The sequence below is a fragment of the Megalops cyprinoides genome, chromosome 22 (assembly GCF_013368585.1).
Source record: "Megalops cyprinoides isolate fMegCyp1 chromosome 22, fMegCyp1.pri, whole genome shotgun sequence".
Classification (NCBI taxonomy): domain Eukaryota; kingdom Metazoa; phylum Chordata; class Actinopteri; order Elopiformes; family Megalopidae; genus Megalops; species Megalops cyprinoides.
The window spans coordinates 22,485,378-22,629,556 of NC_050604.1; the positions used below are offsets into that span (position 1 = coordinate 22,485,378).

Consider the following 144,179-nt stretch of genomic DNA (forward strand, 5'->3'; position numbering starts at 1 on the left):
ACTGCACTGGTACTCTCTCATTAACATGCAGCTCCACACTTCGTATCTCCGTGCAAAGCAATACAATCGAATTTGAATTTGGATACAAATTCAATTGTATTTGTATTTCTGTGGCTTCTTGCTTAAGCAATTTCCAGCCTTCTCACACTGTATTGTTTAAGCACGTGTACCATCAATGTGTTTTTTGTTACGCATTATCATTTTAATTGTTTACAGAAATGGTTGTTTAGAGAAGATGACTACAAATATGTGCAAACATATTTGGTTTGGGGTTATGACAGATTAAAGATTAGAGCAAGTGATCCCTTTTAGAGCGGATTCAGTTATTCTGGCCCAGTCAATAACGTGCTATGGGACAATGGCTTTACAATAAGTATTTTTCTAATACATTAACTTCTTACTGACTCCAAGAGTCCTTTGTCTGCGAGCGGTATTGTTGTGATGCTTGAGCGAACGATAATCCTCGCTTAGTGTCATGCATGTGGCGTGGCATGCCACATTGCAACCAGCCCCCGCGGGCACGCCACGGAAGGGCTACGAATTAAAAATGCACGCGTCCTGTACGGGATATCAGAAACCGAGGGGGACCGAGATTACCGGTGCCCCCCCAACCCCCCCCCCTCCCCCGGCTTCCCACCCCCGACCCCACGCACCGAACATCCGCTTGATTAAATCAGAAAGCTCCTACTGTGACACGTTGCTGATGTCATCAGAAGGGAAGGGTTTGGCGGAGGCGGGGTGTGACAAGCACGCACCCGGGGGGGGGTCATTTTTAATCGGCCTGAGGCTGAACGGCACCTCAAACGGCAATCAGCGGTATGTGCTTATTGATGTTTTATTTGAACAGGGGCCGAGCTACAGTCAGATGACCCCTTCTGGTGATTAGTGAACTCCTGACGTGTCAGCACTTCTTAGTTAATGTTTTCCATTAGTTATTATCCTTCAGGGGGGAATCATGCGTGATGCTAATTGAAATCGGGGGATAAAAATGTTGAATAAAAAAATCATGATGCTTGGCTGGTTGGTACACGGCGTCTTGTGGAGATAAAACTTGAAAGTGGACACTCGTCAAAAAAAGTTTGTCTTTAAGTGTAAGACTTCAAAACTACTTGTACAAACACGCTGTGCTGGGATTGTCAGTCATGCTTTCCATTTTAAATTCCTATTTAACATGTAGTTTAACATTAAACACTATAATGGCTATTAGAGCACATATGTAGACCCGCCTCTTATAAAACAAAATGAATGTGTTGATGTAAGGGCAGGAGATCTAATGTTGGATGTTCCTCTAAAAAAAGCAGGGGGAATGGAAAGGAAGTGTATGGAGTCTCAATCTCAGGACACAATCCACCTCCAGCAACTGACAGAGATGCCTCTACAAGACCTGGCAGTTTATTATAGCATCTCATATTAAATTGACTAAATTGTCTGGGAAACGTGTTCACCATATGGAATTTCAATAAGATTAGCTACTATGCCAGCTGCAAGTCTATGTCCATGTCAAAATACGTTTTTTCTACAGTGTGTGATTGATTACATATGGTTTATATAAGAGGGCTGATATTTTTACACAATATAATGATATGAGGAACCCGTTGTCAAGCTAAACCTTTGTGGCATCTCCACAGATTCAGTCTCATATCCTTTCAGAAGCGTTTTTACTTTCCCAGGACGGGCCTGTATGTCTTTCCCAGTGATCAATGACACATACTTTGTTCTGTCAGCAGACACAGCTCTCTGCAGCATGTAGCAACGATTTAAGGAGCAACGCCCATATTTCAGCGATCTGTGTCTTGCTGAATGAGCCCATCCAATTTATGCAGGAACAAGAATCTGAGTGGCTTTCCTCCCCAGATGCATTATGCTTTCAAAGATTCTTTTTCCAGCTAAACATATCTCCTCAACTGGATGTTATGATCAAGTCTCTTATTTACTGATAGACTGTGAGCTTGTGTCTCCAGCATGAGGAGTTTTTTTTTTTTTTTGCTTCTTTAAACACAGTAAATGCTGCTGTGTTTTGATCATTTTTCTGGTGTCTAGCTGGAATGGTCAGAATTAAGCCCAGGCTATTCGGAGAAAAAAAAAAAAAACATGAATATTAGAGAAAGCTGCGACTTTATTAAAAATTCAAGGATTAACATCCAGAGGGAGGCACAACTGACTTAAATATGTTGCCTAATGTGACCGCTCAAAACGCATTATATTATTAATTTCCCCCCGACTTTGGCGCCGCGTGGTCCCTGAAGTACAGCGTTCCCCATTTACATGCAAATTGCAAATGTGAATCCGGTGTTTGGTCTGCCGATCGGTATTTCCCTGTAATGTTTTCCTGTAATATTTTCCTGTAACCTCTGCAGCCTGCTCTGTTGGTTAAACTGATTTGCCAAAGAGGCATTGAAGAGTTTTACTTGCAGTTACATCATCTATCTGTTTTAAATCACAAAGGTGTGGGCTACTAGAAAGTCATCGGTAAGGATCTTAAATTGTTCCCTTTTAACCTGTAGGTTTAGAGCGAGGGTGTGTGAGTAATGAGAGAGGAATGGATATTCCTCTGAAATTATCTTGGGTGTATGTGGTGACATTTTAGGACTCAGTATAAAAGGCTGACCATCAGAGTAACGCTGTTACACTGAAGATGGCAGTACTGTGTGCTGATTAGCTGTTGTCCTCCAATCAGTGTTGACTGTTGTGGGCAGCTGTGTAGCATAGTGTAGCAGAGACCCACTACTGCTGTACCCTTGGACAAGGTACTTAACGCAGAATTGCCTCAGTAAATGTCCACCTGCAGAAATGTATAAACTAACCTATGTAAGCTGCTCTGGATAAGAGTGTCTGCTAAATGACAAGAAGGTAATGTAATACTGACTCTTCTGTAGAGCATTGTGGGGCCTGCAGTGTATGAAATAGCTTCGGGAAGATTGTGCAAGCTTCCCGTCAGAAGTCTCTGCACAGGTGTAGGACAGGCATAGGGAGAGCAGCTCAGTTCCCTGGCTGTGAGTCCAAAGTCAGATGAAAAAGGGGGAAATGATCTACCTGCAGCAGGTACATTTGCTTCCCACTGGGCCAGGCTACTTCCTCCTCTGGCCACTCCATATGTAAGCTTCCCTACTGCATCTCTCTCCCTACTGCCAAAAGAATTGAGACCAAGCTGAGAATTGCTGTTTTCAACCTGTGGGGAAAAAAGAGCCATCGGACCAACCGGTGATTGCGTTGTTGTGATGAGTCAATGGAGATTGAATCTCCTAATCGCTTGTCATGCAGCCCCCCCACCCTCTTACCCCCTCATGCATCCCACTGGGAGCTGAACCAGTGCTTTGCACCATACCTTTTAGATGAAGCACAAATAAGAGTCCCCTCTCAGCTTCTGCCTCGAATTTTAATAAAATGTGGACAAGCTTTAGACAGGAGAGACAGGGTCGTCTGTGGCTCCAGGCTGTCTGGCTTCTGATGCTGTGTGTGTGTGTGTGTGCGCGCGCGTGCGTGCGTGCGTGTGTGTGTGTGTGTGTGTGTGTGTGTGTGTGTGTGTGTGTGTGAGAGAGAGAGCATGTGTGTGTGTGCGTGCGTGCGTGCGTGTTTGTGTATGTGTGTGTGTGGTTATTTGAGTGTGTGTTTGTGTGTATGTGTGCGGGCGTAAATGCGTGCGTGCATGCAGTTAGAACTGAGAGTGTCGTCCTATACTTGTGCCCTGAGACTTCCCCTTCTCCCTCTTCCAGTCTGTAACACAGATGTCCGGGTGGAGACAAGGAGAAGGACCAGTTCATCCGTATTTCCCTTTTTAAAAATTTACACTTTTTGTACACTTGTACAAAATTGTTACAGCACATTTTCCTCGTTGTCATTTCTGCATTGTGAGACAACAGCAACAGCATCAGATGAGAATATATGTGATCAGGCATACATATTCATACATGTGCTTGCTAGGCCATAAGGCACTGGCATTTGTGACTGTATCAATACCATGTCAAAACAAAAACAAACTGCCCATGAGATGTGTGGGAGTTTTTTTTTTTGCTATTATTTTGCAAAGAAAATGCAGTTTTGAGCCTTCAGTTTGTAAGCATTGTCAGGACAGAACACAGATATCTATATCTGGCAACACTACTGACGTCAAAATGTGGTGTATTTACAGCCTGCAAATTTTTGAATGATAGCTCTTTCCAAGCAATGCTGTCTGAGATTTGATATATTTCCGAAGTGGTCATTTTAGATTTTGCTTACAGTTACATCTCCAGCAGATGGCAATAATATCCTCAGTGCCTTATTTTGCATGCGACCTTATATGGATACTGTAATTATGTGTGTATGTGTGTGTGTGTGTGTGTATGTGCGTGCGCGTGCACATGTATGTGCATGTCTGGACGGTGTCCGAGGCGACACTTTCATCTCAGACCATGTGGATCCACTGAAGCACTGAGGGGACTTTGGTGTAAGGAACAGTCTGCTTGGCAGTCAGCCTCTATGAGGCAGTGACAGATGCCCAGCTTGGGCACACACTATGCAGTGGTTAATTGACCCAGACAGAAGCAGGGTATCCAAGAGTGAAAATGGTCACCAAAGCACAAATTCAATGATGGAAATGGTTCAATGTCACCACTGAACAATGTCGAAAGGTTTCTGTGTTGTGTTACAGTCAGCACATGCCAACGATATAACAGGCTGACAGCTCAGGCCAACAAAGATAACAGGCCAACCTTGTGCACTGCTGAAGGTGGAAAAGACAGGCAAATCCATCTGAACTGTCATTCCCTGGATTTATCAATAGACACTGGAATCGTTGTTCAATGTCACCCAGCTCTCATTTGAATTTGATATACTTTTTCTTCCACATGCAGCTACCAGCAGAATTGAGCCTGTTACCTTAACGTACCCTCTCTGATTTGACCGTGGGGTTGGAATTTGGAAGAGACCGTCACGTGACACAGCACCATCTTGGCCCAGCTTTCCTCGAAGCGCTTAGACCTACTGAACTGTGCGCGCGGTGACAACTTCCTAATAAACTGTTTTTTAATATGCATTCCAGAGAGAGGGAGAGATTTATAATGGTACACCACCAAATGGTAATTGAGCAATTAATCTTTTGCCACTGGATGTGGTTCCATAGTCCGTGCATATAGAACCAATGTCACGCATGCTGACGCTTTTTTTTCCCCCCCCACACTTTTACTATGAATAATGCAACCCAAATGTTTTAGAAGGTTTCTGTTCCCAATGGTATTTACAATTGAAAACACTTAAGCATTTCACCAACCGCCTATTCATGAACATTCATGTTAATATTGATATCTGCTCATCAGGACTGGCGAGCGAGCTCAGTGCAGTCTAATCGTGAATCGTAATGAGGTGTAATCCCAGGAGGCCCCGCTGGTTTCCTCATGGTTCTCTCGGGAAAATGCCCTCAACTGCACGCGCAGGAACGCATGTGTCCAGCTCAGCTGTTAAAAAGCTTGCAGCGCGTGCCATAAATCTGTCTCTGAAGCAATTAATTCTGGCGGGTGAGAAGATGGATCTGACACGATACAGTAATGCAATTAGTATATCCTTTGATGCGTATAGGGAAATTAGTTTATATGAAAGATGAACATATCTAGGGATGAACGAGTCAGATTACTACGGGCAAGAGTTTTTATCTTTCATTGAAACCGCTTGTCCAGAGAAGGTGCCGTCATATTCAGACGCAGACAATCTGGCGAAGACAACCCCTGATCCGTAAATCAGTTCAATTTTAGGGAATAAATTCATTTGCAGCAATACACAGACCTAACATCTTGGCAGGTTGGTTATGAATTATTTATTATTAATGATAGTGGTACTATTTGTTTATTCGGCAGACGCATTTATCCATCCACTATCTATTTATAGGCCTACATTTTGCTTATCTGTTTATACAACTGGCTAATTACAAAGCAGTTTATATTCTGCACATGCTTAACAGAATAATGGCAGCTCCTCATGTGAGAATCAAACCTTTTAATCACAGCATCCATCTTTCCACAAAGTAAATGACTAATGAACAAGCAAATATACATATTTTCACAAAATAATAACTGCACCAACAAAAAAAATATATATATGCATAAATCTTTTCAGAATCATCCGGGGTCAGATCCGGGGTCAATACTGAGAATTCTCCCCGCCCCCAAGGCCATTTCGCTGACGCTTCGCCAATACTTTTCACCACTTCGTGCAAAGCTAATGTTGATTGGAGGAGACGTGGCCCTAACTTGAACCGTTCGGGGTCTGCGCAGCGCACCTCACATGGGCGTTCCCAGGTGGGTATCAAAGGGAAGCCCGCTGGATGCGTGCCGAAGCCGCGCGTTTGATTGCTCGTGCCACTTCAACATAACGGCTAGAGGAGGACAAAGCGTTGTACATATCAAATACTGTGTAACTGAGACCATTGAGACAAGCAAATCAGCACCCCGCCTCAAGCTATGTTCCACAGGAGGCAGTCTTTTGATTTTGTTTGCTGTAATAAACGTTGACGTTCTCATGTATATGTGTCATTTCGGTGAATGTTTGCGGGGGAAATTACCCTTTCTGTACCCTCTGTAAGAGTTTTCTGAAAGCCCGCGATATACCAAAACGGTCATGGTTATAAATGAATGAACAATGTAGTAAATTTGCTTTCTCATGTGCCAAATATCAGGCGGTCCGGTTTGATGCAGGGCTCGATCGCGGTGCTTGTGGAAATGGTGTACGCGATCGCCCTGCTTATCACCCGCGTTCCAGAGTAGGTTTCCAATACAAAACAAATCGCAGACCCGGGAACGGGGTCAACACAGCAATCAAGATGCACCTGACCGCAGCTGCGCCGAGCGCACAGCACACAGCCCACAGCACTGATTGCCAGATCCTATCGTTCATCGTGGCTACGCCTGTCCGTATCTCCCTCTCTTCTCGTCAGACCAGTGTGCGAACAGTATAGAATTGAAATAGAAAAGTTGCCTCCTGAAACTCGATTCTCATTGTTCAGTGTGCACCCTGAACTATACCATCACTGGCAGCATTCAGAGTGTGGTCTTCGTTCAAGCACTCTCCAGTTAATCACGGAAATCTAGACTCCGGGAGAGCCACTTCAAACAATAAGTGGCTAAAGGTGGACTGAGGCAGCGTTGTTTTATATTTCCAATAAACTCCCTGGGACTGAGCTTACCCTAACTGTTTTTGATGAATGTGTGAATTTGTAGGATACCTCATTCATTCCAAAACGTGCTAAATGTATATCTATTGTACTCTGGTGTGACTATTCCAATATAATACGGACAGACAATGATTTTATTGGAATAATCAATGGCATACTTTTATTTGCATCAATTCAATACGTAATGTGGAAGACGCCCCAACAAACCGAACTCAAATAAATTGAAGCTCGCCTTTGACATTACAAGAATAAAAGGCGTTTTCAGTCCAGATGCGAATTTCGACATGACAACATTATATCCAACGTCTATTGCAACCCCCCATATACAAAAGAAAATGAGAGGCAAAAGTCATTCTTTTTTCTTTTTTTAAATTCTCTTCACTTCTATGTTTTTTTTCAGTGAATCAAGCGTCGTTCCCGCATTCTTATTGAGTGAGTGGAGGAATGTTGTGTCAGTCAGGCGCGCGTCTGGGCGGGCTCACGTTACCTCCGCTGCTAAGGACTGTTGCGATTTTACTGAGCGCGTCAAAGAAATATTCCGGCTGCAGCCTGGCGTTCAGCATTGCCGCTTGTTTTTAGACAGCTGTGTCGAGCATTTCTCGGTCGATCAACGCTGATGGTTTTTTTTCCCCGTAGCTGACTATGTAGGGCGCAACCCTTTAGATTATGTGGAATTTAAAAACTGATATGGTTATATTTTTAAAGAAATCAGCGAGTGTGCCTCACTGGATTGTGGAGAGAACAGCTGGAGCGCTGTCCTGAGTGCTGAACTCAAGAACCCAAAAGTGTGGAGACCGGGAGAGCAGTCGTTCTGTCGTGGGTATATGTCTTCGCAACCCAATCCCTGAGATGAGTCGGAAAAGGCTGCATTCTGTAGCTGTTTGGGGATTCTTCGCATGGGAAATTGCAGTTTTATTGAGGTAAGGAAACGGCATTGTTCACGTTATTCAACAACCAGATGTTTACATTCAAAACACATACTTTGGGGTTTAAGTTGCTGTTGTAATGGGAAACGATGTAATTTCTGGAAATTGTGCATCGGGAATTAAAGGAATATCCCATCTAACGATACTATAGAGAGGAAGTATTACTACTTTCAGGAATATATAGACGACACTACAACTTTAGATAAATTACGTTGAGCAGTGAATTATGAAACAAAATGAGAGTGTTGATTAAGGGTGAGGTAGATAAAAAAGGTTTTGTGTTAGCTGTTCAAAACTTTTGATTTTACGAAAAAAGCTGATGAGCTGTGATCCTGTAAGGATTTGGAATTTTGCCCAGAAAAATCATGTAGGACGCAAAACACAGCGCCCCCTGAGACTCTTGATAACAGAGACCAGCGTTTCATATCGCATCAGATACAGACCGTTCAAAGGAAAGGTATGGGCCTATATTTTAGAAAATCTGACACCCAAGCCAGGACGTATTTCTTGCGCAGTAATATGAAGGAGAGTTTTTCAAGGGATTTTTTGGAACGCGTGTAACAGGTGACAATATTTCTTTAAGTGAACGGTGTAGGAGCTGACGTGGACCGTTCGTCTCATACATGTAGCTCATTTCCAATTTATTCCACCGTGTTACATTCCATATCGGGAAGGACGAAGTGTGGGCCGCAGCAAACTGTATATGACTTTAGGAGTGCATTTTTTGTCGGAAACAAATTCTTTCCTCCACTGCGAGGCCATGTCAGCCCATGCCATAGGTGTTAACGTTATTTCCGGGAACCACAACGCCAACACTTTGATTAATTTAGATGACGATAAATAACGAGGTCCTTGCTCCATTTATTGCACGGTAAACTAGTATAACTGTGGAGAATGGTATTACAACTTGTAAAACATCATATGTCACGCTAGTGGCAAACGAGCTTTCATCCCAGCATCAACCAAAACCAGAATTAGATATTTTATAAATATAATTAAAAACAACTGCAATGTCATTCATATTACCTGACCTTTCAACGACACTAAATACGTAAGTTTCTAACCAACGCAGCATAATTAAAAGAAAGGCTACTACTTTGGCTGCCGCTCAGCGCAGCCCATAGATAAGAAAGTTTCGACCCAGTGTTGCTTACGTGAGCAGATGTGCAGGCAAATATAAAATACACTATGGAAATGCAGCCGATACACAGAGGCTTGCGTCATCCTGTGTTTGCCCGAGACCTTCAACGCAAGCAGGTACATGAATTACACAGTCCACTGTCTAATATATACACAAACTATTCACTGTGTGTAGCATAAGCACTTGTTTTTTTTAAAGAGTTGCTTTCGTGTGGATTGCACACACGCGCGCGCGCACTCTCGCCCGCGACTACTAGCGCTCTTCCCAGTAGCACCCCAGAATAGTAATGCAGTGGCGTTCTCACTGGGGCTTTGTTTCCAGAAGTAATTCCTTTCTTATGAAGTCCCTCTTGGTCGGTGCTGCGATGAATTATTCATATTTCATTTATCCGTGATATAGGGATCCATAATCGTGGCACATTCCCATCTTGTTGTGCATTATTGATGCCGTGGCTGTTGCGATGTCCCTGTCCCTACTGCACATTTCCTGACATTTAATACGATTCAGCAGAGAGCATAGATAGCGTGTGATCACTATTGTGCGAGTGACCATGTGATTTGTCGGCCCGAAGTTGCGCTGAGGCTCCGGGGAAACGTTTTATATGTAACAAACAGTAAAAGGCGATGTATGGGAAATATGCAGTCCAAGACGTTATGATTTTGTCTTCAATGTCAATATCAAAATATATTCTTAATATGTATAAAAATGTATCAGTCCTTACCACTTGCATGCATGCAATCAAGTATACAATTGAGGAAAAAGCCCCATATGTCCTTTTACAATACATGTATACATGCCGCTTACATCAAACTGTCATTCCTCTGTCTGTTTTTGAATTTATGTTGACATGTATTGAAACTGTATTTTTTATTTGTACTTCAACAAATGAAACTTTGTACCTAGAAAAATGCTGGCTAACCATTATCCATGCGTGGCATCTCGTTCTGTTGGCCGCAGAGATTGATATGCTGCCTGAATAATGTTCCTAACCGGATGTCGTAGAGGGGTCCATTCCCCTGTCTTGTGAGGTGATTTACTTACTGGCCACCAGGCAACCAGCGCTGTACAGTAGTGACGGATGCGTCACAAACGGCCTGGAACGCCCTCTGTTAACTCGTCATTTTGCTGGCGGAGTGCCATTGCCGTTGTCTGTCTTTCTCAAATGGAGGGCCTGTCGGTCTGCACTGTCCTCAGTGCCTGGATGTTTACGCCTCTGTGCTCTGAATAGCAGCATGCCAGCTCCGTGTGGACTTTGGACCTGAATTGTTTTCGTGCTCCTGCTGCCCTTTTTCTTTTCGTAATCCCACCGCTGTGGCCCCGAGTGTCCCCTTTCTGTGCTGTGTTTGTCCTTGTGTCTCAGCGCCGAGCACCTCAAAGTTTCATGAGGATTTTGAGGCGGGGGGGGGGGGGGGGTTGGTGTCATTAGCGCACTCTTTGAGTGGAGTGACAGAGGGGAACCACTCCACCAGACCGAGATATTCTGGAGTTTCCAGTCAGTAGAGCATCAATATTTCACTATCAGCAGGTCCCCAGTGAGGAATATGCCTGGATTCATAATCAGAGATTTTGCCCTCTAGGTTTTCTGACAGGAAAGACCTTACTCCCTGAAATCAAAGAATTCAAGCAGCTCTACAGGATGTATCTCTTATAATCTATTGATAGATCATTTCTGTTAATGTCTGCAGAGTTTAATTTGCCAGCTGGCTGTTAAGCATATGCCATGCACAGAGTTCTCCACCCCAGCCTCTTGGTCAGTCCTCGCTAATGAACTGTTGTTTTGCTTGCAGTGGGTTTTGGCGGTAATGAAGCATGCTTTTGTGTGAAGAGTAGCCCCACTGCTCACACCTCACGAGGCGGCGCGGAGCTGACGAGCAACTGCTAACTGCTGGGCTCGGAGCGTAGCGGAGTGTAGAATGGCAGCTGGAGCTCTTGGCGTTTTTTTCTCACCCAAAATCCGACAGGCTCACTCTGGTTGTGTTGCGTTTCTTGCCCGCACCCTGCTGTTTTACCTTCCTACTCCTGGGTGGGTGAGTGGGGTGGAGGTTGGGGAGGGGGTGGACTCATTGCTCATTTTGATGAGCCCCTCTGATGAGCACAGGTCCATGCTGTATGCTAAGATGGACTCAAGTCCTCACGGGTCCCAGCATAGTGGTTAAGGAGCAGGGCTTGCGCCAGAAAGGTTGCCAGTTCAGTTCCCCACTGGGGCACTGCTGCTGTACCCTTGGGAAAAACTGCCTCAGTAAATATCCAGCTGTATAAATGGATAACATTGTAAAAAAAAAAAAAAAAAAAAGTGTAACTGATGTAAGTCGCTCTGGATAAGAGTGTCTACTAAATGCCAATAATGTAATGTAGTGTCCCATATTAAACAGTCAGAAGAGTCCAGCAATGCAACGGCTGCAAAGGGCATCGGCGACGGACACACTCAGATGTGTTTTGCTTTGCTTTTTTCCCCGTCTGCTTGAAAACGCTGTCACGAAGGCTCGCGGGCCGCCGCCGGATCGGAGAGGGAGACGAGATGAGAGATGACGACCGGTTTCAGCTCTCGGACGCGTCCGGCCACGCTGCCGCTTCTAGTCACAGTGCTCTGGTGGCACGCTCTGCACCGGGTGGCAGGGGACAGGGAGTCTGAAAGCTGCGCTGGTTCACAGTGAAAAAAAAAAAAAAAAACATTACATCACATAATTCAAACATTGCAGTGTTCCTCTCAGTCAAGGTCAGCACTGTGAGCTGAATTGTCCGTAGCGTGAGTAGCGTGAGTAGCGTGCCATCGTGGTACTTCTGAATGCGTTGTGTTTGGAGGGTTTGTACCATGGAAGGTCTGAGCTGTCCGTACTTAACGAGAGATTTGCGTGCTTTAGATGGGCCTTTCTTCATGTGACTTCAATATTGTACAGCTTCTTTGTTGGAAGAGTAACAATAATGATAGCAGTGCTTAAAAAATTGGTTCAAAAATGGTTAATTTCTCTGTTCGGTTGCTTCAGGTGTATGGTAATTTAACTGTCTGGTCACCTGTATCTATCTGACACTCATGATTGAAGCAGTGCTCTATAATGTTGATATAGACACACATGAATATCTCAGTATTCATGGAATTCATTGCATGAGTAGTAATCATACTGATTGTACATTTATGCAGAGTGGAAGAAAATTGAAATTGTGCTTTCTTCCTCCTATTAAGTTGCTGGAGGTAACCGTTATATTTTCACTGCCTCTGTCATTATCTCTGTGTGAATATGAGATCAGGTTGTGTCCATTTTGTGAGACAAATTTCATCCTAGCTAGGAGGCTCATCTCATTTTCTAGTTTCTTTTATTGTTAGAGCATGAGGACTTTGTATTTATAGCACCAGGCACTAAAGTCCACTAAAGCCCTTTGTTGAAGAATCTCTACCTTTTGTACGGGTGGTTAAACACAACACGCAGTTTGCACAGTCAGTCTGCCTGCTGAACCACTGTAAACATTGACAGCATCAATCGCTGCGTATCAAAGGCCGCTTTCAGCATGTCACCGAGTTCTATCTCTGGCCTGATCTCTGCGCAGTGGCGGGGCTATCCGCCCTAATGCCTCATTCTTAACCCTCTGACAGCACCGCCCTAACGCTGGGAGAGACCGAATATCTTTACTTAAGGTTTATCCAAGTGGACTCTGTGCCTGGAAACCCGCTGGAAAAATATCACCTGGCAATCTGCTTGCGGTGCACGACTGACACGAGGGAAATCAGCCGAAGTGATGCTCTCTCGCTGACATAAGTTACTGGGCTGGATGCAACCCACAGGCGGCTGAAGTCTGGTTTAGTTTGCTTTCCCTGCTGTTTGTCACAACAGGGGGGCTGTCTCCAGCATGGGCCAAACAGGAAATAACAAGCACCAGCACTAGCGTGCATGTGATAATACCAGCATCTGCACCAGGCCAGTTTGCAAACTTGCTGTGATGTTTTTGGAGGTCTGTCAAGCGCAAAACCACGTTGTGGCGACTTATCCTTCTGCCTTCACACTCGGACTATGTGCCGGATCAAGAAGGATCAATCCGATAGGATTGTGCACAGTGCCGTGAAAACAAAGGAGAAGAGACCAGGTAGGGAAGGGGTGTGAACTGAATTGGAAGTATAAGTTGGGACGGCAAGACGCCAATGATTTTGCGCTTCCATGCGCGGCCGGACAAGAAAGCGCATCACCGGCAGTGGGGTTCACGCTGGACTTGTCATGTGCTTGTCATGTCTTGCTCATGTGATCCCTCCCTACATCCCTGTCACTTGAGATCATCAACTGTTCCTCCATTCCAGGAAAAGACAGAGATGATGTGTTACCTCCACGGCCTGCTCCTGACCTTCCCACCTTTCTCTTTTTGCACTGAGTGTAAAGCAATGGGGGGGAAAAAAAAAGCGTAAGAGAAGAGGAGAATGGCACAGTGCACAGGAACAATCAGTTAATAATAAATGAGCAAATTATCTGAAGAGCTGATGATGATGATGATGGCCGGACCCAGCTGTGGCCCTGTCCGCAGCTTGTTCAGTGGAGCAGAACGTTCAGCACTCCAACAGATATTCCCCGTATAAATAGGTACAGAGAGTCCTGTATAAATAGGGCTCATTGGTGTTTATTTAATGGGAGCAGATTTTAGTCTACCCTTCATTTTTTTTAAATTATGTGTTCTGCCCCCCCCCCCCCCTCCCTTTCAGCCAACTTTCAGTAGATGCCAAATTATGCATTTAACACCATTGGTATCGCAATAACTACTGCTAAACCCACTAAGAATGCCTGTGCATCCCTTCTGCAGCTATTTCTGCACTACACATCCCATGATGCATTGGAAGGCAAACACCATCAGAGGACAGGCACACCCTCCTGGCACTATCTGAGTAACTCATGGGTGCCCAAGTCAGCATCAGGATGGAGAGAGTGAAACAATGAGGGGACCCAAGCCAACTTACACACCCTGCTCCCTACAAAGCCATTGCTGCTTTTTTTCCCCCGTGTGGGCTCCTGGTACTGTAGTTCTCTGCAAGTGGCACAGCCAATTTTGAAGCCAGGCTTTCTGCAGAGGCACACACCGCTAGCATAATTCTGTTGGCAAGTACTCCAGCAAATGGTTACTTTGAGCATAGATAATTAGGGTTTTTTGGCTTTTTGCTTTGTGCTTGATCTGGTTCTCCACACTGCTCCATGTAGTATCTGTTGCACAGTAACATGTCTATATGTCTGTTTTGAATTATTCTGTGGAATACCTCCTGCTGATTCTCTGAAATTCACAGGGAGGTTTACCTCATAAGAAGCTTAAAAAATGTTGATTTAAGTTATCTTAAAGTCATACCATATCTGGGGCAGAAACTCAAACAGTGATTTTGCTGGAAGGCTTTAAGTTATGCACATATAAAACTGAAGGGCCCTGTGGAAACAGCACAGCACCAATTACACCTTTTCCTTCTAATTACTCAAATGCTATTAATGTCTTATTTTTAATTAATTAATTTCTTATATTATTAATATTAATGTCACATGTTATGTCCTTATTTCCTTAGGGGTTTGGGCAAAGAGAATAGTTGACATTTTGGATATTATCCATTCATAGAGCTTCATATTTACTGGAGATTTCCAAGTACAGCACCTTGAAAAAGGGTGTAATGGCAGCACCCTAACTGGGATATGAACCTGTAACCCATTCTGAAACATAATCATAGTGCCATGAAGCCATCCTACGTTTTACACATTGTTTCTTATCGTGGGCGGTTAATCTTATCTTGGCAATATATGGTCACTGCATTTCGATGCCTCCAGATTTCCAGATCAGTTTAATGTGAATGTATCTTTGATTTCTTAAGACCTAAGATCGGGCCATGTGTTTTTGTACTTCAGAGAAGGCAGGATATTTTCGCACATTCCAGCCGTGTTCATCATTAAATGATTGCGACTTAATATTGTCAAATGCTGAGGATCATATGTTTTTAGATAGACACGTTATACAGACCACTTATTTACGTTTTCCGGCTTCCAACTTGCCGATAGCACAAAAAGCATCCTTCTGTTGATAAACTGGGGTATATTGGGTTCATTCGGTGTTCTATGTCTAAGTTCTGTGTTCCGGAATTTCACCAGACAGTCAACAAATCAGTGCAGTCACCTCGCTACACCTCTGCCCGACCATGTCTCCAACTAATGGGGTCATGTAGTGCTTAAGGAGCAGTTAAAAACCAGTCAGGCATAAAGTTCAATTAATTAATGATCAGTGAAAGTTCAATTAATCAAATCCGTGCCAAATACATTTAATCAATATCCAAAGTCTTCCCTGCAGCCATGCATGCATAAATGGAAATTTTCCTTTAATACTCTGTGTGTTTTGCATATTGAGTAGGAGTCTGTGGAAGTCACTGCTACAGTAGGTCATTATCCTCAGGATCCTGTTGCAGACTGAGCCTCAGTGACCTGAAATCACGTTTATTGGTCTTGAATTGCCATCAGCCTGGGAAATCATTGCCCAAAAAGGCAGTTTCTAGACGTTTCCAACGTTGACACTAATGACACTATTCAATTTAACTGCAGTATGGGTTTGTCCTTAATTTGCCCTTAATACAAACAAGTAGAGTGATATTCAGTGAGGTGCATGCCTCCACCACACTTTGGTTGTTGTATAGGAGCCCTAAAATGATCCCACTGGCGTTTGATTTGTCAAATCTTTTACGGTTGTCTTGTTTACAGACAGACAAACTGACAAAGGGTAATCACATAACATTTGCTCCACCTAGTGGTGGTGGAGGTCACCATGCATGTGGTGGGAACAGAAATGACTCGGAAGTACAGTATCACAAATGAGGGAATGTGCTTAAATTGAAGAAACAAATTTAAGTCATGTCCAGGTCAAAGGTGTAATATTTTACTTATAAAACAGACCAAGCCTCGGCTTCTTTGCCCGGAGACCTCAGATTGCGGCCTTTCAGCCAAATCAGCAAAGAGGAAAATGGGCTTAAAAGAGATAACTGGCACATGTGTACCCAGATTGTATCACATTATTCCGCTGTAATATTTCAATCTGGTCCTGGAAGCCGAAGCAGCGGTGTTATATTGAATCCTTCGCACGTCAATATCAATGCTGTCAGAGCTGCAGCGAGCCTGATTGCTTGGCCGTGTATGAAGGCCCAGGTATTAGAGCCCTGGAATGACAAAGATGCAGGTGCCACCGGAAAGACACAGCAGAGTGCAGCTTTCCTGGTTAGCAGCCAAGGCTGTGCCAGTGTTGAGAACCTGGCTGAGACTTCTTCCATAAATAAGTAGAAAAGAGCAACAGGTTAAGAGAAAAACAATATTTAAAAAAAAACAACATTAATCAAACAACAAAACAAAGGAAACCAGCCTAGGCAAACCAGTAGCAGAGACAAAGCGTACGTTTGCGCAAATTGCCAAACCCACATCCGTTATTCTAAAAGACTAGAAAGTCTGCGCATTGGTTCCCCCGATGCAGAGTAGTGTCAGACCCCTGCAGGTTCAAATTCCACAGTGGAAGGCTGTTGATGCACATTCCTACAGGAATGTGCTCTCGTCATTACCATCTTCAGTGAATGTGTGGCAGTATAGTACAGAGCCATGTGTGTGACCCTGTTATAGGCATCTGACAAACATGGATAATAAATATTTTAGTGTGATGTACTGCACATGTGATGTACTACACAGGATTCTAATCCCATGCTCTATTTTCACACATAGCAAAATGCACTGGGATCTACTTAGGGTGCATTATAAGTAACTTTGTAATTATGTAAAACAATAAACTTATGAGGTTGATTTAATAAGGGATAGAGGGCATTAATTATAAAAAAATTCCCATATAATACAATGAAGTTGCAGACTGAATAAAAAAAATAATTGACTGACTGGTTGGGAAAAGCAAGAGTATAGATTCTATCAAGAGTAGTTTTAACTACTGAGGCTTCTCAGCTATTATTATTACAACTGACCTGCTAAGAAAATATTACCTGATTGTCACGTGATATTAAACATGTAATTGACTAAATTTGAAAGTCCCATTGTTTGACTGTGGAGACCTATGAAAAACTCAGTTCCAGCATAAACAAACACATTTATGTAACTGAAATACAGGAAATGATTTTGTGTAGGAATGCTGTATGTGTAATTCTGGGCTTGAGAGCCTGCGCATAAGAGCTTATTTGTACACCGGCCTACTTCAGCGTTTAGGAAATGACTTGCTATGATTGATTTATGCCTATAATGTAGCACTTGGATATAAAAAGCAACGGTACTAATTCTGCCCAACCGCAGTGATAATGTAGGTGGCATGGGTGAATTGCTTACATAATATACTGGGATGTTAAATTGCTGCTAGGGATTTTGAAACTCCTATAGCCTTCAGTTTTATGTGAGTGCATTATGGAAGGGGTCTGCATTAAACATCCCTTGGGCTCGGCTGAGCCAAGTCTCTTAGCTAGCATGATGCAGGGGCTGATTTCAATTGTCCTTTAGAACGACAGCACAGTGTCTGACATTAAAAGGCTAGAACACATCTACAACTCTAAATTCTCTGGTGCACAAATTTATAAAAGGCAAAAAGGGCATTTCTGTATTTTGAGATGTGATTTCCTAAAGGATTCAAAGTGGACTGTGACCGGGAGCATATTATGAGCACAGTTAGTTCAAAGGGCATGCGAAGGTGAAGGATAAGTGGCCTTTTGGTGACCTTTCTTTGTGTTCACTTAGAAATATTCCAGTCCTCTGGATGATAAAATTCAGGCAGAGACACATGCTGTTCACCCAAACCTGCTCTGCATTCGGTTAGTGCATTAGGCAAGTGCGGGGACTGCAAGTTGGTTCGACAGAGGTCAAAGTGTCTCAGAGTTTGAGCCAGATGTATTTCTTTCAACAGATTATCAAAAAGGAAAATTTGTTACCGGTTCAAAGAGACTGCTTTTTGGTGTCTGTGTCCCCCCCTTCCCCCCTCAGAATTGTATTTTCTTGCCATTTGAGTCACAGGAGATGGTCTGATGTCCGTTATCTTTTCTGTGTCACAAAAACAAGTCATGAAAGGACACGAACAGCATACATTTCCTCTGGGAAATGTTAGTATCTCACAGTGCTGTGAAGGCGCAGAAAATCAAGCCACTTTCAAGCTTGTCCTGGAGAAAAAAAAAAGAGAATTAAAAGCAGAACCAAGCAGAGGGCCAGTCCTGTGGGTACCACACTCCGTGTATCACGAAACAGCAGATGACTCAAAAGGAAAGATACACTTTCGTGTTGTAATGGTGCCCACACGATCTGTTGTGCAGAACTTTGCGAAGTTGTTGTTCAGCAAAGAAAAAAACACTGTGCTACGCTACACTACGCTACAGCTACACTGGCTGCCAGAGACTGAAGCAATCCCCTCTGTGTTTGAAAGCGTTGCTGCGTGCCCCTACCGCTTGGCATAGCAGCGCCTCCTGCTTTGCCTGCTTTAGAATCAGAACACGCCAGTCGTTTCCCATCCACTCCAGTAGCATCAGTCACCGAGGAAAGGAGCCTCAAACGTTTGTACTCTGCGACCAAAACACGAATTCAGCTGACCGGCGGCAGGCGGAATCCGCCAAGAGACGCAAACACGGGCCGTAAGCATACGCCTTGCGCTTCAGATGAGGGGCTTTAAATTAATTTAGAGGAGACATTGAATTAAGGGGAATATGATGAACCGGGGAGAGTGCATTGATGTTCGGAGAAGCCATCCTATCTGGGGAATTGATCCAGTCCTGGGGTATTGATGTTGTACGTCCTATTCCTTCCTAGAGCATAAGAATGGCTTCATTGTGCCATCCTACACAGGGTGGGAGCGGGTGGGGGTGGGGGTGGGGAGGTGGTTGGGGGTGGGGGGGGGGGGCAGGCTATTAGGGAAATGGATGGAATGGAGAGAGAGCCGAAGATATGATGTGTGATGTGCTCTGAGGCTCACATCGGTATGTGTGTGTTTTCGTATTGATTTCCTTAAAGCAGGTGAGTTATATCCATTCCGATCCCACAGAGTCCAAACACCTCCAGCAAAGTCACTGAGGGCGCGGTGGCTGAGCAGGGGTCATGGAGGGCACGCCGCCCAGGCAGGGGTCACAGCGGAGGCAGGGGTCAGAGGGGTGAGGGTCCCGAGGGGAGGGGGGGGGGGGTTGGGGGAGGGGGTGGAGAGAGCGGGGTCAGAGCAAGGTTCAGGAGGAGGTCTCTGTGGATTCACCAACAGCAGGTACGGAGGGCATTTTGATTTTCAGAGACAGATGGACATCTGGCAGGACCCAGTTAATAATGCTATCGCCGACAGATTTATGAAGCTATTGTAATGCTCCAGGAGGGTACAGCACACAGGGCATCCTGCATAAAATACGGAGCGCAAGACCAAGCAGGTCACAGGGTGATATAGCTAATATAATGAAAGCCAGTGGGCAGGGGTGTAGGAGCGCTGAGCAATTGGGCCATGCTGTCATTCCAGAGCAATATTAACCCTTTGATTAGGGTGACATAGTGCTGCTACATACTGAGTGGCACTATAATGAGGCAGTTGATACTGAAGGTATGCTGTCGAGCGGTACTCTCATTCCAGAGTGGAGTTTTCAACATTTTGGCCTTTATTCAGTGTATCTGCAATGTGGTCTGGCCTTTAACATTGCATTGAATAACACATTTTAGCAGGTGTTTTGCTCTCTTGGTACTTAACACCAACATTTTCGTTAATTTCACTGACCATTGAATTTGTGATTTGTTGCACAGAAGACTTTCCAGGGAAAAGGACAGTGTACATTAGAGCTTGTTTGAGGGGACTTTCCCTCCCTTTTTCAAGCGCTCCAGGGTGATTACAGAACGCAATCCCAGGTGAGAGAGGGAAGAGAAAACCGGTTTTTCAGACGATGCGGAGTGTCAGGATGGATCAGTGATTTTCTTTGTAGTTGATGGGCATTTGAAAAGAAACACAATTGGATAAGTGGTACGCAACAGAAAAGGTACATCTGAAAAACACTCTCCTGAGAGCAGACAACCTCTTTGCCTTATGACAGAAGCCATCTCAGGCGGATAGTGTCTTGAGGCTTGGAAACAAATGGCACATTGATGGCCCTCACACCTCCTTTACCTCGTTGTTTTGAGACAGGAGTTGTCAGTCTTGGCCGCCAGTTCAGTAAAATGGCATTTGTTGCGAATTCAAAATTATTTTTGTCATCAGTTGAATAAAATCTCTTCGTCACTTCTGTGAAATCACATCTTGTCATGGTAATGAACATACATTGGTTGTGAAAATTGCATATGGTCAGTTCCGTGAAATCAGGTCTCTTGTCGGTTGACTAGAATGACTCGTGTCATCAGTTCATTAGAATCAATGAGCTGTCAATTCAGCGACATCACGTCTTTTGTCAGTGGAATTAATTCTGTGGGTGTTGTAAAGCACTCATAGGCAGCCGCATTCAAGTCAAATATTCTGTAATACTATTTGGCGTAAAGGCTGGTGGTTGCTGGTCCTCATGGGATTAGACACATTGAGTGATGCCTGTAGGGTGATCTGGCTGACTGGTCACTTTAACCCTGACTTCTCTGGAATGGGGGTTGACAGCAAACCAGCTGTCTGAATTCAGCAGACCAGAATCTTCACAAAAAATATGACCGCCCACCACTTGCGAGTTCGCATGCGGAACATTTAGACTGGCAGTGACACTGGAAGCTCTCTCTAAAACATTATCAGTCGAGAGCATTCATTACCACAATGAAGATGATTTACACACAGACACACACACACAAACATTTATTACCATGACAATATTTGACACGTTTTAGACTGTATTTTGGATTGCATGTTTTGCGATATTTCAGTACGTATTGGTTTTTCAGTTTTTCATAAGGGCACATCCGTTTTTCCATGGGTGCAGTTTGCGTGTACATGCCACAGTTCGCTATGAACAATGCCACAGTAAAGCATGTGAAACTGAAGGAGTTGAACTGAGGGAGAGAGCATGGCAGCCAGATCCAGAAGTGTATTCTGTGTACCCATCCTGTTCTCCACCAGCGAGGAGGCTGCAGACTCCGGATCCGGGCTACGCTTCCGGCCAGTTTCTGTGTTTTGAGCAATTTTACCGGCTGTCTGAGAACCTGATGCAGAGCAGAATGAAACAAAACATAAGGGGGAAAAAAAAAAAAAAAAAAGAAATTTGAGATGCAGAATCAAGCTCGGGATGACCCCTGTGTAACCGCTGTGCTTTGTGGGTAATAATAATCTGGACGCAGATGAATGAAAACATGAGCGAGGATATTTTGGGGGGGGAGGGGGGGGGTTTAGTTGCAAATGAGCAGGATTGAATATTCTGTTGGACTTCCATCTGCACTAATTACCGACGGGACCCCCGAGGGCAGGATGGCCACAGACCTCAGTCTGTGTTTTAATCTCTTCAGCTTTATTAAACACAGAGGAGCATTTATGCTCTTCTGACTTCATCACTCAGCGCTAATACGCAATGCTTGGCAGACACTGCATTTACACATGTGGCATGCGCGCTTGTCTGCGGACGCTGACTTTGTGAACAATGTTTCACAGAATTTCTGTTTCGTAATAACACGATTCCAGGCATATCCAGCCGAGCACGTACGGTTTGGCCCGAGACTGGGAAACTTTGACAGAATAGAGTGAGAAGATGCGGGTGCTATGTATTCACATGTATACATACACGTATATGTACACACGTTTCAAAAGTGATTGACAGTAACATTCTAACATTGCCAACCATTACAAAATACTTGACTTGCACTTTTGCAGTTTTGCAGTGGATGTTTCTAGAAGCCTGAATATGTTTCAGGTGTCTACAAAAACCTGCCGCCCAACTGAAATGAACAGCTGTTCTGCCTTCACTGTAGAACGGAAAGCGTCATTTTTGTTCTAAATGTGTACCCGTCTTGTATTTGATGTATGCGTGCCAATGTGGCCATCTTTATGCGCTGCATCTTTACCCCCTGCAATGTTAGGGATAGAATGACATGTTACATTACCCTGCTCTACCTGAGGTCTGAGAATGCCTGGCCTAGATTCAAGGTGAAAGGTGTCAACCCTCTGCATGTGTATCTTGTTTTCTAATGGGTGCTTTAATGAGAACTGACCGCAAAAATATGTTCACCGGCGTTCAGGTAACCTCTCCTCTTAACAGCACCCACAGGACCTGCACAGGCTGTCTGATTCCATAAGAATGGAACAGATATAATCCTTTTGGATTCTTCATCAGCAGTCCAGCTTGTGGACAAACTGGATCTCCATCTTGTGCTGCTTGATGTTAGTGTGTGGTCATACATTTACGCATTTCGGTGGTGTACCATTTGATGTCATTTGAGACTGTGCATAAACAGGTGAAAACGTAGGTTTTATAATGAAAAATTATGCCGAGAGAGCTTGTGACACAATACCATCTTAATATCACGACCTGATGTGGGCAGTTAATGTCTACTGCGAGAAGGGCCAAGGTACCGCAGTATGGTTTGTCCTTAATTTTGGCATAAAAACTTTAAACTAAGGATGATTTTTAAAAATCTTACGCAACACTGGGTCTTCAGTGGCAAAAAGAAACGTATCATTTCTGAAAACATTTTCCTTGTTGATAAACAGCATGCACCCTGACAGTTTTGTCACAAGAGTTCAGAATAACAACAGAACTGCCTGTGATCTGTGATCCTAAAGTCTAGCAAAGAAACATTTGGAGTGAGCCTCTGCCATACACATTCTCTGGTAGTCTGTGCAATGTTGTGGTCATAACCATGTAAATTTGTGGCCTTGTGTCAGGACAGCACCACTCCAGTCCAGGTTTTTAATGTAGCCAGACACCACCTACTTACATAAATTATTGTCATAATTGCACAAATCAAGGTACCTTCTGTGGGGGACAACAATTTCGCTGAAAAGTAGACCTGGAAAACCTAGCGGCCAAAGGCCCTTCAGCACTGGAGGTGTGCACCCCTGGCTTGAGCGTAATTCATAAAAAAGAGCAGTTAAAATACACATCAGTTAGCGGCGATGTATGTCTGAACCTGATGACTATGTACTTTAAGGGACATTTTTTTCCCCCCATCTAATACCATCATTATTTCCATGCGCTTGACAGTAAGTATTCTGACATAATGGTAGCATGCCTGGCGAATGATGGCGCTTGGAGGGAATATAACGGAATGCGAGTGGCTGAAAGCATGGGCATGAAAAGGAGAGCTTGCTTGCCTCTAAACAACGACAGAAAAACTTTTCCAGAGTGCATGATTTATGCTTGCTTACTTTTTTCCGCCGGGGGCTTTTTTTTTTTTTTTCTTTTTTTCAGAAAAGAGCAAAGGAAACGCTGCTCTGTTTGATTTCCTTCCTTGTTTTGAATAGCTTCATTGCTCATGTAGCTTTATTCTTTTATTCTTTTCCTTCATGCTCCATGTGTTGGAATGGGACCTAGAGTACATACTGTATGGTAGGTCTCATCCCTTTCCTACATCAATCATCTGTCTCTGTAAGAAAACAACTGCCTCTGCATTCTCCAAAACATGCTGCCCGAGTGGTGCAAATGAAATTTATCTGGCTCTTTCATCAATGCGCATGACCAGCATCAGGTTACATCATTTCATAATCCAGTGGGCAGGTCCTGTAACTAAGCAACAGTGTGTTTCTATGGAAAGTGAAGAGCTGTTCTGGAGTGTTTGTGACAACAAAGTGTGTGGTAAAGAAGGTCAAGTGTAAAATGAGGTGTTTCTGGAATGTCTGAAAGTTCTTTAGAGCATGGATTAACCGCACGGTTTAAGAGCAGGGGGGACAATGATTCACGAGGTATCGCAGGGCTCCATTCTCAGCCAAAAAAGGAAATGTGATTCAAACCACCTACCAGAAATGTAAAACTTCCAAAAATAAAAAGGTCAGAAAGTAGATTTTTGAGGTCACCATTAAAATGTTGCTCTTTTTAGGTTGTGCAAGAAAATAGTTGTTTCCTTACCCTTGAGTTGGGAAGGGCAACTGACACTGTACCATTATAATTCCATTAGTATGCTTTGCAGTGAAGGTTCGTGAAAGTCAAACTCAATCTGATTAATGCTGGATCACCTGACATTTTAAGCTATATACATGATTTTACGCAGTTTGGTCAGAATGACCATGACTTCTGATAGGATATTGTATATCCAAAGTATGTGTAACAGTAGAGAAAAAAGTCCTTAAAATATGTTCCTTATCCGGAAGCTATTATGTAAAAATTGCTGACAACTGTCAAAATCTGCCTCTACAGATGTCTCCCATGGGCTGTGGGTGGTGACTACACGCTTGAGTTTTTAAGCCGGGAGGTTATAAGCGAGATCTGAAAGGGTAGCAGTAGGATCGCAGTTCACAGGCCTTCGTGTCGTCGCGGCCCCCGCGCTCGGATTCCCCCGCGTGGAACCGCTGCGCCGCGGCCACGTGCCCTTCCCGGTAATTTAATGGGGCATGACGGCGGCCGCGGGTGCCTGCTGAACGGGGCCTAAACAGTCGCTCCTGCGCAGTCGTGAGCAGCGGATTGCCGAGGGCGGGGGGTGGGGGGGGGCGTTCGGCACCAGGCGCGATGAGGGGACGCAACGGCAGGACGGCGACGTCCGGGGAGAGGGGAGAACAGAGTCCTTGCACAAGCGGAACGCACGGAAAAATGATAAACGATGCCTCTAATGTCGGTAATATGCACCATAGGGGATGTGAAAAGCGTTGTACAAACCAATTGAACTCTAGGGAGAATGACGTCCAGGAGCAATGGCATTCCAATGAGAGCCGGTCCCTGGGGGAGTCGGCTAAACCCACTGAAGTGTGCAGTCATGAGAATTGGACTCTAAGGGGCTGCACAAAGCTGAATAGTGTTAATGGCACTTCACATCAATTGGAAAGAAAAAAAAATTGCTCTTTTTTTTTTTTACAGCTTTTATAATATATTTTTCAGTGTCCCATTGGCTACTTGAACCCTATGTCTGCATCATACCTCTCACACCAATTCAGCTGTTAGATGTTACTGATGATTTAAATACGCGGTGTAGGGAGACCGTGCATTTAAATAAGTTTCCTACACCTATTGAGCGAGAACAAGAGGAATGAAATGAAATGGTGTATTTGGGGATGCGTTCACTAAGTTTGAGTAGATAGAAGGGTGGGCTTGTGATTTGTCAGCGTGAATAGAAGTGAAATGATATTGTTTGTCTTTTGAATGCTAATGTTCTGGGGAGAATCTGTGATGAAAGCGAGATGTGGCTGACACATCCGTCGGCATTAATAGCACTGATGATCAAGAGCTATGGAATGGAATCTACAAACTATTCAGCCTTCAGTTTTGTATTTTTAGCCACTGAATGCATTCTGTGAGAATACTAATCATTGTTATTATTATTTTAGAGTGTGGAACAGAAAGCTATATCTTGAGAATATTGTTCTGACCAAATATGAGACCCGTATTGCATCTGTGGGCTCATTAAACAAAATGCATTCCAAAAATATGGATATAGGGACTTCTATATCTATGTACATTGGATTATTCAGCCCTAAAATAGAGTATATATTAGCACAAGCTTTCATAAACACCCAAACATAATGCTTATCCACAATGATTAGTGATGATGAATGCAATAATCAGGCCGCTAAATGGCATTCATAATAATTAATATGAATTCAAAACCTCTTACTACCATGGACATGAAAGACCATAAAGAACACAATGCATCGTTACAACAAGGTAACCATTTGTGAAAAAATAAAGCTTGATGAATTCGAAAAGGGCAGAGCTTCCGTGTGCTGTCAATCACCCACTCATCCGAACCAATCAGGAGACTTTACATGCCACAGTCACACGCTGTAATTGGTCCGGTGCAGTGGGTAATGGTCCGCACATGACATCACCACCCATTTTCAGGTTCATACAGCTTCGATCTCCCATCAGTAGAGTCCATCTGTCAATCAAAGGGGCCACATTTGTTGGTGTTAATGTGACTCTTTTTCACTGTGGCAGAGGAGCAGATATTCTAATGGGGAAGGTTTCCGGTCAGGGAGTCTGAAGCCAGCCTTAAGTCATGCCCACCCCCCCACACCCCCCACACGCCTTCTCTCTCCCCCCTCCCCCCCCATTCCAGCTCCACTCCCCCTGCCTGGCCGTGCTTCACTGTTGCTTCTGGTTAATCTCGCTTAGCTGTCAATTCGCAGAGTGTCACGGAGTGTCCCTGTGAACGCCTCAGCGGTTCTGACTCACGTCTCTGTGTGACAGCCTCGCTGCCACTCTGCCCCACGCCCTCCCGCCCATCCCCCCACCCCCCAATGGTCACCAGGCCATATTCCTTGTGATGTGGCATCTCTTTCATCTTTGAAAGCAGGGACCTTGCTGGTCTGAGAGGGGAGAGATGCATTGTGGGATGTCATTGCCTGTCTGGGTTCACTTAACACCAATGGTAACTGAGAGGGGAGAGATGCATTGTGGGATGTTGTTGCCTGTCTGGGTTTACTTAACACCAATGGTAACTGTGTGGCCTACCAGAAGAAAAAAAAAAAACCTCATCGGGAAACCTCTCCTAAAAGCGATGGGAGTTGACATACAGATGTCATTGGTGTCCTGTTTTTTTCAGTTCCATAGGAAAAAGGTATTTTGTCAGGGCAGTTACCTGGCAGAGACAGTCACAGGTACGGAAACATAGCCCTAAATCAGAGAATGAAATTTGACAACAGTGCCAAGCTGGCCCCGATGTGTCCTGCCACAGCCAGTTTACGGCCATATGAGCTCTGAACGACTGAAAGCCTCATTTATTGGAATTTGCAACACCTGGGTCCTTTGATTACCGGCGCAACGGAGAGAAATCCAATCAATGAAGAGGAAAGAACTCCCGTACGCTTGCGTCTGGCTCAATCCTGCTCCGTTTGATCAGTTCCAGGAGGCAGCCACCGTAACGTTCCGGTCTGTTGACCTGAGCAGGGGGGGGGTTGTCGCTAGGGTATGGGCAGTTGCCGTGGCAACTATCGTTTGATACGGAGTGGGCGGCAGCAGGGGGGCCGGGGGGGTTGGGTGTCAGAGGGTCCTGGATGGTGGGAGGAGGCATTTCAGCACTGGATGCTGGCTGGGAGCTGCGCCCACAACAATGGCTGGAGGGGGACAGTCCCGTGATGACCTCTTTGCGGTGAGCCACTCTCTCGGAGGGGGGGGGTTCCTGCAGCAGAGAGGGAAGTGGCCCTTTCTCCTGGTGAGCTCGGGGGGCCCTGAGGGAGAGATGGAGAGAACACATGGTCTGCGCTGACTCTGGAAGCTTCCACAAAAAGAGCCCTGCCAGTCTGAGTTTAGGGGTAAACGAACCACAGTCAAGACTGACAGTTCAACTCTGGCAGTGTTCTGACTGACTGCACTCTCTCCTGACAGAAATCTATGTATATATATATATATATATATATATTACATTTCTTTCATTCATACATACATTCACATGTGTCAATATATTTATAATATAAAAGTTTAGTATTTATTATACAAATATTATACATTTATAATAAAAAATATGAAATATAAGACACACATGCATTACAAAATTTGCTGAAAAAACCAAATACAGCCACTTTTCTACATGCATTTAAATACACTTATACATTGTAGAATCCATGTGGAGGTACATGAAAGTGTACTTCCACAAAGTAATCAATCATCAGCATATAGATAGGATTCAACACACATAAAGGTGCCATTATATGATATAATTTCAAATGTATTCAGCACGTTATAAAAAGGTATTTCTCATATTTTAAATATCATGCTTTAAAATATTAATCTGACTAACATGAAAGAATACCCTTCAGTTAGTGGGGCAGTCACTCACAAGATTTGATCCTGTTCATAATAACTGAATTTCTGAGAGCTTATATTCCTTGAATCAATGTACCATTTACATTACTATAAGTTTATCTTCTGAGTATAGGCTAGATCATATTATACTAGTTCTATTTTGAGACCTGGACTGCACTGCTGTGCTTGTAATAATTCAAGTTGCCACATGGATTTAGATGCCCGACCCAACACAAGATTACAGTGAATAGGTTGAAAAGACATTACAACCGAGGTACAGAATAATTATAGCTGGGATTCCTGGATACACAAACACAATGAGTGCTGAATCAATGCTGTAAATTTAGACAAATTTAGGCCCTCATTCTTTCTCATCAGATTTCAGTAATGTTGTACCAGGACCCATTCTCAAAAATAAAAACACAAACAGATAATAAATAAATAAAATAACTGATCACGTGCAAAGAGATGTCAAGGTGTTGGCTGCAGACATGTTTCTCCATCTCATATGTGATTTTCAAGAATGAAAGAAAAAAGACTAATCCAAAAATAAACATGAATTGCGTGTCAGCACTGTACAGAATAAAGCTGATCCACACTTAGCAAAGCATGCTGGGTCGGCATTTTTTTTTCCCTGCGATATTTCCGCTCCTGTTGCCTGGCGCCAGCGATCCCGTGTCACTCTCCCAAGTGGATTCGTATTGTTGTAATCCTAATCTGTATTTCCAGTGGGTGCTGAACTTTAGAGTCCCCGCTGTATGTAGAGAAGAAACCCTGTCAGATGGGCGGCAACTGGCAGGTCGTCATGGAGATTCCCCTTTCGGTAAAATGTGATTTGCCGAGCTCTGGTGACATCGATCTCCGGCTGTGTTTGGTTCAACTCTCCCAACGACAGTGGACATATGCAGAGGCATTTGGTGTCTTCCCCGCCAGAAAGGAAAATGAGAGAAAGATGCAGCTTTTTTTTTTTTACACGGGGGACCAGATGGCCTCAGAGTGGTGTTACCTCATAGGCTTTGCCTTGTCAGGTACCTGCTCGTTACACTGACATCCTCTTTGATGTGCTAGAGTGTCTGACAGGGTGATATGGGGATTTTGCATGTTCTGCCACGAGGATGAGTTTGTGAAGAAGTAGATGCTCCCAAGCAGATCATTGGGGCTGAAAGGGGGCTTGTACTTTAAATGAAAGTTAGGCATGAGGAACCATGTTATAAGATATGCCATGGAATTATAACTGGATGCAGAATGCCATCACACTTTGTCATGCGTTGATATTTGATTGTTCCATTCAAAATTCAAAATTTCGTATTAGTTTTGTCTCGCAAATCAAGCCAAGACCTCAAAAATCCACTTGTGCGAAGTATTTGAGAGTGCTTTGATTGTGTGAAAACAAATCCCTCTAAGTGAGCAATTATCACAGGGAGCAATCAGACCGAAGAAATTAAAGATTTCAGAACTTTCTAAAAATTGTAAGCACTGCTCAACATTAAAGCAGCAGCTTTCCATGATCATTTTTTTAAACAATTATAAATTATTTAATGTAATTTGCATAAATTATTCATTCCAATTTCTCACTGAGCAGAGAAACAATCCAAATGGAAACAAGCATATAGTTGTGCATCAAAGAATTTGTTTTGATCAAAGAACCAGATCAAACCTAGATACACGCAGGCATACACACACTTACACAGACACACACCAGAATAAATAATTATACAGATAAACAAATTATCATTACTTTCACACATTTCTCTGCACATATGCACACACTACACAAGCATATGCTAACAGTAGAATCCTTAATTATGTTATAATCACACAATTTTCTGCTTGTGATGTGTGGATGACCCCTAACTAACTTCGAGTCCATGCTTTAGAGACTTGCACATGGTGCTGATGAATCATCTTTTGTTGTTTTAGGAATAAAAGGCCTTACTTCTGAAAATGTCATCTTTCAGTTTATAAAAAAAAAAATAATATGTGGCATTTTATCCAACAAAGGCCCCTCTGTAACTTAAAGCAAGGATTGTCAAGATATTTTTTTAAGTTCCCTTTTTTTAGTTCCCTCAGAACAATGTCCTTAAGGTTCCAGGCATATACAGTAATTATGAGGCTGTGATTAATGACCTGGTAACCAGGGGGCTGCCAGTTTGAAACACAGGTGGGACACTGCCTTTGCGCCTTTGACTGAGATTGTTTAACCTTAATTGCTTCAGTGAGTATCCCACTGTACACATGTATAGATGTCAGCTCTGTATATCTTGACCTGGATGATGCAAATATATAAAAAGGGATTGTAACACTTGTTTTTTTACATATTTTTACACAAAAATTATTGAACTTTGACAAATGCTGAAATAGCACATGATGATGATTCTGGCAGATGTGCTCACAGCATTGTTAGCACAAACAATCATCCCAGGCCATTTTTAAAAGTGGAGGATTTTTTTTTTACCTTAAAGCACATTTCTGTTATCAGTGAAAAACAAGTGTACAGCTGCTGTCAAAAGTCAGTATCCCTCCATAATTCTTTTATCTTTGTCCTGCGAATGAAATAAACTGCAGTTGACTAAAAGCTCCTCTTCGGAGATTGCAGCGCTGAGGTTTAGCCGACGAGCTCACGGTGTCGTAAACAGGCATTCTTTACCCAGCTGCATCGTGTCCGCATTTGCTCTAAAAAACACAGGTTACACATGTTTCCACCTCAGTGCCCAGATCTACATGGAGCAGGAGCAAGTGAATATGCTATTTTCAGTGTTATTTTTTCTCCGAAACTAACAAAGCGTGCAAGTTATAAATAACTGGATGAAAAAAAAACATCTTTGGGAAAAAAAAGCTGTCTTTTGATGTCCAAATAAGGCCCCATTAATAAGTTATCTTGGCATGTTCATAAGCGTACTGTGCAGAGCAAAATGAGAAGCATGAATCTTGTGCTGCTATTCGTGTTTTCAGAGCCATCTCTTTGTCCCCCATCTTGAGATTAATGCATTCATAAATAAAAATGTTTTCATATTCTCTGCGTCTGTCTGTGTGCATCTCCTTGCCTAACTCTCTCTCTCTCTCTCTTTCTCCCTCTCCGTGTCTGTGTGTGCGTGTGTAAATGTAAAAACAGTGCAAAACAAACCTTAAATATGTATACCGGTGTCAGATAGCATTAGTGTGTAGCCTTATATAAATGGCCCGGGTCTCTGTTGTGGAACCTCAGTCTGTCTGTGTTTCGTTTCAGTCTGGTCGCTTCCAAGGAGCCGGACAGCCCCAGGGGGAGAGCCGTTCCCATGTCACCCTCGGACTTCCTGGACAAGCTCATGGGCAGGACCTCGGGCTACGACGCCAGGATCCGACCCAATTTTAAAGGTTCAGATGCTCCTTACTCAACATCCTCTCATCCACATCCCCTCTTCCCCCGCATGCTGTCAGCAGCCTCAACCCAAACCCGGATCTCGCACGGCCTCCCCTCATCTCTCATATACAAGAGAGCAGGGACTGCGTTCTTGGGAAATGGAAAAAAAAAAAATTACTGTGGGCTGTAAAAACTACCCTTGACGTTTAATGCCCACAACGTATGGCGTGAAGGGAATTACAATTGAAAAGATGCAGCCCCAGCAGGGATTGCAATGTGTGGCCGAGCGCATGCGTGGGGAACAGGGTGAGGTGACGAGGACAGCCAGCCAGTGGTGGTCTCTGTGACGCACCGTGACAAACCGCTGACGCCCGCCCCCGCTGTAGCCGACGGGCGAGCCGGGCCACGCTTTGCTACGCCCCCGTTGCGGGAGCTGAGGTCACAGTGGTGTGGGGGTGGGTCTTTACTGGAGGCGCAGCCTCTGAGGAGGGCGTCCAAACCGAGCAGCTGAATTGCACCCCGATTTCCAGAGCGTAGATCGACCGCAGACGATGTTTGGGTCAATACGGCCGGCGAGCGTGGGGGCAGCACCAGCTGGAGCGTTCATTCACATCGCCAAAATCAACCAAACCAATCGGATTTCCAGTTCACGGGCGAAAAAAAATCTCACTCTTGGGATCTGGCCAGGCCGGATGACCCTCGTTTCTGAGTGTGTGACAGCCGCAATCCGTGCCTCCCAAAAGACACACAGTGTAAGGGAAAAAATCCCAATGCTTTCCCCTGCTGGCTGCTCCTTTTGTTTGGAACACGTCCGGGTTTTGACTGACAGCAGCACTTCAGCACGTAATGGTTTAAGCGGTCGCATTTGGACAGAGATGCAGACAGAGACAGAAAAAGAGGAAGCACTCAGCAGAATATCAGGAATGGCCTTCAGACTGCCAGAGCAATTAAAAATACATTATGTGTGAAATGTCTGGGGTCTGGCGGATGTACAAAAGGTTGCATAACATATCAGATATCAGAAGTATTTTACATTTGGGACATTGAATTACAAAAATCAGACATGTATTATTTACACTGTACATAGTGCAGAAATGCCATGATTAAAGGCTTTCCATGTATTGGAAATTGTGCACAAAGGCCTCTCTTGAATTATCGTTGCTTAGATTAGGCCTTAGGTATATGAATCATTTACCATAAACTTCATTAGAAAGCTGAAATAAGCAGTAAAATGTGGATCTTCACTGGCAAAGACTTCAAGGCTTAAAATGGTTGGTTTACGGGAAGACAGTTTGTTGAAATTAAATATCATCCACATTTTATTTATAGCCTTTGGAGACTGCAACCATAGAAACCACTTGCACACAGATGTTGATACATTTATTTTTAGGATTCATCAATAATGTAATGTACCAGTACCTGTTATTATTTTTGATTCTGATATTAATCTAATGTCGTTTATGTTCTTGTCTAGGTCCTCCAGTGAATGTATCGTGCAACATATTCATAAACAGCTTTGGCTCGATTGCAGAAACAACCATGGTATGTATGCATTTAATGTTCGCCTCTCTGGCTTTCAATCACGCACGTCTCCATCACACAATGCAAAAGGTTTATGTAAACAGGAAGAGGATTTCCAGCTGTGTGACCGTTCTCAGAGCCGCATTGCAGAGGATACAGCACATGTCAAATGAAGGCATTCTGAAAGGCTTGAGGTGTAAGAACATTTGGAGACCGCAGTCTGGAGCTCTGAGGAATGGATGCAGGTCGTCCCTGTTGTGAATGTGTGAGTGTGTGTGTATGAGTGTGACTGCACGTGTGTTTTTATGTGTATGTTCATGGTCAGAGATGCCCCTCTCGAATGCACCTCTGGTTTCAGCTTGTGCCAATTCCCTGGCTTTAGACGCTGTGGTGCCGCTCAAGTCTGCTGTGCAAAAAAAAAAAAACGCTCCATGTCCTGCTCACAGTGACAGATGTGCAGAGTGATATCCGTGCGAATCCCAGAGTCCCTAACGTCAGAGCGCCATGTCCTTCATCACGCAGAACACAATGCTATCACCTCCCCTCGTACCACTCACCTAAATAAGTAATACACCATTAAAACACCATTTTGTCTGACTAGCGGTCCCTCTGAAGTAATTAGCTGTGACAAGCAGCGCGCACATGGGCAGCACTGCAGGGTAAGAGGACACTCTTTATAAATACTACAGCGTGTTTGGAGCACCTCAGAGTCACTCCGCGCTGTACCGCTCAGCCCCCACACTCCGCGTGCTGACTCCTGTTCCAAAGGACCAAGAGGAATCGGGTTTCAGTCCAACACTGATCTGCATCTGACAACACCTTGAGGGGTTTCCACTGTGGGCTTTTTCAGAAGTGCTCGCACAGAGGTGCCCTCATGCTGCTAGACGGAGAGAGATTAGGATAAAAATCCTCTACCCTTTCGCTTCCTATGTCCCAATCCCAGAGCCTCCTCTACTGCACAACTGACAGCATTCAAGAAAACACCCAAGCTAATGGCAACTGCCAAGACAGTGCCAGTGCTACTGATGTGTGTGTGCGTGCGTGTGTGTGCGCGTGTGTGTGTGTGTGTGTGTGTGCGCGTGTGTGTGCACGTGTGTGCATTTGTGAGTGTGTGCACATGTGTGTGTGAGCACTTATCTTCTTGCATGCGTTGTATATTCTGTCTGTAGTCCACATGCAGCTATCGTACATTTCCAAATCTGTGCCACAATAAAAGCACAAAGGTGTTGGGGGCGGGGGGGGGGGGGGGGCCGGGGGGGGGATGAGAGCAACTGCACGTGTGCGGCACGCTGGCATTACACAACGCAGCGGTGCGCAGAGGCTCGGGAGCAATGTGCAGGGTGACAGTTGCACAGGGATTCTCCTCTGGACCGAGTCCCACCATATGTCAGCGCTGGATTACTGTAGCCCTTCCCGTAGGCACGCCCCTCCATCTGGCACAGAGAGGCAGAGGCCCGGGATCTCGCCCGCTCGCTCTCAGCGTACTGCAGGGACAGATGCATTCTGGGGGAGAGGAGTGGGCGGGGCCAGAACACTTCACTGTGCTTCCCTGAACCGCTGGCTCAAGATGGACCCGCCCTCCTCTGCCTCTCAGGGAGTGGCCTGGGCGGGGCCTCGATTACACTGCGCAGTAGTGTAAGTGTGACGCAGAAGTCACTGAAACCGTGTCACAGACAGAGGGATTTGGGTTTAAATCTCACGGGGCAGTCCCCTTGAGGGAGGGACTTGCCCTGAATTGGCTGATATTGGTCGACATCCAGCTGTATTACTGAAAAATGTGTAAAATGCAAGTTGTGCAAGGTACCGTGGTTGAAACTGCCAGCTACATATATGAAAAGTGTTATGCAATTATTAACAGAGAATAACAGACATTTGCAGATGGTTTTTGGATGCCACTTCAGCGCAGCAATGGGAAGTTCTTTTGCCAAAAGGCTGACACTAATGCAACCCTCACCCATGGTGTTTCAGTGTATTTTATATCCCTCATAGAAGAGTCACGAGAGGAGGGTTTGGTCCTTTGTTTTTCACAGTGCTGCTTACACGCCCCCCACCTTTGATTCTGAGCTGACACGAACCAAATGTGCTTTAGAAACCACCTTTGCGTTTGGAGCGGTGGGACACATACATGAAAAGATACTTAACCAACACAAGAAGCATAATGGTTTTTATGGTTCAGCAGCTGGACATCATTCAAATTCAGGGGAGCATGCGGGTACATTTGGTGAGATATTACGCAATAAACGTGTTGGACAGGTACACGACACTAATTGAAACAGTACCTATGCTGTTATTTTTGTTTGTCTCTGGCAAACGCACAAGACTGACAAGTTCATTCTCTCTTTTTTTAATTCATCAATATTTTAAACGCATGCAATAATAGTTTTGTTCCATGTGTGCAGCTCTGGCTAGATAATAACCTGTATGGGAAATGCATGGCTTGATTTAATTATGTTTGAATCAGGCATAGAGTGTCGATCCCAATCTGAGTTGGTGCAAATGGACTCACGCCAGATGCTCAGTGTGGGAGTCACTGAAGCACAATGCTTGCCTGAGAGCGGTGGTTGCTCTTTGGAGATTGCCAGTCGACTCTGATTGCCCGAGAATAAAACACGACAGACAATTTATAAGGCCTCTGGAATACTGGCGGCAGAAGACAATGAATAATAATGAACTCTGGTCCAGACCAAACTGAGCATAATGCGCTTTTGTATTTATCTTAAGAAAGGAATTCAAGCATTACCTCTTCTAGTTCTTACATATTCTCCAGCGCTATCCCGATAGTCATGTTCCACCGAACTTAAACTTGAATATCGTTTAGGAAACAAAGCAGCGATTTTTGCAAGGGACTGACAATACAGTCGGATGTGGTTGGTTGAGGTCGGTTTGTTATATCGTTCCAGCAACTTGTATTCAGCTTCATTCAATGCCCTTTGTACTGTTACTCTGTAAGTCACTCTCAGTCCAAAAACAATAAATCAATGAAGGACAAAATAAATAAGACCAAATAAATAAAACATGATTTTTGCTTGAATTCCTCTCTAAAAGTTAAGGACGAATCTGCCGTGCAGGACCCAGCATGCGGGTGGCTGGAAATGAGCTGTGGTAGTCAACCGAAGTACAAGCGAATGTGACACCACCTTACAAACACCATCGCTTATCAGGACCATGTGAAACAGTCTGAGGCTCAGAGGACAGTGCGGTTTTGACACGGACTTAGTCATCTGCATCTCCTCCATTAAACGCAGCTCAAACAGTGAGGATGAAGTAGCTCCGTCCTGAAGTCCTGTGTTGACCAAAGTCTGTGAACTTCAGTCTATAAAATTATGAGGATGATGGAGAAGCATAATTTACTTTTAAAATATTTATGCAGTTTTACTTTTCCACATAAAAGGGACGTTAATTAGAGACCCATTTATCCACATTGAGCATCAGTATAATTAGCATCTACAATGAGTTGTACAAACATATTAAATATTTAAATTTCTACCTAACCTAAAAAACATCTGAATGCACATCTTCTAAGAATGTAGTTACTCAAATTCCTTTGATCTATGCAGCTGTTTAAACTATAGGTTTAAATAAGAGTGTAATCCCCTTCTAGGAATCAGAAACAGAGAAAAACAGATTCCATCTCAGAGTATGATCATGAGACTTGGATATGACTGCATCTCCCATTTCATTGCAACACGAATGATTTCCTCAGTAGCGGTCAGTTACTAGACAAGATTTGCAGACCAGACAGTTTGCCTGAAGTCCAGCAAAACGTTTGCTGGGAAAATGTTTACATTCCTAAAGCTCTTGCACTACAAGATTCTAATGTATTCAGCTTTTTCCCACAATCCCTTTCTCCTTGTGCAACTCAAGCAGTGAGGATACAGTAGCTTTTTTCTTACTCACCTCCCACCACCTCAGTGTAAGGACTGTCAGTGAACAGGGACATGACCCTGAAAAGCCCCTCAGAAGCTACTCGGTGTAAGGTCACTCTGGACCTGCCCAAATTGCCAGGACCTGCTGGTTCGATTCCCCGCTGGGGCACTGCTGCTGTACCGTTGGGCAAGGTATTTAACCCAGAATTGTCTCACTAAATATAAAGCAGTATAAATGGATAACACATAAAAACTGTAACCTATGCAAGTTGCTCTGGATAATAGCGTCTGCTAAATGACAATAATGCAATGTAAACTGGCCTTTTCACTGTCCAGCAGTGGAGGTGTGGCCCGCTTCCAAAGGCAGCCATACTGTGCTTTTAGCTGTCCACGACACCTTTTCTCCACAATGTAATCAGTGCCTGAAAGGAGTGAGAAGTCCACATGACTGCATTAAGACCACACGAGCTCATGTTTGTTTCACTTATCTATACATCTGCCCCTGCTGGTGCATTCTGGCACCAATGGGATTTTTTTATATTCAGACTTGCTGGAGGATTTATTGCGGAACTTCCCAACAAATGCCATTTTCTCATATCGCATTTCCAAGATATATTAAACTAGCCTGCATTATTTTAAACTGCAACCGCGCAGGATTGAGAACATAATCAGATGCGTGTCTTGCCAGGTGGGAAAAAAGTTTAGATTTTTCCACTTTATTTATTAATCTTTTTAACCGTATAATATACATTTCATGGGAAAAATGATTATGCCAAACTATATGCATGATATTATGTCTCATTTTATAGAACTGGCACGGCAATAAGATATTGTTACTTGGACTCCTTTGACATATTCATTATTAGTATTATAATACTATAAATATTTTTAATGAGTAATATTACAATCAAAAAGAACCATGACCATATGCTGTTATCTAAAACCACATTATTAACACAGGGTTAATGACACATGGTCAGCTTTCACATACGTCTGCACGCTAGTGCTTTCTGGAAATCGAAGCGAGGGAACAACAATAGACGAAAATGTCAAGGTTGTTTGCAAGGAATATCCACTGAATGCAAATGTATGAAATTAGCAAATTAGGAGACGCTGGGCCTTGCATAACCGCAGAGCGGCCGATTTCAACGCTGTCCCTCTTTACAGGACTACAGAGTGAACATCTTCCTGCGGCAGCAGTGGAACGATCCGCGATTAGCGTACAGCGAATACCCCGACGACTCCCTGGACCTTGACCCCTCCATGCTGGACTCCATCTGGAAGCCGGACTTGTTCTTCGCCAACGAGAAGGGCGCCCACTTTCACGAAGTCACCACAGACAACAAGCTTTTGAGAATATTCAAGAACGGCAACGTCCTCTACTCTATAAGGTGAGCGGGCTAACGTTTCGCACATAGCCGTGCACGGTTAATGCATACAATCAAACATGAATGAGAAACCAAGAGCTTAGTAATTGTAAGCACTTATATAGCTGAATGTCCATAAGATCTAAGTAATTCCTCAACCTTAAAAATTAATGTAAATAGCACAATAAAAAACGAATCCCTATTATCCGTCATGAATATTTTATTTCATTTATAAAATTAAACGCCTGATGCTAAAACATCTCACATTGCTGTGTAAATCAAAAGGCATTTCGACTGTACAGTGCACTGTGGCCCACCTGAGTTAATCACAGCAGGTGAAATATGGGCGATGTAATAATGTTGATGGAGTGCTGCGGTGATGCGGTATGACAGGAGATTCAAACTAATGCGCGCCCACTGCGCCTCCGGGCAGGATGTAATTAAAGTACGTCCACATTTGCAGCTGTCATCCTCCATAGGCCTACCAGTGATTCTCTCTGTCTTTTGAGGAAATCCTGAGATTTTATAAAGGGGAAATATAATTTGTTTTGTGTGTATTTGCGTTGCATTGCGTATCTGATTATAATAGAGGGGATTTCAGAGGAGGGTCGGTGGAAACAGCCGTAGAAACGGTTGTGGCCTTCTGTTCACTCACTGAACGAGTGGCTCCCTCAACCGCCACCAGCTGTAACAACATTTCACCACTAGAGGGCAGAAATGCTAACACATCTGTCATAGCTGTTGTATAGTGCCTGTTCAGGTCATGTATTTTATATTATAATTGAATCATCTGATTTCTGTTTGTTAATTACAGATTGACACTGACACTCTCCTGTCCTATGGATCTCAAAAATTTCCCGATGGACGTACAGACATGCATTATGCAACTGGAAAGTTGTGAGTAATAATATTTTGGCCTTGATCAGAGAGGAGAGAATGTTACGTAATCCTCGGCTTAGACTGAGTAAGGCAAATGTTACGTCACTGAAAATAACTTTTGTGTTTGGATCTTTGCTGGAGGCTACAGTGAGTTCCGTTGCAAATTGCATGAGCTTTGTACTACATACCTGACTGTAATATGACCATTTTCTGTAAGAGCAGACAGAGTGTCTGCTGTTAATTTCCAGAGAATGACCCAGTTCTGAATGTTCAAGACAGCTTCTGCACCACACCTCTAGTTCGATGGACTGAAGTCCTGTGTGGACCAAATCCTGATTTGCCACTGTGACTTCTGTCTATAACAACATGGTGTTCCATCATCCACATAATTACTTAAAATATTTATGCAGTTTTATGTTTTTATGCAAAAGAGAACACAAAGATAGATGCAATATACACTGAGCATCAGTATAATTAGCACCTACAATGAGTTGTACTCACACACTGAACATTTAAATCTCAAACTAACCCACAAAAAAACAATTGAGTGCACATCTTCTAAGAATGAGGTTACTGAAATTCCTTTGATCTATGCAACTGTTTTTAATATATAGATTTAAATAAGAGTGTAATCCACTTCTAGGAAGCTGAAATTGAGAAAAATAGATTCCATTTCAGAGTATGATCATGAGAGTCGGATATGACTGCATTCCCCATTTCATTGCAACACGAGTGGTTTCCTCGGGAGCGGTTGGTTACTAGATAAGATTTGCAGACCAGACAGTTTGCCTGGAGTCAGGCAAAACATTCGCTCGGAAGATGTTTACGTTCCTACAGCTCTTGCGCTATAAGATTTTAATGTATTCCGCTTTTCCCCCGTTACAGTGTCTCTCCAGGTCATGAGCTATTCCCAGAATCCCTTTCTCCGTGTGCATATTTATCTCAATAAGGGTCTCTCTCTTCCGTGATGGTTCTGCATTAGGCAGGCACCAGGCATCAGCTATGCTATGGTGCTCTCCAGCACAATAAAAACAAATGGCCCAGCACCTAATTTTTCACGGTAGCGGCAGATACGGTAAGCACACAGTCAGTGCCGCAGTTTATGTCGATTTATTTCTACTTATCTGTAATCACGTGAGATCTCTAATTTCTAGTTTATTTATAATGCCATGGCTGACTGAGCGGGTATTTGAAGACACGCCAGCAATGGTAGGCTGCTGGTATATAAAAGATTATGAGGTTGTCTTGTTCCGAATTGTGAGGCTTGCAGATTCATTAACTATATCAAGAAATTGCTGAAAGACTGACCCAATGGGAAAAATAAGCTTCACACAAGGGCGCACTGTATTGAACATGATAGCTTAGGGTATGAGGAGGACTAGGTAACCCCTGAGAAAGAAAGAAAAAAAAAAAAAAAAAAACAACTTGTCAGACTTTTTACTACAATGCACATTTAATTAAACTCAGCCACCAAGGGCTGAAGTGATTGACGTGAAAGCTTACGTTAATGGAAGATGACCCCCCTATGCCCCTGTTTTTTTTTTCTAACATTTTAAAAAGTACAAAATGGCCACCGGAGCTATAAAAAGACACAGAAATTCCTTCTAATTACATCTGCTATAATTTATTTAAACATTTTTACACACCATCTCCTTTCCAGTGCAGCGGCGGCCTGGGGGATATTTAGCGGCCGCTCTTTAATGCTCGGAGAGATAATGTGTCTTCATTTGCGGGCCTCACATTACTTCATCACGCTCCACTGTAGGCCAGGCCGGCTGGTGGTCCCAGCCTGGACTGGGGTGCAAATGGAGCACAGGGAGAGAACGACGCTGTGCATCGGAAATGAGAGAAAAAAAAAAAAAAACACACACCAGACATAACTGAATTTCAACAAAAGAAGCGCGCCGAGAGGGCAAAAACCATGGATGAGGCTTTGGATTGGTCCACATGCCAAAAGGAGCCCCACCTGTATTGCACAGCCATGCTGCAGCCAAACACCGTGCACTGTAACCCATAACACAGGGCATCTCTCCACTGAAACCAGGCATCCTCCACAGTAACCCATAACACAGGGCATCTCTCCACTGAAACCAGGCATCCTCCGCAGTAACCCATAACAGAGGGCACCTCTCCACTGTAGCCTAACCTCCGTATCCCATAAAGTAGAGCTCCTTTCCACTATAGCCAATCCCAATCCAGGGCACCTCTCCACTGTAGCCAATCCCAAACCAGGGCATCCCCCAGCTGCAGCCAATCCAGATCATTTTCACGTGAAACACACCAGGAGTTCTGGAACACTAGCCAGAACCTCTGATCACTGAACAGAAAGGATTGGATCAATTTGAATTTTATTAAGAATTTAAATTTAGATGTCAGCTTTTTTCATTAAGTAAAAGACTGGTAAGACTTGGTGTGAGCTATATGAAAAATAATATTTTATTTGAATGATATTCATGTTTGCTCCATAATACGCAAAGAGCCTTTTGCTTGCTCAGAATGAAAAAGCCCTTGGTATGTGTCCCAAGGGTACAGCTGCTAACATTATGCATGCTATATCAAAGTATTATTTGACATGAAGTCTAATTGGGTTTGCCCTATTAGTCATAAATTGTGTCTATATACTAATGAATCCCTGCCCCTATAAGGTAGATATCCATAATCTAATTAACACCAGGCTTGTATTTATGTTGAACGCTATTACTGCGGAATTCACATGCTTGTTTGCTTTTCCTGAAGGTCCAATAGATTGGACATGGATTGGATGATTATTCAAATACCCCCGACAGAAAACAGAGCTTTAAGTTCAAAAATGCAGTCAGCTTTCTCTTCTACACTCGAGCGCCAGTTATTGAGGCTGTCAGAGAATTGTTATTCAATGTTATTATTTTTTAATTGGCTTTTTGGTTGATTAATCATCTGATCGATGACCGATCCATCAGTTCCCGTTTAATGAAGGGAATCTAATTTAATTTCATTGTTTTTGTTTGAGTCATTCATGCTCTGATCAACAAAGAAAGCATGAATTGGCAAACTCTTCACCTTAATCGACTGATTCATTACAACAGGGCTGCTAATTAACTGTGCAAAAAATGTAATACTTTTTATACAAACACAAAGAAATATGAAGCAGTTACCTGAAGGCATCGTTTTAAATATTCTAATCCTGTCCGTCTCAGTTATTGTCACGTTTTCAGTCTCCCTATGACTCACGTCAAAGTGTCACTGTCCTTTTCCAGGGAAAGGATTTCAAAAAGAGGCGGATGGAACTGCACTTCCTGTTAGCGTACAGTAATGATGCGGTGAGATGACGTCATAATGTCTCAAGTTAAAACTGTCTCTCGCCACAGTTGGATACACGATGAATGACCTCATCTTCGAGTGGCAGAAGAACGGACCCGTGCAGGTCGCGGAGGGATTGACCCTCCCACAGTTTATCCTGAAGGACGAGTCCGATCTGCGATACTGCACCAAGCATTACAACACAGGTAAGGAGAGCACACTGTGGTCTTTTACTGCACACACCTTGACCGCGATATCTGAGAGCATAAAAAGGATGAAGAACACTGATTGATCTTGTTGCTTAAGAGGTGCGTCATGAGCATGTCTGACCGTATTCTCAAAAGGAAGAAAATTATCCACTGTGAAAGTTTTATTTGCACAGTGATTGCAATATCTGACGGCAAGGAGTGGTCTTTCAGATTTTCACCATAATATCTAGATAACAGTATATATTATTTTGCTATTGTAAATAGCTAGTTAATATTTAATTTAATAGGGTGCAAAGGCCATAGTGCAGAATAGAATTTACTCATTAAAGCTGACTTCTGAACGACATGGAAAAGTTACCACAGGAGAACCTATTTTTGCAGGTAAATATTCCACCACTTATGTTTGTGGAAAAACATTAAATTAATATATACAATTTGTATAGCCCTGTACTCTGTGTTATGTAAAAATATTGTTTAGAAGGTCAAAGTCTAGGGAGCCCTGTCATCGCAGTTCTCCTTCCAGGTCAAAGGGCAAGTAGATATGAAGCATCTAATGTACTGGCACAATGCCTTTGGCAGTTGGTAGCTTCTGCTGAGAATTCAAATCTGTTTCATGAAAACAGCTCTCTCTTTCCCTGGGGATCTGCAGTAGACTTCATTTACTCTAGCTTGATCAATAAAAAAAAACTTTATAACTAAACATAAATGTTCTCTGAGTAAGCATTTTAATTGCAGCATTTGTACATGTGTCAGTGATTAGTCAGCGGGGAGAAGAGTTGCTCATTTAGAGCTTGGTGCTTGACGTTGTTGTAATTTGCTCTGTTCTTACCTTCTGATCTGATACGGTGTGCCGCCTTTGAACCGACAGAATAATGAGAGCTAGAAATATAAAGTGCTCTAATTCACTCCCAGCAAACTTTCAGGTTTTGAGAGCAGGGGGGCGTAGGTTTTTCCCTCGTTAAAAACGTGAGCCCTTTCAAGACAAAGATGGCACAGTAACGGGCGGATTTGCATTATTAAAAATGAGCCATCATTGATGTGTCTACAAACAAGGATTGCAGAGATCCACAAAGCCCAAATATATTGACTCAGAGAAACCACAAATCCCTCCGGAGTGATTTTAGGTCAGAGGGATTGAAGCCGTAGAGGATCGCTAGGCTGCATGTGTCAAGTGCACACCAAACATTCATCATAAAAGCGAGAACTCTGTCACCATAGAAACGATGCTGCGCTTGTTTAGCAAATAATATCTAAACTAAAAAAATCTAAATATCTAGTTCATCACAGGCAGGACGCGTGAGCAAAACTCAACAGGATTTAGGAACAGAAAATGTAAAAAAGAACTCAACTATACTACAACTATAAAAGCATACAATAAGGAAAATATAAAATAATACAAATATATGAAATCAGTTTAGACAGTCACTACACAGTGCTTAAATGTATGAGGCTGTGGAGTACGAGTTACCCAGGCTGCTGGCGCACGCAAGCTTGCAGACAACATGCACCCGTGTCTGATCTGAGGTCATACAGCTACGTACTGCTGTCCCACTGGTTTCTGTCCACCTCTTTGGAAATGTCACATTTCTGCAAAGCGGAGTGCTCCCTAGAGCTTGCTCTTTGGCACTGAGCGCAGCGAGTAGAGCGTGAGCTGCTGGTAAATAATATAAGCCGGCTTCCATATTTTATGAGCTGCCATGTTTCGTTGGCTCCCACGTAGTCCTCCCAATCAGGGCGACGTTGAGCTTAAATGAAGAAAAAGACAGCTTTCTCTAACCCCTGAGGATCTCTGTGCAGAGAACCGCTGGCTGACAGAGGAAACATCCTCTTCCACTCGGACTTTATAAATGCATATTTTGTCAATGACGAGTCACATGTCACAGTGGACAGCTGAGCGTGTCATTTTGAGTATTTGATTTTATTTGCTGTAGTATCTCTCACGTAGAGGGCGAATTAAAGCCTTTGCGTTCACGGGTCTGATATAATGTATCTATTTTGGGAATACTAATTCTGTTATACTAATGCGTCGCTTTACATGCCTTCGCGATGATAAAATGAATCACAGCGTGATTCCACTCAACCAGCGACTGATGTGTCATTCAGAATTGTGTGACTTTCTGGTTGACTTTACAATTCGCTCTCTCTGCTTACATGGAAGGGAAATCGCCATGACCGCATTCTCTTTGATGATGAAACACAATCTAAAACTGTCATCTGTAACCTAACGTTTTTTTTTTTTACGTTAGTTTTTTCCGTTATTCATGGAAACGGGAGGGTTTCTATGAATAGGGGCCTGCCTTCCACTCCCTCCCCGGCCTCTTCATTGAGAAAAGAGCCGCCATCAGCCCAAGCCTCTGCTGCCTTTTGCAGGGAGGGGGCAGCCATGCGTGAGACGGCATCTTTTGCAACGTGCATTGTCAGTTGCTGTTGCGAGGCTCTCTCTCTCTCTCTCTCTCTCTCTCTCCGAGCTGTGGGTTTCGGTGGGGGTGCGTGGGTGGCAGACGCGGGGGGGTGGGGTGGGGGGGTCAAGGACAGGCGAGGCATAAACAAAACGCGTGTCAGTCTCAGAGGTCAGCCAGGAGAAGGACAGATCCCAGGAGGACCGGGCAGTCTCATAGGTGTCCCCTGATGGATTGCCCTCGTCTTGCCTCGACCAGTCACATCAGCGGCGCAATGCAGAACAGGCTGAGATTGGCTCCACCTTCTCTAATTAATGGGTAAACCCACAGTGGCCATGCCTGGGGGAGGGGAGGTATGCCACCACAACAAATGGCCTTCAGACAAAAACCCTCTGGGGCCCGAAATATTAATCTCTCCCTCCTTTAATTGGATCAATTTTAGCTCTCTCCGCTCAATTGTGGCTGGTGAAAGACCTATCGATCGGACCGATCAATGATCCCTCTGATGCAGATTTGGAGATGGCAGACCCCCAGCTCAGCCAAGCCCTCCCTTTGTGTTTGAATGCACTGAGCACATGGGAGAGGTGCTCAGATTAAACGGATATCCCCCAGAGCAGCAGGGCTGTTTCATTCGGTAAAATGTCTGCGCAGATTTCCCACCTCTATTCGCCCGGTGACCCGGTATTGTAAGCATCTGACTATATGTGATTAATTTCAGACAGGATTACAGTAATGCCCCTCTGCTGGGACGCCTTTACGCAGAGACGGCATAGCTTTCCCCATGCGGTCCTATAGCCAGCCCCGAGGAAAAAAGTAATTCATGTTAATATATGGAAAAATATTAAATCCCAAACACAAGACTACAAAAACTGTAAAATTGTATCAAAAATTGCTCCTTTCATGCATGATGATGCATCGCAGAATGGGTATGGTATCTGAATACTCTGCAGTATACACAAAATGATAAATGTGTTAAAGCAATTGTTGAAATATATAAATGAATTTTATATATTGACATTTTTGCATATTTAGCAACATTTTGAATCTGGGTCTGTATATTGTTACATATTAAGGTGTCATGTTGTAAACATAAACATCATCATAATTGTTTATGATAATAACCATAAAAATCAGTATTACACGACCCATAGACCCTGATACATGGGATTTTGAAGCGAATGCAGCATATAACAAGATTACTCTGATTGGAGAGCTTTACAGGGTGATTGCATTGGTTTGAGTGAGAATGTTCTATGTATTTGTCACTGAGACATCTGTGTGTTAAAACCACAGAAAAAAAAATGGAAAAGCGGTAATGAGCTGCAGCAGTAACTGACTTCAGTAACAAGCCCTCTGATAGGCTGTGTTCTCTCAGTTCTCTCACAAGCCCTCTGTGAGTACTATCTGCAGACCCACTCAGCCATGCTTTCTGAGAAATTTTATTTATTTTTTTTTTACCATTTTTCTTTTAGAATGTACTTTCCCCTAAGCTAATGCACTCTGGTGAGGAAGCTCAGACACTCTGTGTAAACGTCACAGCGCTGACAAATGCATTATCCTGGGCTGTCTCAAAATCAAGACCCAAATTGAAGTGGATGGTTTACATGTGGGGGGGGGGCTCTTTTTTGTCTTGTAATACACTGTGGGACACGGCCTGGAACTGAACCGAACAGCGAAAGCCAAGCCTATTCCGTCTCTGATCCGCTCAGTTGGGACATGGTGCATGCATGAATATCCCTGTCCTTTTTACACCCCCGCCCCCACCCCGCCCTGTGGAAGTTGGTACTCATCTGTGACGCACCCTCTGTAGGGGCTGATCTCTGATTAAATCATTTAGCCAGTGGCCGCTGCAGCGGCGTGTGCTGGGGTCACCGCGCGAGGTAACCGCCCTGTCAGTCACGCTGACGTCAGCGTGTCCTGGTTGGGGGGGGGTCCCTCACGCACGGTCGATTTCACCCGGCCCTCCACCGCATCGTCGCATCGCCGGGCCGTGGTCGCCGAGCGCGGTCGCCGAGTGCATCGCCCCGGCGATGCTGCTGCTGCCGCGTGGGCGGCTCGGCACAAGTCTGTTGCTATGCTGTGCCGACCATCCGCCCCCACACACACGCGCCGCGCAGAACGCCTCTGGAAAGAGCTAAGTGAGTTTTCTCTAATTGACCATTGTGGGGTTTAGCAATAGCTGGATTCCCTTGGCGTGCCGGCTAAAACCCCTCTCCTCTTGACGGGCAGCTGTCAGCAATGTTGCTTTGCTCCGTGGCTGCAGCAGTCACAGGTTCTGAATCAGCAAAACTGAATGCAGCCAATGGCAGGCAGAGATTCTTGAGACTACCACAAAAAAATTTCTGAAAATAAAGTAAAGTAAAAATCAACCATATGTCTTTTTATTTCTGAGTAGTAATGCCTCAGCAGGGAATAAGAGAAATGTTAAATGTGTGGGACTGTCTGTTTGGAATTGCATTGTGAGTAACGGTGCGCACAGCTAGCTAATGTGAGGATGGAGGGTAGTGATTCAGAAACCGCACATTACTGTCACCAAGCTCCTAGCACCGCGGGCCTTTGTTGGACCTGTCAGTCAAACGCCTGTCCCGGGGTCTGCCCTCTGGTACTGTGGGGTGACAGGGCTTTCAGTGAAATGGTACAGTGACTGACATCGGGCTTGGTTGTGATTCTCATGTCCGTCATCAAGGTTGTGGACCCCTCTTTGGTAATTAGTACTCGCCGGCCTGTTTCTCATTGAATCGGTCTCTATCGGTTGGATAATGAGGACCTCAGCCTGGTGATGTGGGCTCCCTTACACAGGGCCGGGGATGGAGGGGAAGGGTTCTCTGTCAGATCCTGAGAGCTGCCCCTTCCTTGATCTGCATGCCTTTGAATCCTTTGTGTAGGAGACACCTCCTTTTGCTACCCTTTCGTGTGACTACAAGCCAGGTCTCTTCTCGGCTGGAATTATGCAAGACATGTAGTCACGCTACTCTCCCTCTCTCTGACTGTTGAGGTAAGAGGTAACGGGAGTAGGCAGGGGCCAACCCACCATCCTTATTAGAATTACATTGCAGAAACCGCTCTGGCCTCGGAAAGTCCAGAAAAACACCAGAGAATTTTCCCGGTTGGCATGGCGACAGAACTCGTGAGATGGAACAGCAGTTTAATGATGAGTTTGTGACACTTAATGACACAGGCCTGGCGCACCGATAAAAAACCCGCTCCTGTCGTGTCAGAAACCGATGCCGCTGCTGTGTCAGTGAGCTGTGCGTGTGGAAACATATTGCATTTTCATCTGAAATTCGCTACGGTGCGGAGCGGCGGTCCGAGTCATGACACATTGTTTATAGGACCGGGCACCGGTCTAAGGGGCTACGGTTTGAATACCAGAAGGGACACTGCTGTGTATCCTCGGGAGAGATGCTGTGGCTATAGTTGTTGCACACACCTTCTAGGACAGATCCGGCTGTAGAAATGTACTGCAGAATGTTTTAGGCATTACACACTAAGCTGCCCTGGATCAGACAACGTGTACAGCTAATGGCCATTAATATTCTCCTGGGTTTTTTATGCCCATTGTCTCAGGAGCGATAGCTGTTTTTCAAGGCAAGATGTAACATTAATGGGGAGGGGCCACACCCGCCATCCTTATTAGCATTATATCGCTGAGATCACCCTGGCCTCGGAACGGTCCGGAAAAACACCGCGGAATGTTCCCCAGCGGTCCACCTGGGGCCAGCACTGACAGCTTGTCACAATTAGAGCCGCCCCGGTGGGAGACGCTGTCAGCGTCCATAAAGTCTTCCCCGAGAATCTCTCAGGTGCCGGAATATTCCATCCGCAGACTCGGCCTCTGACAGCCCCGTTAGCCCACGGGTTCGAGACGCAGCCCAGCAGACCCTGAGAGCGCTCTTCCTGAGAGTGTGTCTGCTGAGAGAGAGGGAGAGAAAGAGAGGAGAGAGAGGGAATGAGGAGAAAGAGTCCTATAAAAGAGAAAATTCATACACAGTGCTACCTCAGCAGTTACAGAGGCCTCACAAACACTAGCTTTTTGTGCTAATTATGACCACAGTATCTCTTTATGTCATTAGAGGGGACATAGTCTCTCTGAGAATATAAATTCTGATATGCGTATGGTTTAACCAAGCATTGCTGATTCTCCCTTTTAAAGCCAGTTGACCTGGTGTGTGCTTGGTGCTGAATATCCAAATAGATACTTTCCCTATTATTCATTTGCAAACACTTATTATTGTCTCTTGCAGTAAACCTATTTCTGGCTTTTATTACATTTTCATGTTAGATGATGATTGAAAAGTTAACCTGGGACATTTTTCCAGAAAACAATCCCAAGATGTCATTTCAGGCCAGCTTCGGAAGCATTAGGATTGTTTGAGCAATGTGACCAATCACATCGCATCCTGTCAGGAGCTGAGGTCAGGTGGAGGTTTCTCTGTGCCAGCTCAGACAGGAAGTGCTGGAGGTCCTCAGCCATTGTCTCTAACAGGAACACCATTTTTACCTGTGACAAGTGGAACGATGAAGATACACACACACACTCAATGCACCTGAGTCCAGGCAGATTAAATTACGTTACACTTGAGTTGGTAGCTGTGGCTAAGTGTTTATGTATCTACTGGTAAGGTACCCAATTTAACATTTTAAAGAAAATCAGGTCATGCAAAAAATTTACTTGCTGTTTTTCAAAGTTGAAAGGCCCTGTATAAGTCCTTGTAAAAAAAAGTGATATTATTTTTTTCCAAATTTAAAGGCCAGAATTTTCAGGAAAACTGTTCAAATCCACAGCATATCCGGGTTGGACCTCTGGGGACCTGACCATTCTGAAGCCAGAGAATTTACACCATGAGAGGGCAACTATGTGATAAGCGTAATCACTGGAGCAAAGATTGCAATGCTGTGATACACTTTATGCAAGTCCACACCCTGACCCACAGGCTCTCCTCATAGCAAGGTGTTTGTGTTGTTTTACAGTTTTCTACAAAGTAGAATTTCAGGCTGCAGGCGTTGCTGAACCACAGAGTGCTGGACTAGAGTTACAAACTGTATTCTTAAACATATCACCTGTTTTCAGTAATTTCATGGCCCATACATTCTACATTGTAAGTAAAACATATTGTAAAAGCAGTCATAGTACAGAGTTTGACATGGTAACACATTACATTATGAATTTGGTATTTAGTATATACTGGCGTGTAGTTACTGCTGTAATGCGGAAACGTTTCTGTCTGATCTCTGTAATCTCTCTGCGGTTGTCGTTAATCCAGGGAAGTTCACATGCATCGAGGTGCGCTTCCACCTGGAGCGGCAGATGGGCTACTACCTGATCCAGATGTACATCCCCAGCCTGCTCATCGTCATCCTCTCCTGGGTGTCCTTCTGGATCAACATGGACGCCGCCCCCGCCCGCGTGGCCCTGGGCATCACCACTGTGCTCACCATGACCACCCAGAGCTCGGGGTCCAGGACCTCCCTCCCCAAGGTACTTGCCATGGGGCCCCGCCCCGCCCCGCCCCGCCCCTCCCCTCAAATCCCACCCCACCCCTCCCTGACCCGTCCCGCCTGCCTTGTGGAGGTCAGCCATGTGTAAATAACAATGGGCTGACAGCACCTGTTCGCCCCAGAGTACTGTCTATGTGGCATGTGTGTGAATGTCTATATATAGAAAGGCCCATTATATAAGAGCTCGCTAAGCATTTAATGGGACACTTTTTTTCCGTGGTTCACAATTTGATGTCATGATTGTGCTTTCAGTTAGACGTATGGATGCTATTTCCCTGTTGTAACTGTGGTACGGAGCAGGGCTCGTAACCAAAAGGTTGCTGGTTTGATTCCCTGCTGGGGCACTGCTGCTGTACTCTTGGGAAAGGTATTTAACTCAGAATTGCCTCAGTAAATATCCAGCTGTATAAATGGATAACATGTAAAAATTGTAACCTGTGTAAGTCACTCTGTATAAGTGCATCTGCTAAATGACAATAATGTAATTTAATGTAATCACTGGCAGCATTAGACCAGAGCCCGTGACAGTTATGAGACTGCCAGAGGTGGAAAACCCCAGCTTCAGAAAGTAAGGAAGCTAAGGAAGGCAATGAGCAGCACCTGGGCTGATTAGCAATCATCATCAGCTGTGCAGGTGCCTGCCTGTGAGGCCACTTTTCTCCCAGGTCCTAAAGCCTTCCATGTTTTTGGGACACAGCAGAAAGGACCAACACACTCTGTACTCCTACTGGACCCCTTCCGACATCCAGAGACGGAAACCCCAGAACAAGTCTTGCCATGTATTCATTCTAGCCATTCACTAAACAAGGTGATTTCACTGATTAGCTCATCTACCTGGCTGAAGAGTTGTGCTAATTAATTAAATTCAGCTGGTGTAGTGCATGGGTGGAACAAATACGTGGCAGGACTTTTACTTTCTGAAGCCGGGGTTTTCCACCTCTGGAGACTGCTTAACAATTTTGACTGCTTCACAGGTGTGTGTGTTCCCGTTTTGTCATTTCAGGTGTCTTATGTGAAAGCCATCGATATCTGGATGGCGGTGTGCTTACTGTTTGTGTTCTCGGCACTGTTGGAGTACGCTGCCGTCAACTTTGTTTCCAGGCAACACAAAGAACTGTTAAGATTCCACCGTAGGAAGAAGAAGAAGGTAAAATCTGCACTCCAAGCAAACACACGAATGAGTCAACTGAGTATTTGCACTACTGCAGTACTTTGACTACAATATATAAGCACACAGATCAAAAAGATACAGCAATATGCTGATTAGGATCTAGATTGTGATCAAAGGTGAAAAAAGAAAGGGTTTATTCGTAACAATATCAGAAAAACAAAAATGGGTTCAGCATAGCACTAGTTTTTGAAGCTGAAAACTGTAATCAAATAAAAATGAAATCCATCTGTTATTGATCCATTAGGTATCATTGAATGCCCATGAATGGGTTTGATCTTTCCAATGAAAGATCCTATTAAAATGCATTTAAGAATGCAAAATGTATGAAGAGGAGAAATACTGTACAGCACAAAATGACAAAAACAGTTTATCTAGGCCTAAATCTGCTGATCTCAAAAACAGGGCTGCTGATATATATCTATGATACAGTGTAAGCGATAACCATTCTCTGAAGGGATTAACCTACCCCAAACGAGCAGTGAGACTGCTCCAAGCCACCCTTTGAAATGTGTCAGCTGAATTGGGCTTGGTGGAGACCGAAATGGATTAGTGGCACTTCTCCAGTGATTAGTGCAGCGGCTGTCGTTTGGGATCCATAAGATTAAGGCCGAGAACTCACACTAAAGGCAGTTTTTAACTTGGTCTCATTCTGCTACTTTCATACCACCATAAACAGAGCATATTTTCTGGATGGAGGCCAAGCCTCCTGTCTTCTCCAGGTAACCCTACTTGGCAAGAGTCACAGTGTGATGATGTAATTGGCCAAAATGATTGCCAGAATGCCCCCAAAATCCCCTGACATCAAACCACACCATTACGGGCTAAGCTGGAAAACCTAGAGATCAAGGGGTGAAAGTCTGACTGCCATGACACAATAATTGACCTTTAACAAAGGAATATTGCATGTGAAATGTAATACTCTTGACTCTTTTTGAGACAGCAGAGAGGGTATGCTCCTATAGCCAATTAGAAGTTTGAATGTTGGAAGGGAACTTATTTGGACTCATTTCTCATATAATTTTACACTTTCTGTACAGTCAGATCTGGCCAGATAGGTTGGTCAAAAAATGCAGTAAACACCTCTATGGATCCATATGCCATGTAGATAGTGGCATTTGCAATGAATAATGATAATGTCCTCAAAATCAGCGTTCAGTCATGTTAAAGACAGCTTTCCAGAGGCTTCAGAGAGAGAGAGAAGCAAGAGAAAAATGAGAGAGGGGAGAGAGTCAGAGATAGAGGACTAAATCTAAGTGGGAGAGAGTTGAATCATCAAAGACACTGAAAATAGTTATCAAAATTGTTGCTGCCGAATTAAAGTCAAGTCGCAGTGTGTGAGGCTTCATCTCCTGGAGCTGACATCTTCCTTTGAAAAGTTGAAAGGATATTTATGAAAGCAACAGTATACAGTTTTCTCTGTGTAGACATAGAACACAGAGAATCACAAGATGCTCAGAATTTGCGTAATGAATGTTTCATATCATACCCATTCAAAGTTCCGCTGCTTCTTCTATATTTTATATGTATCTTGTTTTTTGTCAAATACCAACAGCCAAACCGTTCTGTATCATTCTCCTGCCTGGTGGCTGAAGCTAAGTGCAGCCAGGCTTGGGCTGTTGCTGTAAGTGGTGCTGGTGGGCCAGTAGTGGGCAACCAAAACCCCATCTTTTGGATTAAACATAAAACCAAAGTCCTGATTCTCTGTTAACACAAAAGGTCCTGAGGCACTTGCCAGAGTGCCTGCCTAATTTCCCTTCTGCATCAACCAACCTACCCACATAAGCATCCATCCAGAAGTTAAACAGCTACTCCATCCACTGCATGTCTTACTCTGTTCTTTTTTCTGTCATGCCTCGGTCTAAAATTACGAAGGCCTGTCTTCTAATCTTGCAAGTTCGACACAGATAAAAGATGTACAAGTTTATGAGGAATTCACACAGGACTCGCGTCACTGAAATAAGATGGGGGACCATTCCGCCACCTAGTGTACACAAACAGTATTGCACAGGTGTATTGTGCGTATGGGGGATAAGGCTCATACCAGGTTTGCTTCAAAGCTAAAGCTTTTTGCAGGCAGTGATCAGGTCACTGAAAACTAGGACTGTTTGTGCTGCTCTTATCTCTGAGCATTAACGCTGCATGTTAACAAGCTTACAAGTGCGACGTTTTGGCTTTTGTGGTAGGAAGAAAGATATTTCAGGTGATAAGGCGGGGGGGGGGGGGTGACTTTGTGCTGTGGGCCTGACTGATGTTCAGTTCGCCTTGCAACACGGCGCTCTCACCACAAAGAACTGTGATCCCGGCTGTGACAAGAGGGTTTTGACACGCTCATTAACAGTGTGACGACGGCCACAACAGGAAGACACGCTGAACGCGTTTGTCGCGTTGCAATTAATCCAAGCTCAGAGAGATTATTTTGTGATACCTTGATTCAAGGCATACAGCACTGTCTTACAGCAGACATTATGAGTGGTCACTAAATGTTCTTATCAAGGTTGTGCCGTCAATCCAATCCGATGTAGAGGCGTGTTTAAGATGAGTACTTCGACATTCGTTTTGGTTGATGTTTTTTCTGCCTGCCCTTTTTCCATGCATTATCGTATGTATTAATTTCAGTTTTTTTTTCTGATTGCACATTATTCTGGTTTTATTATTGTTGCTTTTCTGTTTCTGAAGTGTTGCAGCCGCGTCCCGTCCTTGTTTTCCAGACTCCTGCTAAACCCTCCTGACTGCACAGCCCCTGCGTCCCTTTGTGCATGACCTTTAAAGCACCATTATATCCGATTGAATACATCCACACGGTACAATTAGGAGTGCTGCCGCTCTTTGAATTACTTGGTTTAAGAAAAAAAACAAAGGATTGTAAAAGTGCCGTCACACAACCATTTATGACCACAACAACATCAAGCTGTAACTGTAACTAATCGTCCCAATTGTTTCGCTTTACTGCTGCTGCAAAAAAAAAAAAGTTTAGAGTTTTTTCCCTTTATTATTATTGATCTGTGCGGCAGGCACAATTACACAAAGTGACCTACTCTGGTTATTTAGTGCCACAGATACCACTGTTTATGTATACCACACATATCCTACTATTTTTATTTTCAAACATACCACAGAGCATTTATTGTCACACATACACCTGGGTAAGCTGTCCTACGTATTCCCCTGGATACTCAGCATCGCATATACTCTCGGTCATTGACTCTAACATTCACCTCTCATTTATCTTCTAGCACTAGCTAGCGCTTTCTTTCTAGGGCTATCTAACACGTGTTTCCCAACCCTGCTCCTGGAGGCACACTGTCCTGCATATCTTCTATGTATCCTTCCTGCTTGACTAAATCAGGTGTGCTCAGCTAATCAAAAGTGCCACTGATGAGTTCAGTCAGGTAGGTAGAGCAGGGATAGATAGAAGATATGCAGGACGGTGTGCCTTCAGGAGCAGGGTTGGGAAACGCTGATCTAACACATGTAGCGTTGGCCATTTGTTCCTGCATACTGTATATCCCTCTTCCGCCACGGCCACACCAACTCCATGGCTACCTGCTCTCCTATTTAGCCCAGGTTTTGAGTTTAAATCCCTTCTTTGTTTTGTGTTTGCTCCTCTGGACTCCTGCCACTCTGGTGAAAGCGCGTTGACCGAGCGGTTGACGGAAATGAAAACATTGACTCAATTCACCATGGCAAAGCCACCAGAAGCGCAGACCCTTTGTATGGATCACTGGGTCAGATCTACACTTCCAGTGGCAGGGTAAACATACCTAGCTAATATGATTGTTTTCTGTTAGTTGTACATTTTTTTTTGTCATTATGTTTGTTTTCATATCCATGTGCTGTGTAACACACTTACAGCTCCTAGGGGGCTAGAATTTAGAAATGACAAAACTTGAGAAATTAAAAAAGCTTTTTATTGTCGGTCACTTTGAATATCACACATGAAGGGTGCCAGACCATTTTTAGCACTTATGAATCTGGCAGATATTGAGGGAGACATTTAACATTTAGCAAAATGTAACCTAACACCCCCTCAAAAGTCTTAAGGTCAGAGGTCAGAAGCAGAAGATGACCTTTTCACACTTTTCACATTTCCTAAATTGCAGCCCCAAGGCAGAAGTCAGGGTTTTTGTGCTGCTAAATTCAAAGCTGGAGAGACTTGGCCAGGTTGAGTCGTGCCAGACGAGAGCTTTGTCCTGTGAATTAGCAGCTGCAGTGTTAAATAGCGCTGTGAGAATGCACTTGTGATCATCTCTTTCGCAAAGTTTTTCTAGGAAAAAGCATCACAGATTATTAGAAAGACATGAACCATGATAAGCCTTCTTACATACACCCCAGAACAGACAACAGCATGTCAGTTCACATGCAGATCATTACTCATCTGCTATAACTGATGAAATTATTTATAACTCATACAAGATGGAAATTATGATAGAGACATGTGAGAAAACTCCTAGCTACTGTGGATTTTAATAGATATTCAAAACAAAGTGGCTGGGGAAACTCAACAGTTACCAGAACCGGTCTTAGAAAACATGCACAATCAAAAAGCAAAACTTAGATCACTGAAAAAGGAACGCAGTTGTTGCCAGATCTTCACACATTAGTCCTCTGGATGACCCTCACGTGATATCCCTCATGGCTTCAGTTCTGAGCAAGCCGGGCGGTTATATGAGAAGATCAGATGTGGTGCAGCGGGTAGCGCGAATAAGCACGGACACATTCGGCGCGGAGACTCCTCTGAACGGCGAGCTCCGCTGCGGCTCCTGCAAAGACGCATGCTGGTGCAGAACGAAGAATGCGACCCGAGAGCATGCTGCACAGCTCAAAACTGCGAGAATGAGCATGGCTCCAATGCAGTCTCAGTGCTAACACAAACAAGAGGGCGAGGACTCTTATGCTGGTCCTTTGCTCTGGCCCTGTAGCATTGTCAGGGTCCCGCTATTGTTATTTACATTATCATGTTATATATTTATATACACACACACACACACACACACACGCACACGCACACGCACGTGTCACTGATAGACATTTACACAAGATTTACACACATTTAGTGCACACTTTAGTGCTCCTAAATATTTAGCAGGGTTTTAAGTGTGAAGCGTTTTCCCCAGTAAGTACAGAAATTCAAGTTTCTTCACAGCGAGGCGACTGTATTCTAAGATTGAAAATGCTTAGCTGGGAATTTATTGTATATAGCGGCAAAGTTCCAGGGTGATTCGATTTCTGTGATTATCTTTATCTCTGTGTTTGCATATGTCCTTCTTTATGGCCTCAGATGCCAAGCTATATGAGTTACACTGCTGTTGGCTATCATTCATCATACCAATGACATACCATTTGTCTTTATAATTTATTTAGTGCCATTGTAATTGTCTCTTTCTTTGTTATATTCCTTTCTCCACTTTCAGAATATCCTGATTGTTGTTGTTGATATTTTTCCAAAAATTCATTTCTGGAACCAAATGTGCAGAGGTTCCTTTTGTTTTTGTTTTTTTAACCCCCCCCCCCCCGTATGCCTAGTTTATCATGTGAAATTCATTACGGCTTTATTTATGGAAAAAGTTTAAGTTTGCCATGTTAACATTAAGTTCCATTGCAATTACTGCCATATTGATTTAATACATGCTTTACTCCATTCCTGTCTTGTTTGGGCTCTCAAACATTCGAATGCACTTCGTTTTAGTCTTTCCCAACTTAATTCTGAAACTGGAGAACATGCCACGGGATCATATACATAAAGTGGCATGACAGGAAGATTTGAGTGTGCCATAAACATGAAAATTAATTTAAATCAAAGAAGAGGAAGTACTGACTTTTCATGGATAAAAAGAGGGCAAATATGTTAAGCTGAAAGCAGAGCTTTTGATTGGAAAACGGTATAAAAGACGGTTGTGTCATTTCCTGGTTCTACACATACTCAGTGCTCTAGGTTTTACAGATGCCTTTCAATCAGCAGCTGAGGGAACAGGTGATTCAAATTTCCTGTCCAATTTATGACTCAAAATTAATTACAAGCTGAGCCAGAGGCTGTAGCTTGGTTTGGCATTGTAGAGACTGCTGTCCTCAGTCTCCATAGCTGCTTCACAGTAGGATTGCATTGCGGATTGTGCTGATAAGTGATAACACCTTTGAACGCCTTGTGTGTTTTTTTTGTGGCAGGAGGAGGAGGCCCGGGAGAGCAGACTCAGTTTCGCTGCGGGCACCCCTGCCGCCTGCAAAGACGGGGCCATCCCGAAGGCCATCAACAACGCCACCCAGCCGGCCGCGGCCACGCCCGCGTCCTCTGCCAAATCCCACGAGGAGATGAGGAAGCTTTTCATCGACAGGGCCAAAAAGATTGACACCATCTCCCGGGCTGGCTTCCCGTTGGCATTCCTGTTTTTTAACATTTTCTACTGGGTCCTCTACAAGATCCTCAGGCATGAGGATGTACACCAGCAGTGAAGCCCGTGGAAGGGGGGGGGGGGTGCTTGTTCACACGCACTCCTGTCCCGGTGCCAACGAGAACCAGGAACGAACATGTAGGTATGTACAGTGCAGTGCTGTCCAAGTCATCCACCATCAAAGAGAAGCCAAGAGAAGACGCTGAGTTCACTATGCAAAGCCAAAGGACACAGGCCTAAGCTGTTTCCAGTGCTCCGCTACGGACAGGAAGTGACGACCTTCACTACCGCGTTCCGGTCACTTCGATGGACAGGGATCAGGGACTCCGATTGGTCAACTCTTGTGTCTTACAGCTTTACTGCCAATGGTATCCGTAGTGTGTCAATACACCGCTTGTAACGGCACCCGTTAAATTTCAAATGTTGATGTCCTTTATACGTTTCAAGCACTTTGGTTGTACAGTACAGTATTTTTACTTTCCAGAGACACAGCAGCAGAGTCAATGATTTTCACAACTGGAACAAAAAAAAAATCCACTCAGAGAAAGCCATATTCCCTTCACACTGAAAACACAAAACGTGGAACCTCTAGATCAATACCCCTCCACATTACAATCCACATCACAGCACAACCGAGGAATCAGCTACTGACAATGCTCAACAAAGGGAATCTTTATAAGGAAATAATGTTATACAAATTTAGTTCTTTACCATAAAACGTGAACACAACAACTGAGAGTCAAATGCTGTGAAATATGTATGCAACTGTATACTGAAATAGTTTCATAGGTAGTTTTGCATCAGGTCCATAAATCTGCTCATTAAACACTTAGTAACTGGGCTTTGGTGCTGCTGCTCTCCTCTTAACAAAAGGGGCTGATTCTCTCCACTCTGCGCATATTCCACATACTTAAATATGACATTTTCTTCAGCTGACACCAAGAGCATCAGAGAACCTACATTCTCCTATGCATACGTAGATTCATACACACCCTGCTGTTAAATGTTATATTGTATGTAGCTGGATGGCAACCACAGGGATGTCACAGATAAGTTTGATTTGAAGACATCCCTTTCTGGCAAACTGCCTAGCTGGCACTGACAGTGGAAGTAGTTGGTTATGACACACTGTTTAAGAATTCCACCAAAAAAAAATATATATATATAATTATATATTAATGTATGTTGTGTCTTACAAATGTCATAGAGTAACTGGTAGCTTCCTTTGACATGCCACAGTGCCCTTAGGATCAGTGAGACGAGATGCTGACACTTTTTATGACTTACTTTGGTTTGTTGCACCAGAGAATCGCTAGAAAGTATACCAACTGTGATGGTACCAACCATCATAGATAAGACCTGACATACCCAGTTCTCTTTTTTTCTGTCATTGCCATACCCCTCTGAAAAAAGATTTAAACCAATTAAAAGGAGAAGAGCTCTTTCAGATGGGTCATGATGGGAGATTGAGGCTTCATGATCCCGAAAATGCTTGGAGCTGCCAATCAGCAATCACATACACCTATGAGAAAAAAAAAAAAAAAAAACCTTCTCTCTCCATGGCAAATCGCTACTATTTGGTCAATCAGTGCGGCACCGAGAGTGCGCTGAAGCTCCGTCCATTCTTGCATTGGCAAAGCCGCACTCAAGTGGCACAGACAGAGATACTGGAGATACTGCTGGTACATCAAAAAAAAAAAATCTGCGGAGTTGGCCCTCAAGTTCTGAGACCACGTGCTCTCACCCTGAACGGCAGCCCCCAGCATCAGAACTGTCTGTGCATCAGCCTGGCTAAGTGTTCTGTTTCTTTGTGGTCACTTGCCAGTCATATCAAATACCCATCACTCACTCAGTAAATCAGATGCTACCACTTTATTCTGACTCATCTCTCATTACCATAACACCAGTGATGTAAAGAGACCTTAATCTGTCGTAAAGTGGATCAAATGCACGCTACCCTGGCCTCAAGTAAAAGGTTCAGAAAGCAAATCAACAAGCTGAACTGCGGCTGAACTTCCTGATAGCCAAATGTGTGCCCAGTGTAGATCAAGTAGAACATAACCCTGGATTGGAGAGAGATGCCAGATTATGATTATTGTATGGCTGATTTAAGTAATTTAACATATACGTAAAAGACAAAATAACAATGATGAGGTGAGCTGGTTTGTACTTCAGATGGTGATTTTGTGTCTTGATTAAATGCATGGGTGAATGGGATTGTCTTGATCGATGCAAATAGTTTATATTTATCTCATTTAAGAAAAAAGTAGGAGCTAAATGTTAACACAAAGTCAGGCCTCATCATAATATAACATAGAATAATTGTCATATAATACAGTCTTCCATTAACTCTTGGAATGAGATGACTGGCTTTATTGCTGTGTAATTATGGAAGCACAATGCAGACATTTGGAAAAAAAAAAAACCTTCAAGGTTCTGAAGTGTATTGAAATGAAAATACTCCAGCATTTGTCTTGACCCTTATATTTCCTCTTCCCTCACCCTTCAGTGTGGTCATGCTGCAGGTGACCACACGTCAGGATGTTCACGTGATCAGCATTCCTGTACTGGGACCAAAGGGATGGCAATGCCATGTACTTAAAGATACTGCCACTTTATTCACTACACTGCTCAGAGTAACAGTTCCCACACTCAAGGTCATAACCCACCAGTGCATCATGGGAAGAGTCTAGGTGATCCCACATCTTAACAAATGATAGTTTACTGGAAAAAGAGGTGGGTCGCAGAAAACAAATTTGCTCGTTAAGTGGGTCATGGACTCGGAAAGTTTGGGAATCCCTAGTTTAGAGTACAGTCCAAAACGAAAGCGTATTAACTGCCATAAATGCACACCCAAAGTATTTTAATATGAAAGTAAATCCCTATGCTTCACCTGGGGAAAAAAAACCCCCACAGCATAACCTTGAATCACTTTCACTGCCAGTATGTGTCTGCTCTGGACCGTACCTTTACATTTAAGCCTGTGGAGTATTTATGACAAAATGAGTTATAACCAAAATGAGTTAGTTAAAGTAAATTAATTAGCTTACTTTTGTTTTTATATGCGTCAATGTCAGGTCTAAGTGACATTGAAACAATATTGTCTGGGTCTAGAAATTATGTGAAACGGTGACAAGGACAATATTACCCAAATATGTCATAGAACTATATACTGTGAAATGAAACAAAGTCAGGATACTACAACAACTACAGAAATACTATGACATTTGCAACAGCCACTTTTTTTAGAATTCTTCACCATCTATTGCCAACAAAATAATATATAGCCTGTTATTTATTAAAATACCAGATGGGCCCAAAAAAACTGCTTCAATTGTACAATGTTTTTAAGAGGGAACATATATTTGGACAAAATGACTAATAGTACACTATTTTAGAATATACCATATTTGTAAGGTATATGAAAATAAGCAAAACTGTGCCATATGTTTGGAATGACATATCAATAAACTCACACATTCCTTAAAACAAAGCTATGATAGTTGTTAGATTTTAATACCACTTCTTCATTTTAATATTTGACACAATTATATCTAGTAACAGTGTTAAGGATGTTTGTGTACAATAAAATAATGTACATTTCTAATGCAAGTGTATTTACATAATTTATTTTGTACAAAAAAGAAAGAGTTATTAAATGTGATGCATGAATTTAAGTCAATTTTGATGTATTTCATTTCTGGACACAGTGTGATTTTGTTTGTTGAAGTGTTGGTCTTGCAGTCATGTGGAACGGCGGGTTGTAGAACCCGCTTTTTCCAATGTACATCTGTAAATACTTTTCATATGATAAATAAAACTCTACAAAAAAGCATAAAAGGAGTGAAAACAAACACCGTTATTCAATTCCTAATGTATGCTTAAATTTGCGTTTTTAAAATCAGTCAGGCCTCGTGTGTGGGGGGGCCGTACTTGCTCGCCTCGCCACAGTGAAGACGCAACGTGAAGTAACATGGCGACAGATTTTTTCTGTTGTTTTGGTGTCTGTCGTTACATCAGGCGGTTAAGTTCAGCGGTGGGGGTTTCGCGAAATGGAATTTCACTCTTCATGTGATAACCACGAAATGGTTCGTGCAGATGTAGCAGCACACTTGTTTTCTTGTTTTGCATCGTCTTCTTATCTCCGGTGATGATATCAACCGTACTTGTTAAAGCGCGCATAGGCATATATGGAAAAATTCGATGCTGTGAATTTATAGTTAGATCTGGAGAATTATCTTCGTATATGATCGTTTTACGCTAAGTATTTTAACTTTGTTTCTCTGCCTGCCCATTAACTAAAACAAACAAAATCAACGGAGATATTGTAAAAAAAAAAAAAAAAAAAAAACGTTAATGATGCATTTCCGTATACCCCATCGTTATAATTTGAACTATGTTATCAAACTTTAATTTTTATAGTCTAAAACTGAACAGACATGACATATGTATTAAAACAAATCTGCAAGCGTTTCCATTTGTCCAAGTTTCTATGGACTTTTCACCTAACAGTGGCCCTATGTACTGTAAAGAATGCGTTCAGATTAACATGACGGCAAAATAAGATATGGGCTAACGGTGTCGAGCTATGCGCCCCACCGCCGCAAATAAGGGTGTTTCTCAGCAAATGTAGACCAAGTCATTAAAGGTTATGTCACATGGTTTCAGACTGCCTCTGATATATCTTTGTTTTCCACAATGCAATGCGTTCTGATGATATTCTAAGAATGCGTGTGTATTGGCAGGAAATGACTCAAACTGGTCTCTTCATTGCCTCTTTGGTCTAGAATGGACAGTTTATTTGAGGTCAGATTAAGCCAGCAGGTCACTGGCATTGCACTCAATAGATCATTACTCTTACTGCGTGCTCTTTATTGTTCAGGTTAATAGATCACATTACAGAATGTGTAACGTGTAAAACTAAGTACAGCCATGCGCCCCTTAATGTCCACGATACGTTATGTGAAATAGGACGTTATGTAATTTGGACGTTGTGCGAACACCATTCTATATACAATATATGGTATACTATGTACTGTACCATTATACGCCTGGCAGCGCAATCGCTTTATTTCCATGAGACATGAGATGAGATAGACGTGTTGCGTGCGGGAAGTGTCGCCTTCACTACGTCCGGTTACGTCCGCTACGTCCCGTTCTGCGATCGGGATTTTTAATCTTTATCATAACTTTATGAGACTACGGACGTATATGCGAATGGACGTTGTCCGGAATGGACGGTAAGCGGCGCATGACTGTAGTGAAATAGATAGGGTACTTTGCAAAATGTGCATAACGTGTGACATGTCCTTTTATTTGAAGGAGTGAGTAATTGCCATTTTCATTATCTGTGCAAGTTTTTAAAAAATTCAGATGACAGAACAGACAAAATCGTGAAAAAAAAATCAATTCACAATAATCCCACCTTTAACTGAATTAGCTCATAGCCCGTAATCCTTGTTAGATCTGTAGATGCAACACATGCCTGTCACCTCTTAGGCTCCAAAACCTCCAGAGGCTTCATACATTCACACAGAATTCTTTCCATCTTATGAGCACCTTTATTCTAGTAAAGTTATTCTTACTGTGAGTGTGACATTGTTCACCACTTACAATCCATTGCCAGCAGACAGCTCTTAACTTTGTCATCTGAAGACCAAAGTTATCACATTTCAGTCATTATCCTGAAATGCCCGAGGCAGATGTTTGGGAAATATCACTGAGGTTCACTGAGTTTTACGTTTCCTTAACTGATTGCTCAGTGTCCTTAGAAGGAGGTATGCTGGACTGGGGTGAATTACATTTGTTTAGTTTTTTTCTTGCAATTGTACACTTCTTAATCATTCAGTTCCACTTGTATATTCCTCATTTCCTTAATTAGACCCGTCCTTAAAATTAGCATTGTCAATGTCCTGAGACAAGACCGGCCAAAACAGCTGCTCTGTGATGGCAGGACATGTGTTTACTGACAGTCTCCTCAAAAATGTGATCACATTTCAGCAGGGCCGGCGCTATGGGGTGCATTGCACCCATAGACGGACCTCAGTGCACCCCCAGTTGTCTCCTTATATCCCGATGTCTAAATGTTTTGTGCACCCCCGTGGATTGCAGTTTCACCCCTCTGTGTTTTCTCCTGGCGCCGATCCTGCAGTTCAGAGACCCTTAAGAGCTAGGTGGGAGTAAAAATGAACTACTTACAAGCAGGACGTTAAACATTACACATAACACATTACGGTTTGCATCAGCAGTGTGCATTAGTGTTTATAAAGCTGACCTGGTGACTACAAGTACAAGTGTATTCAAATCCTGAGTAAATCACTGTCATTTCATGCTTCAGTAAGGACCTTAACATGAAATACGCCGGTAAGTACGCTAATTATGTACCTCATTCTATATGTAAGTCACCCTGGATAAGTCTACTGATAGATAAGTCTATCAACATTAAATAATAAAACAAAATGTAATAAAGTAATAAGTGCAAATCGAGACATATTGTTTGTAAGTGAGAACATATAAGCATATTTCTTTCTTTTTCTTAAGGGAGCATTTGTTGTGGGCTGCGTTCATAACCAGTAGGTAACAAGTTTTATTCCCCGGTGCGCGACTGCCTTCGTACAATTCAGTAATAGGCTACTTTATGTGCGGTGCTTCATCAAATATCTAGCAGAAGACTAGAGCGCGAAAGAAGCACAGATACCCCTGTATAATGTTTTGGTTTGTAAAGTTTAACGTGTCTTACATTCTCTAAAAATGTTAAGTTAGAAAGCGAAAGAGACGCCAAATTATTAGCTACCTTTAGGTGACTTGTACGGCGCCACCCGCCCCTTTTGACAGCTGATCGGCTCGGTGATACTTAAAGCCGAGCGTTCGCGGATGAACAGCAAGTATGGCTCTGCAAGGGAAGGTGGCTTTGATAACCGGGGGAGCCCAGGGAATTGGGAGAGCAGTCGCTGAAGCGCTGCTCAGGAACGAGTCAAAGGTAAAGCGATCCGGTAACGTTACTGGGATATTTACGCGCGGGTCCAATTTAGAGTTACCGCTGCGTCTGGCATTGCCAGGATTTCACTTCTGAGGAGTTAACTCGTTTGCGCCTCGTTTCATAGACGGTTGCCCGAAGCTTTGAACAGCATGTGTTCCTAATTCGATTTCCATTTCGCTTATGTGTGCTTTCAGGTTGCGCTTGTTGATCTCAATAAACAAGTTGGGGAAGAATGCAAGAAAGTCTTTGATCAAGACTTTGGAGAAGGGAACTGTATTTTTATTCAGTGTGACGTGACGGACAGAGGGAAACTTAAAGGTAAGGTAGCTTCAGTCTTAGGTAGTTTTACTGACGTTGCGTAGGGTTAAGCGCTGTTTAGTGCAACTTTCTGTTCAGCACCATGCGTTGAAAGGAACAGCAAAAATCTTATCAATTTCACGCATTTAATTTAAAACAGCAACAGCAAAACAGGGTTGCATTGTGTGAAAATGAATTGGATACTATAGGCACGACTTTTCGAAACCGCCGCGGGCAATGTCTTTGGAATGTTCTTGGACGTCTCAAACGTCTTCGCTTTTAAAAGACCATTCATCCAACGCTTAGTACAGTCAATGCTTGACTGAGATTTACGCACAACCTAGCCTATTATACTTTACAAACAGGACATATGTCATTTGTTAATAAAACAGCGAAACCCTGTTGAACTTGTTTCCCTTTCTATGGTTCAGGAGTACAGGATTCACTTCACATATTTATGTAAGATTATTCATTTGATTTGTGGAATGTCACCACACGAAGTCAAGTGATAGCCTCGGCGACCTCTGTGGGAGCAGGATGTTTCAAGACTGAAACTAGATCTAATTCTATTTAGGAAATTAATTAATTAAATAAATAAATAAAAATGTGTGCGCAAATCGACGTGACCACGGCAATTATTTTGTGATTGTAGAAGCTTTTGAGAGCACAGTGGAGAAGTTCGGAAAACTGGACATCGTGATTAACAATGCTGGAATCAACAACGAGAAGAACTGGGAAAAAACCATTGAAGTTAACTTGGTAAATTTTTAAAACTTGGTTCTTAAATTATAGGTTGACCAGTTGAAAACCCATTGACTGTGGTGTGCTGTAAACAAATGATTTCACGGTGAAAAAAAAAACATTCCCAGGATAAATTATATCAAAATCAATCCCATGCCAAATTGTCTACTGAAGATGCAGGAGTCAAGCACTTTCTCAGCTTCTCATAAAATTTATTAAGACTCTAAGATATTAACCATGAGGCACCAATAACATGTGACAATGCTACACAACAGAATTGAGCAATGTGCTTGTAATGCAGTCCTTTTGTTTGATTTGAATCTAATTAAGGTCTTTAAAAGTATTTGAATGGTTATATTTGAATACCATGATTTGACTGCAACAAGATGCCAGTGGATCTGAAACTGAAATCAGCTGATGGAGAAGATACTGTGTTCAATACAGCCCTTTCAGTAGAAACCTAAGCTTCTTTTTTTCCTTCCTAGACGTCAGTCATAAAAGGCACCTACCTGGCTCTGGACCATATGAGCAAAGAACATGGCAAAGAAGGGGGTGTGATCATTAATGTCTCGTCTATGGCAGGTAAGTCAATAAAAGTGAGTAGTCAACGCATTAGAGCGGCTGTCAGAACAGCTCGCCGCTGTTGAGTGACACGGGCTTGTAAGGGAAACAGCTGCTGCGTTTCGCAACACACAGTAATGCTTCACCAGAGACGAAAATTTGTGCTCATCTTCGTTAAAGCTTTTTACAACAGCCATGCATTTTCACCCTGGGGAGGTAAGCCTCAGCTTGAATCCCCCCTTTTATTTACTTAACCGGGCACCCGCTGAGAAAATAAGCAAGATAAAGTAATTCCCACCCAGCTTGTTTGAAAAGTGATTAAGCATTTATTTTTGGCACAGGCCTGAAACGTTTCGGGGGACTGCGCATGTTTTACAAGTGTGACGATGGAGTGAGATTGCATGTTAGATAGAAAGAGTGATGATTAAATAGCTTGCACTCGGAGCTGAACTGCACTAATCTTTTTCATCTGTAGTTCAGCTTGTATCGCTAATGAAGGCAACCTCAGTGCACTAAATACAGAGAAACAATATCACAATACTTAGCAGCCGGCAGCTTTACAGTCAGATGGAGGTAATGATTTGACTCAGTGCTGCAACACGACCACTTAACCCTTCATCTTTCAAACTCAAAAAAAAGCATTTCAACCCTCTACACATAATTTACCGTGAACCAATATGTGTTAAATGCAAATAGAAACAGGTCCCTGTGGATAGTGTGTAAAACTGGGTAGAGCTGTGTTGGTTACTGTCTGTGAGATTAGGGGCCTTATAATTAACTAAACAAAAGCAGTTTTTACCACTTTGTACGAGAAGCTGTCTTTCTTGAAAGTGGACCTCACTTTTTCCACTTTTCACTTTTTCTCACTGTTCCTAAAAGCTAAACCTTTTATGTGCCTGGCTGCTCAAACAACTGCAGATTTTAGTCAGTGAGCTGCGGTCCAAGCTGATGCATGTTTAGATCTCTCTGTGTGATGTAAACATGACCTATATTTCAGTTTGTTTGCCTTTTTCTTTCACTTGTTGATTTAATCTACACTTAAAGTGCCTTGTTCTTTGCTTTTAGAGGGCTGCACCCAGACAATGGGACAATGGCCCTGCGTTGACTTTCATTCATTTTCAGGCCCTTATCTGTTGTCTGAAAACCAGAACCATGTGGTCATGAAACTGCTTTTATCAGATACAGAGAGACAAGAGGCTCATTTGCAAAATTTCCTTGCATAGTTGCAATGTCAGTTGCACTCATGCCAGTCATCCCTTATAGGTCAACATTAATGCCACTCAACAGGCAGCCAATAATAAATCAGATCTAGACAGTAAGAACACAAATAATTTATATATGTAGACAAGTGCAAAAATTAATAACTAGCTGTGGGAACTGCTGGGGATTGCTGTTCCTGCAAAACACCTTCTTTCGACATGCTCAGCCTTTGGCTCTCGGGCGTCTATCATAGTCTGAGGCCTGGAAATGTTAAACAACCATCTTCCTCTGCTGGCAAACTGCATGGAGATTTACCATTGATCAGTCTCTCATGACAACCTGAGGTTTCACCCGGCATGTCCTCCTGGAAAACGGCGACAACAACACATGCAAGGGGGCTGCCTTCTCTATACAGCACCTCCGAGTGTGCCAGTTGGCAGGCCTCTCTACCTCTGTAAGAATCCTTTGAAACCTGCAGTATCGGTCTGTGGTCCCGACTGCTGCTCTAGCCATGAACCCGTGGCGTCCTCTGGCAACATTCCCTACTGTATGAAACTGAAATGTAATCGACCGCTTCCCAAAGCGGTTAGCAGGGAGGTTTGCACTATAAACTATGGAAGTTTATTGCTGTTCACAAAACAGCTATTTCTGTGTGTTGTACCACGTGTCCAGAAATAAAATTGTGATTAACAGTTCAAGAGGGCAATCAATCCAACACTTCCTTATTCAAACGGCAAAAGCCCTTTTGCTGTGTTAAATACATTCAGAGCTGTAAATCTCATGGCAAGCATTATGATAAAACCATATTCTTGATAAGGTCTTACAGGAAAAGTGTAGTCTCTGAAGGGCAAGAGTAGTCACCAAGCTCATAATGTGGTTTTAGAAACCAAAGAGAGCTGGACAAAGGAAGAAAGACGTTAGTCCAAAAAGCTGCAGGTTGTTCTGCAAGACAAAAGGTAAGACTTGTTTAAATTCAATAAATAGCGAAAATAGCAATGAGGACAGATTGACTTCTCAGCATTTCACTTCCTCCTTTTCTTTTCCACTTCAGTTTTTTTTTTTTCCTTTTCTGAGACACAGCGGAGTGAACCAAGCCAGCAACTCCACATTTCCTAGAGTTTAGCTACTAGAGTAGAGATCTATCACCCAGTACTCAACCATGCAGAGGCATGCCAAGAAGTTTCCAGATGTCATAAATCAGAAGGAACTACTCCTGTGAACTCAATCTCTTGTAGTGCTTTGTGGACTTCGAGCTGTATCAAAAATACATGACCCCATCCAGATACAGTTTTACAAACTGATAGCAAATCTTATCAGTAACATGCAGTAATGAAATGCTGGATTGCTTCGGCAGCGTGAATGTGAATAGCAGAATGAGAAGCAGTTTGGGCCACTGAGCATGACTGTGTGTGACTCCACTGTCCAGGAAGCTCCCCATATTTACTGTCATTTCCTGGAATATGTTGAATGGTTTGAACTTGCCAAATATCTAGCAGTTTTATTGTCATCAATCATCATCATCATCATTTATTGTAGTATTGCTAGCAAATACAGAGAAATAATACAGTCCCATGACCCCATCCTGATAAAGTTTTGCCCTACAAACCCTCCACATTTAAGAAATTTTATTTACAGCAATGGAAAGTACTTGTCTTAAACCCTTTGCATATCAGTAGGGTGGACTCCTCATGTGAAACCTTGTGAGAGCCCATTAACTGGTTTATCCCCATCACTTAATATTACATTCTGTTTTTTTTTTTTTTTTTTAATTTTCCTGCCAAATATGGTCCTTATGTTTACCTGACAATGCCCAGATTATAATTAATTAGGACTCCTTTTTTTCCCCAAGAAAACAGCTTCCAAGAAAACACAGATGCGGAATTGAATAATTCATTCTACTGAGTCCAATGTGGTTCCTTAACCACTAGGAGAATCTAGCAAAACCATCACCAGCAAAGAGGTGATACCCTCTGCCGCAGCGCTAGCTGGTGCTCCACACATAAAAGAGCAAAAGCATTTCTTTAACTAAAACAAAAAGTTTATTCCAAAGCTTATTTCAAGCTCATTTCAGCAAAACTCTGCAACCAGCCTTAGCAGCACCTCAACCAAACCAGCTGCTCAAAAAGCAGCCCCTACTCGCAAGCTGCATACCTGTGTTTAATGAACATTCAATTGGCCAGGTGGGGCTCGTTAGCCAATGGCTGGCTACCAGACAGAATCGCACACAGGCAGTTACAATCAAGCTGATGGAAGGAGATCTGTTATTTGGAGAGATGGTAGATGGAAACTAATTGAGGATCCTCAAACATTTAACACAGTTTAGAATACAATTAACATGCACTAGTATAATACTAACATATTAACATAATATATTATAACAATAACAATACAACATAATACATTAACATACTAATAATATTGTTAAAGTCAGCAGTTTTGGGACAAGTGAAGGCTCACCTTTGCATTGTCTTTCCCCCTCTCCCAGTTTTTCACACTGGGTGCCAATACCAAAAATCAACGTGTGAAATTTTGGGAGAGGTCCATGGGTGGGCCCAGGAGCACTGACGGAGGCATAGGAGTTGCAGCATTTCCTTTGTTTATGACCACATGTCCACACTTTTCCTGCACCGTGCCACCCACAGAAGAGAATCTGCCCTACTTCTGACCAGATTGCACCCCTCTGGTCACCCATGATTTTAAACGCATCCTAAAGTCACATTATATAGCGCTGGTCATTTTTCACCCACAGTTACGTGCACTCGGCACGCAGAGTGAAGAACGACGGCCCAAAAGGCAAACCGGAAACTGGGTTAGGCCTGGTCAAAGCAGAGCCATGAGCCGGGGACTGAAACAACCAGTGTGATGCAAATTAAATCGGACCGGTGTTTTTTTTTGTGTGTGTCGCTTGAAAAACCCGAGCAAAGATGGCGTGTTGCGGAAAAACCTGCACCACAGGCTATTTCTTTACAATAGCAGAGCTGATTATTTGCTTTTCTTTTGTTTGCCTCCTGTCAGGGTGGTGTCAGGCGTCTCTCTCTCTCTCTCCCTCTCTTGCATTTAATTAATCAAACGTCGCCTTTGTGCGGAGTGTTTGACTTCGGGGAACTCAAACGCAAATGCCACAGGCAAACATACATCAAAGCAGGGGCATGTTTCAATCGCTTAGAAATGAGGGGTTGTGGGAAAAAGAGGGTAGGAAGAGATCTGTTCAGCTCCCCTGCAAAATTATATTTGTTGATGAATGGTTCATTCTAATGTGGCGTCTAATCTCAGTGATCTTCGATTTTATGGATGTTTAATAGAAAATTGTATTCCACAAAGCAATGCTGTTGACACTCAATTGGTAGAAATAAATAGGAATTCAGTTTTTTTAATAAATTTCCATCCAATCACAGCATGAATGTTGCATTGATATAATTACAGCAGTGCTTTGATTTGGCTTGAAGTCCGATGTCACACCTGGTCATGGGCTGAGATTGTTGACCCCTCGTGTAGACATCGTAATCAAGGAAAAGGGAGGTGGTGTGGAGGAGGGATGCCACAAACAGCTGATGCAGAAAGGAAGTGGTGAATAGGATTTTTATAGTCATGGATGGGACTAGTTTGTCTCAGGTTGGTTAATTACTTAGGGATCATCTGTAAATTCTTTTCCTGAATCCTTGATTGGAACTTCAGCAGGTCAAAACGTTCAGTTGTCTTAACTCGCTGTCGCTCTGGATAAGAGTGTTGTTGGCACATGGAATTTTACGTGATGCTACAACTTTCTTATTTCTTCCCTCTGTAAGCTGTCAACCCCACTTTGTACTGCTTTATCACTAGATGTGGATATACATGCTTCCTCAATGCTCAACAATTATGCCAAAAATTTAGAGATATCTCCTGTTGCCTTGTACTCAGAGACCAGGAATGGGGTAAAGCTATGCAAAACAAAATGGGCCATTCCTAGAACATGCCTGTGGGAATGGCAGACAAAACAAACCAAGACGACAGAAAAATGAAGGCAAAGATACAGAATCAGAATGAATGAGGAGGATGACAAAAAAGTCTGCTATGTTACAATTTTTTTTTTTTTTTTTTTTTACTGTATATGAAAATTTTTCATGTAGTTTCGAACAGTGCAGGAATTCTACATTATTTAAAGGGACACATGCAGACAGAAAAGTCCTACAGCCTGTGCATTCTTTGGTCGCAGTGTAAATAAGTCTCGTAATTATGCGTTTTAATCTCCAGCACACAAATGGAAAAAATGAGAAGGGAAAAAGACAGATGTGTTTGATTATACACAAGAGGAGGAATTTTGTTTATGGCTTCTTTCCATTTCCACAGCTTGACAGCAATTTCTCCTCTCCACCTTAGCAGATAACCTTCCCTTGTACCACTGGGAGATGAATACGGCATTGTCTGTGCTTTCATGTAACCTGGTATTAGAACACCATTTATGTTGAATGCTTAAATCCAGCCTCTGACAGCTGGTTTAGCTAAAAAAAAAAAAAAAAAAAAACTGGAATGTAGGTAGACTCGCTGTGTCAAATGTTTGCTGTTCTGGCAGGTTATGTAATGACAGACAGGGCCTTTGCCCCAAATGCCTTATGGAGATTGCCTCATCGCTGTTTTGCTTTTACAAGCAAGAGGAAGCAAACACAGAATTACCGTTGGGGCTGCTTAGTAAACATTGTAGCTTCTTGCACAGGTTTCAAGACCAGGTTAGTGCACAAGATGCAATAAAAGCTGCTGTTGCATAAAGACTTGGGGGGAGACTTCAGCCCTTTCCCAACAGCGTGTGTCTGGTATTTAAAACCAAACAGTGAACCACCTGTGAAAGAAATCACATCACCAAAAAATGGTTTAATAGTTCAGGTTTACCATTCTGTGCTGTAAAATGGAAGCCAACAGCAAAAGGTGTTAGCTTTGTTATGTTCGTAGAGCCCCCTCAGGGCACATATGACCTATCTCTCTGAGAAATGATTAGTAGTTTACCTTACAGGTACCATTTAGCATGTGTGCATTTTTTTTCCTTGAGAGAGGGTCAATATGTGCAGAAAATGAGCCACAAGTTTTTAGTCAGATATACAGTCAAAGCCCAATGGGCCTTACAAGGCTAGCAAATGTTTCTGGTTACCAACCATACAAACCATACAGGTTTCATCATTGAGTGTTTTTTATTTGTGTATTTTATTATTATTATTATTAAAAAGAGTACCAGTCAAAAGTTTGGACACACCTGATAATGGGAAACATGCGTTTAAAGACATTTTGATCTAAAGATGTATGTCTAAATGCTTGAAATTTGTTTCTTAGACAAATATAAATAGTGAAGGTGGTGCCTATGTATGAATTTCTTTCCAAAAATGTCCAAAATTTTTTAAAATATTTTTTTGCTACTTTGAAGAATCTATTGCACACAGTATATATAAATAGATTTATTTAACACTTTTTTGGTCACTGCATAATTCCATTTGCTTTCATTTATACATTTGATGTCTACTTACTACTTACTATTATTACTATTATTACTATTAATCAAAAATGTGGAAAATAGTAAAAATAAAGACTAAAAGTTGTATCCAAACTTTTGACTGGTACTGTAGCAAACAGTCATACTGTACTACTTGAAATTTTATTGACTAGGAGCTTGCATGGAGCTTGGATGACTTAGTCTGATAAATACACAAAATGATACAAAACGCACTGTGTGGTGAATGCAGTCGCAGAAAGTGGCTTCACACTCTGTGAATTCCTGGACAGAGCTCCACTCTAAACAGTTATGACAGCCAGTGGATTTTGTTGTTTATTCAAAATAACTGAAGTGAAGCCTGTTGCCTCAAAGGGATCAGAGTTTTTTCCATAACAAGGATAGTGAGTCTCATTACTGTTGGTCTTCCAGGCCCTGAATTTTGCCTTCAAACAGAGGTGAAGCAACTCTTAGTGGCCTTAGGGTGATTTAGACCACCCTCTGGATATATCATTAGCAAGAGGGAAAAGGTGTGGGAAATGAGTTTTTGTTAAACCCTTGGCTGAATACCTCCAGCTTGGGTTAAACATCAGCCGCACTGTCTGCACTATGAGGGCAAATTGGGGTGCATCTAAATTCTGATGACACGCATGAAAGGTCTCCAAACCTGTCCAACTGCAGACACCGCCTGCAGTAATTCCTTAATCCCCTGCACTCGGAGGTGCTGATTCCTTTTTGAAAATATATCTGAAACGATAGATTCAGCGTCTGTCACAGTACTGTGGAAGTGTAAAATGCCAAGCACTTTGTCAGGAGTCGCAGATTGGATTATAAAGAAAACCATATCCTTCATCAAATCATCTTTGCTGCGCTCCTGAAAATGATCAATGCATAGATCAATGCACAGGTGGAGAGGTCTCTGTTTGCCAATGTTTGATGCATATTTTATAGGCCTTTATTGTGTTTAATGACTGCCCTTTAAATGGAATAGGCTGCATGGATGTTTATGGAAACTTGACAATCGGAGGACTTTAATTAGATATCTGTGATCACAGCATAAGTCATTTGTGATTCCTGTATGATTTTTTTTATTTCAGCTTTCCTGAGTTCCCCACATCAGCCTGTGTACACAGCCACCAAGCACGGAGTGATTGGATTCACCAGAGCCATGGCTGTGAGTTTGCCCTCCGTGTGCTTACAGTATGTACGTACACACACATATGCTCCTGACGTGTGATGAGCTGAGAGTGTACATTAGGTTAAAGGTATTATTTGTGTCCGCTAAATTGAGCACTTCCAAGTTAAAAGTTCCGTTCCCTTTTTAAAATATATATTTCTGTGTAAATCGCGCCTGTATTATATCCACTGCGTCACCTCAGATAAAGCTTTCTGATGAAAGAGGAGGAAGAAGAGCAATGTCTGTCTGCTGTTCTGGCAAATTGCCGTCATAACCACTGATAGAACCGAACAAGATGAGGTTAAGATTTCCCCTCGATTGGATGTGGTTCAGCATGCCGACACCAATCGAAATGGCGGGACCAAATGGCCTTTCTCCCCGGGCGGGGGCGATTAATCCCACGACATAATGTAACTGCTGTACGTCTTGTGTTAGTAATCATTTGTTAGTAGATGGGTCAAAACTGCCACTGGGCCGCACCTTTTGTATCTGAAATTCCCGGCGAATTTCTTTTGGTTTCTGCTGTGTCTTTATCTCATGTGCCGATCTGATGTTTGCACAAAGGCGTGTAAATGAGGGAAGCAACACAATCTAAAGCAGGCGCTTCCCTGCGTCTTTACAGCAGCTGAGGACCTTGTATTAGTACAGCCTGCAAGACTTATTTATTCCTCATCACACAAACGAAGACAGTTGTGCAGGTTTAAAATTGAAGAACTGCTGTTGTCAGGCCCAATATAACACAAATGCACAGATGAGTAATGATTGTCTGAAGTACCAAGATGTCCCTATGTACACTATTCGCCGTCTCTACTTTACTCTTTAAAATCTAGATTCGGTCCCTGGCCCAAGATGTTCCAGCACTGCAACTCCACTCCGCAGTAACTTAAACAGCAACTGGCACCGCTCAGCTGAAAGGAGAGGGAATAAAGAGTGTCTAGTTTCCCCAGTAATTCAAGCTCTGCTGTGATTAGCCATAGTTTGCTATCAGCAGGCAACTACATTAATGAAAAATCTTCATTAAAAATGATTATTCAGTAGATATTAATACAATCCATGTAATCATATGTGAAGCTTGCATTTGATGTGGTTTTGGTGGTGCTTTGTTTGGCTTGGAGTTTGACAAGGAGACTGCATCTGGCCATGGGCCGAGATCGTTCATAGATATCATAAACAGCGAACAGAAAGGGGGAGGTAGGGTGAACAGCTAACACAGAAAAGAAGTGGCAAGTTTGATTTCATAGCTGTGGACAGGACCGGTTTGTCTAGGTTTGGTTAATTGCATAGGGACTGTCTGTAAATTCTCCTCCCAAATCAACTCCCAAATTATCTGCAACTTCAGTTATTAAAATTCAAATCTTTTGGCACACTGCCAATGTCAGTAAAATGGAATTATTCTGCTGGCAATCTCTGAGACATCACCATAAGCGTACATGGTACCTCGAGATTGGCAATGGTAACTTGAGTGGAACTGCCAATCTCTGTCCAATCCATATCCATTAAAACGGTTTGTGATATCTAATCCAAAAAGAATGGAAGGTTGTCATTGGAAGGGGATAATTCCCTTATCTAGGCTGTAGGTAAAAAAAAAAAAAAAAAACATGCACATGGATGAAAAAATTCTTGTGACTACAAAATATCCACACTAGAGGTTTTTTGAATTGTTCTATTTAAACAGGCTAAGGTCCAACATTTCAGCATCCCCGCTTCGTCAGTGAAAAGCTCTTTTATTCTTTGTGGCACTGGATTTCAGCAAACAAAATGCTGTGTAGCATTCCAGAAAGATATTTAAAGGAGGTGCAGTTCCAAGGCAGAGGCTGTGGAGTAACTCTGAACTAGCTCAGGACTTCACCTCCCATCATTCCCCTATGCAAAGCATTTGTCTGCTGAAATTATCCCCCTTTTACACTTTTTATTTCTCTTTGAGCACAGTGCACTCTTTGCTCTTATTGGTCTAAGCACCCCCATGTGACACATCAGGACCAATCACTGGCACATGTGGATTGTATGTAAGGACAAAAGCAGCCCACCTGATGCCTTGATTTAACAGGATGCCGCTGAGCAAGAAGACTATGGCGTTAGGATCAATGCACTGTGCCCGGCCTTTGTGGACACCCCCCTCCTCCAGTCCATTGAGCAAGAGGACAACATGGGGAAATTCGTCAAGTTCAAGGACGAGCTGAAGCAGAAAATGCACAAGTTTGGAGTACTGAAGTAAGTGTAATCTGCCTTATTATTATTGCTGATATTAGGGGTCTAAGAATCAAAGTTTCTGGAGTCCAGTTGTTACTTTGGGCAAGTTGTCTAAAAATTAGATTACATTATTGTCATTTAGCAGATGCTCTTATTCAGAGCTACTTACATTTATTTAGAGGTTTATTTTTTTACATGTTATCCATTTATACAGCTGGATATTTCGGGAAAGCAATTGTGGGTTAACTACCTTGCCGAAGGGTACAACAGCAGCGCCCCAGTGGGGAATTGAACCTGCAACCTTTTGGTTACAAGGCCTGCTCCTTACCACCTAGCTACACTGCCACCATAGCCATAACCACCATCGCCATAAACGTAAAGTTGTGCCTGGTCACAAATTTCGGTTTACAGTGTTATGTCCATCATCTTGGCATTTACATGCCCCTGTGGCCATTTTCCAAAAGTCAAAAGTGCGTCATTGAATTGGATGACTTATGAGCACTACCATAGAGCAGCGTATGTATAGCACTTGTCTGGGCACACTGCCCACCTACACTCAAAAGATGAGTAAGACCCATAGTTTTCACCTCAGCCCAACAGCTTCTGACTCTGAACCTTTCATAAGGTAAGTGAAAGTGGGGTCCTCTTTGCGGAGAGAGGTGTTCTGACATCACAGGGTTTCTAAGCTGTGCTCTCCCCTGAGCTGGTTAGCCGAAGCCCTGCGTCGTTACTGAGCGGCGTTTCACCGAGCGGCAGGAAAGCGGACGTGTTTGAGCACTGAGCGCGTGCGAGTCATGGGTAGAAAAGAGTCAGACAGCGCTCGTGGCCTTATCAGTGCTTTGCGGCGTGTAGAGAAGCTGGCCACCACTTCTCTCATAAATGAGCCATAAAAAAAAGTTAAAAACCAATAATTTATTTTAAAATCCAAACAGACAAAGAAACCAGCCTATACAAGCCCACAGCAGGGACAAAGTGAACCTTTCTCCTGCTCTCAAGCCACACCTGTATTTAAACCACTTCCCGTTAGTCAGGTGTGGCTCGTTACCCAATAGGCTGGATCCCCAACAAATTGCCAACATGTGCACGTAATTAACAAATGATTGATACACAACTGACAGTTAACAATTAGCATTTAGTCCAAGGAGGAAGCGGTGAAGGCTCTCCTTCACACGGCGGCTGTGCAGTGCTGTCTTCAGCCTCTCTGGGGGGAGGGGGGTGGAGGCGATGTTAGCATTCTTTCCTCTTCCACTCCCTTAACGAAGTCCTCGATAGAGAGCTCAGATGACATCACCACGGCGATGCCTTTCTCCTCGCGTGTTTGCTCCCAGCCCACACAGTAACGATCTTACTCTGCTGTTTCGCTGTGTACCCTTCTTTCCTCGGGGGCCTGGAGATCTTGAGATGGGCCACCGGATCACGGCGGTTTCGTTACGAAGCTGCTTGCACACAACTTGCAGCCGCATCTACAGTGTTTGACAAAATGCGTTCAAACACTTGTGATTACTGAGCCATCATCTTCAGTGGCTATCACACAAAATCAAATCTGAGCTTTGGATGTCGTAACCCGTTTCTCAGAGTTGTGCTTGATGCAGATAACTTCCTGCACAAACTATCTTGCAATTCAGATGTCATTGTCGCTTACCCTGCCAACAATCCAGAGCCAGGTTTCTGTTAGTGTAAACCAGAAAAGCTATTCCGAATTAGGTGTCAGCAATTACAACCAACAACAATGAAAATACTTGAATATAATGAATGTGACTGAGGCTACCAAATGTTGCTGAGCCAGTGTGTGTGGTTAGCGGGGTTGATGACACATTTTCTTTGAAGTTTGTGTTCAAACGCTTAACTGCCTTTACACTTTGGAGTCACACTTTAAAGACTATGCTTATAATGTGAGAAAACATTTAACACATATGCTCATAATTATAAAATTAAGTATGACTTTGGCTGATGGGAATTTGCTAAATTGTAGTTGTTATACTCATCCATTAATTCAAAACAACAAAAGTGAAGTGTGAGAAATGCATTTTTTAATTTCTAAGTAGTTTCACAATGAAATTGTACCATTATTAGCTGTCAACTATCTGGTCACTGTCTTTTATAATGGCTTTAATTGGTCAGAATTAATAGACATCAATGTATTTGTCAGTAGTATGGGTTTGTTTTTTTCTTCAGAGAATAGCATTAGGTGGACTTTAAACTATTTGGACTACAGCCCAATCGGGATGGAAGTCCTTCAGAGTGCCAGGATAAGATTGTTAGGCATGAGAGAAGACTTCCTCACGTCTCTGAGGTCAGGGCTCGACTTCCTGTCGTGCAGGGTCAGAGGGACAGAGCGTTTCTGGACATGACGGTCACTGTCTGGCTTCTGTCTTTTTTATTTTCTTTCAGACCGTCGCTGATCGCCGAGGGGATGCTGAGACTCATAACCGACAGCAGCCTGAACGGGGCCATCATGAAGATAACCTGCTCCAAAGGGATTCACTTCCACACCTACGAGCCGCTGTCAGCCTGAGCCTCCACAGCGCCCCCTGGTGCTAATCCAACCACCTTGCGTTTTGTCCTTAAAACCGAGAAACATTATAAAGCAGGTATTTTGTACGTGGTGGTTTTTTTTTTTTTTTTTTTTCTTTTGCTTGTTACCCGCCCAACCGGTCTTAATTCATTTCATGAAGTCATGACTCATATAGTGACCGTGAGGAGACAGCACGTTGGCCAGGTAGGAGAGCATGTTCCTCAAAGAGAGAGTGAAGGATGGTCCAGCCATGCTGTCAGATTCAGTTGCAGCCTTGGTTTAAAAGCAAAACAAACAGAAACTGTCCTCTGTTAAGCGCCACGCGAGAAGTGACTGGTACTGGATCTGCCCATGCTGTCTTTTCTATTATGAAATGTGTAGAAGGATATTTTAATGAAATATGTTGCATTTGCATAATCATTTTTTCTTGATATTTATTGATCTCAGTGAATGTCCAGATTACCATATATTACTTTAGCATCCTGCCCAAGTCATCAGTGGAAAGGTGTAACATAATACCAAATGAAATGAATTAAAACGCTCCAAAATGGCCAATATATTGAGATCTCACTGGCATATAAAGCCATCATACAGGATCCTTTGAAAGTATACTTTTTAGATGTTTTTATTGTAACCATAACGATGAACCTGTAAATCAGAGACAAACCGTTTGATGTCCATGATTTTGTTGTGCTATTTTGTACGTCTCAGTCTGAAATAAATGATATTCACTGCATGAACTGGTAGTTTTTTTTATAAAGGTATTCCCCAGTGCTAGACCGGGGCCAGGGAGAGAGCACAGAGGTGCGTAAATGCACCGGCGCCACGGGGGCCTGGCGGGAGGCGTGAGGAGCGTCGGCAGCGCGTCAAAGGGCTCCCTGCAGTGAAAGTGTGTGACGGGAAGCCATGTGCCCCCTCTGTGCAGAAACACGGCCATTCTCACACAGAGGACATGCCAGGAGTGCACAGCTCCGCTCCGTCACCACACAGCTGTGTTTACCGTCGCTCACCAGGGAGGGGTGTGTGTGTGTGTGTGTGTGTGCGCGCACGCGTGTGTGCGTGTGCATGTGCGTGTGCGTGTGCGTGTGTGTGTGTGTGTGTGTGTGCGTGCGCGTGTGTGTGTGCGTGTGCGCGTGCACGTGTGCGTGTGTGTGTGTGGTGATCCACCTTCTTCACAGGGTACAGTCAGGTGAAGCACATTACCTATAATCCCCTTTTGTCTGAACCTGCAGAGTCTGAATGAGACCTATGCTAGGTGTCTGGGTGAGGACGTCCTAAAGTCCTTCTACCTCGTCCATTTACCCTCTGTTTTTAAACTTACTATTTAATGTCTAATGAAGAAGGCTCAATTCAGCCCAACCACAAACTATTTGCACCTGAACTTGAAATATCAAATGTAAGCATGTCTTTCAATTGTATTTTTATGTCTCATTTCTTTATATATGCATATCTCTACATATATTTCTGCTAGCTGCCAAATTTATGCTGGAAGGCAAACAAAAAGACTGTTAAACCTATCACTTCAATTGAATTAAGCACCTTTATTATTGACACAGGAGGAACCTGCAATGCAAGCATTTTATTTCTCATGACTCTTAAGGGCACCTACAGTGCCTAAGTCAAAAGGTACAGTTCATTTATAAGTATTAAAATACATATCTTTTAGTTGTCAGTTTTTGTAAGCTGACTTTTTTGGTTTGCATTTCACATATTAAACGAATGGTTCTCCCTTCGGCCGCACTCATTTTCACCAAGTACACCTGAGTGAACCTCTTCCCTCAGAGTGGTCACTGTGACCTCAAGGGAAGGCAGCCAAAGAAGCTGGGCGTCAGTCAGTCACAGATCCTTATAAAGCCATGGGCATGTTTGTGTCGGACCTCCTTCGAGTCTCAAGAGCCCACGCTTCCTCTTAATTTACGCAGAGTATGAGAACAGGTCCTGTCAGCCTCACACCCAGGCACGCTCGCGTTTTCCTCCGGGCAAATTACGCCTTCATCTGTAGGACTTTGACGTCACATTAGGAAACTAATAAAGACGTCCCTGAGGGGAAGGCCAAATTTGTTCCACAGAGTGATTTATTCTGTGGAAGTCTTGGCCGTGCGGCACGCAGGCTGTATTTCCTGCCTTGTTGGAAGGGTTGCGTGTAGCTGACGTGAAAATGAAAATGTCCGAGCAGCCGGTACACGCTGGGACACGCTAAAACAGTATGCCAGGATGGGCCAAAGCCCAGAGGAAATCTTTATTGGGGGCAAATGATGGTAGAGTCAGGCTTAATGAACCCTGTAATGCCTGGAGTTAACATATACTGTCAATCATTGATTGGGATTCCCTCTATAGCAAAGCACTATGATTGGTTGAAATCATTGAGTCACTGACAAAGCATGATGGCTCCGCCCATTCTGGTGTTCATGAGGCCTCACACTCCTGATCTATATGAAACCCAGAAATGAAGACTATATATTTTATTATGGCAATTCATATGGCAAATATTATAAATATATTCATTACTAAAATTTAACACATATATTGAATATTGCGCAATGTGTGATTTTGCACTACATCCTACAGCATATCTGTAAAACTACATACATATATCAAAATGGCAAAATATATCTTCTAATTCCTCTGGTATAATTGAATCTATATGTATAGTCTATCTATAGGCATAGTTTTTGCTTTGAAAAGTATATTACTTCTTCATATGGAAAGATGGAGTGAGCACAGATTCATGATAGTGCTTTAACTGACATCATTGAGAAAGAAAAAATGATGACCAGAAGAGGATCTCCTTGCAGAGTGGTGTTCCCTTATATGAAGCATAGACAGAGTATTATGGGCTGCTGTTGCACAAGATTAGGTTTCCGTGGAGCTGAATTCCATCAATTAGCTAAGAGACATCTTGAATCTCAGGCTGTCTTATCTTGGAGTGTGTTGCTGCAGGTATCTCTCTGAAAAGAGCCTCACCAGAATGGCCACAATCCTGACAACACCCAAGGAACACTTTAGCTGTAGATATTTGTCATTTACAATGCTTACTTCCTCAGCATGTGTAACCTTGCCGAAATAGCTTATAGTTGTCCTGTGTTTATATAGCTAGTTATTTTACTAAGGCAAGTCAGGTTATGATTCTTGCCTAAGGGTACAATCACAGAGCCCAACCCAAACCAGTGGGTAATTTTTGTTATTACTAAACAGATTAGTCATGGATATGCATGTTTCATTGTTCAAATGAAATCAAAGCAAAGTTCAAATCTCAGTCTGTGAGTACATAGAAGTATCTGGTACATGCCCAGTCAACCAATGGGAAGCGGTTCTGTAGCTCTAAGAGGCAATGTTTTAATTTTTCTAGGTGCTAAATGGGTGGAATTATAACGTACTTATGAGATGGTCTTCAGTTGTCATTCTATAAAAAATGGGGCAGTCCTGTGACATAAATGATTATGCTCATGGTGTGAAATTCCTTGGAAATATTTGAAGTATGAGCAATTATTTGTTCAAGGTTTTCCTCTGCAAACTGACAACGCAGAACATCTTACTATGCCTGGACTCCATACGATTCACTTCAAAAGCCATTGGGGGAGAGCTCTTTAATGTTTTTAGCTACCCAAAACCACGCCCACCCTGGACAAACCTTTACACAATTTGTCAACTTACCCTGACAACGTGGTGCATCTTGTGCTGCCAGCTTGCCAAGTAACACAGGCAATGGTGTTTTTTATCACCGATTTCCACTCTTTCCTTCTCTCTGACTTGTGAGGTCATCCCTGTGTGTGATAGAGAGAGAGAGAGAGAGGCTGAGAGAGGAAAGAGGGAGAGAGGACCCACTGTGTTTTAATCCGGCCTGGACTGTGAACTGAGTCACCAGCAAATGGGGAGTCCGTCCTTGAGTGTTCCATGATTCATTACATAACAAGGCCAGCAGCAAAAGCATCCCGGGCAGTGTGTGTGAACGTGAGCTGACATGTGTGTGTGTGTGTGTGCGCGTGTGTGTGTAAGAGTGTGTGTGAATGTGTGTGTGTGTGTGCAGCAGGCGTGTGTGTGTGTGTGTGTGTGTGTGTGTGTGTGTGTGTGTGTGTGTGTGTGTGTGTGTGTGTGTGTGCGTGCGTGTGTGTGTGTGCGTGTGTGTGTGTGTGTGCGTGTGTGTGTGTGTGTGAGTGTGTGTGTGTGTGTGTGTGTGTGTGTGTGTGTGTGTGTGTGTGTGTGTGTGTGCATGTGTGTGTGTGTGTATGCAGCGAGCGGACGTGTGTGTGTGTGTGTATGAGTGTGTGTGTGTGTGTGTGTGTGTGTGTGTGTGTGTGTGTGTGTGTGTGATTCTGAGGAAGCTCGCTGGGAGCAGAGGGATGACGCCAGACGTGGTCGCGTCTGACCCACTAAACAACACCCCCAGCTGACACCGCGTGCAGAGTGAGACAGCGCCACCTGGTGGTCTCCCCCCACCCCCCAAATCAGCTCCACTGACATCTGTGAGACACAGCAGAGCCCCATGAATTCCTTTATCCCCCAGTGATCCAAACATTTACTTGTGTAATATCTAATCTCATTTCAACACACTGCTAATGTAGCTGGGAATGCAAAAAGAAAGAGTTGCTGTGAAGCTGAAACAGTACGTGTTGCCCAGCCCCCCTGCAGTGAATGATTTGGAGGAGGTGTAGCTCTACGTTTGGGCGCCTCTCTCTCCAGAGCTGTGTTGGAGCTGGCAGGAGATTCGCGTCTATTCATTTGGCATTTAAAAAATAAAAATGGATTTTGTCATTGTTTACAGTGACAATCTTCTTAACCTACATAGCTGCGCAGGTTGCAGTGAGCCGCACGCTGCATCAGGTGAACGTTGCTACGTGAGGCGATGTGATCCAGGCCAACACGTGGGCGGCCGCAGCGCAAACAGATGGGACCATGTGAACAGAGAGCCGGGAGCGGCAGGGAGTGTGAAGTTACCACGAAAACCCCCAGAGAGCCTCGCAGACGCAGAACGCAGGCCTCTCAGGTGTGCGTGATACAGATCTCCTCTTGGATGGTGTCACTACAGCTGCTGGTCTGAAACACAGGTGTTCATTCCTCCTGCTTCCCTAGGGCCTCTCCCGGTACTCCCCGTCAAAACCCGAAAGGTCACGTGAAATTATGTCAAAGACAACGTCTCCCTTCATTCTTTGTAACGCATGCTTGCTGCATTGATCTGGAACCACTTCCTGGACCTCAGCGACTTCTCTCTCATGGTCACGAGTCATACCCTTCCCTGTAGGGGAAATCCTTGTGGCTTACAGCCCTTGCGGGTCTTTGCAGAGTGAAGCGATTTTGGCTTTGCTGTTAAGTGCCCCAATGTGACCTTCAAAGGCGTGTATTTGTTAATGCAGCGCCCTTATCAGATGAAAGAGGCAGCCGGTACACTGAGCCAGATAAAAGCTCTCAGGTGGGTTCGTAGAAGAGCTCAGGAAATCGCATTCCAAACGTACCGAAACCGTGGAAACAATCATTCATCTGATAAGCGAGTACCATCAAAAGAATGCCATCTGCAAAGTGAAAACCGGAAAAAAAAAAAGAACTCAGACCCCAGGCCTCACAAATACTACACGGCAGCGCTGTCAGTGGAGGTGCAGCGGTGTAGTAATGTAGTGATTTCCCTGCATATTCTGGCGCAGCTGAGATTAAGGAAGCGGGATTACAGGTCACCCCTGACACAGAGGACGTGGGAGGTCCGAGAGGAGTTCATTCCTACCCCTGGCTTAATGAGAGAGTCGGTCATGCGCTGTTGGAGCTGCCAGAGCCGTGGTCAGAGCAAAGACAAATCCCCCTTCTCAAAGAGCTCAAAGCAGCTCAGATCAATGGTTCTGAACGGGTGGTTGCTGCCTCCGAGGGGGCTCTGATGGAGGGATCGGGCCCAGTGCTTTCCCCCCTGCCTGACGGCCCACGTCTGAGACCTGATCAAACCAAACCCAATCCCGCTTTTTTACAGACAGTGCAATTTAACAATCCAATTATGGGGTGTACTGTCTTCAAATTAATTAATGAATTCATTACATTTTAGCATATAGTGGAAACCCAGAACATCGGTCCCTGTCCCTCTCTTTAAAAAATGATCGAGTCAGAGTCATGACTCATGGAAAAGAGTTGGGGGGGGGGGGGGGGAGTGCAAATTAATAAACAAAATTAACATACTGAACACAGATGCTCATTTAATAGATTAAAGCCGTGATGAGTGCTGCTGCCTGCTGTTCTGGATTCAGTGATAAGCGCATTAGAAGCAGAGGTACACAAAGAGTAATGGATACGAGCCCTGAAGATTTCCCAGGATTACTGCTCCCTCATAATTGTCTTAATTACATGCATTTGCTATGCGTTTGAGTCAATGGGTGGGTGTCGTCTTGTACAATAGCTCTCTTCGTTACCCTCTGCTTTGAAGTTCACATATCCCTCAGGTTTCAAACCGCCATTCCCTGTGAATAGCGTGAATTTTCAGCACACGTGTGATTGGATCCTTAAAGGACCTCTCACACACCTCACACACCCATTAGGACTTAGGAATAACACAGCCTATACACAATTTCCTCTGCTCGCTCTGACCGCAATGTGCTCGACTTTGAGTGATACAGTTAGTAAAGTGCTGGCTTTTTCTTTTGACTTACCTTTAGGTATTCAGATTTAATGAGCTTAGGAATCGCTATAGTTGAAAGTTGCCATGTTAACTCCTTATATGGCTATTTGCTTGTGTTGTACTCTGCCTCACTTGTAAGTCGCTTTGGATAAAAGCATCTACCAAATGAATGAATGTAAATGTAGATGCAAACGTACTGTAGGTCAAAGCTCCTTGTGATTAGATTGAATTAAGACTGAAGTAAATTAAGTCTCTGTTAAAACCCCTGGAGAGCTAAGAAGATCTCAGTTTTCGTTCCCCCCTCGGCACACCTCACGCACAGGGGTGAGAAGCCTCCCTCAGCAGTGCTACGGGGCGGGCGTGAAGCCGCTACTCTGGAAGCGCTAACACGCTTACTCCTTCCTCTCTTTCACCACTTTTTCCACACAGCTTTTTGTCCTGCAGAGGGCATCGGGTGGTTATGGAAACAGAGCGGACGGCGTTAGCGCCCGTAGGCTGCTGACCAGAGGAAGTTCACAAACAGTTGGTTATTGTTAAGGAGGGAGTCCAAAATGGGAGATAAGAGGGGGGTTAGTTCATATATTTGTGCGAACTATGGTGGGAAAGCACACAATGTTCCGTGCGCAGCCTATTCCAGCGTCGCGGAGTTGAATATATCTTCAATGTAAATAAACGGGAGGGCACGATTTGGTTCATTGTCTCGTGAACTCTGTAAACCCAGGCTTGGCAGACATGCTCCAAAACTTTATCTTCCGTGAGAGTTAGAGGGGTATAAGTGAGCTTACTAAAACAGAGTGGTTAGATCTCTGGGGAGAACGTGGCATAAATATGGCTAAATCTACAGGTGCATTCATCGAGCGTCTTTATTAGAAATCTGGGAAATTTGGAACTTGGGAAAATTACCCTTGTCAGAGCTCTGTAATACAATTCACAATTAAACACAATGTAAAGAATGAATGAATGCTCTGTTGTTGAACAGTGATGAATGATGAGGCATGACTTCTTCAGTCCAGTGCCTGTGTTTCTGTCCGTGCCCCTACCACAGGTAGCTGGAGATCTCATCAGCTGAGGGTTTATTTTTGAACAACATCTCTGAGTGGCCCCAGCGCTCACAAATGTGCTCATTCTGACTGATAAGATGTTATTGTATGACTTCCCATAGGCCAATGAAAACTTCTGAGGAATGAGGCCTTGGCTCCGGGCCTAAAATAACAGCTTGGCTCCTATTGGAAAGACCAAAAAAAAGCGGGAGACTGAAGAAAGTTTGTAATCAGGAATTTGGAACAGAACTTATTTAATTGTATTGTTCAAAGATAACACGGAGAGAACTCATGGATGACTATTTTTCTTCTCATGGTGTAATTTACATTATTGTGTTACTAGACAATAGATTTTGCAGTGGGGTGAAACACTAACATCACCAGCTTCCATAAACAATATAATCAACCACTGCATTTTCAAACTACAGAAAATAGTATTCAACTTCAGTATAGTTTGGGTTAGCATGCAACACTCAGTTCTCTACTGATGGAGAATGGGAGCGGTCATTTTCCAGTCGCGGATTTGTTCAAAGGGCAAGTGTGATTAGTGAAAATCAAGTAATTTGGGTGGACAGGGCAAGTTATGAACAGTGCATATCCAGGTAGTCTGGGTAAAACACAGTCAAACATGAACAGTGAATATTCGGATATTCAGGTAGTTTGCGTACACAGGACAAGGTGTGTGCTCCTTTGCCTGGACTGAGGGCTGTAGTCTCCTGCTGCAGCCCGAGCAGTTCTTTCTTTTTTTTTTTTTTTGGTCATCCATCACAAAGTCTCATTATCATGACTGATTGCCTTAATTAGCGGTGCAGCGAGCGGACTCCCGGGCTCCCCGGGCCTCCACCAGTCAGGAAGGTAAAGAGTTCAGTGACATGCTTGAGGTCCGGCTAATTAGGACAAAAATGAGGTTTAATGCAGTTCGGAACACGGTCCTGCCGGAGCGGCGGGGGGGCGGGGGCCCTGGGGGGGAAGCGGGGGAACCGGAGAACCAGCGCGGCCTGGATCCGGGTCCGACCGGGGCGGCCGCTGTTTTTTTCCGCTGCCCACTCGCCTCCCGCCGCTCACGGCTGTCGTGATTGATGGCGGCCTGCGAACGGGAGAACCCGGAGTCGGAGGCAGCGGGAACGACGCGGCCATGCGCTGCGGTCCCAATCAGGAGGCGCTAATGACACTCTGGCCCTGGCTCAGCCACAGACTCATTTTCTGCTGTTACTATTAATGCTCCTATTATTGCGAGCAGTCCCCCCCCACTGAGCATGGAGTGCCCCTGAGCTCTCTTACAACACATTGTAATTACAGCATGAATCATAATTTTGGCAGAGAAAGCTCCGGGTAGCTGCACTTGCATAAAACTCGAGAGTAACAGACGATGGGACAAATTTGCTATTTTTACAGCTGGGTCCTATTGGCAAACTCGGAGTGGCCAGCAGTCCCTTCGGCGTGACTGTGCAGACTTGTGCTCCGTCTTCCATTTGCCACAGAATCAGACATGCACTTTGCTTGCAGCTACCAGTATTCATTCTGCGTACAGGAACCGAGAGGGCAGTCTGAGTCCTCTCGGAGAAGCAAAGCGAAAATGGCATCTGCCAGGCTGCTGCACACAGGCTCTCTCATTACTAAGCAAAAAGGCTTTGGCTCAATAACCCCAGGACACACTGCATTAATGTATTTACTCTGAGTAGTGGTGAGAAGTGATGGGCTAACAAAGGAAGGACGGAATAACAGGCTAACTTCACAAAGGGGGACAGAATCACAGGCCAGCATCACAAAGGGAGACGGAATCACAGGCTAGCATCACAAAGGAGAATGGGATCACACGCTAACATCACAAAAAGGGATGGAATCACAGGCTAGCATCACAAAGGGGTATGGAATCAATTTCATTCATTACAGGCCCAGCAGCGTCACAGTGCAGCTCCCACTCAATAACATCGGCATGAAAAGTGCATCGACTTCTGAGCCACATTTCTCCATTCCTCTACCACATTCCCCAGTGGGTGGTGATGATTCGCCTAGCTCTGATATGTCCTTACTCCTTAACAGTGTTGCAATCATATTTCATAGCCCATACGGCACTAAACATATTTTCAATCCATGAAAATGCCTAAGGTAGATATGGGAATTGCCCTCCATTTTTTTAAATGCTGGTTTATTCTAGTTTCTTCTATTGCTAGTTTCTTCCCTCAACCATTCAATTTAAAGACAGTGCAACGTCTCATAAACACGCATAGATCATGGAAGAACAAACATTAAAATGCCTCAGCAAATATACAGTAGGAAACGGAGAAGCAAAAAACATATCTAACCTGTGCAATTATCATGATATACCCTAGACATTTCAGACTACAGACAGCCTTCTGACAGCCAGACGTGGACCAATGGGGTTCTGTCAAGAGCCAAAGAGCTTGTCCTGTCTGCTGTATGGTCTTATTTGGGTAGAAAACTCCCAGAGGGCCTGCCAGTCTTCCCAATCAATCTCAGTCAATCCTCTGTACCCATTTAACATGATCCGCACTGAGGTTCAACCTTTCTACCAGGGTCAGGGTGACTGCCCGCCAGCTCAACACAGCAAGCCTTACGCCAGATCCTTGAGCATACTTAACCCATCTCGGTACTGAAGATAGCCCACTGTCAGGGAATGTTATGGCAAGTTTTCATAGGCTGACAATACTAACGTGTTTTCATAGAAAACTATTATATAAACGTGGAATTCCACTAAGTTAAGGGTGCTGTTTGAAAGCAACACTAATCTAGACAGAATGTTCTAGAATGTTGGAATGTGCAGACAACACAGTACTTCCCTCAGGAACCTAGACTGTGTTGTCTCCATTAGAGCAGCTCTGTGTTTAAATAGATGGGCGTAAGCTCCAAAGATGGAATTTGAAGCAAAGGACACAGAGACAGAACTTGCACTGTAAAGTACAGTGTTCAAAATCAAGGATGAAGACAACCACACCAGTGTGGTGTCATTATTATTGCAGATCTGAAAGGGGTAATTATGCTTGTGTATTCTGCTAGTCCGAGCACAGGTGTGCTGTCATGGTCGTGAGACGCAGTGATCACCAGTCACTTTAAACAATTAATTCCTGGGTTTTCTGACTAATCAATTACTCTGCCTTTCTGAATAATCAATTACATGCTCTGTGAGTGATCAATTATTTCCCCAAAACAATCAATCACAGAACGCCGAAAACCATGAAGCGAGCCTTGTAATTTATTCAATTATACAGTCGATCGCGCAGACAGTAAGGATGATCCAATTAAGACCCACCACTCACTGAAGACGAAGCCGAAAACAAGTTACTGACTGCACGACTCCTCTGTGAATATTCTGCATGCAATTTCAGTAAAGTAAGATTGATTTGAAAGGTCTAACGTCATTTGCAATGAAAATATATTTACTTAATGTGCTTTAAAATGGGCAGTCAGGTGCTACATGTACTTTCCCTCTAGATTTGATGTAGAAATACCATCAACTAATTTACAGTGCCTCTCCTGCGGTATTAAAAAATATTGAACCACTGAAGCAAGCTATTGGGTCATATTTTTAACTAAACTACTTAACTATTTCTCTATTGTGTGTGTTTGGGCACGTGTGAGAAGAAGAACGATTAAGAAAACATTCAACCATTTCTTATTACTCTGTGCGATAAACACCAGCGTTATACCCACAGTGACCCGCAGAGGGCGACAACGCTGCACAAACTGACGAACAGACTGCTCTTGGGTCACAGTGACCTCTGCAGGAAAGCAGAAAGTACTTTTCAGAAGTAAGGACTGACAGGTATTTTAGGCCTCCAATAGCTGATCCAGGATTGCTTTAGACCACCCCTGAACCTGCCCCCAGATATTAAGCAAAAAAAAAAAAAGACTCAGACTGACCCAGGGCCAGACCATCGGGCAGAATCGATCCACAGTACACCTACGCAGGATGCGAGAAATCAATAGGTCCACAGTGGTTTCTTTAAACTGCATCACAGACACATCTCACACAAAAGGCTTAGACATTTTATCTTTTTTACAATTATCTTTATTTATGGATTCAAACATGAGCCAACATACAAACATACTTCATTCCCTGGACAAAACAATGGATGTGTTTACATGGAGGGCTCCCCACTTTTCAGAAGGCTGGTCGTGTCCTCCATCCTGAGAAAACGGGTTGAGAGAAAGACGTCAGAAGTGCCGTTTAGGCCCGTGATGCACAAACCGCTGGATTAAGACAACCGTCTATACAGGCAGTCACCACGGAATGCCTAACATTGCCACGTGCCTTCCCCAGTGCATGCTGGGTGTCAACTTACAGTCTGGCTATTCTTTCCAGTCTCTCCGTAATGTTCTCCTGCAAGAGAGGACAAACAGCAGGGTTCATGGAGTCTCTAACTGACACTGGTACTCTGGTACTGGCCTCCTGAGAATCTGGAGTGAATGCGCACTCTTCTGTACCAGTAAAATTTATTTTGCGATGCTTTCATTGTTTCTCTTGTACAGCACTTTGAGCTGCATTCCATGATATGAAAGGTGCTATATAAATAAAGTTTATTATCATTATTATTATTATCATTATTATTATTAGTTAGAGGTATTGTTAGAGGTTATACTTTGTAAATATGCTTTTTTTCCACTAAAATCATTTTTATTACAGCATATCTGCATGAACACACTCATCAAATTGACCCCACCCCCACAATATATTTATCTAAAATAATCTGATTGGCCACACGGTAAGTCAGGGTGCTGTTCTCAAAGGGAGGTCAGGTGTGGGATGCAGGCTTTGGTAGGGGGGGGAGAAGCACCGTGGCAAAACAAGCTACTACAAAATTATGTCCTTAAGCTGCATCCTGTAGCATTAATGCGGACTGATGGCATATCTTTGCATAAAATACATCGTGTCATTTCCTCTGTGCACTGCTAGCAAGGGGGAGGAGGGAGGAGGGAGGAGGGAGGAGGGAGGAGGGGGGGCTTTAAAGCCTGTGATTATTTGGGTTTGCGAGACGCTTGTGCAGCGCGGTGGCTGACGGCCGGCCGCTTCCTGGCAGAGTATCTGACGGCGGCGTGCGCTCCTCGGCGTGACCCCACGCAGGAATGCGGGGCCGGCCCCCGCTGGCGGCCGCGGGCTCACCTTTGGAACCGCTGTCAAAACACGGGGATTGATGGCGGCAGCGTGGGGGGACGCGCCGGCCCCGCCCGCAGGAAGGCCCTCTGGCGTCTCGGCGCTCGTCTCTGTGGCGGGAGAGCGCGAAACAAACCCCCCCCCCCCACCCCCCCCCAAAAAAAAAAAAAAAAAAAAAAAAAGGACAGAGACCGTTAATGGCTCCTTTTGTTTAGGTTCGTGTCAGTGTCCTCCTCCTCTTTTCTGCTGAGGGCTGCGATTTACTGCCTTCATGCTGGAGTCGGCCGTTCCCTCGCCACCGGTAGCCGTCCGCCGCGCGGGACGTGATTGATAAATGGCGCATGCGATTTCAGCTAATGATACGTTCCACGTACTGAGGGTGTAATTATTTACCGGTTGGTTCCTGGCTTGCTGCATCAGCTCCTTCGTGATTTGCGGTACCGCTGAGCAGCGAGGAGGGTTTCTGGAAGGGGGAGAAATGAGTAGTAGTGAGCTTCCCCTTCGTGATGCCTGAGATCCCCCTCTTTATCGTCACCATGTGAAGGCAAGTGATCTTTACGACTTATCTTACCAATCTCCCATCACAGAACACCAAAAATGGCAATCGGAGAAATCAACAAGTACTCCAAAGATGTGTTTAAACTGGCCTCTCCATTCGGCTTAAGTCAAAATGAAAGTTTTTTTTTTTATTAGCTTATTTGCATTTCATTTTCATTTTAAACAGATATGTGGCTATTGTCATTTTCATTTTTACTCACCTGCCAGATGCCTTATCTAGGGCAACTTACAAAGCAACTATGTCAAACAAGCCAGTATACTATATTCTGTAGAATACATCACTGCGCTTCTAACATTGCTAGAAGGAATGGTGTTGAATGCAGGAGTTTACAGCACACTTCTTCATCTGTATCATAGCACATTTGCAGTCAAGACTTTACAAACAGCCCATCAAAGACCCTTCTATCTTGATTTCCTCCGGGGCCCTGCATGTGGAGTCAGTGTTAGCCTGGTCTTCACATACTCCCTGAGGGAGGTGTATCAGTACTGAGGTCAGCATCAGCCCAGTCTCCAAATATTCCTCGAGGGAGGTCTATCTGTACTGGGGTCAGCCTCAGCCTGATCTACACATATTCCCTGAGGGAGGTATACCTGTACTGGGGTCAGTGCCAGCCTGGTCTCCAGCAGCAGCACCCGGCTCTCCAGGTTCTCCCAGTCCTGCCGGTCGATGACGATCTTCCCGGCCATGTCCCGCTCCAGGTGTTCCAGCCTCCCCTTCAACACCTGCAGCATCCCCAGCTTCCGCTGACACTCCTGCAGCTGGAGCTCCAGGGCCTGCAGCCTCTGCTCCACGGCCGGGTCCGCCTGCAGCAGCCCGCAGCACCCCAGGGCACTCACAGTTAATGCTACTACTGTAGGTATCCATGCCATTAAGAGCAGCCTTGTACCACGCATCCCCCACGTGTAAAGGATATATATCAACGAAAAAACACCAAACATTACTGTCATTTAGCACGACGATCTTATCCAAAGCGACTTACAAAGGTTACAATTTCTTCCATTTATATGGCTGGATATTTACTGAGGCAATTGTGGGTTAAGTACGTTGCCTAAGGGTACAACAGCAAAGTCCTATCGGGGAATCAAACCAACAAGCTTTTGGTTAAAAGCCCTGATCCCCACCACTACACCACATTGTTGCCCAACGCCTCAACAACTAAAATATTTTTGTAGAAATAGTGACCATCCATTCAAAATTACACAAAGGGAAACCAAAACTACTGGAATGGTATAAACCAAGTTCTTGTTGCTTTGCATCTCTGATCCATTAGCCAATTCCCATGATGCTCTATCCTGAAGATGAGCCCTTATTATTCTGAGCTGCCTGTTAAATGGGACCTTTTGAAGCTGGCAGACAGAGGGGCTTGTACCTGTGTGTGTGTGTGTGTGTGTGTGTGTGTGTGTGTGTGTGTGTGTGTGTGTGTGTGTGTGTGTGTTTGGGGGAGCATGCGTTTGCATCTTCATGTGAGTTAAAAAAAAAAAAAAAATCATTCACAAAGTCACGCAGGGTAGCATGTGGCTGGTGTTGCTGCCAGCATGCGCCTGTCTTTATGTGTGCGTTTAACAGGCAGAAGGAGCATATGCAGGTGCTCACCGGACCCGCGGTGAAGCGTGCAGAGATCACTTCTGCTTCAGAGCCTTCGTCCGCCTCTTCCTCTTCCTCCTCCTCCTCCTCCCCATCCGGCTCCCCGGAGGCCGACTCGTCTGAGGAGGTGCGGGGCCGAGCTGGCAGGCTGAAACCCACGTGCCTCTCCACCAGGGGCTTCTTCTGCCAGGGCCACAGAGGCACAGGGCCCACAGCAGGTTTCACACATGCACACAGAACAGAGCGGGTCAATCTAACACAAAGAACCAGCTCAATGCATCAGAAACAAAGCTTCAGCGGATCTGTAAGGCTCTGGCTTCTCCTCCTGGAATGACGCCTTGTTGCCCATCTTAATCGTTCACTCCCTTCCCGGAAATTTCAAACACTGGCCTTTGGACACTGATTAATCTGACACTGTCAACAGCATGAATGAGTTGCTGAGCTCCTAATTAGATGCCAAAGCAGGATGAAGCCAGGGCTGACAGTGAAGATATAATTATGAGAGGAAATCACCCCCCCCCCCCTCCCCCCCGCCTCACAGCGGAAGGTGAAAAATGAGCTCTACTCCAAACACCAATATGTTCTTACAGGGGGTCGCTCTGGCAGTGCCGTGGACGTTACAAAGTCAGGCTCAAGAGCGGGACCCTCGGGTACAGAGCGTGGATTAGAGGATGGCAAATGGGGCTTCCTCTTAGGCTGAAAATTATACAGGAGGGAAAAAAAAATAATAATAAATCAATCAATCAACACTGTATGCACTGTGAGCTGTTCCAGAATCTGTTCCGGAATCCAGAGCCGAGTTCCCTTTCAGCTCCGGAACTAAATTGGTCAAACAAAGAACAGTAGGGCCGCAACACAGAGATAACAGCAGCATTTCAGTTTTACAGCTGTACAGTGTGTGAGCGTGGACTGCAGGCAGTTGTCCTGTCCTCAGTCCACACATCCTCTCTTCCTCGAGTGCGGGCGGGTGAGCGGGTGAAAGGTTTACATTAAACAGCTAATGAGTGCAGCTCGTGTTATTTATCTGTCTGGACATGGTGTCTTTCCCTCAGCCCGCCTCAGGCCAAGACTTGGCCCATCTCAAAGAAAAATGGTCCCTTCACAGGAGAAAAATGTGACCGTGAGTATATACACATAATTTATAAGCCAGACTGATATTATCAGTAATAACTAAAGGGCAAAGAAGTAACCTGGTGGAAGAGAAAGAGGCAGTGTTCACTGAGTGTGGGGACCATATAAATGTAAGAACAGCCTATTAAAGATAAAGATGTTGTCTAAATAAAAGCCATTTACAGTTACTCCATGGATAAACTAACACTTAACATGCAATAAAAATCAAGACTTTGATATACACCCATGCTTGATTTTACTTAAGTCAGAATTCTTTAGGGCTCAGAATTTAGAATAACTGCTATTTCACAACGTCAACAAGCTGGATATGAATGCTTAAAGTGACTATTTTACATTAACGTATTCAAAACGATAATGTTCTGAATGCAAACAGCGTCAACAGCAACTGATGTTTGTTCTCGAATTGTATTTTTTTGATGTCAGTGTGATAATCGTGCTTATGTGAAAGGGTTTAACAAAGATGATTTTATGTTTCCGACGAGACAATTAACACACAGTACCTTGTTGGTTTTACAGAGCTCTCTGTGCTTTTCGGTCACAAAGCCAATGATGTCACAGAGAATGCTGATCTTTCGTTCCGAAAAACCGAACTGCAGAAACTGCTCCTTGGTCAGAAGCGGCTTGTAATTGAAGAGGTCCCGCAGCACCTGTATTGAAAGACGATTGCTTATCTGCGGTCCAATGAAAAGCGTGTTAAACCACACCAGGAGTCCTGATCTGTGACAAAAGTAAGTGTGTACATCTGGATTGTTGCTTGCCAATGTATGGACGCATGTTCTTAAGGTTCATTAGTCACCGGAACGTGGCTCTTGGGGTATCGATATAATTGACCCTGATCAAAAGTGTCTTGGAGGTGCCGTGTCTCACCCTCCAAATAACATTAGAGCGTAATTCAAACTAGATAACACTCTGCTAAGGACAAATACTCGATTTCACAGTCCAAAGCAAATCTTTGGACCAAGGAACGTGTTAACACGAGACGACATGTGGTTAAGTGCATGTAATTTTATTACGAATAGAAAAAAAACCAACATAAATTCAACATGAATTCCATCGCTTGCCAAAAATCTAGTGAATAACCACATCACATTGTGATTTTGGTATCATAGATGGACATGAATCGACAGGTTTCGACGCACCTATTAAAGGCCGCCTCCCTGCAGACCTTAATTCATAGCAAATGCGGTCGGCCCTCTGCATACCGTCTTGTGAACGGGCCGACCCTATCTGCACAATCTGCCCCCCTCCCCTGCTCGGCTCCGCCGGATGCGGTCGCACGGAGCGGTCAGACGAAACGAGGGAACACTGACAAATAGCTCCTCGCACTCACAGTCAAACTAAAAATTCGCAGCAAAAGATCCGAGATGAGAACTTGGAAGGAGATGAAGGCTCCTTTTTAAGACGCGGCAGGAAATGTGAATCCCAAAGTAATTACTCGAGGACAGCGCAACTGGCTGCCAATTGGAACGGCGCGTGACAGGGCCGCGCAGGGCCCACAGATGCTCCGCATCACTGCGCCTTTTGCAATATTCAGCTTTTCTGATCTTAAAAAACGAAAGCTGGAGGATATGGACATGAAAAGCAATTTGTAGATTAAGGAAAATAAGCGATATACTAAGTGTTATGAGAGCAATGTAATATGAATGAAATGGGCATGTGCTGTAGGCCTACTTATGAAGACTGTATGAGACAAAAAAGCGTGCGCGTAGGATAGAGTATTTTATCTTATCATTCAATTATATCTGCAGTTGTATCTTGAAATGTTTAAGGTCCTCTAGCAAGTCTGTATTTGACCATTAAACCCACATGAAGTGTTTGCCGTCCCAAGCCCACAGTAATTAGCTGGCCCTTACGAAAATGATTTTGAAAATCTGCATGTCAAACCACTCATTCCCGGAGTTTGATCCCGTCAGAGACTGACCCTAGGTGCCTTTTGGTTTTTGCAGTTGTATTCCTGCTCACGTATGCTTTTGATTATATAACCAACGTCTAAAGCGAGAACTGAGTCACTTCTGGGGCGGGAGACCCCAGGAATGAAGTTCAGAACTTTCCTAAAACTCTGTGAGGCACAAGCTGGAAGCACTTTGCCATATTGAATCATTAAAAGATAACCAAATGAAGGCGGATAAAAAGGAGTCGGGATGTTTTAGCAAAAATTGCTGTTTAAGAGACCGATGACAAGAGAAATGAAGGCGGAAATCCCGTAAAACTATAGCACCGCAAGTAATGTTAACGCAGCGATCGGGAAGGCAATATACATTCGGTCAGCGGAGGACAAAAACGGTATTCGGTTCAAGAATAAAAGGAAAAACACCGTTCATAACACCTGCTGTTCATTTCATCCTAACCTCTTGAGCACTTATGAAATTATTTCCTATAGTAAACCTCGCGAGTGGGGTCACGTGGATTTCAGCATAAATGTATCATTATGTTACCAACTCATTCTTAAAAATGGATCAAAGTTTTGATTTGACCTGGGTCTGCAGTCGCTGTATATGATGTGACTTTCATTGCCTTTTGAACAAACTTCAAAAGCAGCACTGACAAAGCATATCAAAGCCTTGCAATTAACAGGATTACATCTGCCTCAAAACACAGTCTTCTAATTTAGATCATATGGGCATATTTAAAAATCATCTGGGGAAAAAAGAACCAATACAATGATCTCTGTTCTAATATTAAATCCCTTTCGACCAATGACACCCAAACCACAGTAATTTCAAGTGATTCTGGTTCAGTGTTTTGTTTTGAAATAAATCTGTTTTTCCACACTGAGTGAAATAGGACTGTTTACCTTGTAGACAGATTCAACAAACCGATGGTCGTTCTTCCCAGCAAGTTCCGCTCCAAATTCTACTAGATGCTCAGCAACACATGATGAATAGGATACAAAGGCGTAACTCACAATGGGTAAAAAGGCTGATGGATCACCTTTGGCCAAACTGTGAACAAAAATGACAAAATAGTCAAAACTGTGATGTTAAATTTTATACACTGCAGAGTAACTATGAAAACATTATCTAAACACCCCTTATAAGTTTGTAATAAGCTGAAAAACATCTCCCTTTAAAACTACCTAGGAAAACTGGTGGAATTTCTCTCTCAGATCCATGTGTTTGCTAGCTGTAGATACAAAATATTTAAAAGTGGCTGAATGATGGATTCACAAGTTTTGCTTTGTTTTGTTTTGGGTGTACCAGGTATTGAAATTAGTCAAAAAATGTAACACCTTTTTCATTTCATTTTACAAACGTGCAACAGAATATGAGCAAGACTTTCATGGCCATAGTAACATTCTGGCTTCATTGCAAATTAAACCTCCACAAATCAAACCATTCCATCCGTTGCCTTATCACAACACAAGAGAGAGCAAGCGTGTGCGAGAGAGAGCGAGAGAGAGAGCGAGAGCGAGAGAGCGAGAGAGAGCGAGAGAGAGAGAGCGAGAGAGGAGGGGGGGGCGCTTCTTTGAACTTGTGTGCTTCTTTACATCTACAAAAAATATGGTAGCCCTCCAGCCTTATCGTCCACATATATGAGCCAGAAGTATTTTAGTCAATACTCAAGTGCGCTGCCTCCAATGCATCTTACTTCAAACACGTTTGCGTGCGTATGATCTGCACGTCGGGCCTGCTCACATGATGGAGCTGGTTAATGTAAGCTTGTTTACAAAACAGTCCAGTACGGTCGGGGCTCCGGACACCCCTTTTGCTCCCAAGACTTCAAAACAAATATGGGAAATGAAACGCTGCAAAGGCTAAAACCGGCTGTTTACAGAAGTCAAGATGTTTAGACTCTGAGCCAGAACATTGTCTCATAAATTACACAGCGTACACACTGCTGCGGTCGGCTGCAAATGAAAATGAATTTAAAGGGAATGCGAATCATAACATTGCAGGCCAAGAGATCATCTTGTGCCCACAAAAAAAAAAAAAAAAAAAAAAAAGTCACTTTGTTTTGGTGATTAGATTTCACCCATGGCAGAATATTCCCATTTTGGAATTTGTGTGTGGCTGCCAGCTTGATCTGCATGTGTTTGTATACACCTAGAATTTTTATCTTCTGCAATGGTCAGATAAAGAAGAGATGTCCCACACCAAAACTTCATGTGAGGGGGGGAAAAAACTACTTACACAATATCATACTGCACCGAGGTCTACAAGATTGATTTTTAATATTAGATAATTTACACAATGGGACAATTACACTTCACCATAACAGCCAAAAGTCCTTCCTCTTAAGAAGCTGTGACCCCCCACAACCTACAAACGCTTAAAACGCAAAACGAAACGAAAAAATGACATCGGAAACAAACATCAACAAACTTACACCAGACGCGACACGCGCTGATCGTAAACAGAAGTCGCCCGTCACACCTTTCATACCCTCACGGCAATGTAAAGACTCTCTACCTCATTAACACAGTAAGGCCTCATTTGCTAAGCCTTCGCATCTGATGCCGATGTCCTTTCAGGGCATTTGATTGTCAAACTGATGCAGGAAAACCAATTCCGTATGTGACTCACTCTGCTGACAATCACAATAATGCTACACAAAGGGCCTCATAATTAAAAATGGATGCTGGTCATAGCCTCCAGTGTTCTGCAATTCCACTGTTGATTTGCATGCTGTGTAAATGTGATGCTTCTCTTCTCTTTGTCTGAACGACACACTGCAGGGTGTTGAAGGAGGTGACCTAGCTTTGTAACAGTCACCACTCGCTTGGTACTTACGGTCTCTCTTTCAAAGTCCCATTTATAAAGTACCTTTCACAACGTACTAACAGCTAACACACACTAGAACAGCGGCATATATTGAACAAACGAAGGAAGTGTGGGTGTAATTGTGTACCTTTAATTATTAATATTCAGTCATCACGTGGCTTGTGATGGCAAACAAATGAAATGTTGATTGTCGTGGGAAAAACTGTTGTTAAGGATAAAGTGTCGCTTACAACGTTATTTTTGCACAGTGCGCACTGCTAACACAGCAGTCTTGGCGCAGACAGCGGTATATGGTATTATCAATAGGCCTGGATGTTTGTCTTGTCACTTTAAACATTCGCCATCGCAGCGCTTGAGACTTTGTGAAGTTCAGATCTTGCCCCCGTCTACCGAGCACTACAATGGCGTGAGGGTTGGAATAGGGCCCCCATGTGGCTATCGGGAGAAGTGCAGTAGAGTGCACAGGCGAGCTGTAGTTAGCGAAGATGTGCAAAGGTTACAGTATTGGGGAGCTACATTCGGTATGGAGCAGTTATGTGCTGCCTTGGGACCCTTTAATCTTTTATTACTCTTCGCTGCCGTCGCACAGCGTTCTGAACGACAAAGTATCGTAGAGGGCTGTTACATGGACGTAACATAGATTGTCGTAAATGCTTTCTAATCCTTCCAATACTGGTTAGTGGGATTTCAGAAGTAGCTAAGCGATTCATCAAAATTTGCCTCTCTTTATCTATTACGTAAAAGCGACATATTGTGTCAGTCCATTCAGAACACCAACAGGCAGACAGCTTGACGTTGCGAGTCCATTTGGCTAGTCACCTCAAAAGCTTGAAAGCTAAATTATCAATAATGGCAGGCAAACTAGCTAGTTAACTACCGTCACACTGCTGTAGCCAGGTTTGAAACCTTACCCAGCGTAATCAGCCTCTTTGGGATACTTCAGGGAGCGGAGATGGAATTCCAGTTTCCGGAGACATCCCCTCAAATCACCCGTTGCCATTTCGCTTACCGTGGCTATTTGTGGCAGTCAGATAGCTAGCTAAATAACGTTATTTAACCGCGATTCAAATAGAAATGAATCACAATACAAGAACTCTCAAAGTGTGTTCGCAGAAAGCCAGACTCTCTAAGAAGCTACTGCTTGCTAAACAATTTAAAACCTCCGATTAATGGCTAAGTTAACTGTTTAATTTAAAGCAAGTCAATGTATACAAGAACATAACCTCATCGAGCAAAGTAAGTTAGCGACAAGATAGTTTGCTAAATTAGCTGTTAGCTAGTAGCTACTTTTTATGTTAAGAAGACTAGCCTAACTAGCTAACGATAGCTATCTTTTGTCAGGTAGCTGCTTAGCTGGCTAGTTAGCTACTACTCTCAAAATACATGTCGGCAGACGTCGTAGGTTAAATTAGTTAACTTGTAACTGCATTTTTTTACATTCACAGTTGAATACACTGGCTAAGTAGACAACTAACGTAGTTTATTCTCCACTTTGGTTTTGCCGGCTAAAGACTGTTGATTGCCGCGATTGGTTAGTACGACATAGAATGGGTGGCCAGATTGGTGTGCGTTTCCTCTCAACATGTCAAAGTTATTGCTATTTTGATAGATATCTCTATCCGCCTCAAAAGTAAAAATGAGCTGAATTAAGGTATTTAGACAAATGTCCTGCGTGTAAGACTATTTAAGCATCAGAAACACCTGCTGGTTACTTAGTTAGCTGTAAATGTAATGGTTGGTTGTCATGTTAGTTGGCAAATAAAATATGTACAAATGTCAGTTCTTAGAAGCATCTCTGTGAGTGTGATGATTTAGGTGGCCATCATGACAGATAGTGATTTTGGGTTGTGTTTTTGGAATTTAATGTGCATGCATGCACAGAGAGCCTCACCATATCTCATTGGTAGAAAAGATTACAGAAAGATGTACCCGAAGTTAATTGATCATGTTTTCATTAAAAATAATTACAATATCTTCCCTGGATTAGATTAATTCCCTCGTTTAAAAATATACACGTTCTTCCGTCTATTCCCCATTTTTTTACCCATCCCGCTTGAAATCTCTCGCTGAACGCAAGTAGCACCCAATCTGGCATTGCTACAAACCATCTGTGAATTTGGAAGAGCACTTTCGACAGAATAGCTAATGGTACCTACACGGATTTTAGAAACGGTGAAATTCAAGCAGGAGCTGGCTATCTGGCTATGCCTCATAACATACTGTGGTAGGTCATACTTTGGTAGGTCAGCTAAATTAATAAGATCAGTCTAACAACCTGACGTAGATATTACTGTAACTCATACGAGATACAAAATGTGTTTATAGCACTCTGCATTTTTCCCGAGCGGACTCCGCTCATTAGCTATAGCTAGCTGACTATCCAGATGAATTTACTCAGAGCTCGTACGTCATTTCCACCAAAAACAAGAGACGTCAAACTCGACAACAGTGCGTGCGACACGGGGATGAGGCTGGAGGAGGTGGAGTAGAGGAAGCCCCAACGAGGACTGGCAGGGGAGGATTAAGTCTTTCGTGTCGCCGTGCTTGTTCCTTGCACGACGGAGGTGACCGGGGAGCCATTGTTCGTGTTTTAATTTGAGATGAGCGCGCCCTGAATCCGATAAAGCAAGGAGAACTATTCTTGCAAAAAAGTTGTTGTCGGGCTTCGCTGTGTCGTCGCGGCGGCGGTAGAATTATTTCATTAAAACAGGTAGGTGGCGCTGGTTTTAGTGGCTAACAAAAGTCAATCTAACATAAAGTACCGTAGCTTTTTGAGTGTCACTCGATCGAGCCAATCGAAGGTGGTGTTTAGCACTTGAAGACACTGCCTAACCAATAACGTTAGAGAGAGTCGCGCGTCAATCTATCTTGATGGTAAAATATGTTCCTCCACAGCTTTGAAAGGTCCGATAACCCTAACAAAACTCAAAAATTGGTATTTACACCATGTTATGGATAAGCATTTGTACAGCGCGACACAGCTACGAAGGATTTAACTAAACCAGATTTGTATGAATGCTGACGACTGAATTCAGAGGATGTCATAACTCCGGCCAGCTTCAGTACCTAGACTGTCTTTTGTTTGGGAGCAACAACATTCTAATACTAGCATGCAACAATTTGTTTATTTTCAGGGTTGTTGGTGCACTGTTATAAAACAACAAACCTATATTTTAGTGATATGCATTGTACCCTTTTGCGTTTTTTTTTAAATTACGGGTATTCACCATAACATTATTATGAGTCTTCATGACTGTTTATGAATATACATAACTTAAGTTCCTGGATAGGTCTCTCACTGATGTCAAGGCCAGACATACCAATTTCAGCACCATGGCTGAAAATAATTGATCATAATGTCTATGTGGTATATAGTCTATCTGTGACACTATTCATTTATTTTAAATTTTACTGTTTTATACATTCTGTCTAGTTCTCTGTGGTAAATTAATTCTGATCTAGCGCTTAGATTACCATGTTTTGCAAGAATACTGCACAGACACAGCTAAACAGCAGAAATCCCATACAACACATTCAACAAAATGATTTATACTGTATTAGCTTGCCTGAAAAGGCCTTCCCTGCCGAGTCTTCAGATCAGGACAGTGGCCAGGACTACTCAATCACGCCTGTGTGTCAGGGGTAATTCATAAGTCTCACATGACATCTCATAAAAGCACTGGATGAAGAAAAAAATGTGTTCGTACTGCGCTGATTTGTTTCCTTTGTTACAAACACGTCACTCTTGTATTGTGTTACAAGTTAGATCACCGTATATGAAATTAGACAATCATATTCACAGGTTTTTTTTGTTTGTTTTTGTTTTGTTTTTTTTTTTTTTTTAGCAGCCAGAAAGTCTTTCCTGGACACAGTAAACTAAGTAACTTATGTTTTTCAAAATGGCCACCACCTAGGAGCCAAGTTCCAGGACATTCAGAGGACAGTGCACGTCACCCCTAGTTTATGCTTTGGAGTCACAACACCAGCATTATTGACAGTTTTGACATCAGTCCCGGGGAAGCGGCTCTATTTTGTGCCTTGCATGAATGAAGGCAGCAGTGGGAATATTATTCAGGCCGCTGCCCATTCCCTCTTGTGGAGAATGTTGAATAACCGGCAAAATGACATTGCAGCAACGTTCTGGCAAACATGCCCACATCACATGGGGAACAATTGAAAACATGTGAGGAATTCCAGCGTGGGTAACTGGGTAATTCAAATGCAGGGCAGAGAGAGAGGAACGAGAAACCCAGGCTGAACAATTCAAAAATGCAGTTACGCAAGTTTTTAAAAAAAAAAAAAAAAAAAAAAAAAAGCTCAGACCGAGCTGTGTTTACTGTATGAAACCTGTGATTTGGGTTTAATGTATATTGCTAAGAGGATTAATGATACTGGCCTGGAAATAAATCTGCTGCTCACCGTGTGCTCTCCAAGTGGAGGCAAAAGGCCCATCATTGCTATTAAAAGAGGTAGGCCTAAGTGGATTAGCCTCGATACTCATCTGTGATGTAAGAAAATGAATGTAGAAAGGGGCATTAAAAGGGCAGTGCAAGCGTGTGGGCAAAAAGCAGAGATCAGCTGTGCATAGGCCTACAGGCAAATTAAGAGCGCACATTCTGTGAGGTTGGAGAAGCGTACTCAAGAACTACTATGATAAACTACTCAACAAAAAAGACATTAAAACAAAGGCAATGAAAGTGACAGTGTTCACGAAGAAAAATCACATTAAAAGGTTTATGGTCGGAGGCAACCAATGCATTTCAGTCAGACCTGACATCAGCAGGCTTCATACAGGAATAATTTAGGCCAGCGTTGCAGCTGTACTCCAGCACTTCTGTATGCTTCGCCAGCCGCTGTCTTGTTTAGACTGGCCATTAGGTGATGCATTGTGAAGACTGCCGGAAATGCACAGCCGCATCACTGAAATGCCATTGCAGCAATGGAGCGTCCCATTCTGATTCTGGCGGCAGTGTAGCATAGTGGTTAAGGAGCAGGACTCGTAACCGAAAGGTTGCCGGTTCGATCCCCGCTGGGACACTGCTGCTGTACCCTTGGGCAAGGTACTTAACCCGCAATTGCCTCAGTAAATATCCAGCTGTATAAATGGATAACATTGTAAAGAACTGTAACCTATGTAAGTCGCTTTGGATAAAAGCGTCTGCTAAATGAATAAATGTAAATGTAAATGATTCAGCTTAGCTGTGTTTGTTGTGGATGTAGCCTGTTCGCCTGTGACCCTGTGAAGGCAGGCACAGACATCAGCGTTCGGCGTGCTAGCAGCGTAATTTGTGGAAGTGTTCTTGCTGAGAAGAAGAGAGAGAGAGAAAAAAATAAAAAAAAGGAGTGGGCACGTCTCCAACCAAAGCTGTCTGACATATTTGCATCATTCGAGGTTGGCAGAGCTGCTGACAGTGAGGGAATGGGGAAACCTCTGAGTGATGTCAGCGTTTGTACAAGTCATTAAGAGGGCTCAGCTACCTCTTATTGCAACAGTGAACGTGTTGACTCAAGTTTGTGGAAGTCAATGGCCTGAGAATGCTAAATTCAGGAGCACTCTGTGACCAATTGTGGAGCATACAGGGCCTCATTCCTGATATTACTTAAGTCAGGAAGTGCAGAGAACATCACCCCACTGTTCATTTCGTCCCCATAGCAAATTAAGCTTTTATTTTTGAAGGACTGGCTGTGTAGCATTGACCCCACCCCAGGTCAAAAAACCCCACCACTGACTCATCTATTACATACTTGTTTAAAGTTTTGTGTCGCACTGAAGGAAACTGTGGAGTCTAATGCATTTTCCCTCTTGAATGTGTTTACTTTAACACACGTTACACATGTCCTCACAGGCAAATTTGCTGCACCGCCGCAGGGCCACTTTAGCTGCAGCGGAGGAGTGGATTTAATGCGGCTTCCTACTCCTTTTGGGGGGAGCACTTTCTGGAAAAGCACCAGCCCCTTTTTCATGAATAGGGCCCCCTCCTTAATTAGAAACATCAGATCGATCCAGGCCCTTCATTCAACGGAGCTCTGAGCAAAGGTGCACGTCCTTTTGGTGATTCACTCGGCCTGTGGTGGTTATGGATGATGTAGTCAGATTATTTAACGTTTTCCAATCCCGCAGTCTCGGCCAGACCAGAGGAGGAAATAGTCATAATGAGACACTTATTACGATAAGCTTTGCCCATTATGATAAGCTCTGTCCTCGTAAAGTGATAAATCTCTGGGTCCATCTATATTGTCAGTGTTGAGCTTGAGTTGTAGATTGCTTGATAAGTGGACAATCTCTCACTGTCTGTCTCATCCAGCTCCTGATAAAACCATGAAGGAATTGTCTTTTTCACTAGAACATGCAGATAGAGAGACACTGGATTTTCCCTTATGGTTAGACTGTTCTGAGTGCAGATTTTTAAACTGTTTAAAGGCTGATTCCTTGGACAGTTTTGGTATTTAACCTTGTGGGCAGAAGATAGATTTTCTCTCAGCATTTTGGTGTAGATACTATGTCTGTGTTCATTTGAAGATATGTCATCTGGAGGTTGGAGCGCACAAGCATAGTTTCCGCACTTCAGACAGCTGCAATGTTCAAGTATAGATTCCTCCTCTAATTGAGCGTTTGAAGGGACATTCCCTGTCTGACAGGACTGTTTGAGGTCAGATTCTTCCTTTTCGTGACCGTGGACTGACTTCTCCTCTGGTTTGAGGGTGAAGACCTCCCCTGACAGTTAGACCGTTTGAGGGTGAAGACGTCCCCTGACAGTTGGACTGTTTTAGGTCAGATTCTTCCTTATCGTGACCAGGGGCTGACTCCTCCTCTGACAGTTGGATGGTTTGAGGGTGCAGACCTCCCCTGACGGTTGGACGGTTTGAGGGTGCAGACCTCCCCTGACGGTTGGACGGTTTGAGGGTGCAGACCTCCTCTGACGGTAGGGGTTGTGTTCCAGCTCCGCAGATGGGTCAGGGTCTCTGGAGGGTGGCGCGGAACCAGCAGCTGCAGCAGGAATACGGCGACCAGTGCTACCTCCCCCGGGAGAGGGGGGGCAGGAGGATGGCGGACAACCTCAACAACCCCCGCCGGCACTGCCCGGGCCAGGGCGGCACCGACATCTACCAGCTGCTCCGCGCCCGCAAGGGCAAGGAGGAGCGGGGCTTCATCGACCTCGAAATGCTGCCCCCCGAGCTCGGCATCACCATCCTGTCCTACCTGAACGCCACCGACCTGTGCCTGGCCTCCTGCGTGTGGCAGGAGCTGGGCAACGACGAGTACCTCTGGCAGGGGTGAGTCGGCACACTTATTTTGCTGTTTAGAAGCTGCCCTCTTTCAAGGAAGCCCGGGCCTTTCAGCAAGCGTTACTTTTTTTGGTTCTTACACAATGTCAGCTTGTCTTTTTGAATGAAAGGAACACGTTACTTACTGTTATATGTTACATAACAAGCACATACTAACTTTGAGTAAGTTAAGCATGGAGCACATTGCTGTTAGACTGAGTCTTAGGTGTGCTTTCAGTCCTGTCACAATGTGGGTTGCCCTTATTATTGAATAGCAGTTTAAAGGAATTGAAGGAATTGGCCTTTTATTATATACACAGTGCTTCTCTGTGTCCTTCACAATAGTCTAACTCTGTGTCATGCAGGTGGAAAACACAGTCATATGTGCTTATTTCCAGTAATCAAAGTTAATGTCTTTCTGTAATAAGGGTAGATGAAATGCAGGTGGTAGTGTATGAGGTAGCAGCAGTAGAATATGAAACCAAATCCAAGAACCTCAATTAGAAAATAATGCAGGTAATACACGTTAAAGTGGGAATATGACTTTACTTTTGAGACTGAAAATAATGTTCATAGCTAAAAAAGGTTTAGGTGTCATTGTAGCTTGTGCTAGAGTAAATAAACAGTTTGATTTCATAAATTGTGTGTGTTAAGCATGGTGTTCATATGTACTTTTCTAGTTTATGTTGATGAAACTTGTGGGATTGGTTTGTATTCTGTTGGTTTGCAGCCATTTCTGTGCTTATTTCAGTCTCGTCTGTGTTTCTCCTCAGTAATCGTGTTGCGTATCCGTCCTGTCCGATTCAGGTTGTGCAAATCCACTTGGGGTCACTGTTCCATATACAACAGGAGACTTCCCCCTGGGTTCTCCTATAGGAAGCTCTACATGCAGCTCGATGAAGGGAGTCTGACTTTCAACGCTAACCCACAGGAGGTGAATACGGTGCACTCCAGCGCTGCTTCTGCCTTAAGCCATCTTCTTTTTACGCTGCGTACAGATGACCTATCATGGCGGCTCGCAGGCTTTTTTTATTGCACATTCTGTTTGGTATTCCGATGTCACGCATGTACCTTCTCGTGCACATTGGTATTGAATTAATGCTTGCAAATTTTCTTATTTGCATGGCAGATGCCCTTAACCAGGGCAACGTAACTAGCTTACATATGACCCGCGCGTACTGAATATTGGTTGTAATAAGGTTAAGATTCTTGCTTGTGGGAAAGCAGGGCCCCACTTGAGATTCAGAGCTGAAACCCTGAGGTCAATGCGCACTGCACTGCCATGCACCAAGCCTCACAGCCACCACAGCCAAGTACCACTGACTTACAGACAGGCGTTAACAATGGACATGAACCATCAAGGCATGGAAAGCAGGTTTACATTTAAGGTTAATCTTTGCAAGCTGACCGTTTGTCATGAAGTGAATTATCACCCATCTGACCGTCACTCAGAGGACACAAGGAGGCTGTGGTTCAGAGCAGATAACTGCTGATTACGTCTCAGATAACAGTCATGGGTGCCCTTCAGTGTCAGGGATATCTGATGATCTCTGATCTCTTCTTTCAGTTCTGTCCGTCTCCTAGCATAGGTCTCACACATTCATATTTTTATTGCATAACAGAAATATAACAGCTTTTCCCTGTGCGTCATGAAGTTACATGTCACCATTCTAACTGTTGCTCAGGATGTGGCTTAGCTGTGGTTTGCAGTAGATAGTGACAGAGGCTTCTGCAAATTCTCCTGCCTCTCCTTAATTCTGGCTGCTTGTCTGATCTGTGTTTGCGGGCTTCAGGGGATGGGCTACTTCATGTCCAAGGGCATCCTGGTGGACCATCCAAAGGAAGTGGCCAAGTTTATATTCTACACAAGAACACTGAATTGGAAGATGCTGAGGATTTACCTGGACGAAAGGTATGTTCTGCCTTCCGCCCGCCAGTCTTGTGTCTGTGTGTCTGTGTGTGGTGTGTCTGATGAGGTTTATGCCCCCCTTCCCCACTCAGGAGGGACGTCCTGGACGAGCTGGTCACGCTGCACAACTTCAGTAACCAGTTCCTACCCAACGCCCTGCGGGACTTCTTCAGGCACATCCACGCCCCCGAGGAGCGCGGCGAGTACCTGGAGACCCTCATCACCAAGTTCTCCCACCGCTTCTGCGCCTGCAACCCCACGCTGGTGCGGGAGATGGGGCTCAGTCCAGGTGAGAGAGCTGGGGTGGGTCGTTCAGTGTTTTTGGGCCTGCAACCCCTGCAATGGTGTGGGAAGTGGGTACAGCTCAGTTAAGAGAGTGACATTACAGTAAAATGAGGAGGGGGGGGGGGGGGGAGAGATCACTGTGACAACATGAGATGAGGAGGAGTAACCTTCACAGAATGAAGGAGGTCAGGCCTCAGTCCAGGTGAAAGCAGGGCATGCCGGGATATGAAGCGTATCGTAATGCTCTGGAACATTTCTCTCATAAAGTCAAGTTGCTTTACATTCAGAGAGGGTTTGAAGCTGTAACCTGAAGGCTGTAGATGTGGTTTTTAGGTGAGCCACTGTTGTGGAATACTTGAATTAGGTTCTTTACCTGAGCTGCGTCATTCTGTGATCAGCTGTATTTATAAATAATAGAATCTGTGAAGCAAATGACTATTGCAAAAAAAATAATAGTAATAATAATAATAATAATAATAAAGGTCATCTGTTGGAATCCTCTGTTAGTCTATGATCATGACTGTCCTTTCACTTGTCCGCTACAGTTGGCCTCGGTTGAAGGCTAACACTAATCAAATCATATAGGGTTCTGTTTAAACTGCAAACTATGGGGTTTGGATTCTGTAGATTCGCTTTAGCTTCTCTGAACTGCAATCTTCACACAGGCCATGAAGTGCGGGCATCGAGAGCTGTCCTTGCGCTGAATAAAACGTGTGAGAAATCCTTGTACTAACAACTGTCAGTGGCCTCTAAAGCTACAGTAATCTCAGAGGCTTAAAGTGTTAGTAGAGGAGTGCAGCGCTCCAACCAATCAAAGTGGTTTATTGTAATAACATCTGGCATAGCCCCGGCCGTAGCAGTCATTCCGGAGGAAAATGTGGGTGATTTATTGTAAACTTGCGATAAAATGGATGCTGCGGGGCTCCGCTCTTCACGCGATGTGTATCTTCCCCACCTCGCGCCAGTGGAAAGTGCTTGGTCATTTTCCCATAGCGGGGTATGAGCTTGGTGCTCTCAGGCTCTGGGCTCAGCCTCGCCGCATTCAGGTTTGCGCCTAATGTGGAACAATGAAAGTAAGTGGGTGTTAATGCAGCTGTTTACGCAACGTTATGCTGCGGGTCTAACAGTCACTGAAAATGTCATGTAACCGGTGGAAAAATGGTTTGGGAAATTATTGGAAAGTAAGGTGTGAATGGTAGAAAAAAAAGGTAGCGCTAGCTTAAACTGTGGTTTTAACTTAAATGGATACACTTATGTTCTATTGTGCTGGAAGGCGCTCTGGATAAAGAGTGTCTGCTAAATGCATGCAATGTAATGTAAAGACAAAATGCAATGCATTGTGGGTAGGCCGAATCCAGGTCTCCTGCTAACACGCTAACTGCATCCCCCTTGTGTGCGCGTTCCCAGATGCTGTGTACGTGCTGTGCTACTCCCTCATCCTGCTCTCCATCGACCTCACCAGCCCGCACGTGAAAAACAAAATGTCCAAGAGGGAGTTCATCCGCAACACCCGCCGCGCCGCCCAGAACATCAGCGAGGACTTCGTGGGCCACCTCTACGACAACATTTACCTGATCGGCCACGTAGCGGCTTAGCAGGGGGGGGGAGGGGCCAGGGCCTCTTGCACTCAACCCAACTACGTAATATCAGCGACTGAATGATTCTGCTCACGAGCGAGGCGTTGGAACGCTACCAACCATCCTAACCGAAGTCACACAAGTGATCACGTTGCCACGGCGCCCGTGGTCTCCCCACCACACGGCGCTCGGCCTACCTGTTGGATATACCTGTGCATGTTACATCAGAGCATCAGGTTGGATTCACGTAGTACAGTCCATATCCACAAAAGGTTAGCGCATAAAACAACTGATCACTTTGTATTTACTACTCAAAACCTTAGCTACATACAGACCAATACCGAAACATATGCTATAAAATCAGTTAGAAAAGAATATTACCACAAGCGATATTATCATATATGGGGCATATATGCTTTTCTATTGGGAACACTACATTGATTTCTGCTTATGGATATTCTCTATAGCTTATTTTCACAGATCTTTATGGTTTGGTTTGTCATTAATTTTAAGATAGCACATTAAAACCGCTGATTCTTAGCAAAGAGGAAAGTTTAGTTGGTCAATGAAGACTTATGTTTGTTTACCTTTGGTTCCCTTACCCCCGTTTGTGATGAAGAACTCGCTGCCCCTTACAGAAGAAGCACTTAACTCCTCACCTGGTAAAATATTGAATGTGTTCTTTCCCATCATCCTTTGCAGACCAGGTTACGTTTGTGAGTGTTTGTATGTGTGGATTTTTTTCGAGATGGTGGACTAACAACCCTAGCATCTTTGAAGCAGTTTTTCCAAGTCCATACTCTTCTGCTGTGACTTGACGACAATCCATAATGCTTCCGTTTCCACCTCTCTCTCTGTCTCTCTCTCTGTCTCACCCCCTCCCTCTCTCCCCCCTCCTTCTCCCTGTCTCTCTCCATATCTCCCTCCATCCCTCTCCCTCAGTGCACTTACACAGTGGCTTGATTCTATAAGCTGCGGGGGAAAAAAAGACCACTCTGTGCTAACAGCATCATGGACACTTCTCTACTTCTACTACTGTTCTGTAGGCCGTTTGGCAAACAGGATTCTGGGTGATGTGTTTGTAATTAAACAAACCTGGGGACACATTAAAAAAAATGTGCACATTTCTACCATGTTAGTTAGCTGTTGCATGTCTGACTCTTCACCTCCACTTGTGGATCTGTCTTTGTCTATGTTCTTCTGTGTTGCACAGTAACGTGCCAATAAGTCAAATAACAAAAGGAGAAAACTGACAGGAAATGGATAATATTGGCTCGCAATTAATTAATTAAACCCATTTTATTTGCACATCATGTATATATTTAAGTATAGAAATTTATAAATGTATAATTTTATTTTGAGGTATTTTATCTAAAAGATGTTTTCTCTATAAATTGAGTGAAATGTTTCTTTTTGCACTTCTATGACATTTGTTACCAGGATACAATTATTTGAGCACCCAAACATATACAAATACTTGTTTCTTTTCAGTTTTCAACCACCATTATGAATTAAATTGTGATTATTAGCATATTTTAAAGTTAGTGAAGGTAGACCTAATGTCCTAAGATGGTATACTTTGAGACGTAATAATTGTTTGATTTGATTGAGTTTTAAAACCTTTAAAATCTTTGCATAGGGTCATTTCAAAGTCCTTCACGTATGATATAAACAAGGTGTTTACTCAAACTTTTGTCTAATTTATTTCATCTAAACCAACTAGCAAAAAAGTACAATGTGACTGGTGGGTTTCTGAAATAAGACACTGGAACAAAAACATCTAGATTGTAAACGAAAATGATAAATAAAACCATGAGACAAAGTCCCATTTGTGGAGAACCATGTTTGTTGTCTGATTAACCTTGGATGTGTTCATTTAGGCCCATACTAAATACAACTGCAGTTCTCTTAGCCCTTGATTTAAAGTTTTTTCCATCAATTTAAGGACAATGTTTCTTGTTTCCATCACAACATTGTGAGTTTAGAAGTCCCTGTAACTAAGGAAAAATGTTTTCATAAGACAAGGGGGAAAAAAGCATTTGCTTGAATTAATTGTGTGAAGTTAAGGACAAAGTGTTGTGCAGTTAGATTGAATAGAGGCCTTAGATGTGATCTGTCAGTCAATGTGCATGTCCCTGACTTTCCCTTTGCAGAGGCTACTACGGCTGTGCTTTCAGCGTGTTCAGGTTCATCCTTCTTTGTCTTCTCTACACTCCAGTGTGCAGTAAATTCACTGGACAATAATCTAGTCAGAGCTGAAACTGGAACTCAGATCTCCACCTCTGCAAAAAAAAAAAACATGACATTAAGACAATTAAGTCAAATATCTACGTGCGTGCAGTTGTGAAACCCAGGTTCTGCTCTTACCAAAGCCCAGGATCCTTTCTCCTTGGATACACATATCTATATATCACAGGTTTGTGAATCTGCCTGAGTACAGACAGAGTTTCCCTCTCCCACAGACAATGAAAATACATGATCAGATTGTAGATTCATGAGCATGGATGAGATGGTTTGATGTCATGACATTGGGAGTTTACGTCTGGCACTCTCGGTTGGAGGTTGAGGCTGGCCTGGTCCTTATTTGGCGTTTAGTGAGGAGTGTGATCTTATGCACGGTGATGAATTCGCCCTTTGGTCTGACGGCAGATGACAGTGTTTTGGGAATCCCTGGCCGTCTGTACTCCCCTGTTATGTTTCATTTCTTCTTGAGAAAAAATTATTTTGCTGGATCTGGCAGTGAAGTAAGCAGACTTTGAAGAGGTTACTGCAGGTCATTGGTTTGTAGTCTAGTCATTACCTATAATACCACATGATCTTATTTTTTAGATGTTTACCAAAGCATAAAGCTTTGACATTTTACATGTAAATCCACACTACTCTACTTAGTCATATGATGAACTACCAGCTTCTATAAACCTGTATGCTTATAAAATGGAAGGAACATAGGCCTACTAGCCCTACAGTGCCTGTAAGCAATGCAATTGTGGTATGGAAGAAAATATTGCATGAATATTTTACTTGTATTTATCTGTCTATGCCCACGTTTTGTCTGTACCTAAGTGCACCAATCTGAAACACGGAGTTGAAAGCCCTTGTGTGATCCTGCGCACGGACGCAATAAGGCCTTTTACATGGACGTCCGCAGCGAGATATATATATATATGCGAAAGCCGTTCCCAGACACAACATGACTCTTGACCCCGGAGCGGCTCTCGCTTTAAGTGCTATTAGTTAAATGGATGCGCGTTCTGAAGCAGACAGCCATTAGATAAAAGGTCCTGACGACACTATCTGGCTGGCACGCGGCTTTATGTTTTAAGGAAAACAAGTATCTGTAAAGGAGCCAGTGAAGTGGGCAGCGTTGCACCCCAATAGCTCCACCCTTCTGCGATAGCAGAATGATGTCGGACTCAATGCGTTTCCACGCAACGGGAAAAGGAGGGAAAACGGTGGCGGCCAAACGTATTATTCACTTACGGTTAATGGCCCTTGAGAACGTAATGTATGTCAGTATGTTCTTAACTGTTAATTATGCGAAATATAAGGTGTATGTCTTTTTAGTTAAACACATATCAAGTATTTAAAAATATGCAGTGACTTTCGAGTTAATTAATGCATTTTGCTGAACTGTGTAGGTCAACGCTAGAGCTATTCCGTAAGGTTGATAGGCCTACAAAAATTAATTACCTTTAATTATACAATATGTACCGAATTTTAGTGATGAAGGGGATTGCGGATTAATTTTAAATATAGCCTATATATTTATAAAAACAATGGGTTGAAACAGATATAAGAATTCGTCGTATTATGACAACCAACGTTCATTTAAAGCTCTTTCACAAATATTTGAATTTCGAACAGGCGACGCAACGCGATAACATGTCAATCAAATAAAATTTTAACAAGGCACTTAACAGGAACTTTAAATGATTTTTTCTCCCCACAACCTATGCTTTGCAGTCTTTTTTGTCCAGTGTGAATTAGCGATTGCTTGGTCAGAATTTATCGTTTTAACATATTTGGTATCGAGATTTTCCTTTATTGTTATGATGGGTCTTAAAGACATTGCTATATCTTAGGATTTATAGTGTTAAGTTAAATAGGAGCCAAGTCCATAAACTATCATTTGGACCATACGGAGCCTGCTTTCAAAATGTTATTAGTTTTGCTTGACAGATCAAATTAATTTTGTGTATAATCAGTGTACATTGATATCCGCATCCTTACAATCATAATGGCACTCAGTGGCTCAGGTAAAACCATTGATCAGCACTCATACACAGTGGACCAGTATCAAGGCTATTTTAATTATATGGCGGATTTTTTCCCAAATGTATCATAACAGTGACGCCAAATGTCAACACTTTCGCTGGTCAAAATAAGCGAACCCATTTAATTGTTCTAAAGTTAGTTTTAATGCCCTTTTATAATAGATCATCTTAAATATGTTACGTTTGTCAAATTGGTATTATATTAAAATATCACAGAATGACATGCAGTAGGAATGTTCTGTCATAGTCAGATATATTTATTCAGAAGAATATCATATTGTCAATAACCGGCAATTTAACATAGGTTAGTGAATTATAAACACACACATACATCCCACTAATTCATTTATACAGCCATTTACCACTTATTTAAGAAAACATATATAACAATAAAAATGTTATTTCAGCGTCTTTTTCTGTTTTATAAAACACTGGAGTTCAGCTTTTATGGTCCAGTGTAATTTAGTCTGCCTACTTTTGACCGCTTATTATTGTTATTGCTATTACATTTTAATATACTTTGTTCTTGCATTTTTTTTTTCTTTAGTGAAACAGAGTTGTCAGCTACTGCGGTAGATGGATATTGTTTATACAGGTAACATTATTTTGCTCGGTATGGCTGACACGGAGGCTGGGGTTTAATTTGGCGTGATTGATGAGCCTCAGCGCATGTCCTTGCGTTCGGCATCACTGCAGTTTGTCAACACAACAACCTGGTCGAGCGCGACGCCTCTCTGTCGCCTGCAAATTCCTATCCGAGATAAAAACAAACCAAGAATTCGGTGCCAGGTACATGTCAATGAAAATGCCCCCATGCCTTTTGACAGCTTGTTTCATGTGAAATTTGAATATTCAGAGTAGAATGTCCACGAAAGATAGCCTAGTCTTCCGTGATGTTTCTAAATGTGCAGGCTATATGCTCAATAACGGAAATAACAGTAATAAATTTATACTTGTTAAACGTTTAAAGGAAAACTACATCACAAGAGTCGCGCATCCATGAAATAAAAATAAAAATACGATCCAACATTTGAAATGACATGCGTTCAGATCAAAAACAGAAAAATAATGTATATATATTGGATGTAAATTGTCTGGACTTGAACATCTTGTAGTAGGGCTATATGCAATTTTCTTTAATAGTATGGTTTATACATACACGTTATTTAAAACGTGTCACTTTGAGTAAGATTGACTACAGTGTAACCAAAAACTAATCCCACGAGTTGCACATAGTAGAAGAAACCTTATAAGAAGTGAAAAGTATGATGAATTAATTCAGCTTTGAATCTCTTTTCGACGTACACTTACTTTTTTTATTTGGTGCATTTATTTAGTATGAAATTGCCTCTGGTGGATAAACCGGCTGGTAAAACGCAATTCACTGAACCCGGCAAAGAGGCTGAAAGCTATATGGACTACTTGACAAAAGGCAATGTTACATTCATATTACTAATACTGTATATAGGCTATTGCTCGAAAATCGTTTCGAATTTCTCATGTCGTTTAAATGTATAAACTTTTCGGGTGTTCATGCCATAAACGGTAAATAAACATCACCATATGCTTAAAGTAAGTGCTATTTGGAAGAATTGGAGTGGATAGCCTATCATGCTGGAGTGGATTTTCAATTAAAAAAAAAAAAAAAAAAAAAAAAACGAGAAACATTAACAACAACAACCACTACTACTCGCCCAATAGTACTAATAATAATAACGACAACAAATAATAAATCAGCATTATTATTATTATTATTATTATTATTATGGTCATGTTTTATATCACTTGCCAATAGTAAATGCATAGCTGAACAGAATGCAGTCTTCAAAGTGGCCGCAAATAGGCTTAAAGGTGTTTCGTTGCCTTTGATCAATAGATATCATGAAGAATGTTGTATTTGAAACGTTATCAGAACGTAAGTGAAATAGACCGTGCCCCGAATGGTGAACAGAGCAATAACGTTGGCAGGTCAAACTCCTTTGTTATAAATGTAAAAATCCTAATGGATTATCTTTTTACATACATACTTGGACTATAATGATGCTATGAATTCGTATTTAAACAAGAATTTCTATGGATATATGATGTGTTTTGTGTTTGTTTTGTTGTCGCTTTCCGTTTTTAGGGTTAACATTTTAACGCAAGGGTTACACTAAGGTGACGCCACATGTTTTTAGGCATACCAACTGTGGTGAACTGACCATCAAGATCTAAATGTCATCATCCTGCCTTAATTTCCATAATCAGAAACAACTGATATTTTTTGCAGTATATCGATGACATCATTGTCGAAACATAGGGAAATTGCACCACATGCATCTTCATTTCATTATTTGGTAAAGGGCCGTTTTAATGGTTTATTCCAACGGTTTTAACCGCGCTTTGGTGTTTTTATTGGTGTTACTCTCACGCAATAGATCGACATAACTCGGATGTCAGGCAGACCACAAAGCTGGAGATAGTCTGGAATTTAACGGCTCTCCTCTTCCAACTGTTGCCCTTTTAAAAATTCATGGCAATATGAGCTTTAGTTGGAGTGGTTATGGTCCCGTTGGAGAATATTAACAATTTACTGTTTGAGGATATAGACCGTTTGAAATATCTGTGTTTCATTTGAATTCTAAAGATTTCGCAGTCATTGTTAACAGAAATCATGTCATCGTTCGAATTTATGCAGTAGCCATTGACATTTTTGTTTTTCAGTTTTTTGTTGAAGTTGTTGTTAGGGTTCGTGTCTCTATCATGGTTAACAGTTCTTAAAAATCTCTGGAAATATTGGCAATGTGTATTCAAACGTGAGATTATGACTAGGCCTACATGTACCAAGGAGTAAAAACGTCCGCTCAAATGCATTAGCTCAGAGAACACCCTGACACATATGGAACAGCAGCCTGACGAGCTCTAAAAAATCTATTCTATTAGACAAAATCAGACAAAGGTTTACTGCTAAAACTGTCCAACAGGGTGTTCTCATTAGACATTGTTTTTTTCAACGAATAACCTTAAAGTTTTCATCCTGGCTAGTGTGTGTCCGACAAAAACCTTTCTGCTATTTAGAATGCCGTGCCACTCTTGGTGTCTTTCTTCATAATCTCTACGTAATCCAGAGACAGACGGTAAAGAGAGAGTGCCTCTGTTTGTTTAATTGTTTCCTGTACCCTCAACAACCACGGTCTATATTGCAGTCTACCTTTAGGACTGAATTACTGTTTAGGTTGGATTACTTCCCCAGCCATAGATCATTGTAATGAAAATGAAACGCCGCCAATGCCAGGCGTGCCCGTATCTACTTTTGGAATGCCATAGCATCCGGAAATGCTATTTTGATAAATGGGTTGCGTCGCCATTGTTCTGCGAGAACTGAATGGAAATACGCAAAATATACAGTGATAGCTATATTACTACAGAGGGTTACAGTGAATTGTAGTAGTTCAGCTTCGCAAAAGACACTTATTGTGTAAAGATTTTTTTCTCGTTTTATATCAATACTTCAAGTACATCTTGCGTAAAGTTCATTTTTATAGGTCAGTTACTTGCTGTAAAAGTTCTAAGAATTTGTAGGCTACTCTTCTCTTTGAAATGGTTTTCAACGAAACCTGAAAATTATAGGCAAGGAATGTAGCAAAATATTAAAGATCAAGCTGCATATGACATTAAGTGAGAATCTTCAAATGGTTTGATGATTGCAGCATGTGTTTCTATATTGGCAATAAATTCTGCACATACATACAGGTGATTGCAGTCATGTAGGCCGATCATTTGAAAGCTTTAGTAATCCTATTTATAACTATACATACACACACACACACACACACACACACACACACCAGTGCTTTGAAATCATGACATATATCCCAAAATTCAAGATGAGGGATAACATGAGTCATTGGCTTAATATTAAACATTGGCTCAGACAAAGGAATTGTTTTTTTATGCGAAGGTGCCAACCAGATATGCTAACCAGAAGGCATATAATATACATGGAAGCTAAAAATATACAAATAGGTATCTGCGTACAGAACCAAACCATTGCTTGAAAACAAGCAGCCAATAGGGTCGTATTCGGTTCTTAAATGGTTTTATTTATGACTGCACATTATAGGGTCATTCTTTATATAACAGGGAGATGAAGCTTTGAGAGTGCAGTTTGCCGAGTCGTTGCGCCGCATATGATAGAAGCTATGCATAAAAGAGAGCAGGGGTTGCCCCTTCCCTCACCCCTGTCTTCTCCAGTCTAAGTGGTCTTGTGGAGTCAGGCTTTGGCACATCTCACAGCTCCTTGCAGCTGCGGAACAGCTGTTTTGGAATGTCTCAGTCGGTATACGCTTAAACCCATCAAAGAAGACAACCATGGGCCGATTCTTTACCTGCTTGAGGTATTCATCCATAAGTAGATCCTTGACTGCGTTTGCTTGAGCTAAGGGTAGACAACTGCACCAGCTCTTGGCATGTGGGTTGATGTTTTCATTGAACGTCTTTTGTTCTATCATATGGAAATTATCCTTTTTTTTATTATTTTTTTTTTTTAAAGAAAAGGTGCACCAATGAGAATATGTATTTGAAATGAGTGGATTGACTGGGCATGTCTTTCACTTGGGTTTTTGCTTCTTTATTATGTGTGCACTACTTAAGGGCCTGGGATGAATCCTGAATAAGCAGTTTATGAGGTAAGCGCTGTGAACATATTTTACGATATGTTTAGAATGGAATTATATATCTTTCTGACAACTCCGCAAGGCTTCTCCCCACCACATCACCATGAGGGGAGAACGCTCCCGGACTCCAGTGATGTTCTGTGGTGGCTGACACTTGTAGGATTAGGGAAAGAATCATTCTGCGGCTGCTGAGCATTTCCATGGAATTCAGTTATAATCAGTGTTCTTATACATCACTTTGCTCCAGTGTGGCAAATGGAAAGCGTGGTAGCAAAGCAGAATAGAATAGGATATAATAGAATAGAATAAAATGGAATAGAACAGAACAGAAATTAATCTGCATCTGTCATTAATTGGTCTCCTATATTCAGAGCCTAAGGCAACATAATTTACATACATAGACATGTACGTTTTAAACACAAGGATCGAATTGGCCATAAACTCGCATGCATCAAACGCGCATAAAACGACAGCCTCCTTGCAGTCTGACTGCGGTGCCTTTTGACCTTAACTGTTGCCATTTTTAGCAATAAATGTTTGTTGAATTTAACGCACAGGATTCTTCATTACTTCCAGCTACCCCCTGAACTGACGATGCGGTGCAAGAGTTGAAGAAGGTAAGAGTACTTCTTCAACACTCACACACGTAAGGACAAACGCAGACTTAAGGTCAAAGCACAAGGAGGTCAGATTGAACACAGGCCTACATCAGTTACACACATGACGGGTGGGAAGGATGGCAGTCCTCTCTTTAGTACTACTCTCTTTTTTTTCCCCCTGTTCAGAAAGGGAATGCTTTTTAGTGCGAAAGAGGTCACAGCTCTTTTTTGTCCTAGCTAGAGGCGTTGAGTACTGGCAACATGTGGGCAGATGTATATTTACAGAGTGCAGGGGTCGGATGGGCGTACCAGCCACTCTTCGGGTGAGATTCGGGCTGTGTTGTTCATACTCTGATGCTTGGGAATAAACCACTGGCAGCTTTGCTGTCTGCATCTACTCTCCTGTGCAGTTTGTTTTTATTTCAGACTTACCGAGATTTCCTCCCCGGCAGCGAGTGCTAAAATCAAGGCCCTCAGCACAGGGCATCTGTAGAAGGTATCCTCTGCTATTCATGTGCTTGTCTTACATCAATGCTGGGAAGTGCCTGCTCTCACAGGCTCTCTCTCACAAGCACCTCGTATGATCAAGGGGGTACTCTGGGTGTTTTCAGAACTACAAATCCGGTGAGATTTAGAGCACAATCTTTCTGAAACTCACGCGGGCTTAAGTTACCAAATATTGTGTGTTTGTTCCATGAATGGCCCGCATTAGCACTATATTGTATCGGCGGCAGAATATGAACCGGGTCTGCTCGGCTCTCTTCCAGCCGAAGGTCCGGTCCGGAAGTACTTTAGAAACATGGGAAATCCAATCCACCGTTTGATTCGCTTTTTAATCTGTAACAGTTTTCTTCCCCCGAAGGGCAGATGGGATGCATCTACATAAACTATATATTAACTTTAAAAGCGAACAAGAAAAAGAGACATGATACGGCTTCCACAACTGTCAAAGGAAAGAAAATCGTCTCATTATTATTAACATTATTTTTTTTGCAGTAATTCGGCAGCAAACTGCATCTTGGCGACCCGAGCGTTTGGCAGCGTCCATTGACCGTGGATGTCGACCCCCTAAAACCGAGCATGTTTATCAACAGCGTTAGCCCCCTCTGGACCAAAAAAAAACTCTCATTGGAAGAAGCGCCAGCCTTAAGACCCTTCTCGTGGGGAAAGAGTCGGTTCCTCGCGCCCTCTGGCTAAAATAATATCCAGTGGCTCCGGCGCTGAGCCTGGTTAATGCATCTGTCCGAGGAGCGTAATTACTTGGTCATAACATTCCGCGGCCACCATCCAGCACACCAATCAAGATCCCCCTTCTAACAGCGCACTTTTCGGCAATGTCAAACCGTTTGATCTTTAGGGGTAATATAGTTTGAGAAACATGGACGCAGTCCCGACTGAGAGATGTATTTTGTCTTTTACCTCTCAAGTGCTCACCCTCTCTATGTGCTTCCTGTGTATTAGCTCATATTTCTTGAGTTTTGTTTTTTTTTTTTTTGGCTAAAATATTACCCAAATATCGCTCACACATAAAAAAAGGTTGCAGAAATGGTTACGTCAGGTAGTCAAATTAGAATATATTGGAATTTTAATTTTGCCTCATATTTTACTGCAAATTCATGGAGGTACTTCTGAGTTTATTACGTTTTCTGTTGTCGTCTACTGCTTTAATTATCGGAAGAGCTAAAATTAGTTGCCTGGTCATTTTTAGAGGCTTTGTCTGAAAAAAAGTAGCCTACAATCATTAGTTTGCACGAGTTTAAGGCTCGTTTCTTTCTGGTTTGCTCTAACGTTGGTAATGCGGTAAGCATTAATGAAGCATGTTCCTTTAGCTTGTTTAATATTTGTATTAAAGCTTTATGGATGAGGTGCAGGATGTGGAACATTGGAGGATATTCAGCGCTGGCGTCTGGCTACCGAAATACATAAAACGGACTGTGATTAATTGTGCCATTACGGGGCGATTTCCCCTTATCGGTAAAAGCCTAAGAAGTGATTTGCTCTCGTTCTAATTGGCTTTGGTCAAAACCAGGCCCACCTTAATTTCACACATTACTACATTGTAAAAAAGGAAGGTGTGTTAATAAAAACGCAGAGGTGAGCGCAATTACAAAATGCACACATTTACATTGAGCTACATCAAAGGGTCCGGGTTTTGTGTGTTGTTTCAAATTATGCCGCCTTTGCGGCTTATGCGAGCACGTGTTGTTTCAGTTAATCGTATTGATCTAAATCAGAAGGGAAAACATCTGATTTGTTCACCAGCGTTTATTATTCTGTGCATTTACAAACCTTTTTTTACGGGTGGTTCTATTAAACTGAAAAATACAATATTAAATTCACACTCGAGACTTCCCACATTTTAGATTAAAAAAATAATAGTTATTTGTTGCTCATGCGCGTATGAGACTCAGTCTGCCACGAGCTTCGGTGGCCTACCTATCGTCGTAAAGTACGCCGCTCTCAAACAGGTCCGCTCCAGGGCCGAAAAGTGGATGAGCAATCAGTCACTGCGCCATGACCGGTCAGTGCGGGTCATTCCCACCGCCGGACCCTGGGTTCTCCAGGGTATGGTGACAAAGAACAGGTACCCCGGTTCCCCCCTTGAAAATTTCGCCCTTGTTGGCTCCGTCTCAGAGGAAGGTGAATTACTGTGTCATGAGTGCCTGGTCTAAAAACATTTATCAACAGCCCGGGAAAAGCGAGCCGGCTAATTTCAACCGTGGACCTAATAATGCAATTTGAGAGACAGACTGCTGAATTACGACGAAGTTAAGAGACAATTACTTATAGGATTTCACAGCTCATCTCGGCCAATTCGGCCTTTCAGTGCGCTGCAGTTTAGATTAAAGTCGGTGAAGTTCACATCTTGAACATTTACATTTGTAAACCTGGGTGCGTATACAGGTCCGAAAAACATTGGTGAATTACGCATGAGAACTGCTCAATAATGGAATCAATAAAGACATGCTAAAATGGAAAGATTTTTTAAACGCCTAAAGCCGCGCGTTAGTACCAAATAAAATCTTCAGTTGTCCACATGACCCAGTCTAAAAAAAGTTGGACCGGCATTTTTTATATTTGCACGGCATATTCTTATTTATCCACCCCTGGCTCGTCACAGCTATTCAAACAAAAGGCGCTCGGGTAATACAAAGTGTATTTGAGCAAATATATAGGTCTAAGGCGTTTGCTTGCAGACACACGAAAACGACTTTTAAATATAGGTCGCTGTCAGCCAACTAACATATTATACTGAAAATACATTATCATTGTTATCTGTAGTAGTATTGGTGCTCTAAGATAAAACAATCCCAACGTAATATTTTGCACATTAAAATGCACGATATTTTAATATTAAATATTTTTATTTTTATTTGCATTCTGATCCGTTACAATATGTATTTTGTTTCACACATTTTTTTCAGATGTGATTACATTTTAAAACTTCCGTTATTATTCTCCTCACCCTTTTTTATTTTAATCGTGTAATATTCTCAAACCCACCACAAAACAATGAAAGATCATTTTACCTCCTCTGAATAATGCCTCTTTGTTTTCACGTTTTCAGTTGTTTTAATCTAATTAGTAGTTCAGCATCAGATTTCAGCTCAATTTATAGATACATATAACTGGCATATTTTATATGATCATTTCTTGACATATTGTAGTATCAACCAACATCAGGAAAATCGCAGCGATATATCGAACAATGTCCAAGAAAACCATGTCTCTGCGTTTCATTTTGCTTAGGATAAACGAAAACTTTATTTCAGCTATACCAGTACAGACACAGTCTTATCGTTATTTTTCCAGCCCGAGAAATAGCAGTACTAATTTCTGCTTGGATGATTCGCAAATGAGCCTCTGGACCGTGAGTGCGCGCGCGCTTTAGAATGGTCTATTTACGATTTTATTTATGTAACATTTATTTTATATTGTATGCTGCAATGATACAATAAACCATTTATATTTGGTAAAAGTAATTTTTGCAATTTTTGCAATTTTACAGTTGTGCTGGTAATGTAAATGACCCCCAATAAAACAGAAAATTGCAAGTGGGTGGTAGCTTCTATTGATCTTTTTTTATATAATAATGCGATCTGCATCTGTTGCATGATATATAAAACAGTTTTTATGGGCTTATGAGCAACAACTCTTGTCTGTCTATAACAGCGAGGACCCTTTCCATAGGGCTGCGTCAACTAAGACTTAAATTACACGCTGGAAGGAAACTGATACAGAGACAGGCCGTGCTTGAAATGCCGCTTGAAATGCCCTTTCATTTTTTAAACAATTTTTCCCGTCGCTACCGGCCTTGTAGAAAACAGTCCCAACACCACGAGTGGCCCATTAGCGGGAGTTATCACAGTTATTATTAGTCCAGTGCCTATGATACCCCGGGTACAATACAGTGGAACCCCTATCCGCTTTCGAGCGCTGAAGCGATTCGATGATTCAAGGCTTCCAGACTCTGCCTGCGCTGTCCAGTTGCCTGACTGGGGCAAATGCCAGAGATTGCTTATACAACGCTAATCAACATGGTAAATTTAGAATATCCGAGAAGAAATTATGATAAATATGCTGCCTCGAGGAGAAAGATAACACATTTACTGGACGAGTCGCAGGTCCCGCAGGCCTAAAACGTTATTTTAATTGCGTCTGAATATTTTTTTGAATTGTTCGATAACACAAAAACTACTAGATTATAAAATGATATAATTTCCGTTCCAGTGTTATAGATAAAAAAACACGCATTCCTTAGACCCATTTAAGTGTTTAATGAATTAAATGTTGGGATAACGGATAAACCAGTTCAGAATATATTGTAATGCTTGACCAGATCTCAAAATAACAGTGATCGTGGTCATTTGTACAAAGAATTCTTTCCATAACATTTGTTTATTTAATGTAGTCAACAAATTGTTAGCGCTTGTTTAAATTGTATTGATTTAAATTGATTTCATTATTATTCTATTATGTGAAGTGAAATAATTCAGTGTTGCGATCTAGGATCATTATGTTATTATTATTATATATAAAAATCTCAAACCTTGGTTAGTTTATCTTCTGTGGGGTAAATATTCTTAAACTACGAAATAAATAAGGATATACTACAGAGAAACAAGACACACATTAAAATATCTTCATTAATTCATGAGCACATTTGGTATCATAGCATCCATAAAAAGGGTTCTCTTTTCAATGAAGACAAAAATTCTTTTCTCACAAATGATGTCGCGAGTTTTCGGAGAGAAATGTTTTCATTAGTGTTGTAGCACGTGCATTCAATTTATCCAAGGGAAAACATTACTATTGATTAAATAAATGGTTCTCTCGTGTTTGAGAGCTTTTTTTAAAAGAGCGTGTGCTACAAAATATTTTAGTTGCGCATGGATTTTTCAAGGCATGAACTCAAACTCTTTGATTCATAGTGTTGGTGACAATGATTTGAACATGCATGTGCGTGGGCTTACACCATATATTACATGCCTACCTGTAGATTTCCTCATTGTACTGTTGCTTTATTGGTCTTTTAAAATTGTTTCGCTGAAGTCACGCCTTCACTTTATTTGAATAGCTTGCTACTTGTGCTTATCTTTGCTTGTAATAGACCCCAAGGAGCAGACCGATCTTCACGATAGGAAGCCATTCTGCTACCACTAGGTGGCGTTATCAACTCCTTTTAAAACATTTTGTGTGTACAACCTATGTGAATATGAACGTCACAGAAAGTTACTAAATGCGATGAATGGAATGACACTGAATGCAAAGACAGCACAAAAATGCAATATTCGTTTGATCTCAAAGAAGATAAAGTCAAAGGCCTCACCCCCTACATGAAGCCTGTGCACCTCAGAAACCCGGTTGCTCCCCTTAACCTGTTCTGCGCTGTCCCCTCTGATCTTGCGTCATAAATTTCCCATCATGCCCTGCACTGACAGGCCTACATGACCATGATGGATCGGCCCTTAATCCCCGGCTCTGATCTCTTTGGCCTGCCACTTCTTCTTCCCTCTCTCCTAATGAATCAGCCTCTGCTGCTGGATCCATGGGAAGAGGCAACCCCCCACCCCCTTCCCCCCTCCCCCACCCCTGGGGGGGCGCCCCGCAGCTGCCGGTGCCCGCCCAGGGACCCCTGCGGGCGAGCCCCAGTCAGACGAGTCCCTCGCCGTGCCCGCAGGAATGCCCGGGCCGCCCGCAGAGGTTGGCAAAGCGTCTGGCAGACGGAGCCGGAGGCCCCGCCTCCCCCTGCCAGGGCATTGTTTAATGTCAGGGACTCCTTCATATGGATGCTTTTACGCACCAATGCGAGGATGTGCTGCACCGCAGCGGACGTATACGCACACACTCCAGCATGAAACCCTTAACATGCGCCAGCACAGAGGGGTTGCATTGAGACCCTGCTTCAAAGTAACGGCAGCGATGGGTGTGGCATACCTAGCACACTAAGAAAAACGAAAACAAGGCGACGCCAGTACTCACACCGGAAATAGAAGTTACCGTCCTCCATTCACTCCTTTATTTAAAGGCCGTAGCATTGAATAGCATTGGCATTTTTTTTGGTATGTTTGTTTTTTGGTGTGTGATGTACTAATGGTTTACAAGGGTGCTCTAATACAGACCTGTTTGTTTTGCAGCTTTGATTATTTTACAGAGCACTGTGTCCATTCTTTGTGCGAATGGCATAAAAGTTCCAACTCCTTGTCATTTGTTTTACTTCTAATTGTCCAGACCTCCCCATGTCAGTTGGCAATTAATGGTACAAAAATTTCAAACCACTTGAAGAGAAATCTAAAATGTCAACACACTGCTGAAATCTCAGAAATTCCCCATTAAGGTCAACATATTTCAAGGCATTTTCAAGTCTGAGCAATTCTGCTCTCCCATGTCTCAAATGTGTCTTCATAAAATTGAATGTGGTGGGAGTAAAATTAGATTTAATTTAATGAGGGAAGAAAATACTGTCACTGCTTGGTACGCATTTGCTGCTTTTTATATCTGTTTCTGTGTGATCCACAACGCAGTCGGTTTCATTTGACTGCCAAACTTTAATTACTGTATTAATTCATTCCTCAAAGTTATGGGTAAAGCACTTTGTGGAAAGACTGATTCTGGGTCTTAGTGAGACAAGTCATACAACTGAAAAAAAGCATTTCAATAAATTTATGCCTTTGATATATCGCTCAACCAGGAATGAATATGTACTAATCAAGTCCTGTATAAAATCCATCATTCTCCAGTTTCAGTGGTCACAGTTTTACTGCTTGTCCAGATGTAGGCCTCCAGAACTTAAAAGTAAACTCACTACCTGGATTATGCCCTTTTGAAGTTTCTCCCTCTTAGAGGGTCCTTTAGTGGAAAAGCACAATCAAAAAGCCCTTTCGCAGTAAAAGACCAGAGCTGGAGGGAGACCACCAACAGCCAGAGAGGGGGCTTTGGCGTTTTTATGGAAGTGGCTGGGGCAGCTAGTAGCCGGGAATATATTTCAACATTGGTAGTGAGACGAAGATAATGGCCCCTTCCTCGAGGGCGAATACATGCATTGTAAATCCTGGCGACCATGATCCTTTTACTGCACGCTGAACATGAATGGATGCGGATTAGGTTTCAAATTAAAGAAAAAAAAAAGTAAAGCAAAAAAAAAAAAAGCATTTCCACTCTGGAGACACTCAGAAGGCAGATCTGCAGATTTTTTTTTGTTGTTGGTTTTGTTTTGTTTTTCAGTCTCAGAGACAAAGGCATCAAAGTTGACGGAAAAATCTGGCAGGAGAGGATCTCTCGATCTGTTTTCCTCCCGAAACAATCGGGTTGTGTACAGCCGCCCGTATCGGTGTGCGGGGAGAGATGACTTCATGTGGACATGGGGGGGAGGGAGGCTTTGAAGTGCGGCAGGCGGGAGGCTGTGTCGTATCGGCGGCGATCGCTATCGGGCCTCCCTAATGGGCACCTCGCTGCCAAAGACCTCGGCCCTCAAGCTGGGCACGGTAGATACCGCGTGCAGGGTCCTCCCGCTCTCGGGGCTCCCTTGTCTCTTCTCCTCACTGATGGCCGTGGTGGAGGATAAGCAGACATGGCCCTCTTTTACCGCTTAACTACACCGAAGAGAGGATGGTGGGGGGGAGGCTTAGCGGTTCACAGAGCCCCATCATCGGCAGGTCACGTGACACACGGTCTACACCGCAGCCAGCCTTGGTTCATTCTGACTCAGATGCTCAAAAAAATATAATTTACAGCACAACGTAACAAAACTACATCCCCCATGAGCCTTTGTGCACAAATGTGAACAGCAGCATTGGAATGGTGCTGTTGAAAGGTGTGGAGGAGACGCCAATGTTAACCAGAGCAGTCTGGGGGGGATGGGGGGGGGGGGGGGGGTGTTAGCACCTGGGTGGTAGAGCAACTTTCCCACGTCACAACAGCATTTGAGATTTATGTCACACCGATTACAAGGCTGTAAAATACTTGAAATAGCACTGTCTTTGCATTGTGATTGGTCACGATACTGCTATTGTTGTCAGCTTAAATGTTGATATATCTCTGCGAGGCATGTAACTGACAGCCAGAAGTACGTGCTGTCATTTCACAACAATGCCGCTACTTCACACAAAGACCCCTTAAAAATCTCCGTTTTACAGGCCTAAGTCATTGGCCTTGTCCCCTTTTAACTGTTTTCAAATAGTATCGTGTCATATCAAGCCCTTCTCCCTCTCAGAGCTTCCCAGCGATGCAGTGGAAGCTACACACTTTTATATTGACAGGCTCCACAGCTTCTTCCTGCACTCTCATTATGTTACTGTGACTTATTAGCAGCGTCGGTGTGGTCTTACTGTCGTAGCCCTCCTGGTAATTACCTCCAGCTAATGGTCACACAGCTAGAGGGGACCACATGTTTGTGAAAAAGAAACACCATCAAAAAAAAAAGGAAAAAAAAAATCCAGGCCGGAGGCAACAGTGCTCCCCCCCCGAAAACAATAAGTCCCCTTTGCTGAAAAAGGTTAGCGTAGGCGCCCTTTAGAAAATGGCTGCCACTAAATGCTCAAGGGTTCCAAAATGCCGTTTGGCAACACGTAGGAAAACATCCAGAGGTCTTGCCGTTACTGTGTAGCTATGGGTTGAAGGACCTAACTCCATTAAAGTCACTTTGGGAAATAAATGTAAAGCAAAACAAAACAAAAAAAACAAAACAAAACAAAACAGTATCTATGTGTGTGTGCGTGTGTGTATAATTGATGACAAATGTGATATTTCACTGAGTTTTACAACCAGGCTGCTGTAGGAACCATTACATTCACACAGACTTTGGTAACAATCTGTAAACCTAATTTTCAAGCCGTTTGATTTTTTTGCTTCGGTTGAGAGGCCGCGCGGCCCTGGTTATCTCTGTCAGGCCGGGCTGGTTTTCGCCATGTTTATAGGGCCGTGCCACACTCTCGGGGAAATACTTCACACCTCATTAGTTAACATAAAATCCCCTCGACCACTGGAGTGTTTGCGGCCAGGGAACCTTTACCGTGTTTTTGAGAAAGGAGGCGAGGCGAGGAGGGCGTTCCTGTTTCGGATGTGTCGTGCAACGCCTTTATTCACCCCTCCACACTCGTCACTTTTGTTAGTATCATTAAAGTTCTTCATTTCCTTCATGGGTAGTTCGGACCAAGGCCTACGTTGCTTTATGTTTTACAGAAACAAGGCCGCTGGATTCATTATCTAAATTTAAACCCGAATGGACAGGAGCAGGAGAAGTAATAGCATCTTATTATTTTCTCCTGTCCTCTTAAACAAAACACAACAAAGACAGCGCATAGAACGGATGTAATTCACCGCTACCTCAGGAAGCCTTAAAAACACAACACATCACGCAAGCTGGAGCCTTACAGCGCCCGTGGGGCTGAAAACAGAAGGATGGCTGAGACTGGAGCACTGTGCCTCGTTACACAGGAAAAAAAAAAAAAAATCCCCCTAAAGAAGGCTGTAATGGTGCTGGCGCTTCATTACGGTGTATTGTATGTGCACTACGTGATGCTCATTTCCTGTGCTATAACCGTGCCCCCCCCCGCCCCATTCCCCCCATCCCCCCACCATACTCTGCCTGTGCACACCCGCGGTTAGGTGCTCACATCCTCCACTCCCGCGCCGGTGGAGGTGGGACAGGCGGACGGGCAAACCGCAATCCCAGGGAGAGAGGACGCCCTGTCTGTCTTGGCGGATTAGCAGTGATTACAAGGTAGAATTAGGGCCCACGGGAAGAGATGAAAAAGCGAATTCAAAGGTAGAAAGCGGCTGATGGAATGAGGGGAGAAGGTATGGGTTGGGCTGGATGGATTGCTCTCTGTCTCTTTCTCTTGCTCTCTCCCCCTCTCCCTCGCCCTCTCGCTCTCTATAGTTTCCATACACACAACAACATTTCCCTCATCGTTGCCACCCAACAATTTCATTTCCTTCATGTACGGACTGGTTTAAAAAAATATCAAGTAGATAGCGTTCTTTACCGCGTTGCAGCCTGTCCTTACCTCAGTCAAAAAGTGTGGGAGTTACTGTCTCATAATTTACACTTCATTTTTATGTCTGTGTTTGCTTCACCAGGACTGATGTATGAAGCCACCAAGCAGGAGAACTGAATGCCACTCTTTTCAGCGTGGGGTCAGAGTTAATGCAGGGATCAGTCTGTATGAGGTACATGCTGTAAGTACAGGGATTTTTCACCATGCGTTCTGTTCAAAAGTTTATGTGATGCTCTGTGTTGCAACTGGTTTTTACTTGTGCCTCCATAGTTTTAAATTGCATTTCTGGACATGTATCATCTAATGTGATTTGCCCTTGATGTTGGTTCCAAATAAAAACAAATCACTTTCCCCGGCAAACGTAATGGATGTCTCCTTTTTTAAAATTTACACAATAGCAATGTCCATTACGGGCTCATTTTACACTGGTAATGCTTTGCTCTTGGCACTGATAAGAATGAGGCTCAGACTCTTAAATTGTTTGCTTCGTCTATTTTTGTCTTTCATTTAAACAGATAACTGGTGTATTCTGTCCGTGGCTTTCCTGGAAGTTGAGCCTAATGGATTTGCCTATCTATCTATTTTGAGTGAAAAAAAAAAAAGCCGTAGATGCTTTTCCAGAAATGCTCAACGCCAACCTGACACCAAAAACCCTTCCCTGTTCAGAAAAGCACATGACCTCTGGGGGAAAAAAATGCATTTTATAAAAATGAGCTTAAAATACTTGTTTGGAAAAAAGATTTCTGCTCTCTGTGATCAATGTTCAGGTCCAAGCAGCATCTTGCAATATCTGGCGCTCGGCGCATGAAAAGATGCCAAGAGCAGCGTGATTGCCAAACAATATGGGAGTCTCTATTTTTAATGGGGCATGGAGATTTAATGTTTTCTAACATGAATTTTAATAAAAGTCTTCATTAAAATAAATAAAACGTTGTGTAATGGTGAACTGCTTTGGAATTTGTTTTCTGCTTTGAGCTTTAGATAGTTTTAAAATATTTAAAAGGATGTTACCAGAACATACCACACACACACACACACACACACACACGTCAGGCTTTGATAACAATAAAATCCTGGACACCATATTATAGCTAAAAAGCTACCTGAAAAAGCTCTTTAGGTAGCCCTAGGTTACCTGAAACCCCTCAGCCTCAGTAGGGCTTTCCACAGTTCATACATATCCTCTGTCCTCAAAGGTGTGGTTTAGTGTTTTAACATCATTAAAGGAAAATTTTAAATGTTGCTGTAGTCATTGTCAGTATGCACATTATTTAACCCATATGCCCCCAAAGACTGTAGATTTCCTTTATTGACATTAAGTTCCAATCCTCTCTTATCTCGGCAGTGCTATCAGAGCACGCCCACCGGTGGTCATCCCCAGCGGTGGGCCGGCGGTGTGGGTCTGCACTGACCCCGGCTTTGATTAGTCATTACAGAGCGCGTCTGTTTCTGGGGGCTAACGCAATTACGCGTTTACGCGGCGGCCTGGCGCTCCGTGGTCCTAAATCACCGGGACCCGCCGGGTTTAAAGCCCAATCTGGACAGCTGGCAGACGCCTGATTGAGGTCATTAACAACCCAAACTGTCAGGGGGGTGACAGCAGGGGGGGGGATAAGGGGGGTGGCCCCCTCCCCAGGGGGTCACAGCTGGACCTCCAACACTTGTTGCCATCTCTCACAGGGGGAGTGGAGGAGGGGGTCAGCAGCGCTGGTTTCCCCTGGAAATGTCAGTCTGCTGGAAGCGAGTGTCACACTGTCCCTGCCGAGGTCACCACCTTCCTCTTAACCCTGTTTGTGCGCACTTTAAAGCCCGGGTTCTGACCTGCCACTGACACGGTTAGCACAGGTCTGCTCACTGCCATCCAGTTTGGGAATCTCAATAGGAATGACTAGCTGCAGTACTTGTTACCTAAAATAAACTTGTGGTTTACAAATCATACATAAAAGTAGTTGTTTAATGACATCTCAAAGAATTATGAATCAGCTGACGTGACCAGATTTTGCAATCTGTTTAGAAAATGATTTAAACGGGATGGATGTAGCTCTTTTAAGTGTTTATGGCTAGCAATGCCATTATCATCATGTAGTTATCAATCATCATCATAATCATAGTCACAATGTTATCATTATCTTCTGGTTTCATTTTTTTAATGTGTGCCTCTTTTCACTGTCATAAATATGATTTGTTTTTCATCCATGCACAAGCACCCATACAGCGTGAACAAGGATGTTGCATTATTTATTTATTTATTTATATATAGTAAATAAAAAAAGTTGCAATGCTGAACATTAAAAAAAAGATTCTCTGATCTCAAGGTACTATGTAATTACATGCTGCATTTTGCATGTAATGGTTTATGGTGTTTCCAGACCAGAGAGGCCCCAGCAAGACCTGCATAAACCCCTCACCAGCCTTTCAGTCCCTATAGCCATTTGAAGTTCATTATGACAGCAAACTCAATGGACAAAACAATGGCAAATTGCTCTCTGGGTTTTTCCATTCCCAATGACTTCAACCACCATCAAAGCTGGACATTTTTTAAAAGGCAATAACAATATTAAATTGTGTGCCGGTTTAATGTTTTATAACTCTGACCAAATTATTGTGTTATTTTTTCTGAGGGTGAGTGGAACAGGCATGGCAGCAAATAAAAAAAAAAAATAAATAAATAATTGACACTTTTCCCATTGTTGAATTGCTTTTGGATACATAGAAAAAGACTAAAGTTCTACCGCCACCTTAAATTTAGCCAGTTATTTTAAAAATGAAATTAATAGCAAAACTTGTAGAGCTTAATTTAAGCAGGATGCCATTTCAGATGTTATTCAAGTAAGGTTGTTCGAGTTTCACTGACTTTTGAGCCATTTGTTTTTCTTTTTTTCACTATTAATTTGAGATGACTGAGGTTTTGTTAAACACTACTGCATGGCATCATAATGTCATGGTAAATATTACATGACATGGAAGTATACAATAATACACATCTTATATGCAAACAGAAGTTTCCATTGTTATCAGACAGGAGGCGGTCATACTGAGATTGTTTCCTGCCTGTCAGGCTTATCAATGTTTAAATACCTGGTCTGGTTTTACAAAAAACTGATTATTTCACTACATTTTTGAAATGCTTTACCTTCTGATGCTGGCTCTCTTGTGTCACTAATTAATGTGAAAACTATTTTTAACAGGTTTTTTTTAATCAACTACGTTACCCTTTACACAGGTTGAATTGAGTGCATCTTGAACAAAATTCCTTTCACACTAGTGAAACCATTTAAAATTACCATCTGGGAAAAAGCAACAATCATGCAGAAATCCATTATTAGTCATTTTCTACTGTGCTTGTGATATTGTGTATTTGACTTTGTGGTTTGGCAGAGTTTTTCGTGGGTTTGTTTGCCAGCTCCTGGATTGTTCAGAAGAATGCATTACTCCCCGTTAGAAACATAAATGACTGCAAAATAACTTACCACCAACTCAGAATGGGGGGTGAACTATGCATGATTTATGTGAGACTATCAAACAGAGGTGTGAGGATACGCTGTACAGCCTTATTGTGTATTCAGTGCAGCTTTGTGCTATATGTAAATGCAAATGACCAGGCAGGTTTGACTCGGGGTTTGCCACAGCACTGACATAGTTGTGTAAGTACAGTTCCCGAAACGAGCGTAACCCACAGGCCAGCCTTTTGTGTCTTTACTCCCCTCTTAATTTGCGCCGACCCACTGAAAGCCCTCGTTGTGATGCTCACCACCACCCTGAGAAACTGAGGCCTTTCTGCTGCGGCCGGGATGCACTGTGTCAGAGGCTGTCTTTGAGATATCCCTCCGAGCCGCGGGAAGCTCGGCCAAAGAGCCATTAAGGATTTCCTAATTGCTGAAGGAAACATTCTCCATCTTTAAATAAATACATTTAGCAGTGGCCCTCTGGTTAGCCATGGCTGATAAGGGGATTGTTTGGTCAATATGACCCTCCCCATACAGTATTCTCGAGCCCAGGGTTACAGGGAAACAGGAAACAATAAATTTGAGGCCTGACTACTGATTGCTGCAGCTAATTAAATCAGACTGCTGCTGGACTTCTCCCTCTGTCACTTTAACCCGATTTCCAGCCAAACAGGCTCGGCAAATTGTCCGCGCTGTGCGCATGCAGAAAATAATAATAATCTTTGGCTATCGCGGCTGACAACAGAGTATGGACCAAAAACATAATCAACAAACAGAGATCGGCTGACGTTCACCAGATACCGAACCAGCCCCAGCGCTAATTCGCTTAGCCCGATCCCCTGCGTGATTTTGCTGCGCCATCGGCTGTTGGTTTTGCTGTGTAAAAAAGGGTTAACTGGATTTGGGGGTTCGTAATTGATGTGCATGTATATGGTTTTTCTTGGAAGGGGATAAGAGGGAGAGGGCTGGCCGTGCCTTTGGGAGACGCGGTTATCTCCGACGCGCATCGATTTCGTCCTGACAAAAGCCAGACGCAGCGATTTTGTGTTTGTGTTTGTGAGCCATTTGATTCTGCATCACGTGCGCAAACTGAAAAATAGGATTCGCTGCGAGATTCAAAAACATTGGTTTCAGTGATTACTTACCATTTGCAGTTCATGCTTATTAGGCTTCTGAGAAACCCATTAAAAAAAAAACTTCAGAACACAGTGATCAGCATTTTCATAGAAATAAAGATATTGAAATACCTGATCTGAATAAAATTATGCATTAATAGCTATGAGGCTTGTTGAGGTGTCGTACTCTATACATACAGACACAGTCCATTTGGGATATTATAAACAGTCAGATTATCCCCACAGGAGAGAAATGGGCTGTTTGACCTCAAGCCAAGATAATCTTACAGAATTAAGAAAGCATATGAAAAGCCATTTAAAGAGTTTGCATAAAAAACACAAGCTACAGAACAAAGAAATGAAGTTTGAGTAAAGGGGGCTGTCTCAACACAATGCGCTTCTTCCTCCGTATTCCAATTATACTTACAATAAACATGGTACATACAAAATAACCAAGCACAAAAGGGCTTACACCTGCATACACTGACTCTCGCACCCTTCGGTGGAATGTAAAATTCACGTTTGTAATTGGAATTGGATTGAGAGTAATCCAAAAAAGTAAAACAATGTTAAAGTGAGCAATCACCGAGCAAAAATGGATTAAATTTATCAAGTAAAAACAGCACATTGGACATATTGGATGAGTGAGGAAATATAGCAATGTGCAACTCACACTGGGATTTGGGACTTCATAATGTTTACAAGAAAACTCTTCCAATGGGCAAGACCACACAGCCAAATACAGGTTAAACGCTTTAGCGAGAGCCTTAGTGGCACTCTGATGCCGCCATGATGTTTGCTAATCAATCAATCTTTTGTTTTTCTCTTTTCACGTCTTGTAATGGAGCAGGATCGTTTGATGAAGTCTATCAAAGTGGCAGCTTCTCGTGATTATTAATAGCAGGAGTTTGTAGTGGCTGTCAGCGGTGTGGGGCAATAGAAAACACAACAGGAAACTGAGCAGCGAATGAGAGTGCAGGAGAGAGAAAGAGAGAGAGGCATTCCACGTTAACCCATTCCTGGAAAATGGTCTTTGTGTGAAACGAAACCTTTCAGGCCTACACTGACTCAAATTAATCAACAGCAGCACATACAGACCCTGGTCACTTCATTACTAAATCAAATGGACTTAGGAGAAAAACTTAGAAGTTGTTTTATTATAACTTCATTTTATTATATTTTATTACATACTTATACAGGCAGTATAGTACAGTACGATAATATTGTTCATTCTTATTATTCATTTACTTATTATTTAGTTTACAAATTCTGGATGTTTATGGATTGTTTAAATTTGATTTGGGCATTTTGTCAGTTCTGCCCACCTTGAACTTTGACAAAGCTGATTAACAATTAACAGATGAAAAACAAAAAAAAGATGGAGAAAAAGAAGAAATTACCTTAGCCTTAAAAAAAAAAAAAGTCTTTAAATGACTGTTCAGTTTTAATCAAACATTACTGAAAACTGAATTTGTATGTGTCATTTAAAGCCATGAAAGAAAAAACAATGGTTAAAATCACTTATTTAATGTTATTTAATTTTCAAAATTAAATCACCAAAGAAATTTATCAAAGAAATTCCTGATGTATTTTGTTGTATTTAAACTGATATTGCTGAGAGTTTTTAAATTTGTATATCTGACTACAACTGATTTTTGGAAAAATTCTCAGGTCTTCGTTTAAAATGAACAATTTTTTTGTTTTGTTTGAAATAATAGATTTTTTTCATTCCTTTTTAATTTTGTTGGTTCCATTAATGAAAGTCGCATTGCTTTTAGTTCAAGTTTGTTTTCAATACACAAACCCAAACCTATTAAACATTATGAACGCAATATAAATACGGAAAATTTCAGCGAGCAACAGAGCGCGGTAACTAAGGAAATATTTATACGTGTGCTGCATTAGCATGGACCGGGGCATGATGCCAATCAGCTAGCCAAGGTCAGGCTGCGCGTGTATGTGTGCCAGGTGTCCCTGCCCACAGCCCAGAAACAGTCGCCTGCACAGGAGGAAGTCATGTACCGTCACAGGTCGTGGACCAGAGTCACATCTGACTGTAGCATTCCCCCTCACAGCTTGTCTGAATGGTACACCTGGATGACACTACTGTGGTTCTTTACCACTAATCTGACTAAATTTTATATTGATAAAGTAGAATTAATCAATTGATGCCCAAATTCTCCAGCAGTCTCCATGCTCTCTTGTGAAAAAAGGGTGTTTTTTTTGGGTTCTCTCTGCTCATTTGGGAAACTGCCGAGAGAGAGAGAGAGAGAGAGAGAGAGAGAGAGAGAGAGAGAGAGAGAGAGAGAGAGAGAGAGAGAGAGAGAGAGAGAGAGAGAGAGAGAGAGAGAGAGAGAGAGAGAGAGAGAGAGAGAGAGAGAGAGAGAGAGAGAGAGAGAGAAGAGAGAGAGAGCGAGAGAGCGACAAAACAAAACACAGGCCAGAGCAAAAACATTTATTCAGATATAGATTATTGCGCAGTCTATCCAGCTTTGTTTTATTTTTCTGCAAAATTCATATTCGTGTCTGCACCCTTACTCTTGCTACTGGGCCCAATGTGAGGTGTGTAGCGCAGATCAGGTGCCCCTGCTGCGGTAAACAGCTTCCAGCACGTGGGGAAGCTTCTCCTGAATTAGGTAGGAAAGCCCTAAATTACTGGGGAGTATTTAAAAGGGCTCCATAATGTGGCAGCCCACCGATATATCGGATGATGCATAATGACATAAGATACTGTAAAAATGCCTCGGTGCGTAATGGTGGAATTAAGGCCAGTTTAGCAGACCGTTATGGACTATTGGGGGGTCAGCCCTGAAGTCTGTTGAATTGGAGGATCTTGGCTGAATGCTGTTGTAACTGCAGCTTGACTCCCTGAGCCAATTTGGATTGAGAATATAGACCGTGAGCGGGGAATATTTGCACAGGTGCCCTGGTTTTTAGGATGAGTAAACCAAACTGAACGCCTCACTAAGAGCTCCTTCTCACCCCCCCGCCTTCCTCTGCCGCACCTGCTGCTGCTTAAAGGCCACCTTGTTTTGGACTCTTACTTCATTCTGGCCTGTTTTCCCCTCAGCCATTACTGCACAGAATCTACTTGAGTACTACTTTGATTTTTTAAAAAATAATTTCCAGTTCATAAAGGGCAGCAGAGTGCATTATTTATTAGTGCAATGACAACACTAACATCACCTGAAATAATCACTTTTCACCTATTGTCTATGTGTGAGGGATACCAACAAACAGTAGTCGATAATCAATAATCAATACACAATAAAAGGAATGACAAGCACCTTGCACATTACCCTGAATACAGTTACATTTACAATATGAAAATATGCAAAAGAATAGCCCGAGAGTCAGGTGTTTTAGGATTGTTTAAAGCAAAAGGTTTCTTTTGAGGACAGCGGCATGGATGCCATGCCCTGCTGTACAACACACACGCAAAGCTGGAGACATCACCCTGGTGAATTCCGCCTGGTGAATTCCGCCCCTAAGCCCTTCAGATCGCAGACCCAAAGGCCACCTGACCAAGGCTGAGAGGCAGAAGAAAGCACCTCGATTGAGCTGTCAGAGACAGTCTGTGGCGAACCCTGGATCTCATTTAGGCGAGACGGCCTGACAGGCAGAGACAGATGCCCAGCGTCACCACGCAGGGCCTAAAAAATGATTTATTCCCGTCATCACGGAGAGGGAAAAGGCATAATGTGATTATAATGCGGAATTCTTCTATCACAACAGTTACAGAATCTAATTGAGGGGAAAAAAGGAGGAAAAAAGTCAGGTCAAATATGGTTCCCATTTGCGTTTTTTTTTTCTCCTCTACTTTTTTTTTGGAGTGGGAGTGAGGAGGAAGGAGGTGGATAAACCACTCATGGTGAAAGTTCAGGTGTGCAAACTTTGGGGGGGGGGGGGAAGAGAGAGAGAGAGAGAGAGAGAGAGAGAGAGAGAGAGAGAGAGAGAGAGAGAGAGAGAGAGAGAGAGAGAGAGAGAGAGAGAGAGAGAGAGAGAGAGAGAGAGAGAGAGAGAGAGAGAGAGAGAGAGAGAGAGAGAGAGAGAGAGAGAGAGGTGTGTGTGTGTGTATATGCGTGAGACAGACAGAGGGTGACAGAGAGAAAGAGGGTGAGGGAGAAAGAAAGACTTTTTTATGAAAGCCTGGCACACACTCCGTATTCCCAGACTTTTTTTATGGCCTCCCCTTTCATGATCGTAGCAGAGAAATACCTGGGCTAATTTAGAAATCAATTAGCCCGCGGGGTGATGAGGTGTGGGCCTCTCTCGGCCTGACACCCGCTGTCCCTGCGTTATTGTCAACATTAGTGAGTCTCGCATGCACCTCTGCACACGGCCATCTGGAGGACACATGTCCGCCACAGGCCCCCCCAACCCCGCCAGCCCAGCTAGCATTAATATCAGGGCCTATTGTGGCTGGATTGAACGTCGATATAAAATGCATGGCATTCCCCACCTCCATCCCCCCATTTGATATTACTACCTATGGGAACGCTAAGAGATGGACAAGCATATATGCACAGACGGACATGGGACACATTTTCTTCTAATGAAGGGGAATGAATCAATTCTTTAATAATCTAATAGACTACGTTAAAATGATTCTTAAAACACTTTCTATCTGCTCTTCCTTTAAGGTATAAAGCACTGTGGTAGGAACTGAGAATTTGCTTTAACAATGGACGCAAAGGAAGGCACCCTTAAAAGTCACAGTCCTGTCCTTAACATTATTTGATAGCTGAAAGCTGCCAGTCAAGCAAAGGCATTGTACTTTTCAGCCAAAACACATAATCAAACATGACAGTTGTGCACCATCAAAAAAAATAAATAAAAGCGAGTTTAAATTAAATGAAAAAGCAGGGAGGTAAAAGTTTGAGTAAAGGGGAAGCACTATATGAAGGACTGGTGGTGTTGGTGCTGTGGGGGATCTCACAAGATAAGCAAGAAAAGAATCCTCCACTCTTTCCACAGTGAGGTCACTCCAGCTGTGTGCCCAGGGCCGGCCTTCAGGGGTCCCCAGCTACCACCCCCCATCCCCCACCCCCCCGTTTGGAATAATTTAACCCCGGTGCCCCCAGCCTGCTCCACACCGCTGAGACTGGTAGGAGATTAGAGCAGAGCTAGGTGCCAGTGTTATCTGTGCTAGTGCAGAAAAGGTTACACTACACTAACAAGAATGTCCCCGGTCACTCGTGACAAACTCCAGCTGCTGCACCCTGGGCCCTCGCTCCCAGCAGAAGGTTCCACTTAAAAGCAGGGATGGGGAGGCGGGGGCGGGGGGGGGCGTCTCTGGAGATTAAATAACTCTAACTAGCCGTTTCCACCTCCAAGGAGGAGGAGGAGGAGGAGGAGGAGGAGGAGGAGGAGGAGAATGGACCGGCTCGGTGCTCTGCCGTCGGCCCCTCGCTGGTCACGGCGTACTTGCCAGGCACCCCCGACGATGAAACCCTTTACCTTCATAACCTCCTGAACCATTTCCACACCATCGTGCTGTGTTTGGCAGAAATTGCATTGCTTTGCCAGTGCTTCAGTGTAAAGCTAATCGCAATGATAACATTGTAGACTATAGAAAGATGTACGAGTACTATGTGCAACGCTTGCCTTTAGTTATGTATAAACGATACATTTGGTAAATCTGCATCAAGATTGTAATTTAAAGCCCCTGCTGTCATAATGTTATTAATCCTTTTAGCTGCACATTTGAAAATGAGGTTGTGTAAACCGGCTGAAACATGAGCCCTAAAAATAAAAAGCTTTCTGGGGAACGATCCATGAGATGCTCCAGGGAGTAATGATTCTGAGACCATTTTCTGTGTTTCATTAAATAATTTAGAAAATTTATATGCAACTGAGGAAGACCTATAGTAAATTTCAGGGCTTTGATTATCAGTTGATCAGCCCTTCCCCTCCGACAGCATATGGCATAATTTAAACACGATTCTTTTTTTCCCCATGGACAGTTTAATGATATTCCTATTATTTGCAACATTTGCTTAAACCACAAAAGAATAATTTTTGCAGTGGATTATTTTCGGGCGAGTATTTTTTTTTTTCCGAATTTAAAAGGAGAAAGGGAGAAGAAAACACATAGCCAAAAACAGGCGCGCCTCCAAATGATAGATGCAGGTCCTCTGTCACTCGGGGCAGAGTCCCGCTCCGCCCTATTACGCTGTCAGCCCGGTGTTAATGGGGAAGATTGCTTGTTTAGACTGCGTAGTGTCCCCCTCTTTAATTCGGCCTGGCTCCACGGTGACACCTTTAAATGGCTATCATCGGAAAATCCACATTTTCCAGAAGGGCTAAGCACAACAGGGGCCTTGGCGGGGCCCAAATGATCTCCCTCTTTAGGGCTAATTACCCCCCTCATGTTTAATCTGCAATCCGAACCCAAATCCTTTCCATTTCGGTCCCCACGGCCAAATGATTACCCACTGCTGCAGCCCCCAGCCCAGCACCGGAAATGCAGAAGAGGCGAGTCAGAAAGACGTAAATCACGCAAAAAAAAAAAAAAAAAAAATTATATATGGGTTATATTATATATATGGGTTTGTGGATTATGAAAGGGAGCGGTCAACAATATTCTGTTTTTGGCAGCAAAATATATTGTAACGTCTCAGATCTATGATTTAATCTAATGTCACCACTGAGGTGTTCATCACAATGGGAAACCAGTCTTTTTTTATAATGATTCATCTCCAAATCTGCTTTAATTCTTGCATTTATTTTTATGTTACACACCACATGAAGCAACATCAATATGATTTCTCTGTTTTCCCGTTCTTTTATCCATTTGAAGGTTTATTTGCACTTAACTGCAGTGCTAGGTTTAAGCGAGAATACTCATAAAAAGTTTAAGTGAAACAAAAAGAAAAAAAAATGCACAATGTCAGTGATTTAATACTGTACATACAATCGGAGCTACTGAGGAGAGTGGGAGCACAGTGGTCCTTTTGTCTGGGCTGAAGAGACAGCTTGTTCCCCTTATGCTGTTTGGAGCCCATCATTCCGGGCCCATAAGATCATCTTTGTGGAAATTGTGAAAACTGACAATTTTCTTCTTGTCATATAAATCAGAGTCAATTTGGAAATGCTGAAAAGATGAGGAGCTTTGATCTTTCTGCCACAATGGCCTGCGAGGGGGGTCTCTCCATCAGCGAACAGAATGAATGTCACAGAAGAGCTTTTGCTCTATGGCATTATGTGGACTTTATTATGGACTTGATCCACTTACAGGAAAGCAGAAATATCTGCTTTGTAGCAACCAGTGGAAGAAATAAAAAAAAAAATTTCATATATACACTCTTTGTTGAGAACTTAAAAACTTTAGCATCCCTGCTAATTAAATTCAGTTTCAGCATTTTAGATGCTTGGACTCGATTGGGCCCCAGTAAGCTCAGAGGTCTCTATGAGGCGTGAGATTGGCCTCACACTTTAAGCTAATACCCCTTCCGATGTGGCTGGCTCCCCTGTGGGATGAGGGATTGCCTCCCTGGAGCCAAACCTCGCCCCAGCCAAAAATAGAAGAGTGCTCTGTCCCAGGGCAGAGAGTGAGAGAGAGAGGGGGAGAGAGAGAGGGGTACAGATAGAGAGGAGGGAGAGAGGAAGATGGGGGGGGGGTCCTTGGAAAGGGAGGGAGTAGGAGTTTGATCATGTTGGCAGGTTCTGACCCTGACCCTCTCATGTGTGACTGATATGAACAGATCGACGAGCTTCCATTTCCAGCGCAGAGAGGGAAGTCTCCCTAGCTGGGCTTAATTCAGTGTCCCTGTCAGCTGGAGGCCTCTGTCCCTTTGAAAGTGACAGGGACCCCAAGTCTTTTTCCTGAAAATAACACTGACCCAGAAATTTAAAGATCACGTACAGGAAAAAAAAGACATGGAAAAGCAAACAACGATTTTGTAGATTTACATCCAGAAAATTCCAATGGTCTTTTTTTTTGTTTTTTTACATTTTCCTCACCACTTTCAAAAAAAAAAAAAATTCATTTTCTCATTTTCCATTTTCATTTCAGTAGAGCCATCATACTCCTACGGGTGATGAACGGGTATTTGTTGAACAGGTGGTGTTGAAGCGCTCTATCGGGAGACATCAACTGCAGGAAGCAATGGAGCCATTGCCAGGGTCTTAAATGTGTCTGAGGAACAGACGGAAAATCTCAAAAGGCCAAATAGCTGACTGCATGAGTGTATTCTTCATGTCAATATGGACAAATATAGACAAATAGACAGACAACATGGACAGAAAACATTTTTCTTCATTGGTTGTCCAGTAAATCATAAAAAAATATGCCATTTCATGTTTCAATGCCATGCCGAAAACGCATATGATGACACAACATCATTCCCAATTTCCTCCGCGTGGCATGCTTCTATGTGCTGACGTAAACGCATAACGCAATGGCACCAATGCTATTCCCAGGGCGGGAGACTCGCTGAAAGAAATCGAGCCGTCAGTGACAGCGGCATCATCGCTCTGGTGCCACCAGCTGCCGGGGGAAAGGAAAACTAACGTAAGTGCGCCTCCTATTTTCGAGTCAAACTCCATCTTCCTGGAAACATTTCCACGGACACCTCCTGTGATCATCTGGTCACGCCAAGTTTGTGTTTTCCCACAATTATAACTAATTTTATTAATAACGCTCCAATTTAAATTGTCGTGACAACTCCCCTCTCCTCCTCCCCACCACAACCCCCATGTCATTAGTGGCAAAGTAGTTCCGAGTTCAAGGGGAATTAGGGGGACCTTGCATTGTAAGTGACTCCCGTAATTTCATTATTTTATGAAGAAATAATGACATCAATACATTTGG

At 43.1% G+C, this 144,179-nt stretch overlaps 4 protein-coding genes across 5 annotated transcripts; 3 read left to right on the forward strand and 1 right to left on the reverse strand.

Moving 5' to 3' along the window:
* Positions 1-7,721: 7,721 nt before the first annotated feature.
* On the forward strand, positions 7,722-59,029 carry glra3 (glycine receptor, alpha 3). 2 transcript variants are annotated; one of them, XM_036516720.1, is made up of 10 exons: positions 7,722-8,061; positions 31,201-31,328; positions 32,789-32,856; positions 37,869-38,092; positions 38,883-38,965; positions 42,295-42,432; positions 50,099-50,313; positions 51,337-51,480; positions 55,136-55,255; positions 57,667-59,029. In XM_036516720.1, exons 1-10 carry the CDS (start codon positions 7,991-7,993, stop codon positions 57,949-57,951), a joined length of 1,476 nt encoding a protein of 491 aa, XP_036372613.1. In that variant the 5' UTR covers positions 7,722-7,990; the 3' UTR covers positions 57,952-59,029. The 2 variants fall into 2 exon arrangements, with proteins under 2 accessions (XP_036372613.1, XP_036372611.1); XM_036516718.1 differs by lacking the exon at positions 55,136-55,255.
* A 5,735-nt stretch (positions 59,030-64,764) lies between these two features.
* Positions 64,765-79,729, forward strand: hpgd (15-hydroxyprostaglandin dehydrogenase). Its single transcript, XM_036516889.1, has 7 exons — positions 64,765-64,869; positions 65,064-65,187; positions 65,819-65,925; positions 66,393-66,489; positions 74,218-74,294; positions 76,345-76,508; positions 78,879-79,729. Exons 1-7 carry the CDS (start codon positions 64,777-64,779, stop codon positions 79,000-79,002), a joined length of 786 nt encoding a protein of 261 aa, XP_036372782.1. The 5' UTR covers positions 64,765-64,776; the 3' UTR covers positions 79,003-79,729.
* A 10,978-nt stretch (positions 79,730-90,707) lies between these two features.
* Positions 90,708-100,739, reverse strand: cep44 (centrosomal protein 44). Its single transcript, XM_036516629.1, has 10 exons — positions 100,651-100,739; positions 97,813-97,960; positions 95,519-95,665; positions 94,476-94,583; positions 93,897-94,070; positions 92,894-93,106; positions 92,138-92,207; positions 91,754-91,854; positions 90,936-90,973; positions 90,708-90,780 (listed from the first exon to the last, which is right to left on the reverse strand). The coding sequence occupies exons 1-10, from the start codon at positions 100,737-100,739 to the stop codon at positions 90,732-90,734; spliced, it is 1,137 nt and encodes a 378-aa protein (XP_036372522.1). The 3' UTR covers positions 90,708-90,731.
* A 1,444-nt stretch (positions 100,740-102,183) lies between these two features.
* On the forward strand, positions 102,184-112,231 carry fbxo8 (F-box protein 8). The gene is made up of 6 exons (XM_036517037.1): positions 102,184-102,449; positions 106,681-107,014; positions 107,813-107,939; positions 108,799-108,917; positions 109,007-109,203; positions 110,607-112,231. Exons 2-6 carry the CDS (start codon positions 106,689-106,691, stop codon positions 110,792-110,794), a joined length of 957 nt encoding a protein of 318 aa, XP_036372930.1. The 5' UTR covers positions 102,184-102,449; positions 106,681-106,688; the 3' UTR covers positions 110,795-112,231.
* Positions 112,232-144,179: the final 31,948 nt, after the last annotated feature.

Bases quoted from the DNA above. Each gene is read 5' to 3' on its own strand.
- hpgd (XM_036516889.1), top strand. From the start codon at position 64,777: ATGGCTCTGCAAGGGAAGGTGGCTTTGATAACCGGGGGAGCCCAGGGA. The intron at 65,926-66,392 runs GTAAATTTTTAA...TTTCCTTCCTAG, and splicing joins AAACCATTGAAGTTAACTTG to ACGTCAGTCATAAAAGGCAC. The intron at 76,509-78,878 runs GTAAGTGTAATC...ATTTTCTTTCAG, and splicing joins CACAAGTTTGGAGTACTGAA to ACCGTCGCTGATCGCCGAGG.
- fbxo8 (XM_036517037.1), top strand. From the start codon at position 106,689: ATGGGTCAGGGTCTCTGGAGGGTGGCGCGGAACCAGCAGCTGCAGCAG. The intron at 107,015-107,812 runs GTGAGTCGGCAC...TGTCCGATTCAG, and splicing joins GACGAGTACCTCTGGCAGGG to GTTGTGCAAATCCACTTGGG. The intron at 107,940-108,798 runs GTGAATACGGTG...TGCGGGCTTCAG, and splicing joins TCAACGCTAACCCACAGGAG to GGGATGGGCTACTTCATGTC.
- cep44 (XM_036516629.1), bottom strand. From the start codon at position 100,739: ATGGCAACGGGTGATTTGAGGGGATGTCTCCGGAAACTGGAATTCCAT. The intron at 95,666-97,812 runs GTAAACAGTCCT...CTTTCAATACAG, and splicing joins TTGTTGAATCTGTCTACAAG to GTGCTGCGGGACCTCTTCAA. The intron at 91,855-92,137 runs GTAAATAATTAC...CTCCCGCCACAG, and splicing joins AGCAAGCCAGGAACCAACCG to AGACGAGCGCCGAGACGCCA.
- glra3 (XM_036516720.1), top strand. From the start codon at position 7,991: ATGAGTCGGAAAAGGCTGCATTCTGTAGCTGTTTGGGGATTCTTCGCA. The intron at 38,966-42,294 runs GTGAGTAATAAT...CTCTCGCCACAG, and splicing joins CATTATGCAACTGGAAAGTT to TTGGATACACGATGAATGAC. The intron at 55,256-57,666 runs GTAAACATACCT...TTTTTGTGGCAG, and splicing joins TCTACACTTCCAGTGGCAGG to GAGGAGGAGGCCCGGGAGAG.